At 35.4% G+C, this 144,179-nt stretch overlaps 3 protein-coding genes across 5 annotated transcripts; 2 read left to right on the top strand and 1 right to left on the bottom strand.

The window, feature by feature from the left end:
• Positions 1 to 8,524: 8,524 nt before the first annotated feature.
• Positions 8,525 to 58,181, top strand: OCLN (occludin). Its single transcript, XM_051992596.1, has 9 exons — positions 8,525 to 8,621; positions 18,013 to 18,128; positions 19,810 to 20,488; positions 22,209 to 22,370; positions 41,168 to 41,316; positions 49,427 to 49,636; positions 52,548 to 52,719; positions 53,214 to 53,255; positions 56,579 to 58,181. Exons 2-9 carry the CDS (start codon positions 18,079 to 18,081, stop codon positions 56,678 to 56,680), a joined length of 1,566 nt encoding a protein of 521 aa, XP_051848556.1. The 5' UTR covers positions 8,525 to 8,621; positions 18,013 to 18,078; the 3' UTR covers positions 56,681 to 58,181.
• Positions 58,182 to 71,725: 13,544 nt separating this feature from the next.
• GTF2H2 (general transcription factor IIH subunit 2) lies at positions 71,726 to 110,345 on the top strand. 2 transcript variants are annotated; one of them, XM_051992571.1, is made up of 16 exons: positions 71,726 to 71,837; positions 86,150 to 86,245; positions 86,368 to 86,445; positions 88,234 to 88,270; positions 88,489 to 88,575; positions 90,594 to 90,644; positions 91,072 to 91,126; positions 93,590 to 93,695; positions 95,133 to 95,223; positions 95,891 to 95,978; positions 96,587 to 96,694; positions 104,112 to 104,175; positions 104,960 to 105,063; positions 105,826 to 105,928; positions 109,070 to 109,109; positions 110,034 to 110,345. In XM_051992571.1, the coding sequence occupies exons 2-16, from the start codon at positions 86,190 to 86,192 to the stop codon at positions 110,151 to 110,153; spliced, it is 1,188 nt and encodes a 395-aa protein (XP_051848531.1). In that variant the 5' UTR covers positions 71,726 to 71,837; positions 86,150 to 86,189; the 3' UTR covers positions 110,154 to 110,345. The 2 variants fall into 2 exon arrangements, with proteins under 2 accessions (XP_051848531.1, XP_051848542.1); XM_051992582.1 differs by lacking the exon at positions 71,726 to 71,837 and adding an exon at positions 84,633 to 84,739.
• Positions 110,346 to 114,394: 4,049 nt separating this feature from the next.
• On the bottom strand, positions 114,395 to 139,569 carry LOC127559041 (survival motor neuron protein-like). Of its 2 annotated transcripts, none has more exons than XM_051992529.1 (9): positions 139,075 to 139,214; positions 133,512 to 133,583; positions 127,870 to 127,989; positions 127,236 to 127,433; positions 125,679 to 125,840; positions 123,807 to 123,878; positions 122,746 to 122,856; positions 121,239 to 121,289; positions 114,395 to 116,877 (listed from the first exon to the last, which is right to left on the bottom strand). In XM_051992529.1, the coding sequence occupies exons 1-8, from the start codon at positions 139,141 to 139,143 to the stop codon at positions 121,242 to 121,244; spliced, it is 852 nt and encodes a 283-aa protein (XP_051848489.1). In that variant the 5' UTR covers positions 139,144 to 139,214; the 3' UTR covers positions 114,395 to 116,877; positions 121,239 to 121,241. The 2 variants fall into 2 exon arrangements, with proteins under 2 accessions (XP_051848489.1, XP_051848499.1); XM_051992539.1 differs by lacking the exon at positions 114,395 to 116,877 and adding an exon at positions 117,310 to 121,113 and having other exon boundaries at positions 139,075 to 139,569.
• Between the last annotated feature and the right edge of the window lie 4,610 nt (positions 139,570 to 144,179).

Raw genomic sequence — 144,179 nt, 5'->3', positions numbered from 1 at the left:
TATATGCTGTCTTGGGGGGGAGTAAGGGAGAGGAAAAAAATGGAACATAATGGTTTTTTTTTATTTTAAAATTTAAAAGACAATAGCCTTTTGTTTTTCAAAATACATGCAAAGATAGTTTTTCACATTCACCCTTGCAAAACCTTGTGTTCACATTTTTCTCCCTTCCTCCCTCATAGTCAGCAAATAATCCAATATAGGTTTAACATGTGTAATTCTTCTAAACATATTTCCACATTTGTCACACTGTGCAAGAATAATCAGATCAAAGGGGGAAAAAAATAAGAAAGAAAGAAAAAAAAGCAAATAAGCAATAACAAAAAAAGTGAAAATACTGTGCTGTGTTCCACATTCAGTCTCCAGTAGTTCTCTCTTTGGATGCATCTTTCCATCACAAATCTATTGGAATTGCCTTGAATCACCTCATTTTTGAAAAGAGCCAAGTCCATCATAGTTTATCATCATATAATCTCGTTGCTATGTATAATGTTCTCTTGGTTCTGCTCACTTCCCCTAGCAAGAATTTATGTAAGTCATTCCAGACTTTTCTAAAATGAGCCTGTTCATCATTTCTTATAGAACAATAATATTCCACTGCATTTATATACCATAATTTATTCATCCATTCCTCAACTGATGGGCATCCACTCACTTTCCAGTTCTTTGTCACTTCAAAAAGGGTACAAACATTTTTGCATTTGTGGGTTCTTTCCCCCTTTTTATAATCTAATTGGGATACAGATCTAGTAGAGACACTGCTGAATCAAAGTGTATGCAGCTTTATAGCCCTTTGAGCATGGAACAGAAAATCTTACAAAAATGAATGTTGAAAACTATCTTTACATGTATTTGAAAAAATAAAATACTATTTGGGGAGGAAAGAGCATTTTATGAAATATACAGTGTACAAAGTAATAGCAATATTTCAGAATGATCAGCTGTGAATGGCTTTGTTAATCTTGATAATACAGTGATCCAAAACTACTCTGAAGGACTTATAATAAAAAATGCTATCCATACCCAGAGAGAAAACTGATTGTATTTGAATACAGTTTGAAGCATGCTTTTTTTTCCACTTTATTTTTTACCTTGGGGGGGAGGGAGGATGGAGATCCATGTTTTCTTTTGCAATGTGACTTTTATGGAAAGCTATACATAACTTCATATATACCTTCTTAATGGGGGTGGGTGGGAGGAAGGGAGAGATGGAATCTGGAACTCAAAATTTTTAAGGCAAATGTTAAAAATTGTTTTTCATCTGATTGGGAAAAATAAAATAAATATCAAATAAAAAATAAGAGATCACTTTAGGGATTAGGTATTAACCTCAGTTGTTAGGTCATTAACTTTTTGTGTTTTTTGTTTTCTTAGATTATGTAGAAAGTTGTAATTCCCTTATTTCTAGTGCTAACTCCTATTTTGAAGAGGTTTGAGAGGTCTTAAGGATCAGAGAAAATATGTAGTCCTCCAGTTTATTGGTTATATAACCTAGAAGTCAAATTTTGTAAAAAACCTATGTGTAAAGCATTGAAAGAAAACCCCTGCCTACAAAGAGCTTACATTTAACAAGGAGAATGATACCCATAAATATGTAGATTAAGCAGTTTGGAGAAAACATTAAAAATTAAAGGAAACAGTAGAGGCTTTTAAAAGGAGGTGCCACATAAGTGGAGACTTGAAGGAAACTAAGAATTCTAAGAGGCAGAAGTGAGGAGCCTGTGCATTCCAAGAATAGGGGAAAGTATTTACAAAAGCACCAAGGCAAGGTAGAGAATGCTGAGTTTGAAAAACAGCAAATAGGCCAGTCTGGCTAGAATATTGAATTCTACAAGGGAATATTGAGCAATAAGTCAAGGATAGTAGCTTGGGGCTAGATTGTAATGTAATTTAGGTGAAAAGATGAGGAATTTTTATCTTACAGGAGTTGGGGAGTAAAGTGGTTGGACTTATACTTTAGAGGAATAATTTCTGTAGTCATGTATGAATAGTAGATGAAAACAGGATGAGATCAGAAGCTGGGAATCCAGTTAGATTTGTCAAGTTAGGACTGGGTGAGAGGTGATAAAACTACTGGCAATAAGACTAGAGAGAAATATGAATGGTAAAGGCATCACCAAAAGATCAAATATGGCAACTGCCTGGATCTTCAAAAGGGGCAAAAGAGGGAAAAGATAGGGATGACTCTGTTGTAAAGCGTTTGTGACTGGGAGAATGGTGTTCTTTGTGTTCCCTAATGGGACTGGGACAATGATGTTTCCTAAAAATTAGGGAAATTCTTAGGAGCACTTTAGATCATCACCTTAATATTAATAACAACAGCTGAAATTTACAGGATGCTCAAGATTTTCTTTGTATGTGTGTTTGTGTGGGGAATTGGGGTTAAGTGACTTGCCCAGGGTCACAGAGCTACAAAGTTAAGTATCTGACTGCCCCCATGCTCAAAAATTTCAAAACATTTTACTAGCATTATTTCATTTAGTTCTTAAAATAATCCTGTATGATATTGTCTCCTCTTTGTAGATAACAAAATGGATTCTCAGGGAAGTTCAGGCTGAACAGCACAATTTTTAAATCTAGGGCTGTCATTATTCTAATTCCAACACTATTCCCGTCTTCCATGATTCCTCAAATTCATGTAATCCAGGTATTAGTAATCTGGGTTCATAGTCCTTCAAGTATTCTTTGAACAGACTTTAAAGAGTCTATGAACTTAGGTAGGGAAAAAAATTTATCTTTATTTTCATCAAGCTGCAATTAAAATTTAGCATTTCCTTCAACATCATTCTAAGAAAGGGTCTATTGACTTTATTCTTTCTATAATCTACCTCTGAAAAAGAATATACTCTATAGCGGGGTTTCTTAAACTTTTTCTACTCAAACCCCTTTTGCCCAAGAAATTTTTATATGACCCCAGGTATAATGGTGTATAAAATAGGTATACAAATTAAACATTTACTGATGATAAATAATAATTTTGCAATCCCCATACCCAGAGACCCCAGATAGGATCATAAACCACATTTATTCTTTAATAGCTTTTTATTTATAAGACATATGCATGGGTAATTTTACAGCATTGACCATTGCAAAACCTTTTGTTCCAATCCTTCCCCTCCTTCCCCCCCACCCCTTCCCCCAGATGGCAGGTTGATCAATACATGTTAAATATGTTAAAGTATAAATCAAAAACAATATATGTATACATATGAACCACATTTTAAGAAACTAGCCTATATAGCATCTTAGGCAGTGTTCATTGAAGCTTCTTTTGAAGATCTTAAAGCAAGGAGAGCTTGATTCCAAAGTAGGCCACTGCACTTTAATTTTAACAGTATTTAATTTAAAATATTTTATTGCTATCTTTCATCTATACAACACAATTCTTAGAAAAGAGGCAGTTCTTGAAGATGCTGAGGCATTCACTTAAACATTTTGGCATATAGGTCCTTTCTCCTCTCTTATGAACTTTTTGGGATATATACCCAATAGAGACATTGTTTGATCAAAGGATACATGCAATTTTAAATCCCTTTGGACATAGTCCCAAATTGAAGAGCATTTTCTATTTGCTATTTATATTGTCTCATTTGCTACTTGCATCCCTAGCATTTAGCACAGTTTATTTCTCATGTTGTTTTCCCCTTAAAAATGTTTTTATCATTCAGTGACTGAAGTGTTTTTTTTATTTGCATACAGTTCCAACTTCCTTTTCATGACCTTTTTTCACTTATTTTGTTACAGTCAGCCTGTATTCTTTTGATTCTGCTTATTTTACTTTGCATCAATTTACATACATCTTATTGTGTTTCTGTGAATACTTCATGCTTGTCATTTCTCAGTACCCAATATAACTAGATGATCTTGTCTTACCTGAAAAAATATTAGAAGGACATAAGAAGAGAAAGAGGGAAAAAAAGAATGGACCCTGAACGGGCAAGGTCAGTCACTCCTTGGCCAAAATTACTGAGGGCTGGAGGTGTTAATAGGACACTATTACTAGAAATCAGTGAAATTACTAGAAATTTAATGGCCTCTCAAAAAACCCAACCTCATTCTAGTTCCAAAGAGAGGCAGTCAGAGAGAAGAAACAGAAGAAGAGACAAAAAGAGCAAGAGAAGGAGAAAGAGGAGGATCAGAAGGAAGAGGGGGACAGAGGAAAAAGGAAAAGAAAAAAATGAAAGGGACATGCAGAGAAAAATGGAGACAGAAAGGGACAGCCACTTTTCCTTATTTCATATCAGAGCTATGAGTCTCAGAAAAGTACTTTTCTCAAGCTACTATTCCTATGTGAGGACTGGTGAAGAAATTAGATGGAAAGGAATGCTTTTTTTTTTTTTTCAATTTCTTTGTAAATTGCTCCTAAATAATTTTTTTTCATTTTAAATTTTTAAATTTTAATGTATGGTTCCTTTTTGATCTTTTAAAGTAACCTAAATATGTATGATCTCTAAGCTTTCAGGAAACTAGATAAAAATTTATAATTATCCAAAAACAAACAATGTGCTTACCCAAAATTTTTCTTTGAATTGAACCCTAATCTATGTGAATACAGAAATGAATGGGAAATATGTTACAACTGCATCCTAATCCTTACATTTACTATATGCCATTTATTGTATGTATGTAACTTCTGGTTACACCAGGGATAAAAGTAACTAACTTTACTCATCACATTTCATCAACCTTTCTTAAAAATTGTTTCCTTCTGGCCTTCCCATATACAGACACACAAAACTCTGTTTCAGGAAATCTTTCTACTAATTATTATATGAGGAGAAATGAAAATTTCAACAAGAGTGTTTTATGATTTCCAAAGATATACATGAATTGAGATGCAATTACCAGTCACTGTATTCACTATGGGAAACAGGATAGTCGAGATCCCTTCCTCTTTCTCTTCTTCCTGACTTTATACTATAATAACGTAGAGAAACATAGTACTTACTAACACATTTCTATTTTCCTCTGAGAATTTTCTGCTTTCTCAATTAAAAGATTACAAAGAGATGTACAGACAGAAAAACCTTAAATTTTTTGTTAGTCTTTTTATTTTTCTATTACTAATACATCCTTTGATCACTGCATGCATAAAAAAAGCAAATAATTTAGCAAAATCAAAAAAATCTGACATACAGATTTATATAAAGAATATTCCGCATGAAGGATCTCACATTCAAAGAAAGGAAGAGGTGTATTTTTTTTCAATTCTTCTCCAAGGTTGTTTGGTTATTATAATTACATAGTATTTGGTTAACATTTCCATTCTTTTCATTTATACTGTTTTAGTCATTGTGTATGTGGTTTTTAGTCACAGCTTCTTTACGAGGTTGCTTTTTGAACCCAAATATAACTTTATATTTAACTCTATTAAATTTTATTTTATTAGATTCAGTTCCTCATTCTTAGCTTAATACATTTTTGTATTCTAATTGTTTCCCAACATTCTTGTCAGTTTGATAAGGATGGCATTTAATACCTGCACTTCTAAGTCACTTATAAAAAATTTTAAAACAACAGGAACACTGACAGATGTGCATGACCTCTTTCCAAGATGGCATAATCCAATTCAGTTTTGGTTATTGAATTATAACATTAATAGAATATGTTAGCAGAACAGCCTAAGCTAACTATTCACAAACTATTCTTTTGTTTCTAAAATGATACAAAGTAATGTTTTTAAACCAGCTTAATTTCTTTAGTTATGCTCTCTGCAGCATATTTATTTACAATGTAAAAGTTTAAGATTTTAAAAAGACAGTGATAAATCTGGGACAACTGCTTAATTATATAAACAGTAGATATTGGGAAATGATTAAAGGTTTTTTTTTTGCCTTGAGGCTATTGGGGTTAAGTGACTTGCCCAGGGTCACACAGCTAGGAAGTGTTAAGTATCTGAAATGAGATTTGAACTCAGGTCCTGACTTCAGGGCTGGTGCTCTATCCACTACCCCACCTAGATGCCCCTGATTAAAGGAATCTTAAAACTAACATTTAAAGGATTAATTTTATAGTTTCCACTTAATTAAACCTGCATTATTCAGAAAAATACACACCTGCATTAAACTATAATTGCAATGATGACTTTAATGCAAAAGGTTTCCAGTGAAATCAATTAACCAATAACAAAGTCATCATTAAAATACCTCATATATATTTTTATATAATGTGGTACTTAAGATCACTACATGCCATAAAGATTTAAGGCAGAAGAGAGTTTCCTCTCTAATTCCCAAAATGTGGATACTTCTGGGTGGTATTGGCAGACAGACTTAATTCTTAGTCACAAAGGCCATTAACATATGAAAAGAAAGAAATGAAGCTCACTTTATGATATTTAAGTTCCAGACTCAATGTGTGCAAACAAAATGCCATGAATTATAATAAACCAAGTTCTCCTCACCTTACCCTAATAGTTATTGAACATATAAGAAAGATCATGTAGGATAAGAAATAGGACTTCAGATCTCTCAGTTATATCAATGATTAGTGGTAATGCAAATAAGAGGCATCAAATCTTTTTGGATGGGAGGCCTGCTTAAAGCAATTCAATACAATTTCCTTGTTTTTATTAAATTCAACGAGTGCCATTTCTCTTAGATCATTCCAAATCTATGAACCAGTGAGCTCACTATTGTAAGAGGTCTGATACAAAGATGCAAAGTACCTGTTGTCTAGAAGTGTACAATCTAGAGGGATGATAGGACACATACAGAGAGAAGAATAAGAAAAGTTCCACTATAACAGGAGCAAAAGACAAATAGAGATAAATCACTTTAATCTGGAGAGAGATATCTGAGCAGAACTCTTATCAAAGTGACTTGATCTAGTCCAATCCCCATCTGGATGAAGATCCTGAGTTCCAGAGAATTTAAGTGACTTCCAAAGTCACAAGTTGCAGGGTGAGAAGGATCTAAATCCAGATGCTGTGTCTTGGAAGTTTTCCCTCTCCATTTTTCACCAACCACAAGACAGGAAGAGTGAATTAGGGTCTGGTTGGGACAGGGAAAGTGTTTTGTTTTGGTTTTTTGTTTTTGTTTTGTTGTTGTTGTTGTTAAATTGATGTGGAAGACTGCTGGAAGGAATTAGGACCAATTCTTAGGATCACAGAGTGTATGAATGGGGAGTAACTGAAATAGTATTGGAAGAGTAGGGTGGAGCCAGATTGTAAAGGGCCTTTAAAGCCAGACTGGGGATAGGTAATGGGAAGCCAACTGAAAAATTTTAAGCCTAGGGAATATCAAAAGCAGCCTCTAATTAGGAAGATAAATTTGAAAGGAGAGTGAAGGATGGAGTGGAGAGTTGAGGAAAGAAAGCAGTATCCTAAATTGGAAAGAAAGTATAGTGAAAGGATCCTCAGATTTAGGGTTAAAAGGAATGATTTTGAATTCTGGCTCCTTTTGTTTGTTTGTTTGTTTTTGACTATGTGTGGTACCAGACAATTCACTCTGGAACTGTTTCTTCATCTGATTGGTCAAGCTGATTGATCACTAGATAATTTCTAAGGTTCCTTCCAGTTCCAAATCTTATGTTTTATGCATTTAGCAAACTATGAGAATAACCCAGAAAAAGCAATAATGAGAGGTCTGAGTTGGAGTGAAAGCTGGCTAAGTAAAAAGGGTATAGAAGGGAAAGAGTTATGGAAATGGAAATCTACAGCATGGGACAAGTATCTATTACTAGGTTTCCAGCCTAGGAAGAAACATAAACAAAAACTGGGGAGATGGAAGGAGGTGCATCCATGGTACTTACTTCACTATTTGCATTAGCAATAGTCTACAATCATACCTTCCCACCACCACTTTTTAAAAAATTTCCTACGTTCCGAGTACCCACAAATCTTTATCTTCAATTCAGTAGAAGGTAAGGCCAATCACTACAGGATTTTAGACTCAGAAAAGAGAACCTGAGAAAATTTAATATAATCCCCTCGGTTTACAGATTATTAAACTGAGTCACAAATAAATGAAGTGACTTGCTTAAAGTCACACAGAAAGTGTCAGAAAAGTGGTACTTTTCACAACGGCGACTGTGTCCTTATTTTTAAGAATAATAATCGCCTTTCAAGAGTCTTCTACCATTTCGTGCGTCACTTTCACACAATTGGGCCTCCAGTTTGCCAACAATTCTCTGATCACACTTCGGACAAGCCTTAGGAGAGCAACCCTTTTCCTACTAAAGCGCATACCAAATTTGACCTGGGAGGGTTCTGGAAGCTCACACCCTTCCAGGAAAACTAGGGCTTTGGGGCGATCCTTCAGCTCACCAAGACCCTTAATAGAGCTCTGCAAGACTTCGCCTTAGGGAAGGAGCTTCAGCCGCGCTAAACCTAATAAAAGAGCGCAAAGCCTGAGGGTATTCACTCAGCCGGCCGAAACTAAACCCTGTCTCTTTAAGCTCTCAGAATTGATGTGCAGAGAGAGCTACCAGTCTGTCCCCGCCCGCCTCCTTCTTCTCCTCCTTCCCCCTCCCTCGAGTTTCAGGTGAATGGGTCACTGGAGGCGGCGGCGCCGCCACACCTGCTCCTTCTCGCCCCCTCCCCTTTCCCTTCCCTTCCTTCTTCCCTTTGCAATATTAGCCGCGGAGATCTCCGGAGTTTCTTGCGCGCGTGTGGAAGGTCACAGGTGGGAACTGAGCTTTGTCAGGAAGGGGCTGGCTGGGCTACTGCCTAGGGGGATCCCCAGTTTAGGAACTCGTGCTGCGCATGCCCGGGGGCTAGGTGTGGGGAGTGGGAAGAAGGAGGCGGTGGCCAGGGAGAAGCCCATTCCCGCCGCCTGCTCACGCAGAGGAGCCAGAGGCGGCCAGAGTCAGGTGCGCTGGGGCTACTGAACACGCTCTCCTAGTGCGCCCCTAGTACGCCCGGTGCGGAGACAGTGAATCGGGGTGAGAAGGGGTCTTAGGTGCGTTTCTCTTTCTGGGAGGCTGGAAGGACTAAACTTGCTTCCCCTGGAGAGCTCAGCCGGCTGAAAAAAGGAGTGGGGAGGGAGGGGGCGGGGGGTGCCTTCGGCGCCTAGGTTTCAGTACCAGACTAAAGCTGCGGAGGAAAGGGTATTGGGTTGCTTGAAGAAGTTTGGGGCTTGAAAAGGAAAGCGACGGAGGGACTCTGGGAGGTGGGGAGAAGGGGATCGGGATCAGGAGCCCCCCTACCCCGACTCCACCTAGAACTAACTTGGACCTCTGTGGTGATCCGAAGGTGTTTTGGGTGAGTGAGTTTTTGTTAGTGAGTAAGTAAAACCTGCTGCCTGCTCTCTTCAGCTGAAATATTTAAAGCCACTCCCAGTTTTTTAGCAAAAACTTTTCATTTTTCCTGAGTTATTGTTACGGTTTTCTTGTCACACTAAGTCTTGTTTGGGAGTCTTCTCAGGAAGAGGAAACTCGAGCTGCGCTCTCTCGGGGCCGCGGTGCCAACGGGTGCCGTGTAGGACTAATGGGGAGCAGGGTTGAATTGGGGGGCATCCCGTTCTCTCTCCAGCCCTTCTGGTTGGGATTCAGACGAAACCTGTGGAAAAGAGACCAGGAGAGGTTTGGAGAGCCTGAATAAGGTCTTAGACGTTTGGTCTAGTTTTTTTGTCTTGAATAGGCGGTCTTGGGGAAGCGTAGTAGTGGAGGTGGCGGCGCGCCTGAGTATAACTGTGATTATAGTTTGGTTTTAATTTGTGTGAAAGGAGATTTAATTTATGTTTACATAGTTAGTTAATAACTTGGGTGTAGATACTACTTCGTTTTGAGTGTAGATTTTGTGTCCTCAGCGCCTGACTTACGAAAGTGCTTAATAAATGTCCGATTGCTCGGAGATAGTAGAGGGGACATAATGTAGATGTGACTTGGGAATTTTTACACCGTCACTTATTAGCAAAATGAATTTATATTAGACTCTCACCCTTTCTTTTATCATATTTGTACAAAGTAGGCTTAGGATTATATTTCTCTGTGTTAGAGTTCTGAAAACACATGGAAGGACTAGTATTAGAAACGTCTATATTTTGATTTTTGACTGGTTTTCCTAGGTAAGTTGGTTGGATTTGCTAAGAGTTTTTTTTACATGACTTTTAACTCAGGATCCTAAGCCGAACATCAGATATGTTGTCTGTTTTCAAAGGAAGTTTGGAGAAATGGGTTGAGGGGCTAAGTTCTAACCAAAATGGCTTCTTCACTCACATAGTTATCCTTTTATTCTCTGTTAAATGGTCTTATCTAAGTAAATGTCCATGCAGAATAGAATGAGGCCAGAAAAGATACTTCCTTGGCTAATATGGGCTCACTTACCCCTTAAGGCATGATGTTTGAAATTCTTGGAAAACTCAAGTACTTCTCAGTTAATGTGATGGGGGAGGGGGGGGGTTTACCCTTGCCTCTCCTGACTGTCTTCTAGCATTTATTGTTTACCGTGTGTTAGGCGCTGTGCCAAGTTGTGGTATACAAAGAAAAGCAGTGGCATTGTACCTACTCCCTGGAAGTCCATATTTTAATAGAGAACATGCACATTAGTGTACATATTAGATAAATAGCTGGCTAAGTTAGTAATCAAGGGAAGACACTAGGAGAGGGGAAATCAGGAAAAGACATTTTGCCAAACACTTTGGGAATTCTAAATCTCAAGATTGAGAAGTCTAGCTCTACAAGAAATCTGTAAATCTGAGGTACTCATAAATATGATACAGAGAGAATTCTTATAAACCAAAATCAAATTGACATAGAAATACCTGTATTGCACTATTTGCTGGTTGGGTTCCAGTTTCATTCTAGGATGGTAGTTTTGTTTTGATTGAGAAACTTTGGCGTATTCAGGCTTCTCCATCTGTACAATAAGGGAGGGAGTTAGGCTAAATGGCCCCCAGGGTTCATTTCAGCTTTAAACTCCTATAAACCAAGCCCTTGGTTTAGGATAATAATCTGGATGTTTTTATTCAATCTCAATTGCTTCTATATCTGCACTCCAATAAATAAAAGATAACTTAATGGACTTAAAAAAAAAAAAAAAAGAAATACCTGAATTGGCAGAAACTAAGGCCCCAAATATATAGCTTATAAAACCTAAATTTAATAATGAGTTATTAATAATCTGCTACAAAATCTGTTAGGTTTTTCAGCATAGTCACATGCATTTTTTTAAATTTAAAGGTGTAGCCAATATTTAGTAGTAGTATTTAGTAGTGCATGTTAAATATGCACACAAAGACCACTATGGTATATATGTTTTATTTGTAATTTTAACAGAAGATTTAAATTACCATTTAAAAAGCACTGGATTAAAGAAATAACCTCCAGCCCCCAAGTACCATGGTTTATGGCCGAATCAAGAAACCCCTCATTGATCACTCAACAAGCATTTATTGAGCACCCACTATATGTCAGGAACTTTGGGATACAAAGAAAGACAAAAACAGTTGCCGTTCTCTAGGAGCTCACAGTTTCTATTGGGGAGACAAATGCAAATGATTGTATACTTTTAAGAGATGGATCAATATATCGGTGTGATATAAAGGATGATCTCAGAGGAGGAGGCATGGCTGCCACAACAGAAAAGGCATTCTGCAAAAGGTGACAGTTTTACTAAGTCTGAAAAACCAAGAGATGGAAAGAATAGGGAGAACATTCGAGACCTGGCAGATATTCTGTGCAAAGGTAGAAATGGAAGGGAGATAGGTGTGTCCTCTCTGGAACAGCTAGTCAGCCATTGTGGCTGGATTGTAGAATATATGGAAGAGATGGAAGTCTAAGATTGGAAATAGAAAAGGGTGAAGTGAAGATTTTTAAATATCTGCAGACTTTATAATTGGTTCTAGAGGTAAGGGTACGGGCCAGTATCTGAGTGCCAGAGACTTACTTATATTTTAGGAAAATCATTTTGGCAACTGAATGAAAATTAATTGGAGTGGAGAGAGGGCAGTTTCTGTAGTCTGGGTAGGAGATGATGAGAATCTGAACTAGGAAGATGAAAATTAGGCATGTAATGGTTGAAATAAGATTGGACAGTTAATTGGATTTTGGCATGTGTGTGAAGTTAAAGTAACAAGGCTTTAAGCTGGGAAAGGCAAAGGGGCTGAAGTGATCCCACAGGATAAAACAGAAAAGGACTCTTTCAGGCAAGAATCTTTTTCCTTAAATAAATAAATCATTAACTAATTCCTTTGTATCTGTATTAAATATTAAATTCAGCCCATTCTTATAGCTTGACTTTTTTTTTAGCCATCCCACTTAGTTTTGTGTCATCTATAAATTTGATAAGTTTATTTATCAAATTGTACTTAAACCATTAGTAGAAATATTAAATATAGGAATCGGGCATTGATACTTGACAATCTACTGGAGATGTAACAATAAACCATTCATTTACTACTCTTCGATCCAGCTCTTCAACCAGTTCCATCTAATTGTACTTCTGTAGCCTGAATCTTTCCATTTTTCCATAAACTTAGTGTGATGTAGTTTATTAAAAGCTTTGCTGAAATCTAGAACCCAGATAAATTCTCTCAAAAGCATGTCAAGATCTACCAGTTTAGCAACAGTATCAACAAATGTTGATCCAGCATGAGCTGTTATGAGTAAAAGTAACAGACGTTTAATGATCACTGCTTCCTCTTCTAGATGGTAACTAACCAATTCTCTAATAATATGTTCTACAGTTTGTTAGGAATTAAAATCAAATTCATTAATTTCAATTTAAAGAAGCACATGTGGGCTTCTCTTGTCATGTGATCCCTCTACTTTTTCACTGGCAGTGATTCAGCTGTCATGTATGTAAGTTGTTTCAGAACCAAGAATGTAGTTCATTTGGACCAGGTGACTTGAAGTCATGAAGGTTAGCCAGATAACTTTTTTTATCTCTTTCAATAAGCTGTTAGAGATCTTAATACCGAGGTTTGACCATGTCAATCTTTTCTTCCTATTCAATAAATTCCTATCACTCTCCTTTACTTTGGGGATTAAAAAACTTGCCAAATCCTCACTTTCATCTTTTAAAATTGTTTTTGTAATAGCTTTTTAGTTTTCCAAATAACATGCAAAGATAGTTTTCAACATCTTTTTTATTTAAAAAAAAAGCTTTTTATTTTCAAAATACATGCAAAGATAGTTTTCACCATTCACCATTTATATCCATTCATTCCATTTTTCATCATTTATTCCATTCATATCTTTTGTTCCAGATTTTTCTCCTTTCCTTCGTTCTTACCTTGTCCCTTAGATACCAAGTAATCTACTATTGATTAAGCATGTATGATTTTTCTAATCGTATTTCCATATTTGTCATGCTTCGAAGGAAAATTCTGATCAAAAGGGAAAAAAAAATACAAGCAAACCAACACCACTACCACCATCACCAAAGTGAAAATATTATACTTTGATCCACATTCAGTGTCCATAGTTTTCTCTGGATGCTGATGGTTCTTTCTATTATAAGCCTATTGAAATTGCCTTGAATTACCTTATTGCTGAAGAGTCAAATCCATTCTAGTTGATTATCACATAATCATGTTGCTCCTGTTCTCTTGGTTCTATTCACTTTGCTTGGCCATCAGTTCTTTTCAAGCTTTTCTGAAATGAGTTTGTTCATTATTTCTCATAGAACAATAATATTCCGTTACATTTATAAATCATAACTTATTCAGCCATTCTCCAACTCAGTTTCACTTTTAAAACCCTTTTATCACTTTGGCCCCTTGTTATCTTTACAGGCTTCTTAATTCTTTACTCTGGTTCATGGGTAAATCACTAACCCCAATTGCCTCAGCAAAAAAAAAAAAAAAAAAAAAACAAAAAAACAAAAAAAAAAAACTATTTGATCCAGTGACACTGGCCTCCTTGCTTTTCCTATGACGGGATATCACATCTCTCAGCTGCACCTGTTTTATTTTTTTTTAAAGTGGTATTCATTTTAAATAGTTTTTTATTCTTCAGGACAAGATTTGCATTTCTGTTTATCATACCGATAAAGTACTATGGCCTTGTGAATAGATTTGAATTTTTCTGTTTTTAAAAAGTTGCATGAAATTCTGTCTCTTCTGGTTCATTTAGTCAGCCTCTTCAGTGGCAGATCCAGGAAGTGGATATATAGACTACTCTTTACCTGAGCAGTAGGGGTTGCTAAGTGGTACCATAGTGCATAGCGTGCCAGGCCTGGAGAGGAAGATCTGAGTTCAAATCTAGCCTCAGACACAAGCTGTGTGACCCTGGACGAATCATGTAGCCTGTTTGCCTCAGTTTCCTCATCTGGAAAATGAGCTGGGAAAGGAAATAGCTAATTACTCCAGTATTTTTGTCAAGAAAACCCCAAATGGGGTCATGAAGAGTCAGGCACAACTTCGCACAGCAATAACAAAAACAGTTGAGTGTCTGCCAAGCCTGCCTCTTCTCCTCCTGCCATGCTCTCTGAACTCTGGTAAAACTTAGTTATGATATGGTTGAAGACATTTTCTAATTGTACCCTATTGCTGCTCAGATTCTTCCTTTTCAGCATTCAGGTTCTTATCAAGCTAGTTGATTATTTCATTACATTTGTCACTGTTTTTCTATTTGTCTTCATCATCAATCCTGTCTTTGAATTTCTCATCCAATAATCTTCATATTAAAAACATAAGCAATTCTCTTCTCTCTTCAGAAAACATCGGTGATTCTTTATTACTTTTAGGATCAAAAAACCCAACAAATCCCCTCAGATTCCCTTTTTATACCATCTGCCCTGTTTCTCTACTTTTCCTCTTCACCTTTGTATTCCTCAACATATATACTCTTTGCTCAGATGATGTCTTTGTCATTGCTAATGCTCTTATCTAGAATAGATACAGGGAAGATGCCGTTGATTATTTCAATCTAAGAAACACCCCTGGGAGCAGGGAAATTCTTGTGAGTCCAAACTCACTGTAGGTTGTATCCTTGGTACTGTTCTCTCTGAATAAGCACACCAGGCTGGTGCAAAAATCTGTATCCACTTTAGATTGATGATTGCATTTCAGTGCCAATTATTAAAGCAACAAATACTACTGGTTAGGGCTTAACTCATTGTTTTGTTCATCTCCTGAACTCAAGAATGTCCTCAAGAAAATGTTAATATATAGTTCATACTTAGAAATATGTTGTGAGAATATTCTTTTTTTTTTTTTTTTTTTCCCCACGAAGAGCTAGTTGTTAATCATTTACTAGAACACCCCAGGATGGTGGGTATTCAGTTTCTGCCCGCAGTTTCAAAACCAAGAAGAGTGACATCCAACTACAAGAAGTTCTGGATAGCTGCCTTGTAAACAACAGTCTTTTCAGGAGGAATATTCTCATATAACTCTTTGCCATTGAAGATGATCTATAGAAGATTCTAAATCCTGGGAGTGTGGATGGAAATACCCACTAAAGATGATGTCCTAGATCTATGACTTAATCTGCCTACGCATTCTTTAGAGCTTTTCCTAATGTGCCATGGAAGGATTTAGCTCCTCAAAATAGGCACATGTGATAGTATAAGAAAGAGTATACTTTGCAATTTCACAGAGCCCTCTTGTCCTCATTGATTTCAGTTGCTCATGCTTCAATTCAGCAATGAAATGGTTGACATTGTGATTGTCAAAGAAATCCCTACTCAAATGGATAACCTCAACTGTGATTTTGATCTCAATTTTATTTTCAAAGGTGGTAATAGAGGCATTGAAAGCACTACTTCTACAAGTCAGAGGTCAACATATTTCTTTTGTTGGCTCTGATCTTTTTGGTCAAGATATAAGATAAAGCAGCAGCAATTAACTGTTTGATGAATAATTCTGAATATTTAAAGATCAGTAATAGTTCCACCATTTTTGGTGACCTGACATTGGGAGTCATTGAAAAAGGCTAGCATTGGGCCTAGTTTACTTGTATTCAATTCTCATTTCTGTAACTACATTAAAAAAAAAATTCTGCTCTTATCTAGTTTCCTAAACTGGTTTTTCTTTCTCCAGTTTCCCAGCTTTGTTCTTTTTATACTTTTTCTATAAGAGAGTTTCTTTATTTTCATATTTAGTTTTCATATCTATTGCTACTAAAATCTTCTTTCCTGAATTCTTGTACTCACCTGCTTTTGACATTTTCAGTTGAATCCCTTGCTCTCATTTTAACTCATTCTTTAAAATTAAACTCATTTCCCTCCAACTAAGCTAATTTTTTCCTTCTGTCCTTTGAGTTCTGTCCATAACACTATCATTCTCCCAGTTCCTTGTTCCTCATTGTCACCTTTGATTTAAACTCCCTGAGCAAATCACTTAACTCCATTTGCTTTGCAAAACAAATTAATAAATGAACTTTTTATCCTTTGTGACCATCTATGCACCAGATTTTATCAATTGTTTTCCCAAAAAAGTTTCTGATAGCTACATCTTCCCATTGCTAGTACTTTGTTCTCCTTGAACTTCTTAACCCTGAATCTAGGTTCTTTCTATCCTAGTTCAAATGATTTCATCATATCATGTCATGGTAATCTTCTTTAATCACTACTTCATGCCCTTCCCTTGCACAAAAACCTTTGTGTTTCTTTATTTCTTATTGCATCATATTTGACTTCCTTAGCTCTCCTTCTCTGTCCAAACTTATAATATTCCCAATATGTATCTTTGCCTCTTTCAGATTAGTCTCTCATTGCTTCATAAACAAATCATATTTCCTATTTATCCTGCCAGGAATCTTCTCTCATCCTGAGATTTTGCTAAATCCCCAATTTATTTAGATCAAGCCATAGTTCTGTTTCTTTCATGAAGCCTTCTTTGGTGACTCTAAACTTCATTTATACATTTTGTGACTTCAAAAGCACTTAGAATCTGTATCATACCATTTAAATATTTAATTATGTACTTCTTTCTCATTTTCCTAACAGTTTTTATTTGAAAAAGTCTGGTATTGTGTCATCCTCTCAGTGGTTTGGATGTTGGGTTTATTGAACATTGACTGGACTGAAATTGTTTCTGGTTCTTGGTTATACAGAATTGGGATTCTTCAAGAAAATATTACTCTTCTGGGATGTTGTAAAAAGGACTTTTTAGGTTGGGGTTAGACTAGATGTTCTTTAAGGATTCTGGAATTCCATACTGTATTGTCTGTTCCTCTTTCATATGTTGAGTTAATCTTAGAAAGTGGAATGGAAGTCCTTTTATGGGTAGGAGACCTAGTGACCCTAGCACTTGATTGGGGCACATTCTATACATTAATCATAATTAAATATTCCTTTTATTATGTGTGTCTCTATACTTTTCATATACTCTCTTTTTATGCATTGCCCATGAATGCTACCTGTGTATATTTGTGATAAGTTCCTCAGGTTTATGGGGAAAGAGTTCATTGCTCTCTCTCTTTTTAATTTAATCAGACACTTTCATTTGCTTAGAAGAAACTTTGTTTTATTGTGGATTTATGCTATAGAGATTTTTAGGATTAAGTTAAGCACTCTTTAAAGGAGTATATAGTTTTGCAAACAAATGGTTTTGAAGAAAAATATACGCATAAAACTATGCATTTAATCTATTGGAAGTTTAAAAGTTTTATTGAATTTTCTTGCTTATTTTTCTTCTAACTGCAGCATGTAAAACAATGCTTATGGTTATATTAAACAGTAAGTTAGTTATTTGAGGATAAGAGATGTGGGATTCTTTTTATTCGCGTGCCTGGCCTATAGCATTAAATGCTTATTGATGGATTGAAGGTCCCACCCTTTAGCAAAGTAGAAAATGTTAATCTAATCTCTGGGATGTTTCTGGGAAAGTAATTTAAAATGAGGTATAAAGCTGTACTGCTTTTGTTTTCATTATTAATGTGAAATCATTTGCTAGACAAGAAGTAGCTCATTTAGAATTTGTCATTGGAATCTTTGATAGTAGTTGAGGAAAGGAAGTGATAAATTCCATTTTTGAGAAACTTCCACCTAAAATATTGATTATTTGATTCTTAAGTTTCAGAGATTGGATATGTAGCTAAGTTTTTAGTAGTTACAATAGGGTAACCAAAGACAATCCAATTTCTTAAAAGTTGTTTGTTTACTCACTCTTAATTTATTTTTCTTCCCAGGTTGTTTGTCTTGGAGGAAGCTAAGAGGAATTCATTTTGAAATAAACAAGATTACTGATATCAACAATGTCATCTCGACCATTTGAAAGTCCTCCTCCATACAGGCCAGATGAATTGTAAATATCATTCTGAGATTTTTCCTAATATTTAGTTCTCCACCAGTGATGAAAATATGTAGTTATGTAATTAACAATAGTTTTTGTAGAGTATGGCTTTTGCACTTAGATTTTTGGCAGTTGGCACAATGTAATAATACCTTTAGTAATTTTTCTATTTAAAGGTGATATGAATTTCCTTAATTATTTGTGATTTTAAGTGTTTGTGTCATTATTCATTGAGTCAGATTGAATTGTTACATAATTTTCATAATGGAAACTGGAATGATAACAGGACTGATAATGCCTTAAATTATTTCAGAGAGTAGATAATTGGTGATTTGTACTGACCCTTTAACATTTATGGAGTTTTTCTAAGGTTTCCTTGCTTCTGCTAGTTTTTTTTTCTCATTTGGGTTGATTCATGGAAAGGTCATAGCATTTAGATTTAGAATTGGAAGAGGCATCTCTGGTCATCTAGACTGAGCCCCTCATTTTACAGATGAAGAAACTGAGAAGCCCAGAGATGTGAGGTGACTTTCCCTACACATTTTTTTCTGGATTCTCCTTAATTATTTAACTGCTGGTATTTGTTAGCTGTGGATTTGGGAATATGGACTTTGAGAAAGACTACTATCCAAACTGGTTTGTATGAAAATTAAACTTGATTAAAGGCAGTAATGGATTCTGAACTTGTCTTGAGACTTGAGTTCTAATCTTGCCTTTACCATTTAATAGCTCTATGACCTTAGTAAGTGAGCCTCAGTTTTCTTATTTTTAAAATGGAAGTTTGAAAAAAAAATTAATGAAAATTCATTTCCTCTTCTCCTACTCCCTCACTGGAAAAAGAAAAACAAACCCCTTGTAGCAAATATGCATAGTCAAAACAGACTTCGTCATTGGCTGTGTCCAAAAATTGTATATGTAAATCAATACCCCAAATATGTCACCTGTCTTTCAGGATATATAATGTGTATTTCCTCATGGGTCTTCCAAAATCATGGTTAATAAGTGTAGCTATCATTTCTTAAATTTTCAAGATTATTTGGCTTTACAATGTTGACATTGTATAAGTTGTTCTGCTAGTCTGTTCATTTCATTCTGAATCACTTCTTACAAGTCTTCCCAGGTTTCTCTTAAACCATTTCTTACAACAAAATACTATTCCACTGTAATTATATACTATAATTTGCTTAGCCATTCCTCAATTGACTGACACTCTTTAGTTTTCAGTTCTTTACCACCACAAAAAGAGCTGCAAAAACCCCTACGTTTAAAAAAAGTATATGTCCTTTTTTCTTTCTTTGGGGTAATATGGAACTTCTAATGTATGCCCAGTGCAGATAAGACTGTTGAGAAGAATAGATAACATAATTATACTGAATTTTTTATAAAGCTATAAAAATTTGAGGTATGATAATATATAAACTTCCATAGGATTGGGATTATACAGATATAAAAATACCTGGTTTTTTTTGAATGTTAGAAATTTGTTTATTCTTTGATATTTTGCAAACTGCAAATTCTTTCTGGGCAAGTTTATATTCTTGAAGAGCATAGTAAAAATCTACCTTTGATAGCTTTGGATCTGGGTTTTCACGTAGTTATTCCTTTTAGTCTCTTTACATCTTGTGGAATTTAACTGGGATCCTGCCATAGATCTTTTAACTGAAAAAATATTTTTTTAAAAAAATCGTTGCAGCAAGCCATCTCATTATGCACCCAGCAATGACTTGTACAATGGAGAGATGAATGTTCGACCAATGCTTTCTCAGCCAGCCTACTCTTACTATCCAGAGGATGAAATACTTCATTTTTACAAGTGGACTTCCCCTCCAGGAGTGATAAGGATTTTGTCCGTGATCATAATTGTGATGTGCATTGCCATCTTTGCCTGTGTGGCTTCCACACTTGCCTGGGACAGTGGCTACGGAAGCCCCTTTCTGGGAGGTGGTATGGGCTACCCTTATGGAGGAAGTAGTGGCTTTGGAAGCTTTGGTAGTGCCTATGGATATGGCTACAACTATGGTTATGGAGGAACTTACACTGACCCAAGGGCTGCAAAAGGCTTCTTACTGGCTATGACGGCATTCTCATTCATTGCTTCATTGGTGATTTTTGTGACCAGTGTTATGAGATCAGGAATATCCAGATCAAGAACATATTTCTTAGTGGTGATCATCATCAGCGCCATCCTAGGCATTATGGTATTCATTGCTACCATTGTCTACATAATGGGAGTCAATCCAACAGCACAAGCTTCTGGGTCAATGTACGCAGCTCAGATATATGCTCTCTGCAATCAGTATTATTCACCTACAACAACTGGACTCTATGTGGATCAATATCTCTATCACTTCTGTGTGGTGGATCCCCAAGAGGTATGAGTATGAATGAATGTATAATGATGTTTTTTTTTTCTGCATGAGTCATTCTTTATTAACAAACAAAATTAACATGCATGGTTTGGGGATGATGTGTAGTATTTCTATTTAGAAATTTTTTTCAGTTAGAAATTTCCTATCTTTCCTCTCACTTAAATAGTTCACTCTTTTATTTATTTGGGGTTTTGAGGAAGGGGGAAAATAGGAACCTGTAAAACTTTAGTATAAGCCTGTTGTTTTCAAAAATAGAATGTTTATGCAAGTGTGGATTTTAATGCTGCTATTTATGAAACAGGAATAGTTCTGCTACTGCAGAGCATTGGATGTCCTAGAACCTCTCAATACTCCTTCCTTCTGGCCAAGGGTTCTTATGCTTGAGCCCTTTACTTTTAAGAGCTGTAGTCCCTTCTCTTTGACAGATATATGGTAGAGTGGAAAAGGATAGAGTCTGGACCTTTGATTTTCATGATAAGGTGAATTCTCAGGGTAGGAAAACTACCAAAGCCAATCACCACACTTTTTCTGTAACTTAAGGTTAGAGAGGTACCTAGAGTCCTGACTGTTTTACGTAACATGCCTAAGGGTTACAATCAGTATTTGTCATAGATAGGTCTTGAACCTAAGCTTTAATGTTTGAGGTAGTTCCCTTTCTTCTAGACAACCCTTACTCTTTGAATTCTGCCTTTGATGCTTAACCACCTCTGTGGGCAAATTATTCAACCTTTCTAGCCTTCAGTTTTCTCAGTTACAAAAAGAGGAGATTCAATTAGATAACTTCTAAGTTCCCATCCAGCTCTAAATCCCTGATCATATTATAAATCTGACATGTTATAAAAACATTGACTATAGCCACTTTGTTCATTCAGTCATTTTTAAGTCATGTCTGACTATGAACCCAGTTGGGGTTTTTTTGGGCAAAGATAATGGAGTGTTTGCTGTTTCTTTCTCCAGCTCATTTTGCAGATGAGGAAATTGCAGTTTACAAGGTTAAGTAACTTGCCTAGAGTCATCCAACTAGTTAAGTGTCTGGGGCCAGATTTGAACTCATGAAGATGAGAGTTCCTGACTCTAGGCCTGTCATTCTATCCATTGTGCCACCTACTGAAAAACACACCAATTGGCTACAGTAGGGCCATCTCAGAGGAGTGAGCTGGTACTTTCCCAGTAAGAAGCCACCTTTTTGTGATGCTTAATTTTGATCGGAGGCAATCTGTTACTCATCTCATTATCCTAATTGAACACCCTCTTCTCATTAGGGAAAACTCAAAAGTCCTACCATTAAAAAATTAGGCAGATTTGTTCTTTCCATTTTGTAAATGTGAATCTTCATATTAATAATATAATCTTCATTAAAGTAGTAAGACCAAATAAAACTATAGTGTTGAAGAATTTTTGATCATTCAAAGATTGGCTGATCCTTTATGTCATCTATGATGAAAGACTTCAAAATTAGAAGGATGCACACTTCACCTGGGAAAATCAATTTTAGAAATAAATATGATATTGATTATTTACAAATGACCAGGCTGCTCATATTTATAGTTTTATGCATTTAATCAAGCAGGTCCTATGCATTATTACATGTAAATGAAATTAATGCAAATTAGTAATTATGAATTAGAGACTTAGAACATAAAGATGGATTTAAGTAGTTTATTTTAGATCTCACAAACAGCAAAACAGTTAATGTTTGACTTTTTTTTTAAACCCTTTATAGGCCATTGCTATTGTGCTGGGGTTTCTGGTTATTGCAGCTTTTGCTTTAATAATATTCTTTGCTGTGAAAACCCGAAGTAAGATGGGGAGATATGACAAATCCAATATTTTATGGGACAAGGAAAATGTCTATGAAGAGCAGCCTCCTAATGTAGAGGAATGGGTAAGTGTAAAGAAAATTAACACTTTTTTATACTCTGATGACCCTATTGGCTTTGGTATTCTATTTGACTCTTAGTATGTCTTTGTTTTCTTTTGTTCTCAAAATTGAGATCAGCGTATCTTATAAGCATAAGTTAATTTTTATCATTTGAAAAAGAAATGATTTGAATCAGTGGCAACTGCCTTGTGATGTGCAAATCCAGATTCTTTTTCCTCTTATAACAAAATAGCTCTAAATGATTAGAAAAAAAGCATCCACATGAAGCAGAAAATAAACTCAGTTTATCTGAGTGTGCAGAAAACTTCATTTTTTCTCTTTTCCCTTTTATTTGCAAAAATGTTTGCCAGCTTATAGAACATTTCACACAAAATCATAGCAGGGTAAAAAGTACTGCTACAATGTATTTGGTTGCGATTTGAGAGGGGAAGGATATTTCCGAGGATGAATTTTGATAGGGCTTTGTTATTTTCCTCTAGGTGAAGGGAAGGACAGTAATGCTAGTTTTACCAGTGGTGCTACCTTGTAGTATGTGTTTTGACAGTATTCCTTTTCCCCAACCCCACATTTCTTCTGATTCATGAAATTTTATTTTTATTTGTTTATGGATGGATATTTCACCTTTAGACACTTTAAACCAGCTTAGATGTTCAAATCAGCAAGCTAAAAAATAGATGTCTTGACATAAGTACATAGAAGTGTTTCTTATCATAACTGGTTAAGACTGTTATCTTTAGGCTTTTGGGGTAAGTCAGTTTTGTAAAGAAGGAAGGAAAGTTTAAAGGATAATAGCCAAAGAGTACAGATCTAAGGTGGAACTTTAGTAAATCAAGAAAACTGGGTATCTTGGGAAGTGCCAAGAGTTAATGAAGGGTAAAGTAATAGAGCCTAGAAACTGAACTGAGGCATTTGACATGATCCATTAGAAAGAGGGAACTCTCTAGGTCAGGAGTCTTGTTCAGCCCTCTTATTAACTCTTTGTATAACTTTGAAGATGTTATTTTACCATTCTGGGACTCATTTCTGCCTTTAATTAGAAAGTTGAGCTTAAGTAAAGAGAGACTGAAACCTAAGTGGAGACTTTGCCATTTAGTAGTCCAACATGAATGAGGAAGACTAAAGCCTGCCTGTGTGTGGCCTTTTCCTTATTCTTTCTCCCCTGCTGCCGTTCTACACACACCCCCTTAAAAAAAAATTCTATATTTTATTATAGCACCCTTCTTAGAGCGCTGTAGTTTCATCCTGCTGTTAAGCACTTGAAAATCCTTTGTTGTTTTTTTCCTACCGTACAATTTTCTTATCTGTTATAAAAAGTCATCATGTTTTATGGAGAAACTAGTTTATAGATACTAGGAAGTGTTTTCTTTGGACCTTTAGCTCTAGGCTAGGCCACCTGTAAAGTGGAATAGGACCAGCTATTGTGAACTGCAGCTAGTGAGCACATGAAGTAAATGTTTCTGTGAGAGTTTCTGGGTGTGTCTTGTATTTGTTTACTGGTGGTTGGTTTCTGGAGGGATGGGAGACTAGTTCCAATTGAAGCAGGATGGAAGTGCCAGTGAACTTTGTGCTTTCATCTGGCTTTGCTGTCATGAGGGTTTAATCAAATATAAGTGCTTAAGATGACGCAGTGAGAGATGGCAGGAGTAAGATATAAATGATAGATTATTTAACAGATTTGTATGTGCTGTTACAGAGGATGTGTTAAGTTGTGCTGCAGAGTTCCTATCAGGAAATAAATCAGTGGATGGATCTTAAAACTCAAATTTTACAAAGCAGTGTCTTCAAACAACAGACTGGTGGTGTAGATGCTGATGAGTCTCATTTTAAACATTAAAGTCAGGAGCTATATAGTATTTTAACTTTTGTTGTTGTTTGATTGCATTTTGTTTTCTTTCTCATTTTTTTTTCCTTTTTGATCTAGTTTTTCTTGTGTAGCATGATAATTGTGGAAATTGTATAAAAGAATTGCACATATTTAACATGAACTGGATTACTTGCCATTTAGGGGAGGGGATGGAGGAAAAAATTTGGAACACAAGGTTTTACAAGAGTTGAATGTTGAAAATTATCTACGCATATGCTTTGAAAATAAAAAGCTTTATGCGTTTTTGTTTTTCTTTCCGGATTATTTATACCTTCTGAATTCAATTCTCCCTGTGCAACAAGAAAACTGTTCGGTTCTGCACACGTATATTGTATCTAGGATATACTGTAACCTATTCAACATGTAAAGGATTGCTTGCCATCTGGGGGAGGGGGTTGAGGGAGGGAGGGGAAAAATCGGAACAGAAGTGAATGCAAGGGATAATGCTATTTTTGATTTTCTTCCCGAGTTATTTTTACCTTCTGAATCCAATTCTCCCTGTGCAACAGGAGAACTGTTCGGTTCTGCAAATATGTATTGTATCTAGGATATACTGCAACATATTTAACATATATAGGACTGCTTGCCATCTTGGGGGGGGGTGGAGGGAGGGAGGGAGGGGAAAAATCAGAACAGAAGCGAGTGCAAGGGATAATGTTGTAAAAAATTACCCTGGCATGGATTCTGTCAATACAAAGTTATTATTAAGTAAAATAAAATTTTACCCTGGCATGAGTTCTATCAATTAAAAGTTATTTAAAAAATAAATAAATAAAAAGCTTTAATAAAAAAACAAAGTGAAAGCAAACTAAATGTACAAAATGGAAGGAGTACTTAAATTGTGGCATTTTAATTTAATAAAATACTTTAATGCAGTTAAAATTAGTAAGTATAGGAATATAAAGAAATAAGAAAAGATGTATAAAAAGACCTTAATGAAATAAGAATATTCATGAATAGGTTGCATAAGAGGAAAAGGTAAATGCTATTGAATGGACAGATTACAATGTTGGAAATTTAGAAAATTATTGAAATGTTAGAGAAATTTACATGTTTAAATTTATTCATTTAAATAAAAATCATTGTAAAATAAGTTTAATTGGTCATATTACTTGTAATTACTATTAAAAAAAGATAGGAATCCCTATATTCCCAAGAGAAACAGTGTATAATTTAATACATTGTGTACTGAATTTGAAATCAAGATAACTTAGTTCTATTTCAGATATTTACTGGCTGTGTAACGCTGAGCCAGCCATTTAATTTTTTAAAATCTGTTTTCTCATCTGTCAACTGGGGATAATAATTGTCCTAAAAGGATTGTTGTGAGCATCAGATAAAGAGTTTGTATGCAATACACACACACATGATTTTAATATCAGTTTGATGCAGTAAAAAGTTGTAAAATTCTATGAGAGTTTTGAAGGGTAGTAGTCAAAGAAAGCCTGATGGAGAAGATAGCCTTGGTTACAACAAACTGATGAATAGTCAAGGAGGGGAAAATATTCTAGACTGAAGGAACAAAAATAAGCAAAAATATGGAAATGGAAAACTATGGTTAGGGAACTTGGAAGTAGATATGTTTTATCCCATATGACATGTGAGGGGGAGATAAAGGTAAATTGGTAAATTGGAGTAAAATTATAAAGGATTTTGAACTTAAATGTTATTCATTGGGCATAGGACCCTTTAAAATGGGCACTTTTTTGGTAGTGAGGTGTGGAGAAGTGATCATTGTGATTTGGGACTTTTGACATTTAAATAGTGTCTTCAGGTTTTTAAAATATTTTACATAAATTTTCTCATTGGAGTCTCACAACCCTGAAAATTAGTTATTAATAGTGATTTACCTATTTTACAAATGATGGCACTGAGCTTCAAGAGAGGTGTAAGGGAGTTGAAGATTACACTATCTGGTGTGATGTGACCTTTGATTTTTCTTGCTTCCAGTCTAGCACTCTCTTAAATAGTTCTGGCAGGTAGTGATAATTGCCTTAGGGAAAGTTGAGGGAATGGAAAGGTATTATAGAGGCTGAGTGTACCCAAATTATGACTAAATGGCTATGGAAATGAGGGCAAGCGCAGTCAAAGGTGACTCCATTGTTCTCTGCATGTGTGATAAGATAGTATCATATAAATAAAAATAGGCAAAATTAAAGACAACTGGTTTTGAGTAGAACCAGTAAATCAGCAAACACTTATTAAGCACTTGTCTGCTAGGTACTAGATAAGGTGCTGGGGACACAAAGTTAGAACCGTTCCTGCCCTTGAGGATCTTAATGTTCTGTCAGGGAAGACTATATATATATAGTATAACTCTAAGTATAGTTAACATAAATATAAAATAAGTAACCTTAGAGGGAAAGGCATTAGCAGCTGGGAAGACTGCCTACAGAAAGTGGTGCTTTCATTGAATCTTGAAGGAAGTTAGGAATTAAGAGAGGGAGATATATTTATAAATGATCCTAGAAGTAATAGGGAGTCACTGGAGTTTTTCCAGGGAAGGAGTAACATGATCAGACTAACACATTAGGTCTGTTTGCATCTGTGGGGAGAGTGCATTGAAGAAAAGAAATATTCAAGGTAATATGATCAATTAAGAGGCAATTAGGGAGCAGCTAGATAGAACAGAGTACTGGCTCTGAAGTCAGGAGATTCTGAGTTCACAGGCAGCCTCAGACACTTGTAGCTGTATGACCCTGGGCAAGTCACTTAAGCTGGATTGCCTCCCCCCAAAAAGAAAAGAAATTATTGGTTCAGACAAGAAGTGTTGAGGACCTGATCCAGGATAATGGTTATGTTAGCAGAGAGAAGAGAATCTACATGATAGTTGTAGTACAGAAAGAACAAAATTGTAACCAAGTGGCTGAAGATGATGCAGCTGTAAAGCTGAAAGGCTGGTAGTGCCCTATTGCTTTTGTTTTTTTTAGTGTGCTGAGTCAGTTAATAGATATCTAGATGGAGTTGTCAATCAAGTGATAGGAAAAGAACTGGAGTTTGAGATGGAGAAGTTGAGCACAGAACTTTTAACAGTGCATACAAATAGGTACCATGCTTGGCACTGGGGACAAAAATATCAATGGCCCAGGACTCTGGAAAAAAGCTGGGGAAGCCTGGGGAGAGGGTCATATATATAGAAATGATCATTGAAGTCATGGGGGAGAATATGAGATATCAAAGTTGATGAGGGAGAGAAATTTTATGTGAAAACATGGGAGAAGCTCAGTATTTTACTAAAGGAGAAGACAAGACTATACCTTGAGAATGAGTAGTATTGGTGAGGTGGACGTGGGGGCCTTGAGGAGATTTGAAAAGTTTTGAAACAGGAACTATAGAGAAATAACATTCATTAACTAGAAATGAATGAAATGTAGCAGAGTGTCAATATTTGTGAAGGAAAAAGTGTTAATTTTTTACTTTTATAAGTGTAATTGCTTATATTTATGTGACTTTTGAAGATTCACCAAGTATTCTCCTTAAAACAGTTCTTGGAGGAAGAAATAATTATTCAGAATTTTCAGATGAGGATAACTGAATCTCAGATTAAATAAATTGTTAATGGCTGCGCAACTAGTATTAGAACCAGTTCTACTTAAAGTCTAAATTCAGCATTCTTTCTCTTATATTGGGGTGCTATTGAAAATTCATCTATAGTGCTAAACTATGAAGAATAAAGACAACTGTTATAGAATCTTGAAAATGAAGATAATAGAATTGTAGTATCCAAAACTGAAAGGGACCTTAGAAGTCAAATGATCCATTTCCTATTTTACAAAAAAGGGAACCTAAGGTCCAGGGAAAGTATATGACCCATGATGTTATATCACATTATTTGCTCAGTGTTTCGGGGAAATTTCTGCCCTTGGGTAGTGGTAGAAAGAGAGGAAGGTAAGAAAGATTTCTCTTTTTCCATTGCAAAAGAAGAAAAGCCTCTTAGGCCTGGTTTTGCAGGTACTAATTAAGGGAGTTTTCCCAAATCCCGCATCATTGCCAATGGCAAGAATGGCAAACTGTCATTTTTTTTGCATAAAACAACTAAATTTACATGTGTCAACTAGTTTTCAACACTGCCTCAAATCTCCTGTTAAATGCACTATTTTTCCTATCTCTTCCAAAAAAATCTCATATTGAGCAAGAGGTTTTTTGCCCTGAAACATTATCAGATAAACAAATACCAGATAAGTCTCCTGACAGAATAATTGATTTATCCATGTTATTGAGAGGGGAGAGAATACAGAACTAGAGGACTAGGTCCTTTAACTTTAACAATATGATCAAGTTACCATTGTTATTGACCAGTTTTATTTTCTCGTTTTCTTAATTATATCGTTGTAGTCTTTGTATATATTACATGACACTGTTTTATGTCACATTTATGTTATTGTTTATACATAATTAATAAATTTTAATGGGGGAGGGGGTTGACCACACATTTCACATTCATAGCCATCACTTTAGTTTAGGTTTTGATCCTTTCTATACTGAATCCTTTCCAGAAAGTTCTTAATTGATCTTGCTATCTCAGTTCTCCAATTATATACCTTTCCTCTACAGAAGATATTTCGTTTATTAGTTAATCAGTCAATCAGCAAGCATTTATTAAGTGCTTATATCCTAGTCAATGTGCTAAAAACTAGAGATATAAAGAAAAAAAAATAAAAGATAATCCCTATCTCCAAGGAATTTACATTTTAATGGGAAAAACAACATACAAAAATTCTGAACAAAGGAATATATACTCTGAAAATGAGAGTTAATCTTAGTAGGAAGACAGTAATAATAGCCTGTGTGCTTTGTAGGGAGAGGATGAGAATGTGCCCAGTGGCCTCTTGGCAGAAGTTGGATTGGATCTGAGGCTTGAAAAAAGTCAGGAGATAGAGGTGAGAAAGGACAACATTGTAGAAAGGGGGGACAGCCATTGAAAAGGCATGGAGTTGGATGGTGAATGTCCTTTGTAAGGAATGACAATAAGGCCAGTGTTGCTAGATGATAGATTATAAAAAGTGTATGTAAAATGGTATTAAAAGAGTAAGGAGACCAGAAAAGAAAGACATGGAGCTTTAAAGGCCAAAGAGTTATTTGCTATTTGATGGTGAAGTTAATTGGGAGCCATTGTTAAATGAATAGCTGGTGACACGATCAGATTGTAAATGTTTTCTACATACAGTTCCTTTTTTTTTGTTTGTTTGATCACTTTGTGATCAATGCTATGGAATGCAATCAAGGTATGGAATTTGGGAGTCAAATGGAAATGCACAGTTTAGTGACTTTGGGGTCATATAATTCCATTTGCTTCCTGGAATGGCTAGACCAGTTCAAAGCTCTACCAATAAGATATCAGTGTGCCCTTTTAGCATTTGTCGGCAAAAATCTTGCTTGTTATTTTTGCCCAATACAGTGAGTATGAGATAGAGCTTGGTTTAATTTGCATTTTTCTTATTTGTGAGTTGCAAACCACTTTTTCAGATTCTTTGACCACTTAACTAACGGGAGATGGCTCCTTTTTTATTTCTATTCACTCCCTCTGTATCTTGGATCTCAGACCTTTATCAGAAGAATTTGTTACTAAGATTTTTCTCCCTAGTTAACTATTTCCCTTCTAATCCGTTGCTCTTGATTGTACATTATCATATGCTTTTCAAAGCACTTCTCAGTGACTTTTCTAAGACCATACATTGCAGACAGAACTAGGGCTTGTTCTCTAGGACTTTTAATTGATAACTGATATCCTGTTACCTTCCATGAAACTGCTTACCCACTATTTCTTCCTTAGAAGAGAAAGGGACAAGTAGCTACAACTTTTCACAAAACAGTTTTTTTTTTTTTTGATACTTAATGACTTGTATGAAAAATTCATTGGCTAATGAAGTCATAGGCTATATGATAGTATATATAGACATGTGTGATATAGACAATACTTTCACAGATTTTTTTAGACATATACTTTGGTAGTTAGGCACTAATATCCATTAGAAGAGAACTGGATTTTTTTTTTTTTTTCATTTTGTAGTTTCTAATTTCACAAATGAGGAAGTGAAGGCTCATGGAAGTGAAAAACTTAGAAAGCACAAATATAGTTTGAGGAAAGTTGTGGAAAAATAAATTTTAAAATGATAAATTAGTCAAAATTGCTTTGAAGAACTGGAGAATGTCTGTTGAAATGAAATTACTTAACACTGCTTCTTAATGAATTTTTAAAAACCCAGTATATGGTTTCATAAAGAAAGAGCTCTAGTTTCAGAATCAGGGGAACTGAGTTTGAATCTTACTTCCATCATTTTTCCATTTTGTGTTCCTCATTCAGTCTCCCAAGTCCTCTTTGTGGGTGCAGGTGGCTCTCTTCCTCCAAAGACCATTGGATTTGGCCTGAATCATTCTGTTGAAAGGTGCCAAGTCCATCACAGTTGTTCATCACATAATCTAGTTGGGGTGTACAATGAACTTCTGGTTCTGCTCATTTCACTCAGCATCGGTTCATGTAAGTCTCTCCAAGCCTCTCTGAAATCATCCTGCTTGGTCATTTCTTACAGAACAATAATATTCCATAACATTCATATACCACAATTTATTCAGCCATTCTGCAATTGATGGGCATCCACTCAGTTTCTAGCCACTACAAACAGGGCTGCCACAAACATTTTTGCACATACAGGTCCCTTTTCCTCCTATAAGATCTCTTTGGGGTATAAGCCCAGTAGAACCGCTGCTGGATGAAAGGATATGTACATTTTGATAGCTCTTTGGGCGTAGTTACAAATTGCTCTCCAGAATGGTTGGATCAGTTCATCACTCCACCAACAATGTATTAGTGTCCCAGTTTTTCCACATCCCCTCCAACATTCATCATTATCTTTTCCTGTTATACAGATTTATTTTTAGGAAAGGTGATATGATTAATGTCACGCTGGAATTGTAAACTTATCCAGCTGTTCGGGAAGACAATTTGGAACTATGCCCAGGGGTCTATAAAACTGTGCATAATACCCTTTGACCCAGCAATATTACTACTAAGTCTGTATTCCAAAGAGATTAAAGAGAGGGGGAAATGACATATGTACAAAATGATCTATAAAAGCACTTTTGGACAATCAATTGGGGAATGAATGAATAAATTATATGTGATTGTGATGAAATACTATTATACTTTAAGAAATGACCAGCAGAAAGGTTTTAGAAAAACCTGGAAAGACTTATGTGAACTGATACAGAATGAAATGAGCAGAATCAGTTGTACATATAATATACATATTATTATATGTAGCAATATTGTACAGTAATCAGCTGTGAAAGACATAAAAATGCTATCTACCTCCAGAAAGAGCACTGATGGACTCTGAGTACAGATTAAAGTATATTTAAAATTTAATAATAATTTATTTTTCCTGTTTTTTTTTCCCCCAATATGGCAAGTAAGGAAATGTTTTGCATGACTTCCCATATATAATCGATATCATATTGTCTACCTTCTGGATGAGTAAGAGAGAAGTGGGAGAGGAAAAATTTGGAATTAAAAAATTTAAAAACAGTATGGTGATATGATGTGAAAAGTACTGGGTTAGATATTAAATGCAGATTTTAATTTCTAACATATGCTAACCATAGGTAATCACTTCGGATTACTGGAATAATCCATTTTATTTGTTCTGCCTATCCTCTGATCTATGGTTGACCAAATGAGATGATAAAATATGTGAAAGGACTCAATTAAATTTTATTGCACTATACTTAAACATTAGATATACTCAGCAATACTGTGTGTGTGTGTGTGTGTGTGTGTGTGTGTGTGTGTCTGTGTGTGTCTGTGTGTCTGTGTATGTGTATAGGAGGCTGGGAAATATGTAAATTCCAGTGGTAACAACTTTTTGGTTTTCTGTGATTTTCTCAATCCATCCACATAGTTATAATGGGATTCCAGAATACCAGCAATGTAGGGGGAGCTTAAAGATGAATTAATCTAACTCTGGTTTTGACACAAAAAAAAAAAAATTTAGAAAGGAAAACTCCTTTGCTCATGGTCACAGATAGTTATCTAGCCTCTTAGTTCCAACTCCAGAGCTCTTTGTTAAGTCTCATATTTTCTCCTTTCCACTCCCTTCTTTCTGGTTACTCTTCATAGTTTATTTGCACACACACACAGAGAAAAATAGCTAGAGAAATGAAAAAGCATTTGGAAGGAAAGAGGCATGGCTAATTTGTATTTCCTTGGCCTATGGATTGCAAGAGTACATGAAAAAAAAGTAGTAAAACGTGCTCCTCTTGTTTTTTGTTGTTGTTGTTTTTTTTTTTTTTTGAGTAGGTGGCAAGTGGCCAAGTTAATTGCTTCTCCAACAAAGTAAATTCATTCCAGAAAGTTCAAAATCTTTGTTATTAGTATGAAACAACATTTACCTGGTTGCTGCCCCCAGGGCTTAAAGGTCCTGGTCATGAAACTACAGGAACTCTGACCTTTCTGTACAAAAAAGGGAGATTGGTAGAAAGCAAAGATTGTGTGTAAGCTTGATGTGATGAGAACATTAAAATCTTTAATTTATGATTGTTTTATAAGTAGTCATGTTCAGTTTTGCAACCATTTATTTAATGTTTTACCTATATTATCTCATTGGAGATAATTGTTTTATACCTTTGAAACCAGGTGCTATTCACATATTAGCATTGAGTTTGAAAGGGAAGGGAGGAAGGAAAGCAAAATTAAAATAAAGGCACTTTTAACAATCTGTCCATATTTCTTTCAAGTCTCTTCATCTCTTCCTCCTCCACTTTTCCACATGTTTCTCTTCCTTCCCCCCTCCTTTTTCTAGAGAGTAGTATAAATTGTAATAAAAGTTAATGTCTTTTCTCAACCCCTCCCCCCATTATCTCTTCTTGAAACGTATGCAGGAACTTAAGGTATAGTAAATTCTTGTCCAAACTCCAAAGTGGAGGAGGGTGGAGTGGGCAGGGCCAGCAGGGGAGGGGTGGAGTAGGTTGTTGGGTGGAATGGGGAATGGAGGATATCTGCAGGAGACATCAGCTGGAAGAAGGACTGGCTTTTTGTTTTGTAACCAGTACAACCATTCCCCAGTGAGTGTTCTTTTTAAAAGGTCTCCTGGGGCATGGCCTGCTAGTGCATTAGCATATCAAATCTTTTAAAGTAAAAAAAAAAAAGATAGCTGACATCCATGTATAGATCACAAATAGAAGAGAGAAGAATTTGTTTTATTTAGTTTGTTTTGTCAGCCACAGTTAAAGTAAGACCTTATTGGCTGCAAAAAATTAGGTTTTGAGAAAAGGAGAGAACGTGCCATTGTCAGATTAAAGAATTTTACATAAAACGAATCATATTTTAAGTGTCCACCACTCTAAATAGGAATCAAAATAGGGACATTTAAGGGTTGTTGTTCAGTCATTTCAATTGTGTCCACTTCAAGGTGACCCTAATTTAGGGTTTTCTTTGCAAATATACTGGAGTAATAATTAGGGGTTACTTTGCCCAACTTTATGCCAATAAACTTGACAACTGAAATGAAATAGAAGAATACCTCCAAAAATATAGCTTGCCCCAACTAACAGAGGAAGAAGTAAATATCCTAAACAGTCGCATCCCAGAAAAAGAAATAGAACAAACTAGCAAATATACTGGAGTGGTTTGCTATTTCCTTCTCTAGTTTATTTTTCAGATGAGGAAACTGAGATAAACATTTAAATAACTTGCTCAGGGTCACACAGTTAGAAAGTCTAAAACTAGATTTGCACTTCGTCTTCCTGATTCAATTCCCACGATACCCCTAAGTTGCCAAGCATAAGAATCTTTGGTTCAAATTCTACTCCAGACTTGCTGTATAACCATGATTCAATCATTTCATTGACTTGTTTACTTAATTACTTAGCTCCAGTTTATTTAGTTGTAAAATCAAGATAATGGCACTGGTTTTGACCCTTTCCCTAGGATTTTATAAACCTAAAGAGTCTGTAGAAATGTGGTCATAGTTGCAACTATAAACAGGGAGGGGCATTAATTGGAATATCTTCCATTGGAAATTCCATTGATTGGAACCATTGTAATGTGTGGTATAGACTAAAACTTTTAAACATTTTAAACTTTGGGTCACACTCAGTATGGGATTGTGGGAAGACCCTGTACCTATGTCTTGATCTGTTTTCATGATTTCAGCACGACTGCTGCTAATTAATACAGTCTCTGGGGGAGAAAAAGCCTTCCTGTTTAATTGTTATCATCATTACTATTTTGCAAATTAGCTTGTATTCTAAACTATCATAGCCCTTGGCTGCCATATCCCTCTGCTTGCCAGAGAGATCAGGTGTGTTTAGCTCAGTTATTTTCTAAGATCTTCCTATCTATTCATTGTGGTTTCTATTTTGCATAGTTAAATTCCTTAAGATGTTGTTAGACTCATTGTCTGCTTTTTGCTTTAGAGTAAACTGTTTAAATAGATTCAGTTGGAGTTTGTTGTTTGTTCAGTCCTTTTTCAATTGTGTTCAACTCTTACTGAATCCATGTGGGGGTTTTTTGGCCAAGAAAGTAGAGTGGTTTGCTGTTTCCTTCTTCAATTCATTTTATAGGTGAGGAAACTTAGGTAAACATTTAAGTGACTTGCCCAGAATCCCACAGCTAGTAAGAGTCTGAGGCCAGATTTGAACTCAAGAAGATGATAGTCTTCCTGACTACGGGGCAGTTACTTCTAGCTCCCTGGGTTGGAGGAGAGAAAAATCAATGCAATTGTTCTGATTTTTGTCCAAATTTGGCATTTTTCTTTAGCAGCTTTTTATTAACAAATATATCCATGGGTAATTTTTCAACACTGACCCTTGCAAAACCTGTTCCAAATTTCCTCCTCCTTTCCGCCACCCTCTCCCCTAGATTAACAATACATGTTAAAACATATATTAAATCCAATATATGTATACATATCCGTACATTATCTTGCCATGCAAGAAAAATCATATCTAGAAACAAACAAACAAACAAAAAACCTGAGAAGAAAAATAAAAATGTAAGCAAACAACAATAGAAAGAGTGAAAATGCTATGTTGTGGTCCACACTCAATTCCCACAGTCCTCTCTCTGGGTTAGATGACTCTCTTCATTACTAAACAATTGGAGCTGATCTGAATCAATTCATTTTTGAAGAGCCACATCTTTCAGAATTGATCATCGTATAGTCTTGTTGTTGCAGGGTATAATGATCTGGTTTTGCTCATTTCACTTAGCATCAGTTCATGTAAATCTCTCCAGGCCTTTTTGAGATCATCCTGATGCTCATTTCTTACAGAACAATAATATTCCACAACATTCATATATCATCATTTATTCAGCCATTCTCCGATTGAGTGCATCCACTCAGTTTCCAGTCCCTTTCCCTTCTTGAAGATCTCTTTGGGATATAAGCCCAGTAATAATACAGCTTGGTCAAAGGGTATTTGTTTTTAACTGTGACCATTAAATCTGCCAGCACTTCTTCCCATAGTTTCAAGAACTTTTTCTTGGTTCCAACTTGACTTTGATTAGTTAGCAGTAATTTTGAAATATAGTGGCTAGAGAGCCAGTCTCAGATTTAGACCAACCTGAGTCTGGTTTTTCTTTTAATATATGCTGTCTGTGACTCTGGAGAAATCAGTTAATCTATCAATAGCCCCTAGCAGTTTTCTGAGACTATTTCAAGAGGAAACGTATATCTTCATGGGTGGCAAAATTCCTTATATCACTGGAATTGTATATATCCACTCAAAAACAAATTTCTCTACGGGACAGCATGTAGTTAATTTTGTTACTCCTATTGGCTCATAAAAACTGGCATCTGAACAGGTATTAGCAGACCTTGGAAGACAGCTAATTTTTCAAAACAAGTAATATCAGTAATAGCTGATATTTGTATATTTTTTCTTAAGGTTTAAAAACCACTTTGTTATTTGACCAGAGATGATGTTATGAAAAGAAAAATCAGAAGGCAATATTGAATGAATTTGGACTGTAGGCCTTTAGTGGTTGAGCATCTGTGGGTGTAAAGTATCAGAAAAACTGGAAAAACTAGCCCAACGACTTAGTGGTTGGAAACCTTGTGCTAAAAGGACATAGGCAGTTGGGGCATTCAGGTTATAAAATTAGAGATGATACTTTAAGATTAAAATGCTCCACCCTCCAGCATCCCATAAACTCGGCTATTTCAATTGCCAAGCTGCAAAGCTCATCCTAATTTTCCTTTTGGCCTTCCCAGGAGACTAAACAAAGGCATGTAATGTTTGAAACAAATCTGAGTAGTAATTTTGTATGGAGAAAATTTTTCATCCAAAAGGTAGACATGTAGGCAATAATATTTTACTAGATGTCTCCACTTCAGTGAGTGTTTTCATAGTTTGGATATGGTATAGATTCAATCTGTACATACTGTTGTAGTGGAATAGAGTATTTATTGAGTTTGAAAGACTGAACCTGTATTCAGATACTAACTTCTACATGTTTAATGTGGGGCATTGGAAAATGGAAAAATTACCTTTGCTTTCTAGGTCTCATCTGTAAAATGAAAAACTTGCAATAGATGAGGTCTGGCGTATCATCCAACTCAAATTTATTAATCTATGATTCTATGACCCAAAGCTAAATAGGTAAAAAATTACTTTTGAAATAGGGCCAAAAGCTATGTGTTGGTGTGTGATTGTTCACTCTTATCACTTGTGGCTGACTTGAAGTGACCCAATTTAGGGTTTTCTTCCCAAAGATACTGGAATGGTTTGCTATTTCCTTCTTCAGCTGAGGAAACGGAAGGAAACAGGGTGAAATGACTTGCCTAAGGTCACAAAGCTAATATTAACTACCCAGGGCTGGATTTGTACTCCAGAGTTCCTGACTCCAGATCTAGTGCTCTATCCACTATATCTAGCTTATTATAGCAGTTCAAAAAAGGTAATGGCCTGTATTGGGTGGGTAAAAATCAGAATAAAAAGAAGGGAATTGGGAGCACATAACTGATTGGATATGAGAAATTTAAAAAAATAAATAAAGACAACCCTTAGGTTCTGAAGAAGAGAAACTGACAAATAATAGTACTATAGCATGAAAAAGTTAAAAGGAGGAGCAGGTTTAGAGAAATAACAAGTTCTGTTTAGACATATTGCATTTTAGGCACCTGTAAGCTATTCAAGGGGAGGAACATGGGGGTCTAAAGCTCAGACATCTCGCTAGGGATGGAGTTAGTTTGGGGAGGGTTCTGCATAGAGGTGATGACTGAGTTATGGCAGTGAATGAAAATGTCCTGGGACAGAAAGACTAAGGCAGAAACCCGGGATAACTAGCTGCCTCTAAGGGAGAAAATTAGGAAACAAAGAAGTGTGTTTAGGAAAAGCTGAGTAAACTAAGGCAATACATACATGCATGTATACACATGCACTCATGTAAAATAATGTGTATATAAGATAATTTCCATACCCAAGGGAGGATGGACTATAAAGAAAAAAGGATTCAGCCTTAGGTTTAAGAACAGAAATGTAATACAAAGACTGTATTGTTGGAATATTAGTTAATTCAGGGTAATATCTTGGAATGTCTGTTGCTGTCACTTTTTCCAGTCTTGTCTGAGTCTTCTTTCAATATTATAATTATTTATAATTCTCTCTGTTCTCTTTGTTTTCCTAACTTAAACTAAAGATCAAGAGATATATGACTCTTTAAGTCCCTTCATTCACCCTCCTGAACTAATCTAAATAATTTCTTAGAAACATACCCAAAAATGTGGCTTTTTATAAGTCACTTGTCCCTTTTGGGCTTCCATTTCCTTCTTAGTGAAAATGAAGGATTTGAGGAAAACAGGATAGGTAAATAACTAAAACTATACATAGCAGAATGAGCCACAGCCACAATAACAAAAAACAACCAGTAACTGAATGTTGAATAATTAAAATGACCAAGAAGCTTAACTTTGGAGAAGAGATGAGGAAAAATTATTTCCTCCTTTTGGGAGTTTGTTGGGGGAGGGGAGAATGTGGATTATTATGTAGAATGACAGGGATTTTTAAGTGATAATTTTATTAGACTTTTATTTTCTCTCTTTTTTTTTTTTCTTTATAAGAGATGGCTCTCAGGGATATATCAAGAAATTGTTGGTATTGTTGGTGTAAAAAAGACAAAATTTACTTTTTCAGAAAATGAAAGAGTTGAAGGAAACAGTATAGATAATGATTACAATGTACATGGTATAAAACAAAAATAAGAAACAGACAAATGCCCTCATGCTATATAAAGATGATGACCAAGCAGTTGCAAAGAATTGAGAAAATGAGGGACTGTGTGTTGGAATGTCATACTCTCAGATGTGTTTCCTAGATTGTATGGTTTTGTTAAATAGTACAAGTCTTTTTCCTCCCTTTTAAAAAATTCTTTGTCTCAAGGGATGGCTTTTTAGATAAGGTAGAGATATAATCAGAAATGAATACAATAGAAAAACAAAATGTATTAATTTCTCCAACAAAGGGGCAAGACAAGAATGTTTTAGGTTCCTTTGAACATGTTTAAAAAAAATAAATCTGTCCTTCCCTGAAACTATGCTGAGGACTGCAAAGGAACAAATTGATCTTTCTTAAGAAAACATAATTTCTATTCTTTTCCTTCAGTGCTCTGCCTATGATTTCCTTAGAAAGGGGGAGTTCTTAATGTGGAAACTGCCTGTGTGTAGAGATTATCTATAACTTTGTCATGGAGAATTGCCTGGGACTGAAAGATAAATGAACTTTTCCAAGATCATATAGTTAGTGTACTCCTTTCCACTATAGCAACTACCTATCTATACTGATAATAAAAATGGAAAATTTTACCACAGCCAGATCTCATTTCTCTGTTTTCCCTTCCTATTTAATTTCCCTACCTCCTTCTCACTTCCTTATAGGAACGATGCAGTTATGAGTGATTTATCAAGAGGTCAAAAATTACTCTCCTCAAAGCCTAAATGGCTTGGGAGTGCTATCTTTTATCACATATCTAGGACAGCTAGATGGCACAATGACTAGAGTGTTGGGCTTGGAATCAAGAAGACTCATCTTCCTAAATTCAAGTCTGGCTTGAAACACTAACTGTGTGATCCTGGGCAAGTTACTCAACCCTTTTACCTCAGTTTCCTCATCTGTAAAATGAGCAGAGAAGGAAATGGCAAACCACTCCAGTATCTCTGCCAAGAAAACTCTGATATGCAAAGAGTCAAAGTACTCTGAGCAGTGTTAAGGACATTTTGTTCTCTGTGGAACTAGGCATTTGAGCCATTGATTTCTAAAATTATAGACCTACCAAAAATTCATCTGTGATAAAGTTGTAAAGCTATAGCTTTGGGTAAAATAAAAACATTTGGAGAAATATGGGCTTTTGTTTTATAACAAGTGGGATACTTTCCTGACCCCTGATTAGGCCTCCAGAGAAAGAGCAGATTTCTGGCTTTGGTCATTATCCTGAGGAAGGAACATGTGATCTCGGGTATACTGAGACATTCACTGGGAGCCAAGAATGGTTCCCATTCCTCCTCCCGTGCTGCAGGGTCTAAGAACACTCCCTGGCAACCCTTACCCACTGGTTTCCCAAATACTGCCAAAAATCCACCTTCACAGGAGAAATATTTCATTACTTTTTGACTCATAAAAACAGTAAACCATCAAGGGTTTCCCCCTCCACTCCAGTACCATAAGCTGTACTAATATGTACTTTGATATATCTGTACATGATCTGTACAGTGTAGTGAGAATGCCACTTTTTCACATTGTGGAATAGAAAATTCAGTTTGGGCCACAGGTACTTCCTTGTGTGCTTTGAGTATTAAACCCAAGAGCTTACTTAGACTTATAATAATGAAGGAAATACTGGGTCTTCAGAAACTCATGAAAATTCCTTTACCCATATGTTAACAGTCCTTATTGGGGATCTAGCTCTCCAACCTTTTTACATGTAAATATTCTTCTGTCTCCCTGTCTAAGCCTATTTCCATAATAATGAAGCCTTCTCTCTGGAAGACTTCTCTATAGGGAGAATTTATTCCCTGATTATGAAGAGGAAAGAAAGAAAAATTTTAAACTCTATTTTTATTGGCCTACTATAGTAGAAACAAAGTTATTTAGACTTTGTCTAAAGAAACTGAACTTTTAATTTTTCCTCCTGATTCCCATTTTGTTAAATCCTTTAAAAAATGCTTTTGGATTTAATTTCATGTGTGTACTTAAACTGAATTGTAAACTTGATCATCTAATACTTTAAAGGGAGCAGCTAGATAGGGCAATAAATAGATAGAGCTCTTGACCTGGAGTGAGGAAGCCCAGGTTCAAATGGGACCTCAAAGACAAAGACCATAAAGTCAGTTTCTTCATTTATAAAGTGAGAGTAATAATAGCACCTACTTTCCAAGGTGGTTGTGAAGATCAAATGAGATAATAATTATAAAGCACTTGATGTAGTATCTATAGAAAGTGTATGATTATTATTATTTCCTTCACAGCAGTTTAGAGTTCACTAATATAAACACCAGTTTTAGAAGTTGAATGACTTATCCAGAATGGAAACAGCTAGTGTGGAGGTAAGAACCACACAGAATCATGCATTGGAAGGGGTTCCAAGAAGATCTTGTTGATCTCTTTCCTATAGATAAGGAAGCTGAGACTTTAAAGTCAAGAAACTTACCCAAACTCACAAGGTCAAACCAGTATTAGAACTCGGCTTCCCTGATTCTGACCCCTATTTTCCAGCCATCCCTTCTTGTAGGACTCTGACAACTAAAGGCAGAGTGACTCTTGGTTCACAGTGGCTTAGTATACCAATATGGGCCAGAACAGTCGGTGATATGATGGGCTTTTTTCTATTTTTCTTGATTGTCCAAAATATTAAGAAGAAAACCTTACATTACAGAATTTTCTGCTCTGTGGTCTCAGATGACTTTCTTAAAGCTGTTGCTTCTTGATGGGGTTGTCTCCTTAGGTGAAGAATGTATCTGCAGATGCACAAGAAGTACCCCCAGCTCCCTCTGATTATGTGGATAGAGTTGACAGTTCCATGGCATATTCCTCTTATGGCAGAATGAATGACAAACGGCCGTATCCAGACTCTTCATACAAATCAACACCACCGTAAGTAACCAGCATTCTCCCCACACAACTTTGATTCAGTAACTGTTATGCCATTGTGCCCCACACTATTGTAATGTTTTGATTTAAAATTAATTCTAAGGTATATAGTTGCTGCAAAGACACCAGAAGACACCCATGTTGGCTTTCACGAATTTCAATGTATTTTTTAATTAAAACCTTTTATTTTCATGCACTTAATAATTTTTCATCATTGATTCTTGCAAACCCTTGTGTTCTAATTTCTCCCTTCTTCCCCCACCCGCTCCCCTAGGTGGCAAACAATCTATTATATGTTAAACATTGTAAAACTATGCATACATATTTATACAATTTTCTTGCTGCACAAGAAAAATCAGATCAAATGGGGGGAAAATGAGAAAGAAAATAAAATGCAAGCAAACAACAACAAAAAGAATGAAAATACTATGTTGTGATCCAAACTCAGTTCCCATAGTCCTCTCTCTGGGTGTAGATGGCTCTCTTCATCACAAGATCAATGTATTTTTTATTGAGTGGCACTATAGAACAGAAAAAAAGAGCACTTGGAGACATAAGACTTAGATTCCAGTCCCCTGGACCAGTAACCTCAGAGAGCTTATAGGTTCTCATAGTGTAAGAACTAGAAGAGACTTTAGAAATCTCCTGATTTCATGGGGAGGAAGTAGCAGAGAGAGCATTTGAACCTGGGTGCTTTCCTATCAAATTGCTTGCTCTCTTAGCTATACCATGTTAGATCCCTTTTAACCTCCTTAAGCCTCAGTTCTTTCTTTGTTAAAACAAGTGAGATTATGCTTATATTGTTACCCACCTCACAAAGTTTTTGTGATGATTACATCAGATAGTTTCTCTGAAGTGCTTTTTAACCATAAAGCACTAGATGACATCATGTTGCATTATAAATTCTTGTTGTTGGTAGTATTTCTCACTGTTAGGTAACTTGAAAGTGATAAGCTTGTTGCTTTATATCTTTTACAACATTTTGAGAAGGAAGGTACCTTAAAGATTTACCTAATCTTAAAACTTTCGTTTTTAAGATGAAGAAAATGAGATTGAGAAATTTGCTTGCTGACTATTCTTAAAATTTTTTTAAACATAAAATTGACTTAAAAATCATTATTTGTAACAAGTTACATTTGTTACATATGGAGAAATAGGTTCCTTTCTATTCTTCCATCCCTTTGGAGTTTCACAGATTTAATAGAATTAAGAGAGAAAGAGATCTCTTAATTTTGTGGATAAGGAAACCCTTTTTTGTTGGGTGTGATTGATGCTGAATTTTCCAGAATAGAGTTCACTGATCTGACAGTCAGGAAAACTGGGCTTTAGTTCTATCTTTGTCTGAAATCTTATGTATGAACCTTGAACCACTCACTTGATAGCTTGAAAATACAGGTCTGGATTAGACATTCCAGATACAAATCCAATGATTCTATATTATTCTTCCCATTTGGTCCAGGAACTTTATTTTACTTTGCTCTTTGTTATCTATTTCTTGTGTAGCACTATAGTAAATGGTGCAAAAAGATAGTTGGGGAACTTTCTACCATGTCCGTAGGGATGACAAGATGACTTATTGCATTGATTCTTTAGTATGACTGTCTTTACTCATCTACTGGTCAGCATTTCTTCCTTTTACTTTGGAAAAATCATATTTGACACCTTTAAGTTTGAATTTTCTGGCAGAATTATCCATGAATAGATTTAGAATTGGATAGAGCCCTAAAGTTTGCCTATTCTGGCACCATCATTTTGCAAATAAAAAAACTGAGATTTGAAAAAGTAAAATTGATTTTTTTTCAGTGTCACAAGTAAATAGTACAAGTGGAATTTGACTCTGGAGCTGGTTCCAGATACAGGACTCTTTCCTAGACACAGTTCTGCCTGTCTTACTTTTAACAGAGAGAGGGATCATGTAAAAAGCCATTCTCAGAACATAGAAGGAGCTGAAACCGTTAATCCTACACTGGCAAGCTGATTTTAATTATGGGATCCAATTGGAAACAATGAACTTTATTATAATGAAAGGAATGGAATTTGGAAACCAAATAGACCTACAGTTGACCTTGCTTAATAATTTTCTATTTGGCTGCTCACTTAGCTACCTCTATATTGATTAAAACTAGGTACATTTTGAGAAAAGGTTTTCTTTTCAAACCCCCTTTTTGCCTCACTACCTAATACCAAAGCATAGGGGTAATTGAGACAGAACAGTTCATAATGTGCTGGAGATATATAGTCTTGTTTTTGTTTTTGTTTTTCAAGTTTTAATAGCATTTTCCCAAATACATGCAAGTATAGTTTTCAACATTCACCTTTGCAAAACCTTGTGTTTCAAATTTTTCTTTCTCTCCTTCCCCTGATCCCTTCCTCAAAGACAACAAGCAGTCTGATATAGGTTAAATGTGCAATTTTTCTAAAAATATTTCCATATTCATTGTGCTATGCAAAAAAAAAAAAATCAGATCAAAAGGAAAAAAAGAAGTAAGCAAGCAACAATAAAGGTGAAAATACTATGCTTTGGGATCCATATTCAATTTCCATAGTCCTCTCTCTGGCTGTAGAGAGTACTTTCTCTACTTACAATCTATTTTATTTTTTGGCACTTTCCATCACAATTCTATTGGAATTGCCTTGGATCACCTCCTTGCTGAAAAGAGTCGTTATGGTCTTGTTTTTAAAAATTACAAGCTACTATTTGCATGACTTTCAAGCTTGTAAAACTAGTTTATTTTGCATCATGTAACCATTATTGCTTCTTAGCTGTTCTGTTAAGCTACTTGGGCATTTAAGACATCATTACTTTCCCCAGATTTTAAGAGGAATAGGCATTTATTAAGTTGCTTATTGTTTTCTAGGCACTGTGCCAAGTATCGGCAATTCAAAGATTAAAAAAAAAAAAAAAAAAAAGCTATGTTCCTTAAGAGAGTCTATCAAGCAAAGCAATATGGAACAAATAATTATTTTCAGCCTAATTTCACACATGTATACATACACATTAGCATGTTATTAATAACACACATGTATATTATATATGTTGCGTGTGTGTACATACATAAACATTTATTAAACCCTTCTCTACTAGGCACTATACTAAATGGTAAGGATACAAGGATAAAAGAAAGCTCCTGGCCTCAGGAAGCTTACATTTATGTAACATCCATACTGACAAATGATGTCTCTTTCAATCCCCAAAACAGTCCTGTAAGGTGGGTACTATTAATTTACTATTAATTACATATTTGGCTGGAGTCACATAGTTTGTGACTGAGTGAGGCTGGATTTGAATTCAGGTCTTCCTGACTCCAGCACTTTGTATGGGTCCATCTAGTTGCCTCTTGGGAAGGTTACTAGGTAGGGTTTTGCATAGGAGGTGGGTACCTAGTTTAAAGTGTTGTGCTAACCTTTCAGGGGGATACAAAGGTGAAGAATTGCCTCTTTCCCTAGTCTAGTGGCAGAGCTGAGATGTTTACCAGTTGTTTATAAGAAGTAATATGGGTGCACAAAGTGCCTTGGATTCAGAGGAAGAAGTGATTTCAGATTGGGGGCATTTTTTATAAAGCTTTTTCTTTTTTTTGTAAAGCTTTTTATTTTTCAAAACATATTCGTGTACAGTTCTTTCAACATTAGCCCTTGGAAAACCTTGTGTTCTAATTTTTCTCCCCTTTCCCCCACCCTTCCCTAGATGGAAAGTAGTCCAATAAATGTTAAACATGGTAGAAATATATGTTAAATCCAACATATGCATACATGTTTATACAATTATTTTGCTGCACAAGAAAAATCAAAAAAACTTTTTATTTTCAAAACACATGCATAGTTTTTAACATTTACCTTTGCAAAACCTTGTTCCAATTTTTTTTCACCCTTCCCCCCAATACCTGTATCTACTTCACAAGGTTTCGGTTATAATTGTTGTTGCAAAGATTTTATATATGTTGCTATTACTATGAAGGGTTTTGAATGCCAAAGGTGGAATGGCTCTCACTTTCCAGTTAATCGGCACTTATCTCTTTGTATCTATCTTTTATACATGTTAAACATGTATTCTTCTGTACATAGTTATACAATTATGCCGCACAAGAAAAATCAAAAAGGAAAAAAATGAGAAAGAAAACAAAATGCAAGCAAACAACAAGAAAATACTATGTTGTGATCCACATTCAGTCCCCATATTCCTCTCTGTGGGTGCAGATGGCTTTCTATCACAAGACCATTGGAACTGGCCTGAATTACTTTGTTCAGTTCATTTTCCAGATGAAAGAACTGAGGCAAACAAGATTAAGTGATTTGCTCAGTCACACAATCTACAGTTGTATTTCTTGTTAATGTAAGGACTAGGACTTAGGTACCCAAGGACTCAATGTGGTAAGTAAATAAAAACCCTGTTCAAGGTCTGGGAAGATTAGGAGACAGGAAGATATTTAGCTAAAGGTGATGACTCCTCCACCTTTGCTAAGTGGATCTAGGAATTTTTAAAATAGGTCTCATTCCTAGTTATTTCTCTCACCCACACCCAGGTTTGAATAAAGCAGGATAGGGAAATGTAAATGGTGCTGTAAAATTTCCATGGGTAGCAGAGTACTGATAGTCCCTAGTCTCTTTTTCCTAGACATGTGAGAGGTGAATATGAATGATTGCATTATCTTGCAACATAGGAAAGCTGATATTATAAATGAGAAATTTTATAAAATGTGGCCATCTGATTAGTCTTCCCCGAATCTAGTCCAATTTCTTTTCCAATCTGCCTTTTTTTGTTTATTTCAATCTGCCCTTCCTAATAAAATATATTGCTATTATCATGGTTCTCATTACTATTGTCATCTCTAAAAAACCTTCATTAAATTTCCCATTACTTAATAAATAGAGTTATTAAATACCTGATGCTGCCATTCAAGGTTCTCTTTAGATTAGTTTCAATCCACCTTTTCCGCTCCTCATTTCCCATCTTCGTGTATTCTCTTCTACCAAACTAGATCTGTAAAATGGAAGCACTGTTGTATCTACTTCACAAAGTTTTGGTCATAATTACTGTTACAAAGGTTTTATATGTGTTGCTATTACTGGGGAGGGCTTTGAATGCCAAAAGTGGAATTGCTCCCACTTTCCAGTTAATCAGCACCCATCTCTTTGTATCTGTCTTTTTATCAGATTCCTTCTGAAAAATGTGACTGTGTCTGACAGAAGTTCTACTAAAATATACCAAGAAAGTGAGAAAAAATGGTGATTTGTAAAATTGGAATCACTGAAAGAGAATTAACTTGAATTTTGTATTTTATTGTTAATGATGGTGGTGATTTCCTATAGTACTTCATCTAGGAAAATATCCTTGTTTTAGTTAATTAACAAATATTTGGATAGTTTGGCATTTGTTGGTCTTCAATTTAGGAACACTTGGATTTAAATCCTATTCACTTTTACTGTGTGATCTTGGGAAGGTCATTTAACCTTTTTGAGCATCAGTTTCATTATTTATAAAATGGGTATAATTCCTCCCAGGGTTGTAAGAATCAAGTCTGATAATACAAATAAAGTCAACTATTGCATTTTAATCATGAACCTCAATAGGTCTGAACCTTACACTTATTCTTGGAGTAGTATAATGGAAGAACAAAAAAGTGTGGTGGTATTAAAACTATAAGGAAGAGTCCAGATGGAAAAAGTCCAAAATGAAATTGAATGTTAAACAGCTTAAGATAATCGTACCAGAAATTTCTGATACCATGAACTTGTCCATAAAACTTGTAAGTGGAATTCTAGCAAAACTGAGTGATTTTGTTCCTTTTCTGTTGCATTTCCCCTGAAGACTGTATCCTGTTTTGAAGGCTGTCATTCTTGTCACTTAAATCTGTGTCCGTAGCAAGAGCTGGGGTGTATTATGTTACTTTAACAAAGTTTTGGACAGAGCATCTGAGAAGTTTGTTTTCTCATGACTCATGGGATGAAATCTGGCTTCTCTGCCTTCCTACAGCCAGTGATTAAAATGTGCAGGAATTCAATTGTTGAAGCAAGCTTAGTAGATTTTCAAGCTTGGTGACAAACTAGAACGGAGAAGACCTGCCAAATCATATCCATTTCCAAACCCAAACACACCCAGAAATCCATCCTTTTTAAAAGCCTGATTTAAAACTTACTTTGACTCTTAAATAAGATTTTGAAGATTTCTGAGAAGGGCTGAGGGGAAGATAAGGTTTTCTTTTGTTCCTCATAGAAGGGAAATTCATCCAAATATAAATATTTATTAAGAATACCTTATATCTGTGTTTACAGATTATCAGCTTCAGATCTTTCCATATTTGTTTTGTGTTTTTTTTTTTAAGCTTAATTGAAATTTTTTTTTTTAATGTCATCTTTACTGAATGGCATTTCTGATATCCCTAATATATATTATCCTATTAAGTAAATTTGATCATCCATATTGAATCAACAGACAGCTAGGTAGTAAAGTGGATAGATCACTGAGTCTGGATTCAGGAACATTCATTTTCCTAAGTTCAAATCTATCCTCAAACACTTAGTAGCTGTGTGATTCTGGCAAGTCATTTAACCCTCTTTCCCTCCCTGTCCTCATTTAGAATATGTGATGGAGAAGGAAATGGCAAACCACTTCAGTATCTTTGCCCAGAAAACCTTAAAAGGGGTCACAAAGTGAGATACAACTAAAAAATGATTGAATAGTCTCAACAAACTTTCTTTAAAAGCATGATAAAATATAAAATATACGTTATCTTTGACTTTTTTATGAAAGAATATATATTTCATTCATGAAGATAACTCCTGGAGAGTCTCCAGGACTTTCATGCTTTGACATGAAAAAAAATAATGATGTTTTGTTGGGCCTCTTCCTGGGGGATGAGAATTTTCTTGTGTTGGTCCTTCTTCCTTACAGAATAGCCTTTGGGAAGCTGGGGCCTCTTGAGCCCTTGATGATATGCTAGAATGAGGCACTTCTTTGGAAAAAGCTGAATAACCCTAAAAGGAAGAATACAAAACCCCTAAAATTAGAACTTTTCTAGTTATTGTACTTACTGTAATAAACAAGAGATATTGTTAAGGTAATGAGATTTTAGGAGACTGTTTAAAATGTAAATTTGCCCCTGAGTGCTTTAGCTGAATGTTTTGTTTCCTTCTGCCATTTTCTGAGCTTTCTCTGGATTGAAAACCTTTTCATGAAAAGGCACAAATTAACTTCCTCTCTCTGGGATCTTTTTAAATTTCTCTTTCCCTTCTTATGCATTCTTCTTCTTTCCATATTCTCTGTCACTTTTTCCTAATTCAGCTTCTGGCTTGCATTCATATTAAGGAGCCTCATTTTACTGTTTATCTCTTAATGGGTTTACTTTTTGAAGTAATTTTACTTCCTCATTTTGGTTAGGATGGAGAAGTCAAATACTTTAGCAAAAACAATCAATGGCTTAGGAAAAAAATACATATGTTCCCTTTTCATTCTTTCCAATACATGACCAAAAGTTTGAAATGATTTGTAATTATGCTGTAAAGCTTAAAAACCTTAAGCTTTTAAAAAAATTTGCTTTGAGGTGTGAATAATTATACTTTTACATTAAATACACAGACTTTTTTTGTGACTTTTTAAGTATTCACTAGTAGGCATATGTACATATTCTCCTTTCCTACTTTGAATTTAAAAGAAAATCATTTTGTGGGACTTAAAAAAAAATCTGTAGAATAGAAAAGTTCATAAGATTTCTCCCAATTGGATTACTATAAGGTAAATTGTTGACATATACATCCTTTAAGTGAAACAACATTTTTCTCTAAGATTACATGCCCTTATTTAAAGGCTGAAGAGAAGTTCCTTTTAAATCAGGAACCTAAAAACTGTTATATGCATTAAAAAGTTTTAAGGGCTGCAGAGTTGGGCATACCAAACTTAAAGGATCTGCTCAGTGGACTGTACATAAATTTTTTGACTGAGTGAGCACACAGGATTTTGGAGGTCTCTTGGCTTTTATTCTTGCTGCTATTTGGATTGTGGGGGAGGGTAGGGGTTGAATAGTATTGCATTTGTTGAAAAGATCATTCATTCTGTGTAGTGTCCCTGGTTTTGGCTTAGAAGTTGACCAATGATGTGGAATGATGTTGTTTCCTCTAGGATACCAGAAGTGGTTAAAGTGCTTCCAGTGACTTCACCTGTGGATGATTTCAGGCAACCTCGGTATAGCAGCAATGGTAACTTAGTGATGTCTACAAAGAAACCTTATGGGAAAGGAAGGACGTCAAGAAGAGCTGATCAGGAGTATTATGAAACCGACTATACCACTGGCGGGGAATCTTGTGAAGAACTGGATGAGGACTGGGACAGGTACAGAGATAGCATTTGTAGTACACAGACCATTGTGGGTTGCCAAAACAATGCTGTCATTTTTTGCTATTGGCTAAGTGCCCTGGGTTCTTTTACTTTTGAGACACCACAAGTGTGTTGAAAGAAACTTAATAATTAGTTACTTGCTTTGAGTTTTTCTAGAGCAACCTTCTTAATGTTGACTAAGGCAGTACTTAAAGGATTTCTGAAAATCTTCCCAAGATGCAAATGGGAAGTGCTACTGAGCTGAGGTCACTGCTGTTTTCATATGCACTTGGAAGCTTTGAGAAGTTTGCTTTACCACTCAGATACTGGATTACTTAACCTCTTTGCCATAAGGAATTCCCTAAGTTTGTTGTGTTGCAAAGCAGTTGATGATGTTTGTTGGTATAGGAAATTTCTTCACTAGAAGTTCACTACAGACTCAGAGGTCTGGGTCCTTACCCCCACCATCTTACCTCCAGGAAAAAAAAAAAAACCACAAAAACAACCCAGCAAACATTCATAAAGTATTGATAAACTGGGGAAAAAATTGTACAAATGTAAGAGCTCATGTGTGGTCAGAAAAGACCCTAGGTACTTCTTAATATTTAGATGATCTTAGAAATGTCATTTCATTTCACATTTTTTAAATGATAGTTTTTTAAAATCGTATTTATCCCCAATTACATGTAAAGAAAATTTTAAAATATTAACTTATTTTTATTCATTTAGTTTTCAGCATTAATTTTTGTAAGATTTTGAGTAGCAAATTTTTCCCTTCCTCCCTAAGAGAGCAAGCAATCTGATATAGTTATACATGAATAATCATTTAAAACATATTTCACATTAGTCATGTTGTGAAAAAAATCAAAATAAAAGTGAAAAACCACAAGAAAAAAACCCAAAAAAGGTGAAAATAGTATGCTTTGATCTGCATTCAGTCTCCATGATTCCTTTTTCTGTGTGAGAATTTCTATTGGAATTATTTTAGATAGCAGTATGCTGAGAAGATAATATTAATTCCCTCTCCCTCTCTTCTCTCCCCCCAATCTCCCCCCACAACAATTGGGGTTAAGTGACTGGCTCATGGTCACACAGCTAGAAAGTGTTAAGTGTCTGAAGTTAGATTTGAACTCGGGTCCTCCTGACTTCAGAGCTAGTGCTCCATCCACTGTGCCTTCTAGCTGCCCCATATTAATTTTTTTAATAAGGTTTTCTCTCTTCTTCCTCCATAAGATGGTAAATAATTTGATAAAGGTTATATATGTGCAATCTGTAAGATATATTTACATACTGGATTAGATAATTTGTGAAGAATTATTTGCAGTTCTGTAATGACCTTTTCAGCCATTTATACTCTATTATGAAGTGTAATTTGAAATTTTGGATGTTTTAAGTTTTTTAAATATCTAAAACTGTAGGTATATATTCAATATCTAAGCATATAGACAACCATCAAATAATTTGCAAATTAGATTATTCTCAAATATTTTTCTCTGAACAAAGGAAAACAAGCAACTTTCCCACCAACAATTCATGAATCCAATGGCAAGGGAATTTCTATTTCTCCATCTTTCTCTTTTCCCTCTCTCTCCCTCCCTCCCTCCCTTTCTCTCTTTTTCTCTCTTTCTCTCTCATCTCTCCCTTCTTCCTTCCCTCCCTCTCTCTGTATTTCCATGTTTTTAACTACCTTCTTGATCAAGAACATTTATCTGCTTGTTGTTCCATACACATCTTAAACTCTATATGTCCTAAATAGAACTTATGCTTCTCCTTAAATCTACCTCCCTATTTTACCAATTTTTCTTTTAAAAAAACTTATTTTTTCCCAATTATATAAAAAATTTTAAACAAATTTTAAGTTCTACATTCTATCCCTCTCTTCCTCTTCTCCACCCTCCCTTTAGATGCATAGATTATACGTGTGCAGTCATGTAAAACATATTTCCATATTCATCATTTTGTGGAAGAAAGCATAAATGCATGCTTTGTTTTGTGTTCAGATGCCATCAGTTCTTTTCTCTGGAGACAAATACCCATTTTTTGTTATGAGTCCTATGAGATTATCTTGGAATTTACCTTTTTAAATTTTTTTTCCCCAAGGACAGCAGCAGCATTCTTTCAGTCCTCTTGGTTTTAAAGTTAGAAATTATTCTTTATTTACCTCGCCTTCTTCCCAACATCTGCTCATTAATCTCTTAATTTTTTGCCTCTCATTTGTTCTCTTTTCCATACTTATACTTTAGTCCAGACCCTTCCTTATCTTTTGCTTAGACTACAACAAGAACCTTCTTGGAAATGTCCCTCAATACAACTTCTCCCTTCACTGTCTGTCATCTACACAGCCACCAAATTGATATTCCTAAAGTTCGGCTATGACCTTTTACTCTTTCCAAGAAAGTTTCAGTGATCTTCCCTTTGACCATAAGGTTAAAATATTCCTGGATTTTTCTTTTAAAGCCCTTCACATTTTGGCTTTAGTTCTTTGTCTTTCCATGATGATTTTTGTTCTCAGTGTTCCATATAAAAGATATTCCATTTTCAACTTTTGTGCTGCTGCCTTTTGAAATCTCTCAACAAGCTTTAAGACTTGGCTCAATTGTTAAAAATCTTTACGCACTTTTTTCTGCTTTCACAACTTAGTTCATAACCCCTCCCTTGCAAAATAATATATATATTTTTTATTATATCTCCAAATTTTAATTGGCTGTGAGCATGTCGTAAACTGTAAACTCCTTGAGAGCAGGCATTGTCTCACTTTTCTCTTCATAGTCCCAGTGTTGCCTGGCACTTAGACTGGTCCATTTTATATTGAAGGTGATATAGTCTTGAGGGTACAGCAAATGGGGGTCACAAAGACTTGGATATGATTGAAAAAGCACTGAACAACCACAAAAGTAGATGATAATTTTCTCCCCTTAATACTTAGGGAATATCCTCCGATAACTTCAGACCAACAGAGACAGCTTTATAAGAAGAATTTTGACACTGGCTTACAGGAATACAAGAGTTTACAAGCAGAAATAGATGAAATCAACAAAGAGCTCTCCCGCCTGGATAAAGAGCTAGATGACTATCGAGAAGAAAGTGAGGAATACATGGTGAGTTTCCATAGAATAAAAACTCCTCCACAAAAGCTAGGGGGAATAAAGATTAGTTTGATAATAATCAGGTTATGAAAATTCTAATTGGTTTGTGATGATATCAATATCATTTATATGCCTATACTAGCAAAACCACTATTATTCTTGTATTCATCCGATTCAGAACTTTGGGAACCTTTCTTTTATGTTGTCAACCAATCTGAGGCTTTGACATGGAAAAATTGATGGTTCTCTCTGAAAATATGATCATATTGAAGACTAAAGTAAACGGTGCTATTGGAATTAATAAAGGGAGCAGAAATTTGTATAATTTTATCTTCTCTTTACCTGTGTGGATGAAACCTATGAAATGTCATTAAATAATGTTTTTCTTTTTAATATAACTCAGAGTTTTAAGCCTCAGAGTAAATTAGAGGGCTTGAGCATAATTATAATTATGTTCAAGATAAATACCACAATAAACATTCATTTGCTTATTTTTTCCTTAATAGGCTGCTGCCGATGAATATAATCGACTAAAGGAAGTGAAAGCGGTAAGTATAATTAATTTCTTAATTTTTCTGTAATCTTATTTTATGAAGTGTCTTATGTACAAACCACAGCTAGGAAGTGTTAAGTGTCTGAGACCATATTTGAATTCAGGTCGTCCTGACTTGAGGGCTGGTGCTCTATCCACTGTACCACCTAGCTGCCCCATAACTTTCATTTTTGTAAGATGTTGAGTTCATTTTTTTTTCTTCATCCTTCCCAAAGAAAGCAAATAATTGATAGATTTTAAACCTATTTCCATATTTGCCATGTTATGTAAGGAAAATCAGATTAAAAAGGAAAAAAGATAAACAGTTAAAATACTATTCTTTGCTCCATATTCAGTCTCCATACTTCTTTTTTTTGGATGTCGATATGGCATTTTCTATTTCAAATCTATTGCAATTGTCTTGAATCACTGCTTTGCTGTGATATAATCAATCTTTAATATATTTCTACATTAGTTTTGAAAAGAAAAATCACAAGAAAACAGCACTATCACCAACAAAAGGTGAAAATACTGTGCTTTGATCCACATCCAGTCTTTATCATTCTTTCTTTGGATGTATGTAGATGGCATTTTTCATCCCAAGTCTATTGGAATTGTCTTGGATCCCCTCATTGTAGAAAAGAGCCAAGTCCATCACAGTTGATCATCACATAATTTTGTTGCTGCTGTGTACAGTGTTCTCTTGATTCTGTTCACCTTGCTTAGCATCAGTTCATGGAAGTCTTTCAGCCTGCTCATCATTTCTTATAGAACAATAGTATTCCATTATATTCATATGCCACAGCTTATTCAGCCATGATTTCCAGATCTTACAGTTCCTTGCTACTACAAAAAGGATTGCTACAAAACTTTTTTCCACGTGGGTCCTTTTCTCTCTTTTATGATCTCTTTGGGATACAAACCCAGTAAACATTGCTGGATTAAAGGATACGTATAGTTTGATAGCCCTTTGGGCATAGTTTCCAAATTACTCTGAAGAAAGGCTAGATCAGTTCCCCACTCCACCAACACTGCATTAGTATCCCAGTTTTATCACATTTAAATCTATTTGCATAAGGAACAACATAGGTTAATAGCTATATCTTTGGACTTGGAGTTAAAGAGTCTTAGAGTTGAATCTTGTGTCAGATATTTGGCTGTTGTATGCTTCTTGAGAAATCATTATCTTTTCTGAGACTCATCTGTAAAATGGTGATAATATCTATAGCACTTATATCATAGGATGGATTCTAATGAATGAATGTCTCTTTGAGTGATTCCCTCCGCCTCCTTTCTTTTGATTATATCTGCAAGATTCTAGGAAAATATGGCTTATTTGCCCTGTTAAATAGGTTTTATCTCTTTTAAGAATCAACTATTCCTAGATAGTGATGCAGAAATGCAAATCCTATGGCTCCAAATTTCAGATACCATCTTTTTAGTTAATAGCTGATTTTTAAAACCTGATCATCTTCTTTGAATTCCTTACCTTCAATCCATAGTAGTAATGAAGTTTTATTCACCTTGTCTTATTTTCAGGGATATTAATTTTTCTTTCCTTTGATTTCCAGATCTTTAGAAAGGCATCTGGGTTCTTGCAGATGGTTTCATTTGTTCTTACAAGAATCATCAGAAGTGTTTGTTTAATTTTTGGCAGTGTACATGACCAAAAAAGATAAAAGACAATAGATATCTTAAGCCTGACTGTCAATGCATAAATAGTTCCTTTGATTCTCCTTGCAAGTAGTTGGCAATTTCCATTAACTGTTCTCTTCCTATGAGCATTTTTGGCAGACCTCTCATCTGATGACATCTATGAATCCATATCATCGTCATTCTTTGAATCACAAGAAGCTGAATTCTTAGTCAGATTTCCTTTATAGGAAGACTTTCAAAAAAAAAGTATCATTTCTATTATAACTTCAAATATTCATTGTTTCTTCTTTCTCCTGTCACATTTTTTAATGTCTACCTAAGAATGATGAAATGTTCCCTCTCTGTATGTAAATCCTTTTTTTCTTTTGTTTTCTCCCTAAAGTACTACTTCCATATTTTTTCCCAAGCAGCACTTTATTGTCTCTGATAACCTGAAGAGCAGAACTGTATCTCTCCATCTCTTTTTGCTTTGTACAGATGGAAAAATTATGTAGTTGCTGGCAGGAACACATAGGACACAACTTGCAGGTCACAGTAAAATTATCCCTGCCTTGAAATTTGGAGGAATAAAATTCTATGGAACTTTATCAAATTTCCTATTTTCAAGATGTAAAACTCAAGATGGGAAGGCTATGAAATATATTGACCTCATTTCACTTTGCCATTTATCCTCAAAAGCTCCCTTTACTTCCCTAAATGCTAGGCTCTCTGCTCCCACTTAGAGAATGAAAATTATTTTATTTAGGAGATAAAATAAGACATAAGGATATAGGCAGATTTATTAGACAACTGAATTTTAGCCTACTTGTTTTACTTTTTTGTTGCTCTCCTGATCCTCTATTTGATTAGACATTAGACACACCAAATGAAAAGGTACTTACTGAAGCCTTCCCTCTCCCCTTCTCCCACCCTTCACTGTACATGATGTCCTTGAGTTTCACAACTTGTGCTTTTGTTGATTGTCATGATTTGGATGGGTGTGGTTGGAAGGAAGGATAGGGACACACACACACACACACACACACACACAGAATTCTATCAAAACTAAAGTTTTGATTGGAAATTTTCCCATCATTTCAAACATGATATAAGTTATAGGTTGCTGATAATGGACCACAAACTGCACTCCCAGGCTAGGTCCTGAGAAGTTAGGTTTACTTGAACAATTGATGGGGAGCAGGAAGATAAGAGAAGGAATAGACAAAATATATAATGTGTATGTGACAAGTATTAAGATTTTGTTTCTTTTTGCTCTTATACCAAAATATTTCCCTTAAAGCTCCACTCTTATTATACTCATTGTTGTAATAAAGAAGAAAAAAATTGAGTCTAACCAGTTGACAGACTTAAGCAGCTCTACCCTGTCTACCCATATTTCCTATCTTTATAGTTGAAAGATAAAGGAAGAGTTCCTCATTTCTCTAGAATAGAAATAATTAACACTCATGGATAGCTAAAATTTTCTTGTCACAACTGACAGATTCGGATTTACCAGAACATTTAAGGTGTTTTTGCTTCTTTTTTGTTTTGTTTTGTTTTTTTTCAGTGTATAGAATGAAAGAAAATGTTTATCCATTTTTGCCCATTGAAGCTATTCATTTTGTAATGTGAGATCTCTAAAAAGAGAATTCACAGAAATCATTAGGATAATTTTTCTCTAATTCTTTTCCCTCTTTTTTTTAGTCTGCAGATTACAAGAATAAGAAGAAATATTGCAAGCAGCTGAAAAGCAAATTGTCTCATATCAAAAAGATGGTTGCAAATTACGATAGACAAAAAACATAATTGGTGACTAGAAATTTTGAGAAACTTTGGACTGTATACTTGCCTTTTCTGCAAATGACTTAACCAATGTTATCTGAAGACAAAATATCTCTAGTGTTATAATCAATGAGAGGAATATCTCTTTGTGGCCTTTATAGAGTTTTGGTAGCTACAGCTAAGTCAATTCAATGGCATCAGTGTTGATACCTTATAATGCTTTTTGGTAATTTAGCTTTTCTGACATTAAGGATTTTAGTCTTTTAAATTTGGGTACTTCAAAACTATGTTTTGAAGCATTAAACCTTAATGACTACTTCATATGTCACCAGTGCTATGACTTTTACACTCCAGTGTCCTTTGTCTTCTCAACTGACCGTGTAACCTCATACAAAAGCTCTCTCTGAAATAGAGTTGCTATTGTTCTAGTTCATACTTTAGGTAAACTCCATATAGAGACTCTGAATATATTAAAAATGAAGTTCTTTTCCTTAAATATAGGCCTGTCTACTCTGTATGCTGCATTCTAAATCACAGCCCCACTGATTTCTTCTGAATGGCTTGAAAATTGTTTATAAGTAAACAAATTTTCTGAGCTGATGCTACCTTACCAAAATCATGCAAAATTTATCAAGTGTATGAAATTTTAAAAATGTATATATTTTACTTTTTTAATCAGGGCATTTAGACTCATAATGATGTAGGTTAGAAGTTTTGTCATGTATTTTTGAATGACTGTTGTTCACCTGTGATGGTTTACAAGTTTTTTTTTTTTTTTGTTTTTTTTTTTTTTAAACAATTAGATGGTCTGTATAATAAAACATAAATTTACTTTTGTAATACAGTTATAACTTGAACTATATATTACTGGAACTTTTAAGCCCTTTACATAGTTTTATTGATGAATCTACCTGGTTAATTAATGGCACACTTTTTTTTGAATTATGTAAATATTGACCATTAATGGAAAAAAATTACAGTGGAAGTAATTCTGATGGTAGTGCTATGAAGTGGTTTATTCACATTGTGTTGGTCATTAGGTTGTTTTTAGATATGGCAACATGATATTTCACGTAATATAAATTTCCAGTGACGTTCAGATTAAGTGTGTTACATTTGTTAAGTTATGAGTAGTCAAAATAAATTTAGCTCACCTGGTGCTGACTGCTGTTTGTCTTACCATTAGAAATGCTTTCATAAAAAGCTATGTTATGCTTTTATAAAACTGTTCTTAAGACTGTTAAGTATTCAGCTTTAATCTAGTAATAGAATTTTAAGTGCATTCAAGAAAGTTACCAAGTATGACTTAATAATGATAATGATGAAGTATCAATTCCAAAGATATAAGTCATTGGAAAAAGGATGAATGTATCCTGTTATATTGTTATTGAATTAATTTCTTCAAATTGAAGAAATTTATATTTTTTTGTGTGCTGTATACATGAAAGAGCTTAGTCTATTAACCTCAAAGAACAGGTTATTCATACCTTAAACTTTACTAATTAAAAGGAATTACTGTATTGGATATTGCTTCTCTTGAATTCATTTTTACTTTTTAAAAAAAAAATTTTAGTTTTATTTTTTAAACTTTAATGAATTTTTAAAAAATAATACACTTTTTTGATGTCATGTGGTATAATACATTTGAGTTTTGAAAATGGATTTTTCTAGTACTATCTATAATTAGTTTTATTTTTGTTGTTTAGTATTTTTTATTCATGTCTCTTTGTAACCCTACTTTGTTGTTGTTGTGTTGTTTTTGAGAGGGGAGTTCTTGGCACAAAACTAATAGAGTGGTTTGTCATTTCCTCCTCCAGCTCATTTAATTAGTGAGGAAAACTGAATTAAATAAACAGGGTTAAATGACTTGCATAGAGTCACACAACTAGTAAGTGTCTGAGGCCACATTTGAAAGGAAGATGAGTCTTTCTGACAACAGGGCTGGTACTCTATCCACTGGGCCACCTAGTTGCCCCCACATAGTAATTATAAATGAAAAGACTCTAATGAGGAAATATAAGAAGTTGACCCCTCCCTTCACAAAGGGGGAGATGCACAGATCTTATATTTTGCATATATTTTCAGACTTTTCAATATATTGATCAGTTGTGCTGACTTTTTCTTCCCCTCTAAAAAATACAATTTGTCATATGGGCTTTTTCTCTGGAAAGGAGAGAGGGAAGGAAACATGGGATCACTTTGGTGATATAAAGAAGAAAAACCAGAAATTATACCTTTTTAAAAAAAAAATTAAAAATTAAATCCAAGAAAATGCAGCCACACTTGAAATAGGAGTGAGTTCCCTATAAAGGAAACACTTATTATTCAAGATTCCTGTAGAATTTTTTCCTAAAAGCTTCTCTTTCTTGGGGAAATGCATTATCCTTGACCAGCGCAAAATGTTAACTGAAGCTCAATTTTCATGTAGAAGGTTTCTGTTCAGTTAAATCATAGCATCTTAATACTGGACCAGCCCTAGCACGCAGCATTCCTAGGATGGCCCTTTTTATGGACAGTGTTTGTTTCCAATCTAGGAGTCACAAGACTAGTTCTTCTAGTCTTGCTAGATCTTCCTGGTAGCACATTTTAATCTTAATTGAGGCTTCCTCTCCTGGCTTTTTTCTTAACTTCTGACTTTTAAACTGATGGGGTGAATAAGACTCAAGTCCTTGGTAACTAGGTGGACCATTGGGAGGGATGTTAACTAAAGACTTTTTTCGTATTTAAGTGGGCCCTAGTTGAATTTCCAGGATAACTCCCTTACTTTGTTCTTGTTCTTAAGTGGCCTTTATTAATTTCTTTGCACTGACAAAATTTATCAAGACCACACAGTTAGTGTGTGTTATGAGCCAGAACATGAAACAAGGTGATAACTCAATGGAGTTGATAGAAACAATGCTTAAATTAACACCTTTGAGAGTTCACACATTAGTTCACACATTTGGGAGATTTCAGGGTTCAATATGAGATATCCAAATTCACACCTCCCGTAATCCCACTCTCAGGGGAGGAGTCAACCTTTGAATTTACATCTCTAAAAGAGCATAAAAACAGCTGAACTCAGTCAGGAGATTTCAGTTGAAAAGATTGAGAGGGGAGCGTCAGTTGGAGATTGAGAAGCCACAAGTTGGAGTTGAGCTAGAGGCAGAAGCTGGAAAAGCTAAAAGACAAGCTGCAAGAGCTCTTGGAACCAAGGAGGGAGAGAGGCCTCTAAGAAAGCTAACTGGGCCCAAGGAAAGAGACAAGACTTGGAAGGAGAAAATAAACCTTTGGATTTTACCAGCTGGCTGCATTTGGAATGATTATTACTTGGAATTGAAACTAAGGCTACCTCCAGAAAACCTCCCCAAGAAACCTGCTCCCCCAGAGAACCATCATATATTATATAAAAGAAGAGAACACAAGTGTGTCTAATCAGAAGGCCAAGTGTGTCGATCCCAAGGCTGTTTTTCTCCTATAAAACACGTACTAGTATCCTGCTTCTTTCCTAATTCCTTTTAGGAACTTAGTCTGCTTACTAAAAGTATCACTATACTGTGATATATCACTGTGATAGTGATTTTATTAGGAGCTCTGCCTATCTTATGTATTCCTAGTTCATTAGAAACTTAGTCTGCCTTAAAGCATCACTCCCCTGGTTAATGGTGAGTTCCATTAGAAATAGCCCAGTCTTTTCACTTGTTAATCACTAAACTCCCTTTTGGAACTTTGACCACTGCCAAACATAATAAAACCTGCATCTTGATTTGGAGATGGTCTAAGCTTTCAAATTCATTTGAGACATGACAGCAGCCCCAAATCCCAATATATTTAGGAGTTTGACCCCGTACCTCATTATTTGGTGGCCTGTATGCTTGTTATCCAACATATTTTGGAGATTCATTTATATGCTCCATTAAAAACATGTTCCTATTGGTGTCTCATCCTTGTTCCATCAATACCTGGGGTCTTCTTACTATGAAACACCCAGTTATCTCTGGGGTCTTCTCATTCTGGAAGACCCCTCTGTAAAGCTTCTACCATCTTCCAAGGGCGAGTTCCTCCTAGAGCTCCATTTTGTGAAGAGGTTTGGACCAAATTTTCATTTCTCTCTTGACCCTGGCTCTGATTCCATAGGCTTCAAAACCAAATCTCTACTGTAATCTTACCTTGAACTTCGCTTAGCACCTGAGACCTTCTGACCCATAATAGACATTAAACACTTTAACAACATCACTTAACACAGTGTTTACCCTGAATCTCTGCAAAACTCACTCCCTTGTACCATGTGTGAGTTCCTCTTGTAGCTAGTGAAGGAGCCCGGACCAGCTGGCTTTTTTTAACCTCCCAGTTCTGTTTTTCATTTCATTTCTGTTCTGTTGTATGTTGGCTCTTCTTGAGGGAGAAACTGTCTTTTTTGCTTGTATTTGTTTTCTCTGCTCTGTGCTTAACACACTATAAGCACTTAATAGTTCCCTCCTTTTCTTCCTCTCAATAGCCCTGTAGAATGGTTGATGAAATCAACTCAAAACTTTGACTATTTTGAGAAAGTTAGGGATCAGAATAAGAAATTTTATAGCATCTGGAGCACCTCATTTTAGGAGGAACATGGAATGAGCCTCAGCCCCAAGAAATCAACTGTAATGATGAGCACTCTAGAGATCACATATTACGAGAACTGTGTGAGAAATGTATATTTCTGTTATATTTAATAACATATTAGAACCAAGTTTTTCCCCTTTTCTATTTCATCCAGAAGTCAGTCAATGTGGGAAATTTTTCTTAAGAGATTTACCAGGGGGCAGAGCCAAGGTAGCAGAGAGGACAGAACATTGTCTCAATATTAGATCGAAACTTTGAACAAATTTTGGAATGACAGAACCCACAAATGTTTAGTGTAATAATTTGCCATCATATGTCTTGAAAGGACTTTAGGAAAGGTCTCTCAATTGGGCAGGGGGGAATATTGCCCAGTGCGGCACGGTGTGGGGAGCACAAAGTGGAGACTCCCCAATGCGGGGGACCTAGCAAGAGACTCTTAGCCAAAATACAAGTGTTGGCTACTCTGCCCTGGTTCAGAAGGCCAGTGGAGAAAGACTAGCTGTGAGATTCTCTTCCCCCTCTCCCCCTCCCTTACACACACACACACACACACACACACACACACTGCAGAAGGGAAATAGTGAGCTCATCAATCCTCACATAATAGGCAGGACTTGGCTAGACCCACCCAGAGCACTGGGGAGCCCTGTAGCATCACTGCTTCTGTGTGGGCAGCTTGAAGCTCCTGTCACCCTGTAGAGGAAGCTCTGGAGTGCCCTAAGCACATCAATCTTTAAACTTTTAAAAAACAAAAAAGAACTCTGACTAAAGATAAATATTATGGAGACAGGAGGTACAGAACCCAAACTGATCCAAGTGAAGTGAATAAACTTAGTATTTTTACCTATTTTGTTATTGTTTGATTTCTTGTGGTTTTTTTTTCCCCTTTTAATCTGAGATTTTTGTTCAGCATGAAAAATAAGGAAATGTGCTTAGAAGAATAGCACATGTTTATCCTATATTGAATTGCTTGCTGATTTGAGAAGGGAGAGAGGGAGAAAAATTTGGAACACTTTCCCTATTCAACTTCAAGGAATAATGTGATAGAGAGGATATGAGATATGCACAAGTGAAATATGGTACAGGTACTTTGCTGGTTAAAATCAAGGGATTAGAATTTTTCTCCAGAATGACAAAAAAGTACATGTTACTAAAAAGTTCCAATGGTAAATGTCAAATTCTTATCAGAATAGTATTTTTTAAGTGTCTAAAATACATAGCATTACAAAGGTAATCAATCCTGTTAAAATACTATCATTAAACTATTCAAAAACCAAGATGACATACCCTAGGTTAAGAAGCTCTGGTCTAGATAGTCTGATTACAATGTATAGGTAGGAAAGACCATTTTCAATTGAAAAAAAAAAAACAAAACGCTTTCTTGGAAGAGGAACATCTATCTGATCTTATCAGACTTCAATTGATCCAACTGGTTCTCCCCTTTTATGTTTGTCTTATCAAAATAATCACAGATTATCATCCCCAGGATAATACAACACACTCAAGTAGGACTTATACCAGGAATGCAGGGCTGGTTCAATATTAGGAAAACTATCAGTATAATTGGCCATATTAATAATCAAATGAACAAAAACCATATGATCATCTTAATAGATGCAGAAAAAGCATTTCATAAAATCCAACATCCATTCCTATTAAAAAGTCTTGAGAGTATAGGAATAAATGGACTTTTCCTTAAAATAATCAGGAGTATCTATTTAAAACCAGCAGTAAGCATCATATGTAATGGGGACAAACTGCAACCATTCCCAATAAGATCAGGAGTGAAACAAGGTTGCCCACTATCACTGTTACTATTTAATATTGTATTAGAAATACTAGCTTTGGCAATAAGAGTTGAGAAAGAGATCAAAGGAATAAGAATAGGCAATGGGGAAACCAAATTATCACTCTTTGCTGATGATATGGTGGTATACTTAGAGAATCCCAGAGACTCTACTAAAAAGTTAAAAACACTTTCCACACAAATTAAGGCTGATCTAACCAACTGGAAAAATATCAAATGCTCTTGGATTGGGTGAGCAAATATAATAAAGATGACCATACTACCTAAACTAATCTATTTATTTAGCGCTATACCAATCAGACTCCCAAAAAACTATTTTGATGACCTAGAAAAAATAACAACAAAGTTATATGGAAAAACAAAAGGTCAAGAATTTCAAGGGAATTAATGAAAAAAAAAAATCAAATGAAGGTGGCCTAGCTGTACCAGATCTAAAATTATATTATAAAGCAGCAGTTACTAAAACCATCTGGTATTGGCTAAGAAATAGACTAGTTGATCAATGGAATAGGTTAGGTTCAAAGGACAAAACAGCCAATAACTTTAATAATATAGTGTTTGATAAACCCAAAGACCCCAATTTTTGGGATAAGAATGCATTATTTGACAAAAATTGCTGGGAAAATTGGAAATTAGTATGGCAGAAACTAGGCATTGACTCACACTTAACACCATATACCAAGATAAGGTCAAAATGGGTTCATGACCTAGGCATAAAGAATGAGATTATAAATAAATTGGAAGAGCATAGGATAGTTTACCTCTCAGACCTGTGGAAGAGGGAGGAATTTATGACCAAAGAAGAACTAGAGATCACTATTGACTATAAAATAGAAAATTTTGATTATATCAAATTGAAAAGTTTTTGTACAAACAAAACTAATGCAGACAAGATCAGAAGAGAAACAATAAACTGGGAAAACATTTTTACAGTCAAAGGTTCTGATAAAGGCCTCATTTCTCTAGAATTGACTCTAATTTATAAGAAATCAAGCCATTCTACAATTGATAAATGGTCAAGGGATATGAACAGACAATTCTTAGATGAAGAAATTAAAACTATTTATAGACATATGAAAATATGCTCCAAATCATTATTGATCAGAGAAATGCAAATTAAGACAACTCTGAGATACCACTACACACCTGTCAGATTGGCTAGAATGACAGGGAAAGATAATGTGGAATGTTGGAGGGGATGTGGGAAAACAGGGACACTGATACATTGTTGGTGGAATTGTGAACACATCCAGCCATTCTGGAGAGTAATTTGGAACTATGCTCAAAAAGTTATCAAACTGTGCATACCCTTTGATGCAGCAGTGTTTCTACTGGGCTTATACTCCAAAGAGATACTAAAGAAGGGAAAGGGACCTGTATGTGCCAAAATGTTTGTGGCAGCCCTGTTTGTAGTGGCCAGAAACTGGAAAATGAATGGATGCCCATCAATTGGAGAATGGTTGAGTAAATTGTGGTATATGAATGTTATGGAATATTATTGTTCTGTAAGAAATGACAGCAGGATGAATACAGAGAAGCTGGGAGAGACTTACATGAACTGATGCTAAGTGAAATGAGCAGAACCAGGAGATCATTATATACATCAACAACGATACTGTTTGAGGATGTATTCTGATGGAAGTGGATCTCTTCGATAAAGAGAGCTAATTCAGTTTCAATTGATCAAGGATGGGCAGAAGCAGCTACACCCAAAGAAAGAACACTGGGAAATGAATATAAACTGCTTGCATTTTTGTTTTTCTTCCTGAGTTATTTATACCTTCTGAATCCAATTCTCCCTGTGCAACAAGAGAACTGTTCAGTTCTGCACACATATATTGTATCTAGGATATACTGTAACCTATTTAACATGTAAAGGACTGCTTGCCATCTGGGGGAGGGGGAGGAGGGAGGGAGGGGAAAAATCGGAACAGAAGTGAGTGCATGGGATAATGCTGTAAAAAATTACCCTGGCATGGGTTCTGTCAATAAAAAGTTAAAAAAAATAATAATCACAGATTGGGCCATATTATTCCCATATTAAAGTTTCCTTTTGTCTATGGGTTGGACTAGAGGACCATCAAGGTGCCCTTCTAATTAAAATTCTATGATTCTGTGATTGTGTTAATTTTTTTTCTATGATGATGTCTTATGCATAATGAGGGCTAATAAATATGTATTAATTTGAATTGTTGAACTGGCAGGAATGATGGAGAATTTATCTGCGTACTGGACACTTTGAACAAGTAAATATGTCTATGCACAGAACTGGTGGACTGGGATCATTAGTTGCTGTAAAGCCTTAAAATGACTGTAAAGAGCCTTAAAACGATAGAATGGAGTTCCTGTTTCACTTTATAGGGATAGGGAGTGAACCAATGAAGGTTTTAAAAGTAAATGGAGAGAACTGTGCATTAGAAAGATTATTTTGAGAATGACTGGATGTTGGCAATGAGGAAGAAGGAAAAGTCAAAGGTGACTGAGTATTCAAGTTAGATGATTGGGAAGATGGTGAAATCATCAATCAATTGACAAGCATTCATTAAGCATTTACCATGTACCAGCCACAGTACCAAATAATGATCCTATAAAAACAGTCCTTACCTTCAAGGAGATTGCATTATGACAAGAGATACATATCTACGTGTGTAACATGCAATGTTTGTACAAAATGGACACGTGGCAAACCAATAGGGCAAGGCACTAGCATTTGGGGGAAACCAAAGGAAACTTGGGATAACAAGGGGTGGTGCTGGGAAGAAGGGTAGTCACTGCAACAGCATGGAAGGAAAAGATGATGTCCTTTAGGAGAATCTGCAAGTAGGCCATTATGGCAGGAAGATAGAGCAGTAAGCAGTTTCATAGAAGGCAATGATGTGTAAGAAGAATAAAGAGGTAAAAAGGGGCAAAGTGGCCCAGTGGAGAGAGCGCAGGACCTGGAGTCAAAAAGATCCGAGTTAAAATCTGGCATCAGACCCTTACTAGCTGTGTGGCTCTGTGAAAGTCACTTAAGTCTATTTCCCTCAGTTTCCTCATCTGTAAAATGATTTAGAGAAGGAAATCACAAACCATTCCAGTAAATCTGCCAAGAAAATCCCAAATGGACTCACAAAAGAATTGGACACAATTGAAATTACTGAATAACACAAGGAGCAAGTTTGTGAAGGACTTAAAAATCTAAACAGATTTATTTATATTTGTTCCTGGAGAAAAAAAGGGAATCGCTGGGATTTCTTGAAGAGGGTAATAATATGCTCAGACCTGCATTTTATTAAAAAAAACAAAAAACAAAAAACAAAAAAAAACAAACACTTTGGTATTTGTATAATTGATTGGAGTGGAGAGAAGTCCAAGGCAGGGTAACCATATAGGAGGCTACTGCAAATAGTCCAGTTGTCATGAAAGACTGAACTTGGGTGGTGGCTGTTGTGACACTGGGATCTGAAGTTTCTCAATTTCTTGGGCTGGGTCTTTTGGATAAAGTACTAATATATTTTCTTTTCCAAACTTTGAATCATTTCACAAGTTAAAAATCCTTTTGACTGAATCATATTTTTCATGACTTGATCCTATCCATTTTAAGCACAATTACTTAGGAATGACAGATGTGAGACAATGTTAGTCAGGAAGGACTTCCTCCTAGGTGAGGCTTGTATTGGATCATGAGGAGATGATCACAAGGAAGGGGTGGAGAGAGGTATCTGGGATTTTAAGGGAGGTAAGTTTTGCTATATAGCTAGTCTTTAATTTAACAACTTCATTTATAAATTTGGTTTCGATAGTCAGTCAACAAGCAGTTATTAAGTGTCTACTATGGGCCAAGCCAAGAAAAGCCCAAAAGATATCACAAAGTGGGATGCTACTAAAAGGATTTGACAACAAAGTGTACCATGCACTGTGCGAAGCACTGACAATACAAAGAAAGGCAAAAATTCAACCAACAAAGAAAACCCAGTCCCCTTGCTCTCCAGGAGCTCAGAGGCTAATGAAAGAGATTGTATGAAAACAAGTACAGAAAGACAAGATAAACTGGAGAGATTCTGAGGGAAGGTACCAAACTGGAAAAGACATTGGTGGACCTTGAAGTTATTTTTCCCCTTGAAAGAATGTTATCCACACTTGGCTCTTCTCAACAATGAGGTGATTCAAGGCAATTCTAATAGACTCAGGATGGAAAATGCCATTTGCAGTCCAGAGAGAGAACTGGGGAGACTGAATGAGGATCAAAGCAGTTTTTTCATCTTGTGCTTTTTTGTTTTTCTTTTTCATGGTTTTTTCTCTTTTGGTCTGGTTTTTCTTGCAAACATGACAAATATGGAAATATGTTTAAAAGAAGTGCACATATTTAACCTATATCAGATTGCTTGTTGTCTTGGGAAAGGGAGAGGTAAGGTAGGAAGGTAGAAAAATTTGCAACACAAAGTCTTACAAAAATAAACTATTTTTACATGTATTTGGAAAAATAAAGGAAAAAGGAAAAAATAAAATGTAATTGACAAATGTTTAACAAATTAAGTAAAAATACAACATAGCATAAAAGAATTTGTTAGTGATTGTTCCCTTGCCTTTGCACAGGCTGCAGGAGTCTAGAAAGCTGTCTCTCCATATTGGTCTCTTAAAACTGCTAACTCTCAGGACTGTTAGGTGGTTCAGTGAATAAAATACCAGTCATATTGAGAGGATCTGAGTTCAAATTTGACCAAAAATATATATTAGCTATATGATCCCCATTACTTCAAAAAACTAGAAGAAAACTGCTAGTTCTCTTTAAGATTTAACTAGAGTTTAACTTCATTTCATTTAGAGGTATTTCCTTATTCTCTTAATTGTGCCCCACCCTAATCCCCATCATTTCATATTAGTTTATATATATATATATACACATATATATGTGTGTGTGTGTGTGTGTGTGTGTATAAATAAATAAATAAATAAATCTTATGTTTACTTATAGTATCTTATATTTATTTAACTGAGCATGTAGATCCTTGTTCTTCAGTTGTGTCTAAGTCTTTGTGACTCCATTTAAGATTTTCTTGGCAAAGACACTAGAATGGTTTGCCATATTCTTCCCCAGCTCATTTTACAGATGAGGAACCGACATACAAGGTTAAGTGACTTGCTCAGCACACAAAGCTATTGTCAAAGAGAAGTCTTATTGACTGGGCTTGACAATCTGTCCACTGTACCACCTAGCTCCCTAGTATCATATAAACTTCTTGAGAGCAAATTATCTCAATTTTGTATTTGATTCCTTGTCATCAAGTAAAGTGACTGACATATAGTAGGCACTTAAGAATGCTTCTTGATTCACTAATGTTCAGGGCACTGTACTAAATATTATTATTTATAATACTGGTTTTGTGGTTAAAGATCTCAGGAACCATTCAAAAGATATGAACAGACAATTTTCAGATAAATGATAGAGAGGAAGTGGGAAAGCTGGGACACCAATGCATTGTTGGTGGAGTTATGAAATTATTCAACCATTCTGGAGAACAATTTGGAACTATGCCCAAAGGGCTATAAAACTGTGCATACTCTTTGACCCAGCAGTGTCATTATTGGGTGTGTATCCCAAGGAAATCTTAAAGGAGGAAAAAGGACTCATGTGTGCACAAATGTAGCTGCTCTTGTAATGCTGGAGAAACTGAGCAAGATAGAGATTAGAGAACAATTTAATAATTTATTCAATGGGAGACATTTACTGGGACCAAATGGGTCCAAACCCAGGACTGAATGAGACTATCGTCTCAAAGAATCCAGCAGTGAATATCAGAGACAAGAATCTTTTATAGGGTAACAAGAACAATGACATAATGGGGGAGGTACCTGGATGGAGATGACCTAATGTGGGGAGGTGCATAGGATGACATAATGGGAGGTACTGGAGAGGTTACTGATGTTCTAATGATGTCTAAAAGGGATAAAGACCTTTATCCTATGAAACATGAAGAGGGAATAATTATAGTTTGAGGTCTAAGATACAAGACCTTTATTCTATCAAACATTAAGAGGGAATGGTTATAACCTGAGGCAGAGAAACTGAATAGGACAATTAGGGAAACTGGGTCAGGACATTAAGAGAGAACTGTGGCACAACACTCTTTTTGTGGTAACAAAGAACTGGAAAATTAGTAGATGCCCATCTGTAAAGGGCACGAACTTTAGAGAATATACTTAAGGCTCAGTATGATTGATTTAAACAAGGTGTTTAATTCCACTCAGTGGAACTGACAAAACAATGGTTATCTAGTTTAGCATGTGAGTTCTCTAGTTCAGTATGATTGCCTAGTGATATAATGATTGGTTTATACTCAGTATACTGTAATGATGTAATTGTAATAGAGCATATAAACTGGGACAAACTCAGCCAGAGACAGACTCTGAGAATATAGAGGACTGGAGGCTGGAGCTCAAGCTCTCAGATGCAGACAAACTGAGAGAGACAGACAGATAGACAGACAGACATACATTCCATCTTCATCACTCTCATGGTGGCTCTCCTGCTTCCCGGACTGAGACCAAAGTCTGTCTGAAGGGCCTCCAGAAAGCTAGCCGGAGCCCCAGGCAAGGAGACAATAAAGATTTGGACTTTATCACTGGATATTCTGGTGGTGATTACTCTGCTGAAACGGAGACCTCCAAAAAGCTAACCAGAATATTACACCCATCAATTAGGGAATGGGTGAACAAGTCGTGGTGGTATATGAAGGGAATGAAATATTATTGTTCTATAAAAAATAACAAAACAAGCTGATTTTAGAAAGGCTTGTAAATCTTTCCACTGATGCTGAGCAAGAATCAAGAATACATTTGTACACAATTACAGCAAGAATGTTGGAAGACTTGGTTCTTCTCAGCAGTTAAGTGGTCCAAGGCAATTCTAATAGACTTTGGATAGAAAATGTTATCTGCATCCAGAAAAGAATTATGGAGATTGAATGTAAATTCACATATGCTATGTTCACTTCTTTTTTCTGTTTTTTTTTTCCCTCTCCCATGGTTTTTCCCTTTTGTTCTGATTTTTCTTTCCCAAGATATGTAAAGCAATGTGTATTAAAAATAAATAAATAAGCACACATACATATTTAAAAAGAAAGGATTTTAGGAACCTTTTTATCCTAATTCTGGCACCAGAATCAAGGGACTTCTCAAGAGAGAGCATTCTCTCAATAACTTCCACATAGGTAAAAGGCTTTAATTGAGAGGGTGACTGTGGAGGGGAAAGTGAGGTAGGTGACCTTGCACCTACTGGCTCTCTCTTAAATCCAATTCACATGGCATCACTTCCCTGAAGTCGTAGTCCTCCTTGACAATAAAGGACAAACAACAGCACTGTGCTAAGTACTTTATAATTATCTCATTTGATCCTCACAGCTCTGAAAAGTGCTATACTGATCCTCATTTTACAGTTGAGGAAACTGAGGCAGACAGAAATTAAGATATTTGACCAGGGACACACAGCTAGTAAGTAAGTAAAAGCAGCAAGGCTGCTTTTGAGCTTAGGTCTTGGGCAGTGGTTCTCAAAGCCTGGTCCAGAGCAGCCTGGGAATCTCTGAAATCCTTTCAGAGAGTCTACAAATTCATAATTGGTTTTTATTTTTAATGTGATCAATATCTATAACTATAACCCACAGAAACAAAAACTCTTTGGACAGATCTTCAATCGTTTTTAATAGGATAAAGATATCGAGAACTAAAGTTTGAGGACCACCCGTTGGGCACCTGGCAGTTTAATTATCCCCTTTTTTGAATATAAGCCCAGGATCAGAATGGTTAAGTGACTTGCCTAAAGTCACACAGAAGGCAAGCCAAGTTTGCAGTCTCCCGTTCTCCTTCACATAGTCTTTGCCCTGCGGGACTCCCAGTCTGAATTATATCAAACATTCAATTGTGGGTGTTTCCCTAGACCAGTTCCTTCTCCCCGCACCTGCAATCATGAGTCAAGGATGAGCCTGGGTCAAAGTCTGTCGCAAAACAGTTCCGCTTCCTGGAATCAATTTCCCCCACTTGGGGCGGGGGAGTGGGTGAGCTCCCCTCCTAGCGCCCCTCCTGGAACAGCCATCATTTGAAAATAAAATGAAAATCGTTCCCAAGGTCCAGAGCCGTCATACTGGAAAGCTCCAGATTTGCTTGATCTTGGCAGATAGGATGTACAGGGAAGAGAACGTTGGCTTTAAGAATTCAAAAGCCCTCAGTTCAAATGAAGTCTCCAACATTTACCGGCTACTTCCGTTTCCTTTTCGGAAAAGTGAGAAAAGCAAGGCTTTTTTTTTTTTTTTTAAACGTTGTAACTATATGACCCTCGGTATGTCATTTAACCCTGTTGGTCTCAGTTTCCTCGTCTGCAAACTGAGCCGAAGAAGGGTCCAGTCAAAAAGGGCTCATGAAAAATCAGACACAACCGAACAATAAAGACCCATAAAGAATACGTTTTGCAAACCTAAGAGCGCTCTCTACATGCTAGCCACTATTAGTTACTGCCCAACATTTGCGAGCCAATTCCTGGCTTTCTGCAACCTAGGAGCAGATCCTCTCCGGCGGAACCACCTCCCAGAGCCGCGTCGCTCAGCATCGAGCACCGTCCGGCGGCGAACAGACGCTTCGCGTTCGGAAACCTTTCCGCGCCGCCGGAACGTTTTTTCGCCGGAGCGGCGCTCCCGGCTCGCCGGGGAAGGTTTTGGGCTGAGCACCGTGCGCCATGCGCACTGGGCGCGCTCTGAGTTGTACTCGGTGGTGGTTGTAGCCGTCAGTGCGGTGCCGGGACCCGTCACTTTCCGGGGGGTCGCGGTGAGTATTTTGGCTGGGGCCTGGGCACGGCTTTGAAGGAAGGGGAACAAGACTCCAATAGGAGGGAAGCGGATAGGGCGTCTAGGAAGAGGCTGCCCTGTGGAGAAGGGGAAGGGACCTGACCCGCGATGGGGGTTGGGAGGCTTCTAGGTAGGAGGGAAGGGTGAGGGGCGCTGCTGTCGGAACCGAAAGGGGTATGTCTGAAGGACCTGGCTTGGAGAAGGAGTCGAAGCCGTTTAAATCTGGGAAATGAGGGTGACTGAGGAAAACGACTCTAAAGAGAGAGAAGGAGTACAATTGGGGCAGAATCCACAATAAAGGTGGGGAAGAATGTTGGCCTTTAACCCCAAGGCTCTTCATAAGTATGTATTGTGGACAGTGAATGAATGGGCTTGGAAGTCAGGAAATCCCCCCGCAGACATTTAGGTAGATTGCTTAATCCTCTCAGCCTCAGTTTTCTCATCTGTAAACTGGGAATAATGATGGTGCGGGCGCATGCGCACACTTCTATGCTCCTTCACTAGGTTATCTTGATCCTTGAGCTTTGCTGCTGTTAAAGCTTTACATAAAAGCTAGGTAGTATTATTATTGTAAACTATTGTAAACCTTTTCTTCCTGTCTGTCAGCTATTGCCCCAAACCACATGACAAAGGTTGGTGTTGGGACTCCAAGAAGAACTTTTGATTATTTGATGAGTAAGAATTTTTCTAGTAGATTGTATTGGAAATGGCCCTGACATGAATAGAAGAAGGTTTCAGCTCTAGACCATTGAACTCTGGGCTAGTCATTTAACCTCCCTGATCCTCAACTTACTTATCTTGCAAAATGAGGGGGATTTGGAAGATGATCTCCAATATCAGCTACTTGAATGTGGTGTCGGGAGTTGGAAAACATTTGAGTTTGTTGAGGGACCTAACAAGTGTCTCAGGAAAGTCAGACTCGAAAGCCAGAAGTTTCCTGGCTTTCTTTTGGCTTTCCTGACCCAAGTCCCTCCTGAAAATCAAGGGACTAACGGATCCTATTACATCATTTTCTCCCTTCAAGCAGTCACCCCCAAATTCATTTGGGACAAAGGGAGGGGAGGTCTCATTTTCTGGAGCTGCTTTAAACTGACAAAGAGCGTAGAGCTGTCCTTATGTTCAGTGGGGATTCAGACTTGCAGGGGAAGTGCGAGATCTGAAGGTGGCAGCAGCAACATCCAGGGGATGTTGGGCCCCGAGTTAGTCAGCCAGCCTGTGATCTTCAGACTGAAGGAGTAGTTGGAAATTCATAGCTTGGAGCCTAGAGGAAACAAATCTCACAAAACAGGTTAAAAATGGATGGATCCAGGGTGGAGATGGTGACATTTGGAGCGGGGCCTTTGCAAATAAAGCATCAGGTCCCATCTGTGTGAGGATGCTGAATGGCCCAGCCAACAATCCTGAATGTCCTCAGTGCCCACAGAGTTTCTTAGCCTGATTAAAGACTAAGGAGTTGGAGTTATCTCCCCATTGGCAAGGGCCACAGAATGACACCAAGAAAGCTGGAGAGAAACACCAAGAGCAAAGTTCTCATCTTTGGAGTGGAAAATAGCAAGAAAGAAGGACACAAATTCACCCTTCTTTCTCCAGAATATTTTCAGGGGTCCTGTGGAAAAGTAGCTTCAGGTCCTCTATGGGTTCACAGGAATATTCAGAAATATCTGAGGGAGAAATAACAGAAGCAGCATTTTAAATCTGAGAAATGAGTGCAACTGGGAAACCTGGAGTCCAGTTTGACTGACATTGGAGTCAGAATGACCTTATATGATGCTTTCCACTTTATACCCAGAGGGTCAACACCTTGAGGCTTCCAAGATTTCAAGTGTACCACGTTCCCTGGATTTACAGGGAAGGGAGCTTGAGTATGAGCATCTGTAAGTTTAGGGAAATACTCATTTGCATATTCAGAAAGGGCCTTCTGCACTTAGTTGTGTGGCAAACTGAGTGACCAGATGCTGTTCTGGATCTACAAAGATATCAGAGGTTCAAAGGGGCTCAGCTTAATGTTCTCTGGAGGTACAAGTACCAAAAAGCCTTAATGGGAGATTCTTCACCCAATCCTCTTAAGTCTCTAAGCACAGTTTAGTAAGGACTCACTTGAGGATGTGATTCATTTTCTCTACCTTCCTAAAAGCCTGAGGACACCAGGAGTGAAGATGGTAAGTGATTTTAAGTGCCTCAGCCACATTCTGGATTACCCGAGAAATGAAGGCTGGGCCAAGGAGAGTTTTGAACCTAGTGGTCCTGGCCTTGATGTCTAAAGCACAAACCCCTATGTTTCCTAATATGTCAGCAGCCAGAATTTGAGCTATTCTTTGTTTCTTGCTCTGACCCTGCGGTCTTCCTCTTCTGCTGCAATTTGGGTTCCTATTATTAAAGACTCCAAACACTGTTTCTAACAGTTCAGTCTGGGAAGTTTGAGGGCCCAAGGCTAACTTCTGTAGCTTCCTCCACATATCTGGGGCAGATTGTTTAATAAAATGCATGTTGAGGACAGTGGTCCCAGTGGAGAATTGGGGTCCAGATTAGTGTATTTTCTTAGAGCCTCTACAAGGTAGGATTCTCCTCAGCCTGTCATAATTAACCTGCTTTTTAATTCCCCTCTTCATCTCTTCTGTGAGTCAGGTTAAAAGGTGATCGATTCTCTCTCTATCACTACTTCCCTTGTGGTAGTTCCATCCAGGGTCTGAGGCAAAGACAGCAATAGCCCTCAGGGGATATCTAACAGAAGAGAATGCAGCCATGTTATCCCCAAACTTTTGGGCCAGATCCCAGGTTCTCTTTTTCTCCTCTGTGATATAACAGGAGGAAATAATGATATTAATATCTCCCCAGGAAAGATCAAATTGAGGGTAATGGTTTTAAACCCTCAATATACTTAGTAAGGTCCTCAGCGTTATGGCCAAGTTTTTCCTTAATCTAGGAAAGGTCTGACATTGAAAAAGGCACCTGTAGAAACTTACATGAACTGATGCTGAGTGAAATGAGCACAACCAGGAGATCATTATATACTTCAACAACAATACTATATGATGATCAATTCTAGTGGGCCTGACCATCTTCAGCATTGAGATGAACTAAATCAGTTTCAATGGAGCAGGAATGAATTGAACCAGCTACTCCCAGCGAAATAACTCTGGGAGATGACTAGGAACCATTACATAGATTTCCCAATCCCTCTGTTTTTGTCCACCTCCATTTTTGATTTCCTTCACAGGCTAATTGTACACTACTTCAGAGTCTGATTCTTTTTGTACAGCAAAATAACTGTTTGGACTTGTATACTTATTTTGTATTTAATTTATACTTTAACATATTTAACATGTATTTGTCAACCTGCCATTTGGGGGAGGGGGTGGGGAGAAGGAGGGAAAAAATTGGAACAAAAAGTTTGGCAATTGTCAATGCTATAAAATTACCCATGCATATAACTACTAATAAAAAGCTATAATAATAAAAAAGAAGAAAAGAAAAGAAAAAGGCACCTGTACCCTAAGTGTTCCTCTCTGAGAGTCTGCTACTTCTTTCAGTGGGCAGAGGTTAGAAGGGTTGGCTGAATCAGATCCTGAGGAGTAGAAAAAGAGGTCCTACTCCTTATAGAGACGGACTGAGGAGTAGGGATTGGGAAGTCTGGTTCAGGAAGTAAGGGGGGGACTGAGTAGAAGAAATATTGTTGGAATAAGGTCTTGTCTTTGATAAGGGGGTAGTTCTGGAAAGGATTCACAGACCTCCTGATAAGGACTGCATGAGTGGGGGGATGGAGAGGCGGAATCCCATGTCCCTGGAGTGGAAAGGAGGGTGTCATCTAGAAGGTCAGTATTTTCAATTCTCTTCCAGTAAATTTTACCAGCAGCATTCTGCAGTGCTGTCTTAATTTAGGATCTTGAGACAAGACCATAAAGACTTGGACATAGGAAACTTCAGTCCACTTGCCTTGTCTGTGGCAAAACTTCTGGATAGTGCTATGATTAAGTGATCCATTAATGGGCCATTTTTCCTGGTTCCCTAAGATATAAACTAGACAGTATTGCAAAAGAAAGTTTCTTAGTTTTGAGATCTTTCAGGCCAAATTTGTCTGTTTTTTAAGAGGCAGCCTAAGGGAGAATCTGTAGGGATAGAGACAGAGGTGGATTGTCCCATTTTTGCCACAAGCTTTAGATTTTCTATAGCACCCGCCCTCTTCACACATCCCACAGAGGATGATAGGTGATAAATGTCCCCTGGTTAAAGATATTTCTGCTGAGAAGTGCAAGAACTTCTAAGTCTAGGTGTCTGTAGTCAAGAAAGTCTGCTGAGCGTGAAGCTCCTGATAGTCCCAAGCCTTTGTAGTGTTTGGGATGAAGATACCTACCCAAATTAACTACTCAGAAATCACTCATAAAAAGCAAAATTATTTATTAGAATCTTGAGAAGTGGGTCCCATACCAGTCTGAAGTTCACAGCAGGAGAGAGCCACTCCCTTGAGAATGCTCACAGTTTTTATACATTTCAGTCAAAAAACCCCAAAAATTCAACCCTCTATATGGTGTGATTGGTCATATAAGTTTCTATTCTCCTATTTGGTCAGTGGAATGCAGTACATAAGGTGATATACAGCTTCCTCACCAGTATCCTTCTTTGGACAATGGAATGTAGTCCAGGCCTTATCTAAAATCACATGCTTCCAGAGAAGCTGAAACTGAGACCTCTAAGGCTTCAATTAATGTAGCTAGCAGTCTCTGATCAATATGTGCTTGGTCTGTAAGTTCTTCACCTTTTCCACACAATTCCCCCCTGTTATTTATAAATACATAAATAAATAAATATATTTCCTCATGAAGAATTAACATTGTGGTCAAATTCAATTAATATCTCTACACATTGCTTGTTAATCTCCTCATCTGGATCATCCCTGCTATTGCCTCCCATCCCTCTTTCTGTAAAATCATCATTTTAATGGCATCCTCTGTATGTAAGATTCTTGATAGTGGTCTTTGAACTGTTCTTGTTACCAATGTAATTATACAGGGTAAACATACCCATATGTATACCACTGATTTCAATAAGTCCATACCATAAGAGTTGTTTCCACCAGCTACCATCAAACTAAGACCACCAACTATTTGTAAAGGGAGATTTCCAAACTTGTACAGGCACATGAACTATCCTGTGAATGCCCTTAGTAATTATTTTTACTGTTTGTCCCTTGTCATCAATTTATATACAATAAGTAGACAGGTTTAGTCTCTCAGAGACTCTTCCTTCCTCTGCTAACAGATAATCGAAAACTAATCTATCTTACAAAACAGCTTCCCTTGTCTGGATAGCTTAATTGGCTAATAGATCAAGGGCCTGAGCAGTTTGGTTAGTTGTTACCTCTAAGACTGCTTGCTGCAGAATTAATCTGTTTAATATATATTTTGGTGTCTGATATCTCCAACTACCATCTTGGACCCATGTCGCTGGTCTGTATTCCTTGATAATTTGTGCTGGAGGCCAGGCATCTCCCCCACCCATTAACATCACCAGTTTGAGTAGATTACGGGTGTTTGACAAGTAGGCTTCTTTCTAAATTCCTTCAAACATTCCTCATTACCTCCTAATGAATGCTGGTGGACACAATTAAGCACTAACCCATCATCACAAACAATATTTGACTTGCTCCATCTCTTTCTATGCCCACACAATCTATGATATCTACCCTCTCTGGTTGACGAGTGAAAGTCCATTCACACTTACTCTCTCCCATCCATGGCCCTTTATCTGTTTGATTTAGGCAATGCCCCAATAAGGTACCCCAGATCAATACTACTATCAAGATTTTACATGCACAATTCATCAGTTCCTTTTCAATGTTTGTCTCAGCTTGTTCTCTGGATTCAGTTTGGGAGTCCACATCCTTGGAGCATCCACTGGTCCTTTAATTCTGGTATGCTGAGTCTACCCTCTTTGCTATGTAAGCACTTCTGTATCTGATGTCAAGACGATCTGGAATGGTCCTTCCCAAGTGGGGTCAGCTTGTCCTCTTTCCACGTCTGCACTAGGACCCAGTCTCCAAGCTAGAACTTATGCACCGTGAATCCTAAGGGAGGAGTCTGAGCAATAAGTCCTTTTAGTGGTAAAGTTTTCAGATGTTGCAGTAAAGACATGACATATTTCCTTAAAAACAAATCCTTGGTTTCAAATATTGGATCCTTTTGGATAAGAGTGATCATACAGTAATTCATAAGTGATGAAATCCCACATCCTTTGGGGTTTTTTGTTCTAATTCTTAATAAGGCAACGGGAAGGCACTTGGTCAGGGCAATTGTGTCTCTAATGCCAATTTAATCAGTTGCTGTTTAATTTCCTTGTTCATTCTTTCCACTTTACCTGGTGAGGGTGGATACCATGGGATATATAAGTCCCATGATACTTATAGAGCTTGGGCCACAGATCAGAGGATCTTACCCATGAAATGGATGCCTTGGTCCGAATCTACCTGCTCCACTAGCCCTAAGGTCAGATGGTCTACTACGACCAACAGGTATTTGAGACACCCCACTGATGGCAGCTCAGTAAAGTCCACTTGTATGCTTTGGAAAGGCCTGATACCAAGGGGCCTTCCTCCTTTTTGGATTTGTCATTTTGCCATTCTATTCATCCTCTGACAAACAGGACACCCACTGACAAGTTGCCTGCTATTGTGTACAAGCCAGTGCCACCAATTTAGTCAGCACCACGTCACACAGGCCTTGGATACCCCAATGACTGCTCTGATGTAAATGTTGGAGTACATGTCTCATACCTGCTGTGGTCAGTACTTTCCTGCCATCAGGGAGGAGCCAGTGCCCTCTTATCTTCCTGAGGGCCAAAGCTTTGGATTTCCTGCTTCTCTTCTGGGGTAAGGGAAGGTAGAGGCATTTGAGGCAGAAATGCCAGAATTAGCACCATCATTTCCTCCATACTTACAGATTCCTCTTCTCCAGCTCATTTCGCCTCCTCATCTGCAAAGCAGTTTCCCCTTGTCTTAAATAAATCTCCTCTTTGGTGCCCCTGCACATAAATCACTGCAGTGTTCTTAGGGAACATAAGATTGCTTAAAATTTCAATGACCAATGCTCTGTGTGCCAGTCTCTTACTTTTACTGTTTCCATTCTTTCCCTCAAGTAATTTATAGGATCTAATTTCTTTTTTTTTCTTCCCTTCACTTACACAATGACCTAAATATTTTACCTCACGTTTCACAAATTGCAATTTGTCTTGAGAAATTCTCAGTCCCCGTTCTCCTAAATAATTTAATAAACTAATAGTGACTTGGACAAGGTCACTCTTTTTTTTCTTCCTGCCACAAGAGGATCATCTACATATTGTAAGACTTTTAACAGTAAGAAATTTATCCCAGAATGTTTACATAATTCTTACATACCCAAGTAGATGTTCCATAAATTGAATATTATACCAATCATTTTGCTTTTAAAATACCCAATACACAGAAAAATCCCAAACTACATATTGTCCGTAACAAAAACATTTTCAAAAGGACAAAGGCAAAAACTGTTATCCCTGGAGTCCTTTTAAATAATTGGCATTATTCACATAAAAGAATCTGAAAAGTTCTTAACAACATCAATTAAACTTTCTGAAATAATCCTTTCAAAGTATAGATCGCATTTATGATCATATTCCTTAAACAAGAAAACCATTATGTTTCAAAGAACAAATATTCAGTCAATTAATACCCTATAAGAGCAGCTGTCTCTTTAAAAGATTAGATTGCTTTCTTCGGCAAAAGGAACCAAGCGGTTGCAGCAGGAACAAAGGCCTCTTTCCACTGCTGCCCCTCCCCCCACTCAATTTCCTACACAGGAATCCTTCTCAAGATTTAGGCAATCAGTTTATTTACTTTCTTTTTCCAACTAATTCCTTCTTGAAATCATTCAGGCTTTCAATTTGCTCCTACAAACCAATCCTTCATAAATTTCCTGCATTCCTTCTCATCTGTCTCTTCAAAACTTATGGTGAACAGCTAAATAACTCCACAAAACCCACATGTAAAAGCATAACTTATGTTAACAAATAAACTGAATCAAACCAAATACAGTTTTTTTTTTTTTTCCTTCTGCTTGAGTGTGCTTCTCACAGCAATTGCCATCTCTTATCTATCCAGGTCGAGCTTGAATTTTATTGCTCTTTCCCTTCTTTTCTAACTAAAACAGACTGCTTTTTTTCCTGCCATTCCTAAAATAGCAGATAAGGTTTTATTGCCCTTTACTCTAGCAGGCTTTGAAATCCTTCTTTAAGGGAAAAACTTTCCTGTCAGTTTAAAATAACCAAGTTCCATTTACTTACAAATTAGTACAACAGGTTAAAAAGTTTAAAATCACAAGTAAATTTTTATACTAAGTACAATTGCAACATTAAAATGACCAATTCCTAAATTTCTTAATCATTGTTCTTAAAACTTAACAGAGCTTCTAAATCAACAAAACATACAGATTAGGGGATTTTCCCCAGGAATAGCCTGGAGAGAAGTTTATTTCAGCTTGAAATTATTCCTTCTCAGAATCCAAACAGAGCTTCTCTAATGTTCCAAGCCTGTTTAGTGCATTTCTCTGCCTTCACAGAGAATGCCTAGATATTCCATTCAAACTTCTTTTCTTTAGTAAACCAGGAAAGAGTTAAGCATTAATTTTTTTCTGGCAAAATTCCAGAATTTTGTAACAAAGTCATAGGCCCCTGCTTACAGGAGTTTTAAATGATGGCACACTGCTCTTCTATTTTTTTTTTTTTAACTTTATAAACTTTCAGATCCATTTCAATCTATGTCTTTATTTCCCTCCTTTCTCCCTTCTCCCCCTTTTCCCTCCTTCTCTCCACAAAGCTGCTGCACTCAGCCTGAGGTAGAGGGAAAGAAAGAGAAAAAAAAAATTTCAAACTTCTTTTCTTGCTCTGTCCTAATCTTGAGAAGCCTAAATTAGCACCCAAATTACCTTACTATGATCTAAAACCAATACATTCTGAGCTACTCTGAAAGAATTACTACTCTGAATGAATTCCAACTCCAACAATTCAGCCTGATATTTTTCTAAGCCTGCAACACAGAGGCTGAATTCTTATCTATTACGAGCTTGCTAACTTTTTAACACGGAAAACAAAATGCAAACAAACATACACACACAGATACACACAGAGCTCTATATTCACCTTTTACATACAGATTTAAGTCTGATATACCCAAATAGTTCTGGGAACATCCTCCCAGTTTTTTTCCTTTTATACCTAGCTACCGTCCTGACAAAAATTCTTGAACTACTACTATCCCATTATCAGCAGAGGTTACCCACACACTCAGTCATCTGGGAGCTTACACAGGAAGTCCTTTCATTGGGGTCGACAGCAGTTCCCACCAAAAACAAATTTAGGAGGGCTAATCCCTCGGGGTCTCCCTCATCCCAGCCAATGGATCCCCAGACTCCTGAAAGCATACCTCCAATTACACATGTAAATCTTCCAGACTGTATTTCACTGGCCATCAGGACTCTACTTCCTTCAGTCTTCAATTCTGCTTTCCACTGAGTACCTGTGCCTCAGGTTACTGTCTAAAAGGGAGAGAGGCTGCCCACCCAGAGCCAGAGACCATGGAGAAAACTGCTCCATAGGCGCCTATCCCTGTCTGGGGTGAACAGCCATCTCCCCCAAAGACCTCATCCCGGACGAGCCCCCAACTGTTTGGGACAAAGACATCTACCCAAATTGACTATTCAGAGATCACTCATAAAAAGCAGAATTATTTATTAGAATTTTGAGAAGCAGACCCCATCCTGGTCTTCGAGCCGAAGTTCACAGCAGGAGAGAGCCACTCCCTTGAGAATGCTCACAGTTTTTATACATTTCAGATAAAGAACCCCCCAAAATCCCACCCTCTATATGGTGTGATTGGTCTCATAAGTCTCTATTCTCCTATTTGGTCAGTGGAATGCAGTAGATAAGGTGATATACAACTTCTTTACCAGTATCCTTCTTTGGACAATGGAATGTAGTCCAGGCCTTATCTAAAATCACATGCTTCCAGAGAAGCTGAAACTGAGGCCTCTAAGGCTTCAGTTAATGTAGCTAGCAATCTCTGATCAATATGTGCTTGATCTATAAGTTTTTCACCTTTTCCACATACTAGGTACTTGGATTGGCCCAGCTATAGAATAAGGGCAAAAAGAGGCTTACCTTAACAAGGAGGATGTAAAATTTGGGGGATCCTCATACAGGTCATCAAATGTTGAGGGATGAGACACCTAACAACGTTTGTGGGGGGGAGTCCCCAGGTCAGTGTCGCAGGTATTGCAAAAGAATTCGCAGTCCCTAAGTTAAGTTGGCAAAAGGGTTGGACACTGAGATTTCAGCTGAGTAGATTTCAAATTAGAAGTAGCAAAGAATTGAGAGAACAGCTTTATGTAGTCCCCCATAGCCTAAGGCTAAGGAGTCTGTCTTTGACATGTTGATTCTATGATCTGAGGCTAAGGATTAATCTCCAGATAAATTAAGGATGGTCTCTAAAATGTGATTATCACTGACCATATCCTCAATTAACAATGAGTGGGCTTAGGAGTTTCCTGAATCAGATAGATTGAGAGTTTCCTGAGACAGACTCCAAAGCCAAAAGATTTAGTGTTTCTTGACCCAGTCCCTCTTCCTCTCTTCCCCCTTCCGCCCCCCCCCTCCCCTCAAATCAGGGGACCAAAGAATCCTATTATATCAAATTGAGTGTGCCATTGATTGTGTGACTGAGCAAAGCACTTATCCTTTCTTAGCTATAGTTTCCTGATCTGTAAAAGAAGGGGATTGAATTCATTTCAGCTAAGGTCCATTCCAGTTTTAAAACTATGAGTTATTATCTCTTGTTACCAAACCTTATGATTCTGTTTGTTAAAGGAAAACTGGTATTGATTTGATACTAGCAGCTTCTTGGTGAATTTTAAATACGTATTGCTGATAATCTCATGTAAGGTGTTGCTTTCACAAAAACTTCTTAACATATATTTAGGAGGATCATGCTATTTTCCTTGTTATTCAGTCATTTCTGATTCTTCATAACTCCATCGACAAATTTACAAGAAATGGTTTGCCATTTTTTTCTCCAGCTCTTTTTACAAATGAGGAAATATAGGCAAACAGGATTAAGTGATTTGCCTGAGGTCATACAGCTGTTAATTGTGTGAGTCCAGATTTGCATTTAGGAAGATGAGTATTCCAGACTCCAGGCCTGGGTACTCTGTCCAATAGGCCATCTAGCTGATTCTCTTTACAAAATGTCTTTGGTACAGATCACATCCTATTCTTGTGCATTCCTTTTCAGTCTGTGTAGTTCTTAGAAATCTACTTGGAGAATCCACATAAATTTCCTAGAGGAAACTAAGTCATTTCTTGACCAGGAATTCTATTGTCAGTCTCCTCTCCTTTCCCCACCCCATGTGACAATTAGTTTCTTAGTCTTCTAATATTTAAAGTCTGGTTGAAGCCATGGAAGAGTAGACCTTGGCTCTGGTTCCATGTTCAATTTGTTTCAATATTTTTTCATTTTGATTTTAGTATAGCAAATTTAGAACCTTACCCCTAATTTCCCCTGCACATGTAAAAGTAAATAGTAAAGAGCCTATATTGCTTATACTTTTCTGTTAATTTCTGTAACAGTGGAGATGTAGAAAATTGTGGCAAAAACATGTCTTTTTTTTTTTTTTAATTTTTATCAAGGATACTGTAATGTTTAGGTAAATGATTTTCCTAAAATCCTGTGAAGAGATTACTGATGTCCTCTTGAATGTCTTTCTATGCTAATATTGCCCATCATGTCTTTTTTTCTTTATTTCTTTACTATTCACATATCTTGATAATGCATTGGCTTTTTAGATTGTATTATCTCTGGCATGGATTTCTTCTATGACATAGACATATTGATTGATCCAGTTTTCATCTTAATGACAGCTATTTCCACTTCCTTATCTTATGAGTGATTACAAATATGATGATTCTACTCTTAGTAATGAAAATTGTTTTCTGCAAGAATGTTTCCAAGAATGTTACATATTTTTTGTTTATTGTCCTTCCTATTTGATCTGTAAAACACTTTTGAGATAAATTGGCCAATTTGAATCACACATCAAGTTTTTTGCAGATTTGTTTTCTGTTTCCCTGTTCTTTGCTATTTTTTAATGTTCTGTTGCTAATAATCATTTTGTATACTTTGTAGGTATATAATGAAGTTTGTGTTACAAACCAATGGAGCTCATGTTAGTCACAGGGGAGTGGTTGAAGGTTTTAGGGAAGACAGATACATTAGGAAAATTGCTTTGGCAGTGATGTGTAGGATATGTTATGAGAGAAGCGGACAATAGCCAGGAGAGAATTTAATTATGAGAGAAAAACTGAAAACAGGACTTTGCCAGTTGATTCTATATAGGGATGGTAGATGAGAGAAGAGGCAAAGATCAGTCCCAAGTTTTCAGTCAGGCAAGTAGGAAAGGGGCAAGGTGGTTTTTATTTTTTTTTTAAACCTTTTTTCTTAAACTTTTAAAAATCTAGAATGTAAACACCAATTGAAAATGATCAGTTCCATATATATATATATATATAAAATAGAGTGGAAAAATGGATTGGACACAAAATGTTGAATTTATTATGCAAAGCTTTCTTTTCCTTTTTAAGTATATAATAAATTCAACATGTAATTTTCAAAACTGCTTTGCTTGTCTCTGGCTTTCCTTCTTATCTCTTTTTTAGAGGGGCAGATATGGAACAAAGATGATTAAATTCTGCTTTGAACATACCGAGTTTCATGGTTGCGTTGATGAAGATGTTTAATAGGTATTTAGAAATGCTGAACTGAAACAGGAGTCTGAAGATACAGATCTGGGAGTTGTCTACATAGAGGTGATAATTGAAACCATTACACTAGATTAGATCACCACAAGAAAAATTCAAGGACATCGCTCTAGAGCATATTTGTGTTTATTCAGGGTAGAGAGAACAACTGGAGACTTAAAAGGAAAAAACTGAGAAGTAGTTTATGGTCAACACTATCAAATAATACAAAGACATGAAGGAGGAAAGCAGCCTGAAGAAGAAAGGAGTAGAGGAAAGAATACAATTTTCCTAATAGAACAGAACTCACTTGTCAAGTGAATGAAAAATAATGAGGAAATGAAAGCATTTTATATATATAATGTACTTTATTAGCAATTTGAAAAGGACTTGCAATTTGGAGTTAAGACCTGTGTTTCAGTCATAACTATAACTTATTTATGTGAATTTGAGCAAGTCTTTAAACACTTAAGACCACATTTTTCTCATCTCTGACATAAAGTTGGCCTAGATAGGGAATTTTAACCTTTTTTGTATCATGCACTTCTCAAAATAATATTTCTAGGAGTAGCTAGGTGGCGTAGTGGAGGGCGTAGTGAGGGCACCAGCCCTCAAGTCAAGAAGACCTGAGTTCAAATGTGACCTCAGACACTTAACACTTCCTAGCTGTGGGACCCTAGACAAGTCACTTAACCCCAATTGCCTCAGGGGAAAAAAATTAATATTTCTAAATGCTCAAAATAAAATCCATAAGTCTACAAAGGCAACTATTTATATTGAAATAAAGATAATCATTTCTTCCTCTTGACTCCCTTTCCCCTATATGCCTTGTCCCTGAATCTGTCATCTTGAAATGTATCCATGACCTTCCCCCCCCAATTTTGTAATCTAGAAGTTTGGCTTGAAGGAGAAGAAGAGAAGGATAGCGTGAGAATATGGAAGAGTGAAGGGAAGATTTTGGATTTTTTTTTTCTAACAGAAAACTTGAGCAGGTTTGTAGATAGAGACAAAAGGAACTTTAATCTGCTTGAGAGAAAGTTGGTGATTAACATAGTAGGAGATAGGATCAATGACACAAAAGAAGGGCTCCTACTGAAAGCAGATTGAAAGAAATGAAAATAGAGAAGCTTTTGAGCTGTAAAAGAAGAGAGTTGGCCTTCTATCAAATGGCCTCAATTTTCTCAAGTTAAATATGAGTTACTTGTTTTTTTTTTCTTGTTAATATCTTTTTATGTGGATATACTTGATGATGATGATGATGATGATGATGATGATTTTGTTCTGAGGCAATTAGGGTTGAGTGACTTGCCCGGGATCACACATCTAGGAAGTATTAAGTGTCTGAGATAAGCTAGGAACTCAAGTCCTCCTGAATTCAGGGCCAGTGCTCTACCAGCTGCCCTCATGTGGATATAATTGATAACAAATACTGTTGAGATATCAAAAATCTAATAAAAATTGAATGTTTTTGTCTTACAGGTTATTTACTTCTTGATAATTGGAGCTAACAAAAGGAAAAATGGATGAAGAACCCGAAAAAACAAAACGCTGGGAAGGGGGCTATGAAAGAACATGGTAAATATAATATTGACTGCTTTTTTTTTTTTTTTTTTTTTTTTTTTTTTTAGCATTTATTGTTATTTTCAACTTCTTTCTTTCTCTCTTTTTTTTCCCCCTCAAATAATCACTATTTTTAGGGAAATTCTTAAAGAAGATGAGTCTGGATCACTTAAAGCTACCATAGAAGACATTCTCTTCAAGGCCAAGAGAAAAAGGTAAACTAGAAGTTTACTTAAAAGTTTTCAGCTAGAATCTAGTTACTAAATCATCTTTTTATTGATAGCTAAGAAAACCTTACAAAACTTTGGAGTGAGTCTTTTTTTCCTTAAAAGTGAACTTGCATAAATTAGAACTGCTTGACATATCTGTAATGAACTTTTCCACTGAGATTTATTTTTGAACACAGTGTTAAGGATCACGTCTAAGTGCGAAACCTAGAAAGCTTGTAAAATGTTAAAGGGACTATACTATTAAGGATCAGATTGGTTTTCCCAAAGCCCCCACAGCTGTGAATCATAACACACTTGAAAGAATTGCAAAACAGCTTTTACTAAGGAAGTTACTTGTGAATTGAAAATGAAATAAATGAGACAAGAGGGAAGAGGAGAGAGGTCAGAGAATGCACCTGCCTCTCAGTCTCTTATATTTTCCTAAAATTGGCCTTTCAGCTATAATGCTGAAGCAATTTTAAATTATGAAAGGGATGTTTATATTTGCATTTAACTCTACAAGCTAATTTTTTTCCCAAAGAATATTAACAAATTATTCTTAATGTTTTCTTTTTATTCATTCTTTTGAAACTATAACTGAAGTGTTCTGTTTTTTCATTTAACAGTATAGAAATTAGTCCATTTAGAGAATAAAATTAATTTAACTCAGATTTACTTTCTCTTTATTTTTTAATTCAAAATAATGTGTGAAAGTAAGTTCTTCCTCTTCCCTCTAACTTTTTTTTAACCTGTGCTATATTTCAGAGAAGCCACTCCAGGACCTATTAAGGATCTAGTGAATCTTCAAGGCTAGAATGAGAATGTGGTCCTGACATTACAAGGACATAATAGTCTACATTGGAATAGTATTTTTTTGGTCATAAAATAGCTTTATGTACATTCTTTCTTTTAATTCTCATAAGAACTTTAGGTAGTACAGTATCAGATAGGTAGGTAGCTTGGTTGTATAATATTATCCCTATTTCACAAATAGATGAACTGAAGCTCAGAGAGTCTCAGTGACTTGCTGAAGATCATGTAGCTTTTCTTTTGACACCATATATCGTGTGGGGAATAGATAAAGTAAAGAACTTACAGGAATGTATGAATTCTTTTTTTCTGTATTTTATTATTTCTGTGTCTCCCTTATGACCTGTATAAGATCATATCTACTTGAGCCTTGGTCAGCTAGAAACATATTTACTTAACCTGAGCTGATGACATTTATTGGTATTTGACATTTATTGATATTTAGTCTATTAGCTGGAGCACTGTCTGCTTGATTAAGCCTGAAGGCCTGACTTTCTGTTTTCTAGAAATCAGGAGCTTTCGGGGAACAGAAACCTTCCATTCCAATCTCCCCAAATAGCAACAACCAATTAGATGCCTCCCTCTCCCCTTCTCAATGCTCTCTTACTTGTGATGTAATTTCTTGTATAAAAGCTATATATCTTTACTACTTCTTTAGCCCTCTTACCGCGAGGTTTTTCTTTCTTATCTCGCGATGGGACGGCTCATCTTCGGAGGTTTTCAATAAACAACTTTTCTGCCTTCTACTGAGTGATCTCTGAGTAGTCATTTTGGGTAAGGGTCTTCTACATCCCTTACATATAGTATTTCTTTGTGTTATGATACTTTGTCTTCCTCTAGCCTGAGAGGGCAAAAAAGTGTTAACTGTTCATTATTTCATTTTAAAATGTGGCATATTTCTTGTGGTTCTATAAGGTTATAGTATTACTATTATGATAATTATATGGTGTTGTATTGTACTGAAATATTTCCCTATTTTACCAGAGTATTTGAGCACCATGGGCAAGTTCGACTTGGAATGGTATGTTTTAAATTTATTTTTTTCACTGTTGTAGATATTTTGCCTAAAATATACAGATAGTCCTGTAGAATTAGCAACGTGGCCATAGACTTTTTAGGATATATTTTTTAAAAGTATAGTTCTCTTATTTCCTGTGTCTGGATTACTATGAACAATTACCAGCTTTTTTTGAAATTAAGAATTTATCCTTAAAAGTTTTCCATTGTTTATTTTTACAGATGAGACATCTTTATGTAGTTGTAGATGGATCAAGAACTATGGAAGACCAGGACTTAAAGCCTAATAGACTGACATGTACTTTAAAGGTAAAATATCTGATGTAAACTAATTAAAGGGCAGTTTTAATTGCTTACTATTTTTAATGTAATTTTTATTGTTTTATGTATATATAGTATGGTTATGAATTTATGATTAGCAGTATTGTTAAGTAAAGGTCAACCTGATTGTTTTAGTCTTTCAATGAGGACATTCAGTATTAATATAGAAATGTGTGATCATAATCTGATTCAAAGCAGTTTATTATCTTAAGGAGGCTGACCTGATATTATTGTTTAATTGTTTGGTTAGTAAATATTGTAATGTAATAGTAATCATTTTAGTAACTAATAGTAAGCATTTGGTAGTTCAAAGATAAAGTTAAATAAGCCTCTTCTGTAATTTCTCCAGAATTCCAAATTAGTAGAGCCTCAACTAATAAAGTTTTATTCATCTAAGGAAATAACTTTTGAAGAAATTCACATACTAGAGGGCTGTATTGTATGTGTAGAAAGAAGTCTGAGAAAGCTTATCTTTTGGATTAATAATTTTGTTTTAAACTCATAATTATAACTGAAGAAAAGTTGGCGCTACATTCTAAAATGAATGTCTTGATGTAATAGCCTGATAATACAGATAATTAAAACTAAAATTTATTTGTAGGTTCTTATAATGAGAACACATGTAATGCTTTATGGAGTTACAAATTCTTTCTTCAAAATAATCCAGGGAGTGAGATAGTTTAAGCATCGTTAGTATCACTTTATAGATGAGGAAATTGAGGTCTGAAGAGGTGAAATGACTTGTATATGTCATGAAATGACAGAAGTACATGTAATGTTCTTTTCATTACCATGCTGCCTCTAAATATCTAAATAAATTGTTTTAGTATGTATCCTACTTTTAAAAAGTTCATTAGTAAACATTTGTAAAATATCATGCATTTAATCAAACAAATATCTCTTGCATTAAACTTTTGTCATTAAACAATATAATTTTCATTGAAATTATAATTTATCAATTAACAGTAGACCAGAGCTACAGAATAGTAGAGCCTTTCATTTTCATTAGAAGAAATAATAACTTTCTGAAAACAAAGTTACTTTCCAAAGCACTGTTTAGTTTGCAAATTTATTTCACTTCAGCAAGCTTTATGTTATGAGTAATTGGATTTTCTTCCAATAAAATTAATTTCTATCTATTTACATTAGAAGATGAATTATTTTGATTTAGATGCTTCTCTGAATTTATAACATGCAGAGTCCCGAAGTGGGGGAGCTCTGGGTGTGAAACATTACATATATTATCAGATTCAGTTGATATATTGGTTATTTTTCTTCTTTTTCCCCTCTCTTTTTCTTTGTTTCAGAGGTTGGCTTTTTAGGGAGGGATACACATTTTTATTGATGTCTTTTGTTATAGAAGAATTTTTTTTGTTTGTTTTGCTGAGGCATTTGGGGTTAAGTGACTAACCCAGGGTCACACAGCTAGGAAGTGTTAAGTGTGTGAGGCCAGAGTTGAACTCAGGTCCTCCTGACTTCAGGGCTGGTGCTCTATCCACTGTGCCACCTAGCTGCAAAGTTCTACAAAACTAATTGACTGTGTCATGTGAGTCTCACATCATATACAATTGTCCATATCCTTGGTTACCAACCACTGCAGAGAAATTGGAAGAAGTGGTTTTTCTTATCTTATTGGGCCAAGGTTTCTTTTCATAGTTTTTCAGCATTTATTTTGATTATTTTTTTAAAATTAGCTTAAAAAAAAAAAAGACCTTACAGTGTAGTTTGTAGTTATGATTTTTTTTTGCATTTAATTTTGAATATTTCAGTCTTAAATCTACTAGAAATCTTGAAATCATACTACTATGTGTGATTATATGGTAGTAAATAAGATAAAGAATTGAAAAAGTCTGAAGAATATGTAGTAGTATGTACATAAAGAAAATATGTACTTTCTGTACACTAGAAGAAAAAATATAGGCATTTATCAAGTTCTTTATAATGTCTTGATGGGTAATATTTGAAATGTTTAATATGAAAAATTTGATTTTTTTTTATTTTAACAGTTACTAGAATACTTTGTGGAGGAATATTTTGATCAGAATCCTATTAGTCAGGTAGGTACTTCTGTGAAAGAAAGTAAAACTAGATTGCTGTTCATATAGATAAAAGTAATTGGCAAAATGAAATCAATTCAATATTTATCATTTGTTTTTAGTGTCTTTTAAAAAAGAATTCGATAAGGTTAAAAAATTCAATTATAATTTAGGTCGTATTTTCCTGGATAAGTAAATGTTCCAAGATTTGCCTTGAGTTGAACAGTACAAGGAAAAAAAAATGTATGTTAGGAACTAAAGAGTACATAGACTGAAATCTTATAATTGGATTAATTTTGATAAATTATTTTTTTTTAAGTGTTATAAGCAAATGTCAGCCGTGAATCATGATTTCTTGGTAATTTATTGCTTGTTTTATTTGAGTTCTTTGAAAATTAAAAAAATTTTAATATGTAAGAATAATAGAAAGTTTTGATTTATTTTTGAGATTGGGATAATCGTAACTAAGAGTAAGAGAGCTGAAAAGCTGACAGAACTCTCAGGTATGTGCTGCTTGTTATATATTTGTATTCATTAATGCTGTTTAGATTAGGTGGTGGGCTTTGAAATCTCAGGAGCCATACCTATTAAACATCATTTTCTTGCATGATACTGTAGAAAGACTATTGGTCTAAACAGCAAGAAATTGGGATTGTGCTGGTTACATGATTTGAGAAATGAAGATATTTAATTTCTCTAGTCTTCACTGTAATCATCTGGAAAATGAGGAGGTTAGACTATGTGACCTGTAAGATTCTTTCCAGCCTTAAAGATCTTTGGTTCTTTATTTACTTAATCTTGGTTAAGATGCTATGATCATGTCCTTAATGTACCATCTGAAACTACTTTATAACAAAATATTTAAGTGAATTGAATTCTGCTCTTTGGTCATTCTGTTAGTATAATGACTTTAAGTGCATTTTTTCAGGTTTTCTTTTTTTTCTCAATAGTATTTTATTTTTCCAAATACATAGTTTTCAACATTCATTTTTGTAGGACTTTGTCTTCCAAATTTTTCTCTCTTCCATGTTTACTTTATCCCTCCCCAGGACAGCATACAATCTGATATAGGTTAAATATGTGCAGTCTTTTAAGAAATATTTCTATATTTGTCATGTTGAATAAGAAAAATCAGACCAAGAGGGAAAAAGCCTTGAGAAAGAAAACAAACCACAAAAAAAGGAGAATTCACTACATCCATATAGTTCTCACTAAGGACGTGAATGTCATTTTCCATCCCAGGGATCAATAGAATCACTGGATTGTTGAGAAGAGCACCATTATAGTTGATCATCACATAATCTTGTTGTTACTGTGTACAATGTTTTTGGTTATGTTCACTTCACTCAGCATCAGTTCATTTAAGTCTTTTCAGATTTTTTTTTCAAATTTCTTGCAAAAATTAAAGAATAAAGAATTACTATTAAACTGCCTAATTTTGAAATTAATTAAATTTTTTTGTTTCTTTTTATAATTTTGGATCAGCATCTTTTGTTTTTCCATATCCCATTGTATAGATTCCTGTGTAATAGTGTTTTAAAAATAAAAACAAGGAAATTTAGTAAAACTGCTCAACATTTAATTAAAAGTTTAATGATCCATCTACCTTTTAAGTTAAAGAGCACAAGAAAACATTACAAGCATTTTATTTAATCATGGTCTTTTTTAAAGATTTCTGTTTATATTAAATTACATTTTAAACTGGAAAATGTTCTGGAAAAAAATACAATCAATTCTTGGTAAAAAGAAGAAAAGAATACTGATATCTTTGGAAAACAATCTCTTTTGGGAACTGAACTTCTGGATAATAAAGTTGATCCTGAATTGTTTATTTATGTAATAAACAGATTATTTAAAACCAGGTTACCTGCTGTTAAACTTGTCTTGAATATTTGACTAGATGAAATTATGCATTATGTGCATACTCATTTCGTTGCAGATCAGTGATAAGCTACTTTATTTGGATTAAATCTATCATCCCCTTAAATAGCAAAATTTTCCGACATAGATATTGTATATTCTTGGCAAAACTTCTGTAGGAACAGGTTGGGATAGTAACTTTCATGCCATGCACTGTTTTGTGATTGAGGAAACATTAGTTCTAGATCCCACTCTGGTCCCTTCCCTTAACTCTTTCTGTCTTCATTTCTTAATCTATAAAATAAGTGCATAGGACTAGAATCAAAGATTCTTTACCTGGCATCTAGTAAGAAAAAAATTTTTTTGCTAACTATATTTCAATATAATTGACTTCATTTGTAATTCTTTATATTTACTTTTATGCATTTTAAGACAGTATTCTGAGAAGATATCCATAGGCTTTATCAGACTGCCAGAAAGGTGCATGTCATCTTGGTCTAGATGATTTATAGATTTTCTTCTGTTGTGACTCCAGGAACTCTGTTATGTTACTTTTTTCATTTACATTTTTCTGAGGGTGAAGTGTTGGAAAAGCTAGAAATGATAAAGTAAGAAATCAGTTTACACAAAAATATTTATTGGATGACTTTAATACAAAACACTATTCTAGTTACTGTGAGAATAGAAAGAGAAATCATAAATGTAATAAATTTGTAGGACTTGAATACTAAGGAACCATGCCACACATTGAATTAACCTGACCAAATGAAATTTCCTTCATCCTAAGCGCCTTAGTACCTTCTCAAGGTACTACTAATTACTACTACTCAGCATCAATTTAGGCATCATTTCAACAGCTTAAAAGTGTTAAATATTTGTTAACATGCTGCATAGATATACAGAGTGATCAGGTATTCAAATAGAATTTCTATACAGATCTAGTTTTAGAGTAGAAAAAAAAATGGGATTTTGTTGTAAGATTTTACCATATTAGCAATATATGAACTAATACTGATATATAGGGGAAAATCTTATTAGAATTTCATTGTGTAATTAATAAATGTATGTATACAATTTATATTTTATTTATATATTTTACATTTTAGGGAATGCGAGGAAGCATATAACTTCTCTCAAGAAAGCAGTAGATATGACATGTCATGGAGAGCCATCTCTCTACAATTCCTTAAGCCTGGCCATGCAGACTCTAAAGTCAGTGTTTCATATGTTTTATTTTTTAACATAAATTTTTATGGGTATAAATTATAAAAATTAGGGGTTTAATATAAATTTAAAGGGATTAAAGTGCTATGTTGGGTCATAGCTGTAATAACATTATTAATCCAGGGAATCCAGAAGGATATTTATGTTGTCTAATACTATTTGGAGGTAATATTAGAAAATATTTTTATTTCCTTCACTTTAGATTTCAGGAGGCAAGTATTTTGTTCTCCACAAAATTTTTAAAGTGTATGGACAATTATTAACTATTTTAACTGTATTTCAAAATAAATATATTTAATGTAATGAAAATTTAAAAATAGTTTGTTGACCATGAAAAAATTCAATATAGGAATTGGTGATTTGATTTCACTTTAAATATAGGACAAGAATTTTTCCCCTAGTATCCTTGCATAGGGCTCGCATATATCTGGCTTATCTGGCAGCCTCATCTGTCCATAACAGTTCAATCTCCTGTTCATCTGGAAATAAGAAATATCCCTACATGGCCAAAGTTTGCTCACAAACTCATCTCCTATATCCAATGCCCAGCAGTGTGCTCTGCAGACAGCAAACGAGAAGAGTTTTTTGATAGTGAAAAGAACAGCACCTGAATTCAGGAGCTGACCGTCACCACCAGCCAAGTGGTCATTGTCAGCTCATTTAAGTTCTCTGGTCCTGTATTTTCTTATTCATAAATTGGGGATGATAATACCTAAAATATATAGTATACCAGGTTGTAACAAATAATTTCTGCAAATCATTTTTGAAATTTTAAAGTGCCCCAGACATATCAATTATTATTATTGTTGTTCTTAATGTAATTGAGTTAGATTTACTCACGAAACTCACCTTACTGCAGAGGCGTCACAATATAGCATAGAAAATTAGATCTGGATTTAATCTTGCTTCTGGCATTTAATTTACTAAGTATATGACCACTCAGAACCTCTTTCTCATCCTCATCCATAAAATGAAGATAAAAACAACCTTCATACCTTGGGTTGTTGTGAGGAAATTGCTTTGTAAACAAAATTCTTTATAATTGTTATTACATATTGTTTAGAATGTTCTCATTTTACAGACTTTTCTAACAAGTGTGATTATTTAATTTCTCAGTATACAGAAAATTATAAATTATGTGTTTGAGTAATCTAATAAGTATTGTCATTGACCATATAAAAGGACAGCTAAATTCAAAGTATTAGAAGGATAATATATAAGGAGCAAATATTAATTTGGAACCACTTGGTACTGGGTAAAACAGCTGAAACCACCTCACTGTTTCCCTATTTTATCACCATATAACAAATACCTCATTCTTTAATGTCCCTGAAATGTTAAACTATCCTTCTCTTTAAGTTAGATGTAAATTATGTAAATAAAATTTCCTAATCCTAATCATAGTGTATTTTGTTTTATTTTTAGACATATGCCAGGGCATACAAGTAGAGAAGTTCTTATCATCTTTGGCAGTCTTACTACCTGTGATCCATCTAACATCTGTGATTTAATCAAGGTAACACTTACTTGTTTGAAAAGTAAAACAAAATTATAATTTTAAAGATAACCTCATTGTTTTTATGTGCTGTCTATAAATTTTTTTAAATTTTATTTATTTATTTATTTTTATTATAGCTTTTTATTTACAAGTTATATGCATGGGTAATTTTACAGCATTGACAATTGCCAACCCTTTTGTTCCAATTTTTCCCCTCCTTCTCCTCATCCCCTCCCCCTGATGGCAGGTTGACCAATACATGTTAAGTATGTTAAAGTATAAATTAAATACAATATAAGCATACATGTCCTAACAGTTATTTTGCTGTACAAAAAGAATAGGAGTTTGAAATAGTGTACTATTAGCCTGTGAAGGAAATAAAAAAATGCAGGTGGACAAAAATATAGGGATTGGCAATTCTATGTAATGGTTCATAGACATCTCCCAGAGTTCTTTCACTGGGTGTAGCTGGTTCAATTCATTACTGCTCTATTGGAACTGATTTGGTTCATCTCATTGTTGAAGAGAGCCACGTCCATCAGAATTTATCATCATGTAGTATTGTTGAAGTAAATAATGATCTCCTGGTCCTGCTCATTTCACTCAGCATATGCTATATATTTTAATATACCTGTTAAAGTGATCAGTTGTCTGTACCACTCCTTCTTTCTTGTTTCTTATGAAGAGTTTAAAGGCAGCTAAAATTAGAGTGTCTGTTATCGGCTTATCTGCAGAAGTTCGAGTTTGCACTGTACTTGCCCGTGAAACTGGTGGTAAGTATATAGATTACTCAATATATCTTCCCATTTAAGAAGTATAAATCTTAAATTACATTGTTACTCAGTCCTTAAATTACATTAAGTTATTCAGTCCTTTCTAGCTTTTTAACTTGTTTGCAAAACCAAGAAACTTTTATAAGGAATTAGCATTTTTCAGAGTGACTGAAATACATATGAATGGAAAAATTTCTATGTTGTTCTTGAATAAGATTCCATATAAATTTGCTCTTTTTAAATTATAATTATATCTTTATTATGACTAGCTGATGTCATCCAGGGAAAATTATCCACTTAAACCTTTTTTTTTTTCCCCCTGAGGCAATTAGTGTTAAGTGACTTGCCCAGGTACACACAGCCAGGACACTTTAATTGTCTGAGGCCAGAATTGAATTTGTCCTCCTGACTTCAGGTCTGATGCTCTATCCACTGTTCCTACCTAATAAAACTTTTTAAAATAATGGTTTATTTTACCTTAAAGCTTTTTAATTCAAATCTTATATTTTATATTTTTGTAGTTAAAATGACTAGTGAAATTTTATAGAAACTGGGTTTTAATTACATGGTTAAAAGCTAAATTTTTTATATCTCTTCCCAATTTTTAGGAACATACCATGTTATTTTAGATGAAAGTCATTATAAAGAACTCCTAACACATCATGTTAGTCCTCCACCTGCCAGTTCAAGTTCTGAATGCTCTCTTATTCGTATGGGTAAGTTTTATTCTGTTTATTTTTATTTGTAAAAATAAATTTTGATTGCTATCTTTATATTGCCAAAAATTCTCAGTTTCTCTCTCCTTTCTCGCAGAACTATCTCATGTAGCAAATAAAATTTTTTAAAGAAAAATAAGAGGGAAAAAATAAAAACCAATAAATACATGAAAAAATTTGGAAGTGTATTCAGTATTCCAAATGAATAGACCCCTCACTTCTGTAAAGAAGGGGAGTGATGATATCTTCTTATATCTCTTCTTTGAGGCCATACTTTTTCTTTGTAATTTTAGATTGTTTTATGGTGGTTGGGATTTTCATTTACATTATTATAATTATTGTGCATGTTGATTTCTTGATTCTGCTTACTTTACTCTCTTGTTCATGTGAGTCTCTCTTTGCTACTCTGTATCATCTTTTATAGCACAATAATAATTCCATTGCATTAATATATCCCAGTTTGTTTAGCCATTCCGAAATTGGTGGATATGTGTACTTTGTTTTTAGTTTTTTCCTAACACAAAAAATAAAAATTTTTCATGTATATGAGGAGTTGGTACTTCCTTGGTATGTATCTCTATTAGTGGAATTTTTAGATCAGATCTTTATGTTGGAATCTTTATATCAGAGTATAGATGTTTTATTCACTTTGCATAATTTCAAATTGATTTCCAAAACGTTAACGCTGATTCCTAGCTCCACCAGCAATGTATTAATGTGTACTAATGTGCCCACAACCCCTCTAATATTAACTATTCAAAATGAGTAATTTAAAAATTTTTTTAAATATATTTTTTTAATTTTTTGTTTTAACAAAAGAATCAGTTTTAACTTTTAAATTTTTTCTTTTATTGATTTATTTTGTTTTTGTATCCTCTTCCAAAATTGATTCTCTATCTTTTCCCTTAGGGAGTGATTCCCCCAACAAATTTTAAAAGTATTTTTAAAAAGTATTTCAGCTGTTCTCATTATTATGGCAGTTAGAAGGAATATATATATAGACGGAGAGCACCAGTGTGAGTTGAACATGAAGGGATAATATCTTTTTTTTTTTTTTTAAATGATGAAATATAAGGGTGAGTGAGAGAAGAATGTGCTAAAAAAGGGAAAAGGAGTAATGGTGCAAATTATGTGCTATTAAAAAAGAAGCAAGAAAAAGCTTTTACAGTGGAAGGGAAGAGAGGGAATAAAGGGTGAGTGACTGAACTTTACTCTCATCAGAATTGGCTCAAATAGGAACCAATCTGAGGGGCCATCTGTACTGAAAGTACTGTGGGAACTGAGTGTTTTCACTCTTTTTGTTGTTTACTTGCATTTTGTCTTCTTTCTCATTTTTTCCTTTTTGGTCTGATTTTTCTTGTGCAGCATGATAGTTGTAGAGTATGTATAGAAGATTTGCATGTATTTAATATATATTGGGTTACTTGCCATCTACGGCAGAAGAGAAGGAAAAAAAATTTGGAACAAAAGATTTTGTAAGAGTGAATATTCACAATTTTCTATACATGTGTTTTGAAAATAAAAAGCCTTAATACTACTAATAATAGTGGTAGTAGTAATGGTAATAATAAAAATAAAAAAGAAATCTATCTCACCTTGCAGGAAAATAGGAGGGGAAATGGTATATGGGAAAGGAGGTGAGGTGATAAAAAGAAAGGGCATATTGAGGGAGGGAGTGGGCAGTAGCAAAACATTTTTGAGGAAGGATGGGGTGAAAGGAGAGAGAGAATAAATGGGGGGAAAATACAATTAGCAATAGTAATTGAAAAATTTTTTTGAAAAAGTTAAGCAAAACTCTAAGGAAAATATATGAACTAAGTTTGACAGTATTTGCAATATCTCTCACTTATAATTGCATTGAAAGGAAGTAAATTTCACATTCTCAACTCTTTCAGGGTCAGATTTAGTTATAAATTTAATGTTCAGTTTCATGTATTTGTTCTTTCCATTTACATTATTATAGTCGTGTATATTATCTATTTCTGATGCACAGTAATATTCTATTGCATGCATCATTCATAGAATAATCACTTTTGACATGTCTTTCCTAATGTGTTTCTAGCCAAATTAATAATTTAGTTCTTGAGTTTCATAAAGTCATATCTCTCAAGTAATTAATTCCTATGAACCAACCATTCTGGAGAACAGTTTGAAACTATGCCCCCAAAAGGCTATCAAACTGTATAACCTTTGATCTGACAGTATCTCTACTGAGTAATCAAAAATTATAAAAGAGAGGTAGGGACTCATATGTGCAAAAATGTTTGTAGCACCTTTTGGTAAAAATGAGAAATTGGAAATTAAGTGGATCAGTAGGGAAATGATATTTGATATTGTTTTGTAAGAAATGAAGAGCAGGCTGATTTCAGAAAAGCTTGGAAAGACTTACATGAACTGATGTTGAGTGAAGTGAGCAGAACCAAGAGAATATTGTACACAACCACAAGATGATGTAATGATCAACTATGAAGGATTTGGCTCTTTTCAACAGTGAGGTGATTCAAGGCAATTCTAATAGACTTGAGATGGAAAGTGGCATCTGTATTCAGTGAGCTATGAAGACTGAATGTGTATTTGAAGCATAGTGTTTTCATCTTTTTTGTTGTTGTTTCCCTGTTTTTTGTTTTTTTTTCCCATGTTTTTCCTTTTTGGTCTGATTTTTCTTGTACAATATGACAAATATGGAAAAATGTTTAAAAGTTTTGCACATATAAGTAATTCTTAAATTTAAATTTCCTGATTTTCAATCTTATTTGCTAACATTTCATCAAGAGCGTTAGTATTTTTGGTTTCCTTTATTTAAAAAATGTTAAGCATGAAAATATATTATTTTTAAGTATAAATTACAACTAAAATTTTAATTTTTTGTACTATATATAAGGTTTTTTTTTAATAGCCTTTTATTTACAGTTATATGTATGAGTAATTTTACAGCACTGAGAATTGCCAAACCTTTTGTTCCAATTTTTCCCCTCATTCCCCCCCACCCCTTCCCCTAGATGGCAGGATGACCAGTAGATATTAAATATATTAAAGTATAAATTAGATACACGATAAATATACATGATCAAACTGTTATTTTTTTAAATTTTATTTAATAATAACTTTATATTGACAGAATCCATGCCAGGGTAATTTTTTTTTTTTTACAACATTATCCCTTGCACTCATTTCTGTTCCGATTTTTCCCCTCCCTCCCTCCACCCCCTCCTCTAGATGGCAAGCAGTCCTATATATGTTAGATATGTTGCAGTATATCCTAGATACAATGTTTGCAGAACCGAACAGTTCTCTTGTTGCACAGGGAGAATTGGATTCAGAAGGTAAAAATAACCCAGGAAGAAAAACAAAGATGCAGATAGTTCACATTCGTTTCCCAGTCTTCTTTCTTTGGGTGTAGCTTCTTCTGTCCATCATTTATCAATTGAAACTCAGGTCTCTTTGTCTTTTTTTTTTTTTTCCAATTATTTAAATCTGACTTTATTTGTGTAGAGACTTTTTTTTTTTTAATTTTTATTTAATAATTACTTTATATTGACAAAATCCATGCCAGGGTAATTTTTTTACAACATTATCCCTTGCACTCGTTTCTGTTCTGATTTTTCCCCTCCCTCCCTCCACCCCCTCCCCTAGATGGCAAGCAGTCCTATATATGTTAGATATATTGCAGTATATCCTAGATACAATATATGTTTGCAGAACCGAACAGTTCTCCTGTTGCATAGGGAGAATTGGATTCAGAAGGTAAAAATAACCCAGGAAGAAAAACAAAAATGCAAATAGTTCACATTCGTTTCCCAGTGTTCTTTCTTTGGGTGTAGCTGCTTCTGTCCGTCATTTATCAATTGAAACTCAGTTAGGTCTCTTTGTCAAAGAAATCCACTTCCATCAAAATATGTCCTCATACAATATCGTTGTCGAAGTGTATAATGATCTCCTGGTTCTGCTCATTTCACTCAGCATCAGTTCATGTAAGTTTCGCCAGTCCTCTCTGTATTCATCCTGCTGGTCATTTCTTACAGAACAATAATATTCCATAACATTCATATACCACAATTTACCCAGCCATTCTCCAATTGATGGGCATCCATTCATTTTCCAGTTTCTAGCCACTACAAACAGGGCTGCTACAAACATTTTGGCACATACAGGTCCCTTTCCCTTCTTTAGTATTTCTTTGGGATATAAGCCCAATAGAAACACTGCTGGATCAAAGGGTATGCACAATTTGATAACTTTTGGGGCATAATTCCAGATTGCTCTCCAGAATGGTTGGATTCGTTCACAACTCCACCAACAATGCATCAGGTGTCCCAGTTTTCCTGCATCCCTCCAACATTCATTATTATTTTTTCCTGTCATCTTAGCCAATCTGACAGGTGTGTAATGGTATCTCAGAGTTGTCTTAATTTGCATTTCTTTGATCAATAATGATTTGGAACACTCTTTCATATGAGTGGTAATAGTTTCAATTTCATCATCTGAAAATTGTCTGTTCATGTCCTTTGACCATTTATCAATTGGAGAATGGCTTGATTTCTTATAAATTTGAGTCAGTTCTCTATATATTTTGGAAATAAGGCCTTTATCAGAACCTTTAACTGTGAAGATGTTTTCCCAGTTTGTTGCTTCCCTTCTAATCTTGTCAAACCATTATTTTGCTGTATGAAAAGAATTGGACTCTGAAATATTTTACAATTAGCCTGTGAAGGAAATGCAAAATGCTGGCAGGCAAAAATATAAGGATTGGGAATTCGATGTAATGTAATTCTTAGTAATTCTCCCAGAATTCTTTCACTGGGCGTAGCTGGTTCGATTCATTATTGCTCCATTGGAACTGGTTTGACGTTCATTTCATTGCTGAGGATGGCCAGGTCCATCAGAATTGATCATCATATAGTATTGTTGTTGAAGTATATAATGATCTCCTGGCCCTGCTCGTTTCACTCAGCATCAGTTCGTGTAAGTCTCTCCAGGCCTTTCTGAAATCATCCTGTTGGTCATTTCTTACTGAACAATGATATTCCATAATATTCATATACCACAATTTATTCAGCCATTCTCCAATTGATGGGCATCTACTCAGTTTCTAGTTTCTGGCCACTACAAAGAGGGCTGCCACAAACATTCGTGCACATACAGATCTCTTTCCCTTCTTTATGATCTCTTTGGGATATAAGCCCAGTAGTAGCACTGCTGGATCAAAGGGTATGCACAGTTTGATAACTTTTTGAGCATAGTTCCAAATTGCTCTCCAGAATGGTTGGATGTTACATATGAGGTTTAAAGTTTACTTTATAGAAGGTAGTGAAATATAATAAAAGGGAATTTTGATAGAATTATCTCATTTTGGGGGGCAACTAGATGGTTCAGTGGATAAAACACCAACCCTGAAATCAGAAGGACTTGAATTCAAATCTGGCCTCAGACACTCAAAACTTCCTGGCTATGTGACCCTGGGCAAGTCACTTAACTCTAATTGCCTTGGGGAGGGGGAGAGAATTTTCTCATTTCTGAGAATAAGTTATAGATAAGTTATAATCACTTTTGATTCATTATCATTTCCATTCAACTAAAATGAAATTAACTTGTTCATTTATTCTCTGAATTCCTGATTGTCTAATTAGACAAAGTATATAATTCTCTTTTTTTGTATTAATTTTTTTTCCTAAGGCATTTGGGCTTAAATGATTTGCCCAGGATTACACAGCTAGGAAGTGTTAAGTGTCTAAGATCATATTTGAACTCAGGTCCTCCTGACTTCAGGGCTGGTGCTCTATCCACTACGTCACCTCGCTGCTCCTGTATTAAAATTTTTAGTTGAAGTTTTGAGTTCCAAATTCTGTTACTGTACCTGTCCTCATCCCCTCTCCCTGAGATGGTAAGCAGTCAGATATAGGTTATATATGGGTAATTATGAAAAATGTTTCCTATTAATCATTTTGTTCAACAAGATTTAAACAAAAGAATATGAAAGAAAAATGAAAAAAGAAGAAGATGAAAACAAGCATGTTTCAGTCTTTATTGAAACAGTTTTCTCTGGAAATAGCATTTTTTATTGTAAGTGCTTGGAATTGTTTTGGATCATTGCATTGTTGATAATAGCTAAGGCTTTCACAGTTCCTCATTAAACAGTACTGCTGTTTCTTTGTGCAGTGTAGATGTATTGGGTCTGCTTACTGCACTTTGCATCGTTTATGTAAATCTTTCCAAATTTTCCGAAATTATCTTGCTTGTCATTATTTATAGCACAATAATATTCTATTACAATCACTTGCTACAGCTTGTTTAGCCATTTCCTAATGGGTAAACTTTTGATTTCCAATTCTTACCCACTACATAAAAGATACTCTAAATATTTTCTTACAAATATAGATCCTTTTCCCTTTTTTGTGGATATCTTTGTGATATAGATCTAGCAGTGATATTGCTGAATCAAAGGATATGCATGGTTTTAAAGCTCTTTGGATAATTTCAAAATGTTTTCCAGAATGGTTGGATTAGCTCATGGCTCTACCAGTAGTACATTAGTGTCTCACAATTAGATAATTCAAAGAAAAGTAAACAATTTTTATTTGAATTATTTCAGTTAGTAAAGTCATCTTGATTTATATGACTCATGGATTGTCTTTGGATGTGTGGATTAAATCCCCTCTATCCTTAGAGAATACATATGATAGAATTCATATTCCAGTTTCTATTAACTACTAGTTGTCTACTCTCAGCTGGATTCTGACATACACACCACCCACTTCCATCTCCATATTTTCCAGAGATGTTCCAGAGTCCGCTTCCAATTTGACTGTTGGGCCTACTGTCTTTTTTGTCAGGGGCCATCTACTGAGCCTTTGCTTCTTAAATTCACTGGAACCTTTCCATTTTTGGTTGCTCTTTAAGTTAGACCTGAAGTACCTTTTGACTTTTTTATTTGCCTGAAAAGAACCCTTTTTCCCTGTAGTCTCATTTGTTTAGAGTGAAAACTCCTTGAAGAGTAAGAACTGTCTCACTTTGTTTCTGTTTGTATTCTCAGAACTTGGCCTAATGCTTCACACATAGTACATGCTTAATAAATACCTTTTTGTTCTATTCCATTCATTTTCATCATTGGCCAACTATGTGCCTACTTTCCTACCCCCATTAATATCCAGGGAGTTAGGATTCCCCTGTTTGTGGCTAGAATCTCTATCGCCCCACTTTTTTGTGTTAAATTTTTATTTGCAACTTTGTAATTGGAATTGTAGACCTATTTCTCATATTTAGCTACCTAACAGATGATGATATTAGGAGGCATTGAGATGATAGAGAAATGATGTTTGCTAAAATTGTTTTTGTAATGCACTATGAAAAAATTCAGACACTAAATCATAGAATTGTCACTTGATTCAGAAAAAGAAATAATACTTTTTCTCCTTTAAAGGTTTTCCTCAGCACACTATTGCCTCTTTATCTGATCAGGATGCTAAACCTTCTTTTAGCATGGCGTAAGTAAAAATTTCAAAATTTTGTCATTGACAGAAATATCCATTATTTATTCCTTAATACGTTATTTAATGTATTACAGACAAAAAGAAATGAAGTTTAAGGAAATGATTTTAATTTAAAATAGTTTCTTGGCCAGATTGTTACTACTTGGCTGTTATTGGAATTGATGTGGATAAATCCCATGTTAAGGATGGCAACAATCTTATATATCTTATATAAAAATAAATCATCAATTAGGCAATGGCTAAAAAACTTATAATACATCACTATAATGGGATATTATCCTGTTATAAGACATGATGAATATGATGACTACAGAGGAGCCTGGAAAGATATAATCAGAATCAGGGGGAGAATGACTAAAACAACATGAATGGAAAGAACAGTCATAACAAAGAACAGTCAAAACTGAATCAAGTGAAATTATTGTGGCCAAGTTTGAACTCCAAGAACTTCATGAGAAGTTATTTCCTCCCTCTTTGTTGCAGAGGTGAGAGACTGTGTGTGGAATACTACCTAAGATGTCAGAGTTTTTTGATGTGCTGATTAGTTTCACTGAATTTTTCATCCCTCTTTTTTATTCATTATTATTCAGAATAGTTCTCTGGTAGATGTTAGGGTAAAAATAAATTGGGCAATGTAGGAGATATAAAAGTAAGCTATCAATAAAATTTTATTTAAAAAAATCACTGACACATTCATATCCATTTATTTCATAATGATTATTCAAAAATTTCTTCATTACACTCAAAAAAGTGATCATTCAAACTTTTTCCCCTAAAGGCATTTGGATAGCAGTACTGAACCAGGCCTTACATTAGGAGGGTACTTTTGTCCACAGTGTCGGGCAAAGTACTCCGAACTTCCAGTTGAATGCAAAATCTGTGGTAAGTCACTATTACTCATAATTTTACTTTATTTACTTTTAGGTGATCTTAGTGATTGCTTCCAATCATAGGTTTTATCATTTACTACTTAGATGACCTTGGATTAGTAAGCTCTTTGGGGCCTTTGGGCCTTGAATCTGGACTTGAAGGCCAAATCCAGTCTTTCCTCTATCTTTTGAGTTTACTCTTATATAGTAGAAAGGATTCCTTTCTACGCTGCGTGTGTAATAATCACTTAGTTCCTCACATCTGCTATTCTATGTAGAATCAAGCATTTCCTTGTGGATCGTTTCAGGGAAGAACCTCTTGCTTAAAGATTTGCTGCATAGATTTTGTACATTGATTATTAAGTTAGATTAAAAAAATATTCAAATAAAGCTACTAGACACAAAGGGTAACCCTACTGGAGCTCAAGTATAAATTAGGTTTTGAAATGAGTGCCTTTCCTCTCTACTTAAGGAAGTGATAACTCTGGCAGATGGTCAAATAAAAGAGTCTGTAATTAAAAATAAAAGTCTTCAGTTTTTTAATATATAGAATAGGAAATTTATATAGAACAGCAAGTTTTTGGCTATTGCATATTAATTTTGTATATAGTTGAATGATTTTGTTATGATATATGGCTGAAAATTTAAATAATGAAGCATGAAATTTATGTTCCCGGGAACTGATAAGGAAGATATTAGTTGAGATTTATCAATTTGTTTTTTGGTAATTGTCCTTTATTTTCAGCAATTAATTGTTGTTTGTTTTGAATGTTAGGTTTAACGTTGGTATCTGCTCCCCATCTGGCACGGTCTTATCATCATCTGTTTCCTTTGGAGGCTTTTCAAGAAGTTTCTTTAGAAGAATATAATGGAGAGAGGTAAAGTTGGTTTATAGCTATAATATACTTCAAGTTATAATAATCTAGAACTATTTGGGTAGATGGTTACTTTCTAAATATAACAAGACAGCAAGGTTTTTCAGCTTTGGTAGTATTGCTATGTCTTGGTCTGCTAAAGGTGAATATTATTTAAGTTCTTGTGAATGAAAAATAAGATGCCGCATGGGAAGCAAGTGCAGCTCAGTGGAAAGAAGGCTATATTTGGATCAAAAGGTTGTGAATTCAAATCCTGATTGACTTTTGGTACATATTATTTAACCTCTTTGGCCTTCGTTTTCCTCATCTTTGAAAAGAGAGGGTTTTTTTGTTTGTTTTGTTTTGTTTTTTATTTTGGCTTGGTTTTTGCCTTTTTTTTTTTTTTTTTTCTTTTTTGGGAGAAGCAGTTGGAGGTGACTTACCCAGGGTCACACAGCTAGTAGTATCTGAGATCAAATTTGAACTCAGGTCCTCCTGACTCTAGGCCTGGTGCTCTGTTCACTGCTCCATCTAGCTGCCTTAAGAGATTTTTTTTTTTAATACTAATTTATTTTTCCAGAAACATACTAAGATAGTTTTCAACACTTACTTTTGCAAAACTTTGTGTTCTAAAATTTTCTCCTTCCCTCTCCTCTTCCTCCCTCTCTTAAGACAGCAAGCAATTGGATATAGGTTAAACATGTGCAATTCTTATAAATTGTACAAGAAAAATCATATCAAAAGTGTAAAAACTATTACAAAGAAAAAAACCCAACCAAACAACTACAACAACAAAAAAAATGTGAAAGTACTATGCTTTGATACACATTCAATCTCCATAGTCTGCTCTCTGGATGTGGATAGCACTTTACATCCCAAGCCTAATGGAAATACTTGAATCACCTCATTGTGGAAAAGAGCCAAGTCCATCATAGTTGGTCTTCACATAATCTTGTTATTACTGTGTACACTGATCTCCTGATTCTACTCACTTTAGTCTCTCCAGCACTCTCTAAAATCATCCTCCTGATCATTTCTTATAGAACAATAATATTCTGTAACATTCATATACCATAACTTACTCAGCCATTTCCCAACTGATGGGCATCCACTCAGTTTCCAATTCTTTGCCACTACAAAAAAGGGCTGCTACAAACATTTTTGCACACGTGGATCTTTTTCCCTCTTTTTATGATCTCTTTGGGATATAGACCCACTAGAGACTGCTGGATTAAAGAGTATGCACAGTAAAAAGAGAGTTTAGAACCACATTTTCTCAGGAGCCTTTCCATGTCTTTAGTGTGGTAAAATGATTACTTATCTGGAAGTAGGAAATCTTTTTATGAGTTCTGTCACTGGAGAGGGTTGTGTGTGTGTGTTTCTCAACCTTTCTCCTTCCTTCTGTCTTCTTTTCTCCCTCTTTCTCTTTCTCTGTCTCTGTCTCTCTCCCTCTCTCATTCTCTCTCTCTCTTTCTCTCTTTGACATTTCCTCTATACTAACCAGGTTGCATGGGATGGGGATATGTGCCATAAAATGCTAAGTAAATATATATTATCCTTGTTGGAATACTGCTGTAATACAGTGAAGCTCAAAAATTCAAATATAGCAATTGCCAAGGCTGGTGTTTTGGAACATATATCAGAGTCATGACAATGTGGCTATTTTGTCTTTCCACACTATGTTTTATGACCTTGTGGTTTACAAACTCAATCATTTTGACTAATTATGGGGAATGTCAATCTGAATTTGAAAATATTTTAAGAAACTTATTTTTTATTATTATTTTCATTATTTTCAGAACTCTTAGTATTGAACATAAAGTACCCAAGTCCTCATTAATAGAGGTTCTGTTTTAAAGAAGAACTAAGATTTCACTTAATTAAATATTTGTTAAGTACTCACTGCGTACAGAAAAATAATAGGTTCTGAGAGAATGCAAACCTTAGATAATAATGATAATAATGTATGTATTCCAAGATACAGGAAAATCTTGGCCTAATAAGAATCAAGTTGTTTTAATTCTTCTGAATCCAGGTCCAGATGTGGTAGGTTCCCTACTTTCTGTGTGCTGCTTATAGTGCATGTCAGTGGGAAAAGAGCTGGTGCTTTCCTTCAGGTGATTTTCAGCATTGCCTACTTTTCTTCCTATCTTTATACAGCTATTGCTGTGCCTCTGTACTCGTGATAACATTCTTGATCCTGGAGATTTTTTTGATTGAATCAATCATTAAATTTCAGAAGGAGATATAAACCCAGCTGCTTAGCCTTTAAGACTTCTCCCTTTACAACTGAGCCCCAATGTACCTTTCTAGCCTTAATTATACTGTACATGCACTTTGTGGCCAATCCAAAAAGCCTTCTCTCTCTACCTCACATTTCCTATATTCCCTTTTTCTGTGTCTTTGTATTGTTACCTCTACTTGGAACACACTCCTTCTTAGGGTCATCTCTTAGGAACCTTGGCTACCTTAAAGGCCCAGCTCTCTTGGCAGGTCCATGTGTCCATGCTTCCCCCATGGGAAAGCATATTCTTTCCTTTTACGGTTCCCCTGTACCTCTTTGTGTGATTTGTGTATATTTCTCTTGATTCCTCTGTTGAAATGTGAGCTTCTTAAGGGTGGAAACAATTTCTCTTCTGTCTTAGTACTTCTAGGTCCTGGCACAGTACCTGGCATTTAGTAGTTGCTAAATAGTCCTGGCTTGATTGAGAGAATCATTAGAGATTACTAGGTGCTTCAGTGGATAGCTTTGGACTTGGAATCATAGACTAGGGTTCAAATCTCATGACAGACACTTTATAGTTAGAAGACCCTGTGTAAATCATGCATTTTCTGTCTGTTTCCTCATCTGAAAAATGGGGATAATAGCACTCAACTATTGAGGGATAAATGATGTATTTGTGATGTTTTGCAAATCTTAAAGAATATAAATGTCCTTATTATTTATTGACTCTCACTAATGATGTCATTTATGTCTTTGTTCTAAAAGCTAAATGTGACAAAATCTGTTTGAGAATCCCAATATATTATAATCTTCTGGTTTTTTCTGGCACTATTTACATTGCTTAGAATTTTGTCCTAATAGAACTGAGCATAAAATGTCTTTTTAAAGATAATTATATTTTTAAAAAGTAATTAAGAATATTTCTTTTTTTTCCTCCCCAGGTTTTGTCAGGGATGCCTAGGGGAATTAAAAGATCAACATGTAAGTTCACTGGTTTCTAATTACCAAAATGTTTGGAGAGGGGGAGTGGGGAGGGAGACAGATTCAGGGGGGAGACAGACAAGACACACACACACACACACACACACACACACACACACACACACACACACACCATTCTCAGTTTTAAAGTGAAAATGTAATCAGCTGAAACAGTCTTTTTTTGAATTCAGTAGCTAGCACCCAGCACAAAATACTGACTTGTAAATAAGGAGGAAATGAAAATTATTGTAAAGCACTTTCTGGATAAGCTTATTATATGCAATATTGATCCCATTCATAAAACACCATCACTAGATACCTTTTTGTAATGTTAGTTTTACAACAAAATTGATTTGAAAGTATAAGGATTTTTAAAAATTGTTTTTAAAATCAGCCTTACTTTGTTACCATTTTAGTAATGGCTTAGTACCATTTACCATTTTATTTTGTTACCATTAAGTAACATTTTTGAAAAATCTTTTAAAAGGGGGCAGCTAGATGTGCAGTGGATAGAGCACTGGCCTTGGAGTCAGAAGAACCTTTGTATGAGTTCAGATCTGGCCTCATACATTTCCTAGCTTGTGTGACGTTGGACAAGTCACTTAACCCCAAATGCCTTACTGGGAAAAAAACAAAAATAAAAAACCAGGGGGAAAAATCATCTAAAAATATTTTCCTGACAGAATCCTGTTGATTTTGTTTAGTTTCATCACTGTTAACAACACAAAATTTAACTCACTGTTATAAAATGAATGGGAAAAGTGGGAGAAGAATTAATAAGTAAAAAGAATAAAATAACTAATGCTCTTCTAGAGAGGGACTGGTAGCTAGCTATGTCTCTCTTAAATTCTTGTGTTAAACTTCACATTTGACAATTAATTTTAACTTGTTTTCCTTTGTCCCTCTTTCTACTCTTTATTGCAGGTTTATATTTGCACTGTGTGCCAAAATGTATTCTGTGTGGACTGTGACTTGTTTATTCATGACTCTTTGCATTGCTGCCCTGGTTGTATTCATAAGAATCCAGCTCCTGCTGGTGTGTGACAGCATCCTTTCTTACATCTTCAATTTCTACATAAAAAAAATACAACCTATTATAGGGTGACTTGAGAAATAGTTCTCTGATGGATTTGTATTAAAACATGAAGAATAATTTGAAATAAATAGGTTTTTTTCAAGAAAATGTTTTCTTTCAAAAACTTTAATATTTTTAATAAATTTTTTCTTGTTATGTAATTTCTGTGTATCTCTTTTGTTCCATTTAAATTAATTTCATTTTTTTTTTTTTGAGTCACAGAAGACGACCTTGTTGTAAGTGGGGGGAAAAAATTAGATTTGTCATCACAGGACCTGTGTTCAGATATTAACTGCATTCTTAATTAGCCTATAGGATATTGGACAAGTCACTTCTACATTCTGGACCTCAGTTTGCTTGTAAAATAAGAGGGATAAACTAAATTATCTCTAATCCTTTCAGCTCTAAATTTTATGATCCTCTATACTCATATGTTAAGTTTATTAATTTCTGAATAAGATGCAGATTCTTTTTACATAAGAACCTGATTCTTTGGAATATTAAATTGAAAATTAGCTGATAAATTTGCAAAATGAAATTTAATGTGCTAACCTCTTAACTTGTAAATCTCTGTCCAGTTTTTAATTTTTAAAATTCATTTGGAATATTTTACCCTCTTTGAGGCTGATGTTCATCACTCTAATGAGACAGTGGTGGATCTTCTGTCACCTTTTACTTGTGAGGGATCCAGGGAAGAAAATGGTACAATTCAATACAGGTGTAAGACTGTTCCTGAAATAGACTTTCTAGATCCTGTTGATTACCCCTGACAGTGGGATGAGAACAATATTTTGTACAAAGTTTGGCATTTCCATTCTGAATCATACTTTCTAAAGTTGCGTTTACCTTGTGACTATAAACTTTGCTTCTCTTTTATCATATATCGCACTGCAAAATTGTGCAGAACTCGACCTTACGATTAATGCCCCTAGTAGAACCATGGCCTTCATGTTTCATATGCAAGAACTGGACTTGCCAATTGTAATCTATTTGTGGTGACACAGGAATCTATCAATGTTTGTTTTCAGCTTAAAAGGATGTCTCCTCTGTCTTGTAGATTGGTGGAGGAATTTCTTCTGGGCCTTGTGTTAAAAATCAGAAACTTGGATAGGCAGGTAATATAGAACTCAAGGCTTAAGAGTTAGGAAGGCCTGAGTTTGATATGTGACTCTGGGCAATTCACTTAATCTGTTTTCCTCATTTTCCTCATCTGCAAAATGGTATAATGCATCTACTCCCAGGATTGTGAGGATAAAATGATATATTGTGAAGTGCTTAGCCCGGTATCTGCCATAAGCACTGTATTAGCTGTTAAAGACAGATAGGCTCTTTGCAAATGACAGTGTGAGGAGAAATAGCTAATCTATTGCATTAAGATCATGTTAGATAAAGGTTAAGATCATGTTAGAAAATTGGGTTCTAATAAGTTAGGAAAGGCCTAGATTGCTGGGTTTTTTCTCTAATGGACTAAAAACTCAAGTCAACAGTGTGATGTATATGGTAGCTAAGAATGCCAAAGGTTTTGTGTTGCATACATTGAGTCTTCCAGGAACAAGGAGGTGATGGGATCATCCTGTGCTCTGGTCAAACCACACCTGGACTATTGGTTTCATATCTGGATAACACATTGTTTCCAAAGATTGATCAGCTGAGAGAATCCCAGAGGAAGGAAGCAGAAGAGGACAACCAACATGGTTAAGGCCTCAAGTTGATGCCATATTCCTTATCATGAAAGAATCTGGGGTGTTTGGCTAGGAAAGCAAAGACTTACAGGTAGATACAATGTTTCTTAGCTATATGAAAGATTGGGGAAGAATTCGGCTTTTTTTTTTTTTTTTTTGAAACACTGGTTGGAATTTTTTTGTTTGTTTTTTAGCTAGATAATTTTTTTTTTTTTTACTTTTGGTAATGCTTTGCATTTTTATTTTAATCCTTGATGCTCCATTAACCTTAGTCTAAGGACAAACGTTTCAAGGAGGCAAAATTTAGGGTTTGCTATAAAGAGCAGATTGCTAAAAGCAGCTACTTCTAGGAAGAATAGGTCACAAACCTTGGGAATAAATTGGTTTTCTATTGCTGGGGGACCTGCTCCAGCAAAGGCTGAATAACCACATCAGGGTATTCTTTTATGGGTAAAGCTCAGACTAGACGACTGCTTAGGTCCCTTGTGATTCTCTGACCTTTGTGTTTCACATGTCGATCGCATCTAATAAGTCACTACATCCTGTTGAACATCACTTCCCCCTCTTGCCTCCATCTCTTGAGCTTTAAAAACCTAACATTGTGTCTGCCTCCAGTAGCTTTCCTTTTCAGTTATACACACTGCTGCCAGTAATTCCTCATTAGCACAGGTCCATTAATGCCATTCACTTTGCCACCCAGAGAATTATGTAAAGGCCAAAAAAAAGCTCTTTTCTGCTTTCCAACATGTAGTACAGCATAAAGCCACTAGAACTGCCTTATTTGCCTCATGTGCAAATTTTAAACCATAAGAATGACATTGATATTCCACACTTGCTGAGCTGGTACCCTGACAAGGAACTTAATTCCATACAAAAAGGACAGTTTTGGTGTTGGGCAGCTGGGTGGCACAGCTGAATTAGATTCTTGAGTTCAAATCTGGCCTCAGAAACTAACTGTGTGACCCTGGACAAGTCATAGTTTGCCTCAGTTTCCTCATCTGTAACATGAGCTGGAGAAGGAAGCATCCCCAAAATGGAATCACGAAGAGTAGGAGATGACTGAACTAAACAATTATTCTGGAAAGCAATTTGGGACTATGGAAATGAAAACTAAAATGGGATGTAACCTCTGATCTGGAGATTCTCTATGGCAAGGGCTCTACTCCAAGGAAGTAGTTGACAAAAAGGTTTTATAGGCTTCAAAATGTGGTAGCAAAGAACGAAAGTAGCTGCTGATGAATGTAAGGGAATATTACTGAAACAAGTATACTGTAACAAATATGCATACAGAGGTAGCATGGGAAGTTACATGAACTGATGCAAGATCCTCTACAGAATCCTTTTCCATCCTTCTTGGCCTAGAACCCCTCAGTCTCTCTTCATTTCTCTTTAGTGGCACCTATTCTCACCATTTATAACTCTCAGACGATAGTGCTATTTAGGGCTAGAAAGGATCTTAAGGGTTACTGAATTTCACCACATTTCACAGATGAAGAAATTAGTCCAGAAGTGAAATTAGTTGCCTGAGGTAGTGAATAACCGTTTGCATTCAAACCCAAGTTCTCTGATTCCAGTTCTAGAGCTTTGCACTTTACCATCTGGCCTCCTCTCTCTGATCTACTTTGTCTTTGTACCCGCTTTATGAATAGTGCAAGGGTAAGCTTTGTTCTTTTAGGTCACATTGTTCTTTGGTTGGGGGGGGAGAAGAGTAAAGTGAAGTATCCATACTGTAACAAAAAATAATACTGTAGTATAAAGACATCTTGGTCAATGTCTATTCCAGGTATTGTCAAGGAGATCATTTTAGTCAAATCAGTCATGTATTATTAGTTATTATGTGCCAGACATCTACGCTGTGTAGATACAAAGGCAGGCAAAAAACAATCTTGGCTCTCAAAGAGCTTATTGTCTAATGAGAGTGACATGTAAACAACTATCGGCAGACAAGTTGCTTCTACGATTAGTTGGAAACAACGGAGGGAAGGCACAAAAATAGAGAAAATGGGGAAAGACTTCTTCTAAAAGTTGGGATTTTAAAGGAAGCCAGAATTGATGAGAGCATTCAGGGAGAGCTGGTGAAAATGGAACCAACAAATGGGGGGTGGGGTGAGAGAAATCCCCTTTGAAGAAAAACAAGATGAGTATTTCCTATTTTGGAGTATATAGTGGGAGGGATATAAATAGGTATAAGAAAACTGAAGAGAGAAGAAAAGGAAGGGTGAATTATGAAGGATTTTGGAGATGAGTAACACTAGATTTTATTGAGGACAGGGGTATGTGATATGATCAAGTGTATTTGTAAGAAGATCAATTACCACTGAAGATAAATGACCAATGGCCTCCCATTTAATGCCATTTGCTATTGGCTTCCATTCCTGACTTGATCACCAGTTATGCCATGATCACAAGTACTGTTGAACCTGTTTCATCTTTCTAAGCTTCCAAATTCAGAGTGGGGAGAAGGGAGGCACTATGTATAATCTAGGCAGCAGCTGGTAAAGGAAAGAGAGGAAGCACACTAAGAAAAATTTGTTTTGTTTCAGCAAACTTTAATTTTTAAAAATAATTTAGAGGAATTCATCCTACCTTACAGGGAGGGAGTACATCAAACAGCAAAACATTGGTTAATAGCCTTCAAAGCATTTTCATCCCCGTCCTTTTCTTCCTGAAGTCTGGATAATGGACTAATGGAAATAATTTTTTCTTTAAACCATAGTACCTGCTCTGCTAAACCAAAGGTGAAGTAGTGCTTCCAGTTTACACAGTACAGAAATAAAATCCTATAGTCTATAAGAAAACCATCTCTCTCCAAACTTTCAGCCTTTTCTGGTAAAAAAGAAAGTTTATTATAACCTATGGGTTTTTTCATAGTAAAGTCATGGAGCTTGATACCATATCAGATGGGAAAAGCATGAATAGATCGATCATCAAAGTTTTTTTGTGGGAAAAAAATGCTACTTGCAAATTTATTTTTACTTGGCAAGATTAGCATGTTTAAATTTTTTGAGCAAATGATAGTAGCAGACTTTTTTTTTATTTCATCACTGATACCATGAACTGAATTCCATTCCTGGGTCATCCAAGAAATATACAACCAGTTTGCTTACAGGAGCAAAAATCTGGGCAGAAAGAACAACGCCAAGTCAAAAATATTAAATAAACTTGTATGGTATAAAGACAGTAAGAATGGTATTTAATGGTGCTAAGTATGTTTTAGAGATCAAGATCCTGTTGGTGAATGAAATAAAAATTCACCTTTCCATTGGACATAATTATATTTCATTGAGGCAATGAAAAAATGAGAAAAATAATTTTCATCAAACATTAACAAGCAGAATAGATGTGACACTTGGAGAAGAGGTGTGTAGAGCAAGTTACTCGGTCCCTACTTTCTGAATAACTTAACCTTGTTTATTTTTAGTGGAAAATATAGGAAATTTCAAAATGTCACAAATCAAGCTCTAGTAGATTAAATGCTGAGGCTATGATAACTTAAATTTTGAAAGAGCTTTTATATCATGAAAAGCCAGCAATGCTTAAATCCTAGTGTATAAATATTGCTTTCCCATTAAGTATCAAATTAAAAGCCTTTACTATGAAAACAAGTATCAAACAGTGTTCTCCGTATTTTACTGTATATTCTTTTTGATCTAGGTAATAAGTAACAGAAAGCTTTTTATATAAATGAATTTAATATAAAGTTTTAAAGCTATTATTTTTAAGTCTAGTACAAGAAACAGCTTAGCTCACTAATTACCTGCAGCAAAATGCATTAAAAAGATTTCTCTGTAATCTACATTGATCTTATCTGTGATTAGCTGTAATTCAAACCTCCTCCCCCCCAACAAAGATTTTATAATTTTCCTAGTTGATTCTCATGGCTACATTGTTTCCTTAAATGTACTAAAATCTACCTCTTAAGACAAAAAAGAGCATGCCATTTTAAGAGCAGGGCTTTGGTGGGGAGACTGGGACAGAACACAGAGTGATTCAAAATATATACTTAAATGTTCTGTATACTAAAGGATATTAAATAATTTAAGAAATAATACTCAAAAATATGTTCCTGCTGGAAAAACTAGTTCTTTGGAATGACATAAAATGAATCTTCATTATATTCTGTTTCTCTATGACTAGATAATGTGACAATTTCCATCTCCAGGAAAATTATCAAATGTTGAGGGTATTATTCTTTCATAGTACTGAGCACTTTGACATCCTTATCAAATAAATCATCAATACATGACAAGATCTACAAATGCAAGTAATATTGAAACACTAAATTAAAGACTTGACAGTTGTTGCTTGAGCTTTAATTAAATTTATGAGGAATCTGTTCACATCCCAAACAAAATTAAGTTTGGCACATTGTCCAGTATTTGAAAGTTTCTCCATCCATCCTCTCTAATACTATGATTCAATGAAAGAAATGTTTTCAAGTTTCTGAAGAGTCTTCATTGATTGGAACCTTGGATTAAAAAAAATCCAAATCCAAGATGTTAGGGATACAAAGACATTATGTTGGAGGAAATAGAATGTGCACAAGAAAGCATAGTACAGGAAGAATGTTGATAGTCAAGAGGACCTGCCATTAACTTCTTACATGGGTGACCACAAAATGTTAGGGCAGAAAACACCTTGAACATTGACAATTAAATACAAATTTTGCTCAAAATATGGGCTTTAGATTTTTAGCATATATAGTATTCTTAAAAAAATCAAAATTTGAAAAGTAAAACTTTTATTGACATCAGTAATAAAGTTGACTAAGTTTTCAACATTTAAAAAGGACTTTCACATTCTCACTTTTATTCAACTATTCAAACATCCTTTTTTCTAAATATACTTAGCTGATTAGGAAATTAAAAACTTGTGTACATTAAAACATATTCAACAATTATACAAAGGATTGTGCTCTCCAATCAAATCTTCTTAGAGGGGGGGAAAACCAATTTTGTTCATCACAACCAGGATAGGATAAAATACCACTCTCCTTGGGAGAGATTTGTACCTGAATTTAATAGAGAGAAAGAAAAGATAATATGCAATCAATTATCTTTGTTTATAAAGACCCCTTTTTAAATCAAACTTTAGTGGGACAAATAAAGACATGAATAAATGGGAGAGATAAGCCTTGCTAAGTTTCCCACCAGAGTGATACATAATGATGAGTTCATAATGCTCTTTATATTAGCATCTTAATTTAAATCTTTATTTTTCTAGAACTTTAAGGATAGAGAAAGAAACAAGCAAGAATATCAAAAGATATATTTTAAACCTCCAGATTAGAAACTATTTTGAAGCAATAATATCAAATTCATCAGTTGTTTAAAAAGATGTTCTGTGAACTAAGATTTTTTAACAAAAATATCAGCAATTTTCACTTGTCATCTTGTTCCTCCCATCTTTCTCAACTAAATACAAAAAATCCGGAGACAAGTAATTAACTTGCTCATCTTTTATATTTAATATTTTATGAACAATTGTACAGGTAGATAAAATAACATATAGTTAAAATTTTAAAATTAAATATTATTTTCAATTAATAGGCACGTATTTCTTTTCTTTCCCCTGCCTTGTCTTTGAGAGGGAAAATATTTGTAAACACACACCTAATGAAGCAAAACAAATTCCCATATTGCCATGTCCAAAAATGTCCCTTGTTCTGAGTCTTGAGTCTCTCTCTTCTCATTCAGGAGTTGGGGGTATTTGTACATCATCTGTCCTCTGGAATTACGCTTGCTCATTTCATTGATTAGAACTATCTTTCCGTTATTTTTCTTTACAAAGTCATTGTTGATAGTACAAACTATTCTTGTTCTGCTCACTTCCTCTGCAGCAATTAATTCAAATAATTCTCAGGTTGCTCTGACATGATTTCTTCATTTCTTTTAAAAAACTTATTATTCCCCTTTTAATTATTTTAAAAATGTATTTAATATTTTTCCAGTTACATTTAAAACAATTTTTTACATTTATTTTTAAAACTTTTAAGTTCCAGATTCTCCCTTTTCCCCACTCCCCACCAATTAAAAGAAAGCACATATGAAGTTATGCAAAGAAAACAGTTTTCCACCCTAAAAAAAAACCACCCTCAAGAAAAATAAAATTATGTGCAGCATGAATATGGAAATGTGTTTAGAAGAATTGCACATGTTTTACCTATATTGGATTGCTTATTGTCTAGGGGAAGGGAGGAAAATGTGTAATACAAGGTATGTAAGAATGAATGTTGAAAACTATCTTTGCATGCATTTTGAAAAATAAAAAGCTATTACAATTAACAAAAAAAGTCAAAAAATAAAAGTATGCTTCAGTCTGTTCACACACAATCAATTCCTTCTGTGGATATCTTTCTTCATTTCTTACAGGACAATTGTATTAAATTACATTCATATGCTGTAATTAAGCGATTCCACTGATTTGATTGGTCTCCTATTCTTTGCCACCACAAAAAGAACTTCTATATTTTTGTAGGCAAGACCTCTTTCTTTGATTACCTTGGGGGACGACCAGCAGGCCTCAAAATGGTATTTCTGGGTAAAAGCATCTATAAAATTTAGTAACAAATTGTTTTCTGGAAAGGCTAGAACAACTCAGGTACTGCCTACAGTGCTCATTTTCCTTCCACCCCTACTTTTATTCCTTTTTTTTTTTTAAATCAATTTTGCCAATCTGATGGGAGATGGGACACTTCAGAGTTGATTTGTTTTCTTCTAATCACAGATAATTTTTTCATATTCTTAGTTTGGATTTCTTCTATTGAAAACTGACTATTCATTATTGTTTGTCCATCTCTGAACTCTTTTATAAATTTGATCAGTTCCTTAATGAAACTCCTATCAAGGAAACGCTGCAAATGTTTTTTCACTTTTTTTTTTTTTTGGGGGGGGGGGGGCTGAGGCAATTGGGGTTGACTTGCCCAGGGTCATACAGCCAGGAAGTGTTAAATGTTTGAGAACTCAGGTCCTCCTGACTTCAGGGCCAGCACTCTATCCACTATGCCATCTAGCTGCCCTAGTTAGCTGTTTCCCTTTTAATCTTAGCTATATTGGTTTTGCTTGTGTACAAAGTTTCTAATTTTATATAATCAGAATTGTCCATTTCATCCTCTCCAATTCTATCCTTTGTTGGCGTAGGTGGGTGCATGCATGTGAGAGAAACAGAGAAATTGATTATTGATTTGGATATACAGCTTAAGGAGTTGGTCCAAACCCAATTCAGCTTTCCACTTTTCTCAGCAGTTATATAATAGTTACTTTCAGTTATATCGGACAAGTCCAATGATGTGCACTGGCTTACAATCTCTTCCATTGCTTGGTGAAATAATGTCTATTTATTTTGAGGCATTTCTCTTAAGTTTTTTAAAACCCCTTTTTCACGTACTCTGTGAATGTGTACTGACCCGCTTTCTCTTTTTTGACCCCAGAATATTCATCTTTCTAAGTTTTACTGTGTGAGTTTTTGTTTAGCAACTTTACATGTCTGTTATGGAGTATTTCATGATTCCAAACCTAATTTCACATCAAGATGTGTGAAATTAAATAAATAAACTATATGGTATTGTAGCTTCATCAGCTTCTTCCAATTCAGCTTTGATTCAGGGTGCAAGTGGGCCTCTTAAGTTCAGCAACACTTTTTTTTTGATATATTTATTACTCAGTGTGTCCTGTCTGGAGGAAACCAAGATAATTGTATCTAGTGATTCAAGTTGACCTCTAAGCCAAGCTTTAATACTTAATTTTTAAACTTTGGCTTAACTCACATTCCAGTCATCCACTGTAATGAGATGAAGGAACTTTTTTTTTTTTTTTTTTGTAAATTCAAATTATCATCATCGCTAATAAATCATGTAGCCACGTCCTTTCACTTTGTGGGAGAATGATGGAGGCCAGAGAAATTAAGTAACTTGCTTACCATCATACTGACATCAAGTAGCAGAGCCAGGTTCTCCAATTACCATACCACTGTTCTCACACAACATACTATGTTGCCTCTTTTTCTTATGGTTTCAACCATTCAAGGTGAAAACCACTTTAAAGAAGCAACTAGCCCTACAGTAGTAACCTTGTTAAAAAAAGAAATTCCATTACAATTCCATGAAACATGTTTTGTGTGTGTAGTATATTTTAATGAAAACACTGGAAATCTCATTCCTAGTTTTTATGAATTGAAGATAGAACAAAGCTGATGTTAAAACCTCTCTGTAATGAATCTGGATATGGAAAAATAAAATCTGCAGGATAGTAAGCAAGCTACAACACTCATGTACACTGACTAACAAAAGCCTATTGGTGGTCACTTCCCCAAACTCAATTTTCCCTCTCTTTCACTGAACTATGGAATCATAAAAAATACATAATTATATACTATATTGTATTATGGGGAGAGGGAAAGAGCATTGGAACTGTTTTCAAGTTTTTGCTTGTTAGATATTATGACTTTAGATAAGTCACTTAAAACTTCTCTGAGCCTCATTTTCTCATCAGTAGAATGTGGGAGTTGGTCTGGAGGGCCTAAGATGATCCCTTCCACCTTGACACTTGTGCTATGAGCTTTAAATTTCCTGAAGTAGAAATTATTTCCAAATCTAGTCCTTTCCACTGTACAACTACCCACCCACTGTAGGGTAAATATTGTACAATCTCATACTTTTTTTAGAATGACTTATACAGACAGAAGTCAAATTCCCCACCTAAAACATTGAAAGCAACTCTCAACAGAACTCCGAAATCATTTTCCAGAAACCAAACTTGAAGGATGTATGAAGTTCTGGATGTTACCAGTAAGGCTAATAAATCAGGCCTCTGGCAGAGGAAAAGAAGAGTTGAAAGCCATGATAGAATGAAAGAAAGTAGTTCATATAAATACACAGGATTAATTCACCAATTAAACATTTATCGTTGACCACTTACTAGGATAAGGAAGTAGCTTTCTTATGTTGAAACCATTTAAAAAAAAAAAATAAGAATTAAACTTTTTTTTTTTAAATCTCAAAAACAGGATGTGGAGAACAAAACATCAATTGATAAACTCACTTTGTACTCTTCTCAGTTTTTTTTCTCCACTGTGACCTTTTATTTTTTAAAATATATTTTTATTTATTTTTTTTGTGCTTACGCTTTACTTGGATACATACACATGAATATACAACCAGCAAACAAGAATCAAGAGAAGCTTTGTCACATCCTTAATGGTTGCAGCTGTCCCCTAGTGTTAGGTTCATATCTTTTCCTCTATGATGCACCTTTCATTTTGAAAAGGAATAGAAAAATATCTGATTTTTTCAAAATTTATTTCAGTACAACTTAACAAAAATAGGTATATTTAAGAAAAGTGAGATGATAGCTACTGTAGCAGTGGCAGACTTACTCCTTAATTGAAGTGCTGATGCCTTCCTTCTTTCTGATGTTGTTTTAAGCCCTGTAGAAAAGACAAAAATATTACAAAGGAAATATACATTAGTTTCATAAAACTAAACTTGATAATCAACACAAAATACTTATCTGTACTTCTATGCATTCAGATACTAATTTATTTTGTGGTCATTTCCCAATCATACTGTCAGCCAATTAAAATAAAGACCTGTTCCTTATTCATTCTTGTGTTCTGAGTGACTTACACCTAGGTGACTTCAACATTAATAAATGAATTAATTTATCTTTGTGCCAGGGAGAAGATATGGAGAAAAGTTTTGGAAACAAATCCATTTACTTGGCAATCCAGCCAAGTGTTACAGAAAGTGTTAATACACATGCCAGACCAATTTGCTTTTTGGTTTTCCTGCTAGTCAAAGGTTACAAATAAGTGGTTAATGGCTAATTATTTTGGACAACCCTACTGATGGGATTGGGCAGCATAGTAGAGATTCTGCTCTATCCTGATTTAGGGATATAGCAGCTAAAACAGAACTGGAAGCATATAAAAAACTGCTGGATTTTGACTCTATTAAACAGAATTGAGTAGATTCAATGAGTGCCTAGATATCAATCAAAATGATCCCCTATCAGTAAGGCATATGTTAAAGTATATGTTAAATATATGTATACATGTCCATATAGCTATTTTGCTGCACAAAAAGAATCGGACTTTGAAATAGTCATTACAATTGTTTCTACATGATCTCGCCCCATCCCCTTTGCTCCTACCCCATAATAAGACCTCTCTAATAAGAAGGAAAAACATTTACAATCCTCCACATCTCCCAGAAAGAAGAAATGTAACTTTTTCATTTTTCTCTGAAGTTAAAATTGGTCATTACTCAGCCAGCTTTGTTTTAGCACTCCCTTTAATCCCACTGTCACAGTAGTTCCTTTTTCTTTTTATATAATCAACATTTGAATGCTCCTTTATTACATTATACAACATTGTAATAGCTCCATAGAAGCTCATCTCTGATCTCTGAGGACTTTATATGCTATACTTAAAAACAAACAAACAAAAAAATCAAACAAAAACCCCAACATAACATAAAGAACTTTAAATATGAAGAAAATTAACTAATCTTCTATTTAAAGGTATTTTCATTTTTTAAATAAGTTATAACATAAGGCAACTATAAACCCCAACATAGTATAAAGAACTTTAAATATTAAGAAAATTGACTAATCTTCTATTTAAAGGTATTTTCATTTTTTAAATAAGTTATAACATAAGGCAACTATAACACTAATTTCAGTTTTAATAAACAAAATCATTTATAAAAAAAATAACCTGAAAGTATTTAGCTTTAAAAACATATAACTAGGCTGTCCTAAACCTTCAGAAGACGAACTTACATAACAGACAATAACAAAAACCTCTTTGCAGCTACAGAAAAAAAAGAAGCTTTATGTCTACAGAATAAGCATTCAAGTAAAGGAGCAGGTTTGTCACCTACCAGATAATAACCAGTATGATAGCCACTCATGTACCAGGCTATTAACATACTTCCCAAAGCATCAGCATCTTCAGGAGAATCAGGAGACATGGGAGGAGGTGGGGGAATTAACTGCAAATGGCAAAATACTTATTATTAGAGACAATAAGGAAAAAGTGACAGATGAAAGTCCATTTACATAATTAAGAGTATCTTTCTTTATTGCTGTATGCATTTCTTTATATAAAATAAAGATTAACTTAAAGAGTATTTAGGAAAGAAACCAGCTAAAAATAAACTCACAGAATAATTTAAAATGAAAAATGTTATTTCTAAGTACATAAAGAACAAAGACTAATAAAAATGATTTCTTAAAAGTGTTTTAAAAACCTCCATTATTTAATTTATACTGAACTAAGAATGATCTAAGATTATGAATTAACCAGAACAGAATCTTGAATATTTTCTTCTTACTAAAAAAATTGTGGGGGGCAGCTAGGTGGTGCAGTGGGTAGAACACCAGCCCTGAAGGACTTGAATTCAAATCTGGCCTCTGACACTTAATACTTCCAACCAGTGTGACTCTGGGCAAATCACTTAATCCCAATTGCCTCAGAGGGAAAAAAAAAAACTGTCTTATGATCAGAGATAGATGTACCACAGGGCTGGTCTGAGAAGATTACTTACACATCTACCCTCCCACCCCCTCATACACATCCACCTACATACTCAATCTCCCATACAATCCATAATATGAGAAACATGTTCTTCCCTGTCCCCAAATTCTTTTGCTCTGTCTCTAACACTCCACCATTTAGAAATTCATTATTTTAGGTTAAAGAAACATTAAAATGCAAACCTATTTGAGATTATTGGGGAAGAAAGAAGGATCTAAAGGTTGGTGGAAATGCAGAGCAGGGATGAGGTTTCAAGGCCAAACTGGCCCCAAAACAATTCAAATAGCTTTTTTTTTTTTTTTTAAAAAACTAAACTCATTTAATACTATAATAACCCATGAAACTCATTTTTTTTTTTTAGAAAGACTCCTGAAGAGTTCAGATTAATCTGAAATCAATACTTACTGGTGGTCCTGAAGGAAATGGTGGAGGCCAGCCTGTAAGGAAGGGTGGTGGGCCACTGAATTTCAGTCCAGGCTACAATGCAGTATTTTAAAAAAGAAAAGTAAATGCAATTTCAAAAGGAAAGGGTCTAACTATCCTAAAACAAAATGAAATAATAGTATCTGAAATTTATTTTAACAACAACAATAATAATCAGTATTTAGTTCTTTGAGATTGCAAAGCACTTCACAAATATTATCTCATATTACCTCATTTTAATCTTCAAAATAACTCGGGAAGATAGATGCTATTATACCCATTTTACAGATGAGGAAATCAAAGCAGAATGACTTGACCAGGGTCACACAACTGGTAAGGCTGGATATGAACCCAGGACTTCCTGAATCCAGGCTCAGCACCATACTGCAACCTAACTCTAAAATGACATTTATTCCTCTCAGTAGGTCTAGTAGGTCTATTAGCAATCTGGACTCAAAACCACCCATTTAATTAGCTTCATGCCATTGAGACACTTCAAAAAAGACAGGTAACTTTTTTGCTACTTTCATTTTTTGTTTTTGTTTTTCATTCAAAATCAAAATAAGAGGGCAAAAAAAAAAAAAAAAAAAGGGACAGCAATAAACCATTTTGCTTTTTACATATATGATTTTGCCTAATAATTACTATGTAGAAATAATCAATTGATTATATTTCAGAGGAAATGCAATTTCCTTAAAATAAAAGATGAATTTCAAATAACCACTTGATGAATAATTTTAAGCCTTAATTTGCCTATCTTAAAAAAAAAAAAAAGGGGAGGGGGAAGAGGGCATTTCCAAACTGTAAGCATTATTCATGACATAAGAATGGTCATAACAAAAAAGAGTTTTTGGTTTATTATGGTCTTGTAAATTTCACTGATGGAACTCCCAGTAAGGAAATTTATCTATCAATAATCATTTGTTAAGCATTTACTACTTAAAGCTACTCTTACAGCAATACTGGCTAGATCTAAATAACAGGCAAAACAAAAATTTTAAAATGATTTAATAGGAGATAATTTCTTTTTTCTAAACTTCTCAGATTGAATGCTTGGATAATTGTACAATATTTGTTTCCTGTCATAAGTCTTTGGCTACATTGAAGTTTAGCCATGTCCCACTCTTCATGACCTCTTGGATTATACTGTTCATGGTGCTTTCTTGACAAAGATAATGGAGTGATTTGTCATTTCTTTCTCCAATGGATTAAGTCAAACAGAAGTTAAGTGACTTGCCCAATGTCACACAGCTTGTAAGTGTGAATTCAGGCTTTCCTGACTCCAGACCCAGTATTGTAGCAATTGAATCAGGTAGCTGCTTCTTTTTGACTACACAGCCTTAACTAATTAGAATGACAAATATTTGAGCTTTTTCAACCTAAAGAAAATATAACACTTGATCATGTTGACCTCTGTCATGAATATTAATGTACACTGTTCAATTACAATAAAAGGGTGTTATTTTACAATAATAACAGCTAGCTTTCATATAGTACTTAACAGTTTACAAAGCACTTTATAAAATTTCATCTTCACAATAACCCTCTAAAGGATGTTATTTGTCCACAGCCTTCAGGGAAGGACAGATAAAATTAGACTTGATAATTCTTAAGTGGTCACTTCTTCATTAACTCATCTTTCTTAGTTTCCAGGGATACAAACTTTGTTCAATCTCTTTTTTTATTCTCCGAATTCATTAATTTCACAGTAGACTCATCCAGCAGGTCAAAGAGGCCCAACTCATATTCAAATAAATTAGCATCATATTTCAAAGGAAAATTCTCTATCTTCTAAATCTAAAGTTTCATTATTTCAAATATAACCAAGCAACTCCCCCAGTTGGCAATGCTTACCTTGCCCAGCCCTGGCACTGGGAGAGGAAGTGGTGGTGGAGGAGGGAAATAAGAATTCCAATGAGCAGCTTTGGATTTGATTCGATTCTGTTTGCTTCCAGGTGATCTGGAGGACTTCTCACTTTCATCTGTTGAATACTGACTTTGACTTTCATTTTCATTCTTGGAAAATTAAAAAAAAAAAAAAAAAGTTAGTTTTACCAGATATGGAAAAATTGCTAATTAACATAATGGCCACAAGACTGCTAACATCTTGTTTCAAACTGGCAACTTGGTAAATTGTAGTGCTAGATAAAGGATGATAATTGTAGCTTTTAAAAATCTGCAATATAAAAAACTTTTATAAAACTCTGCCCCTTTGATCTGCTGAAGAGTCTCACTACTAGACCTGTACCCTCAAAGAAATAATAAAAAAAGGGAAAAGAACCCATATATGCAAAAATGTTTGTAGCAGTTCTTTTTGTAGTGGCAAAGGAATGGAAGTTGTGTGGATGCTCATCAGTTGGGAAATGGCTGAATAAGTTATGGTATATAAAAGTAATGGATTATTATTGTTCTATTAGAAATGATGAGGATGATTTCAGAAAAGCCTGGAAAGACTTAGGTGAACTGGTGCTGGGTAAAATGAATAGTACCAGAACACTGTACACAGTTGACAAGATGATTATGTGATGGTCAACTGTGATCACAATTCAGTGATTCAAAGCAATTCCAATAGACTTGGAAAGGAAAGTGCCATCAACATTCAGAAAGAGAACTATGGAGACTCATTGTTATTGTTGATCAAAAGCATAGTATTTTTATGTTTTTATTTACATTTTTTTCCTTTCCTTTGGTTTGATTTATCTTGCACAACATGACAAATATGGAAATATATTTAAAAGAATTGCACATATTTAACTTATCTTAGGTTGCTTGCTGTTTTGGGGAAGGAAAAGGTAAAGTAAGGAGGAAGAAAAATTTAGAACACAAAGTTTTACAAAATGAATATTGAAAATTATGTTTACATATATTTGGAAAAATAAAGTACTATTAAAAAAAAAAAGTAAACATGCAATATAGATTTAAACATCAGATTGACCTAAATGCAAAATAGCTTGTACCAAGAATACAGATCCTAACTGTTTTTTTTTCAATATATACTTTTATCTTTTTTACTCCTATCTACATAGACTTCATTTTAGGAATGCAATGTATATGTATATTCATACAAAAATACTGCATCTTTGACATTTAAAAATATTAATTTATATTGCTCTAATTCTTCACAAAACTTTCAGTATACCTCAATCAATTGAATTTACCAAAAAGTGACATATATATGTTTTGTAATGAGGCAATTGGGGTTAAGTGACTTGTCCAGGGTCACACAGCTAGGAAGTATTAAGTGTCTGAAGCCAGATTTGAAGTCAGGTCCTCCTGACTTTAGGGCTGGTGCTCTATCCACTGTGCCATATAGCTACCCCTCAAACGATGATGTTAAAAGACATAGAATCAAGTTTTATTCTTAATTCAATAGTCTGTATCTGTAAAGCAATTATATATTTATATTCTTACTTCATGAAGAGTTTCTTCATCATGAACTCCTTCGCTATTTGGAAGAAGAAGATCAGACAAATTCTGTTCTTCTTTATTTCCATAGCCAGTATAAACTACAACACATGTCCCTCTCTTCAGATCAGCTGATGCAATAGTAGCTGGATATATGTTGCCATCTTCAGACCAAACTGCACAACAAGCATCACCAACTTTCCACTGCAACAAAAGCAACACCCTTTAAAAACTTTTGTTTACATATTATATTTCCTTATCTATTTTATCATCAAGAAATCATCAAAACAATTAGCCCTCTATAATTTTAATTAGGAGCAATAAATAAAATTAAAAATTTATTTCCTGAAGCGGTTTGAAAAATAAATCTCACATGAGTTTTATGTGTACATACTAAAAGAGCAAGCAATTTTATGCTTAAAGGCTTCTGTGATCTCAAATAAGAGTATTACTTTTACACAAACAGTATTAATGTGAAATTCAAATTAGACAATGTATATAAAATGCTTTGTTAATCTTAAATCACTATATAAATGCCAGGAAATATGTTGAGCTAAAAAAAAAAAAAAGGCACTACTTTTTCAATCAACAATTTCATTTTACTTAACATTAAAAAAGCCAACTTTATGTTTTAAAATACCTGTTTCAATGGTGCTGGATTAGTTTTTTTCTTGTTTCTGTTCTTAATATTTTTTCTTTTGGGTCCAGCACTTTTTTGTTTGTCTGAAGTTTCAGAAATTTCACCATTCTTTAAAGCATTCTATCAAAGTAAACATAGATGTTACTTATTTATAAACATTTAGATTAACATTCATCTCTTACAAACAGATTACTAAGCCATACTCCAAAGCAGAAAGTTTCGACATCTTTATCATTCCACTCATTGACAGGACAAAAACAACATTAATAAACTTATTGTAAAATGTTCTTTACCCTACCAGTCTATTGAAACTGTTTTTTCAAACATCTCAACAAATCTTGATTTGTTGGCACTGAAACAAGTTGTTTCATCCTAAGCAAGTGCTTTGCCTTCAGGGAGTTGGAACTACAGGATCTGTAAGACATCAATCTACTTCTAATTTTCTTTCTTTTTGTTATTATTAAAGCTTTTTATTTTCAAAAACATATGCACAGATAATTTTTCAACAATGACCCTTACAAAACCGTGTGTTCCAAATTTTCCCATCCTTCCCCCGACTCCCTCCCCTAGATGGCAAGTAATCCAATAAATGCAAGCATATTTGTACAACTATCTTGCTGCACAAGAAAGATCAGATCAAAAAGGAAAAGAAAATAAGAAAACGAAATGTAAAAGAACAACAAAAAGAGTGAGGATGTTATCTTATGATCCATACTCAGTTCCTTCAGTTCTCTTTTGGGTGTATACACTCTTCATCACAAGATCACTGAAACTGGTCTGAATCATTTCATTGTTAGAAAGAGTCATGTCCATCAGAATTGATCATCATATAATATTGTTGTTGCCATGTACAATGATCTCCTAGTTCTGCTCATTTCACTTAGCATCAGTTCTAGTAAGTCTCTCCAGGCTTCTCTAAAATCATCCTACTGATCAATTCTTACAGAATTTATTCAGCTGTTCTCCAAATGATGGGTTATCCATTCAGTTTCCAGTTTCTTGCCACTCCAAAAAAGGCTGCAACAAACATTTTTGTATATAAGGCTCTCTTTCCCTCCTTTAAGATCTCTTTGGGATATAGGCCCAGTTACTTCTAATTTTCTAAGAATTTAGGAGGTAATTTACAAAGTCAGTAAGGAATCTTAAAAAATTAAAATAAGTTTTTAAAAAGGGACATTATGAAATTCAAAGGAGGAATATAAAAAGATACCTAACCTACAAGAATGTTTTTCTAAGTCTTATTGCAATTTTAAGCTAGCAAAGATTTATATATATAAAGCTTCCTGAGGTATATACCCACACATTCACACGTACAAACAGGTTTGCACACATCCTTTCCCACAGAAGGGCAAAGACTAAAGCACAAAACAGACAATTTTGCCCATTCTACAGCAAAATTAACTGTTAACTTTGTTAACCCTTGAAGGCAAGGCAATATGGCATAGTATAAAGAAGCCTACCTGAATAAGCAATGAGATGAATTTTTTCTACTCCCTGCATGACTTTAGACTTTGGATGCAACAAGAAGGACCCATAAAGGTCCTTTCTAGCCTTTAAATTATCAGTCAGTCTGTCATATCTACTGACCTTTTACTTAGATATGCTTCTGTTCTGGTTATATGTTACAACCATTTCACATTGCTTACCATCCTGTTTCCCTAATTTATTGATGCCAATACTCTATCCTAATTCTGATATCTTTCTCATTGTTTCTTTTCAAGATCTTACCATTTCTTTATTTAAAAACTCTCTTACGGTTTTCCACTGTCAACCAAAAAAGTCTAAATTCTTATTTTTTCCAATCTAACCCCTCATTATTTCATGCAAACACATGTGTATGTACATATGAGCATCTTCTCTTCAGGAAAAATGAACTCTCTCCCCCCCCCCCCGCCCCGCTCCCCCTAATACTGCTTTATTGCTTCACCTCAACTATACTTGCTGAAATTCTTCCCCTATACTGAGACTTATCTCTAGAGCTATCTTCTCTATTATTTTTTTTTCTTTTCTCTTTAGCTCCCTACTAGGAGTAATTCTCCCCTCATGTCACAATCCTGAGGTATGAAAGGCAGTTGTGTGTTCTTGAAGATCATGAAAATGGAGTGCCAAGTCTGGCAGGCTCTACCAAGGAATTATGGCACCAAGTCCTTTCTGAAGGACATCCTGGTTTTGTTATCTGAAGAACAGCTTAACTAAAAGAAAGCAGCTAATCACCAGGAGATTGACAAGCAGGTTATGAATTCTTTCCCTGGTATAACCAGTGAAATAAAGAACAAACTTTTTAACCCACTTCTCCTCTCACTTTGCTGTTAAGATAGGTGATATGGAAAAGAACAACAGGAATGAGTTTTTAAGAACATTTATAAATATTTTAGATTATTTAAAAACTTAATATTTCAAATGTAAAGAACAGCTATATATGAAAAATAAACAGCATTTTTGTTGTTGCTAACAATCAACAATAAAATGGACACTATTAATGGTTGAAAAATTGTGAAACACGAATTGAAACGGAATTATCACTGCACCATAAGAACATTGGGTTTCACATGCTAGTATAATGGTAGATATCTTAGTATTTTAACACATAAAATTTTTCATTTCTAGCCTCTCATGTTCCCAAATTTTTTCCTCTCTTCCCCCCACCACCTCCAACAAAAATGGTAAAAATGCTATGTTGTGATCCACATTCAGTCCCTACAAACCTCTCTCTGGGTGCAGATGGCCCTCTCCATCACAAGACCATTGGAACTGGTCTGAATCACCTCATTGTTGAGAAAACTCACCTCCATCAGAATTGATAATTGTATAATCTTGTTGCTGTGTATAACATTCTCTTGTATCAGTTCATATAAATCTCTCCAGGTCTTTCTGAAGTCATCCTGCTGATTGCTTCTTATATAATAATATTATATAACATTAATGGACCATATTATTTAACCATTCCCCAAGTGATGGGCATCATTCAATTTCCAGTACTGTGGTGCTATAAAACATTTTTGCACATGTGGGTCTTTTTCCCTTTTTTATGATCTTTATGATATAGATCCAGTAGAGACAATGGATCAAAGGGTATGCATTCTGATAATCTTTTGGGCATACTTCCATACTGTTCTCCAAAATGGTTAAATCAGTTCATCGCAGAGGTGTGTAGTAGTACTTCTTAATTTGCATTTTTCTAATCAATAGTGACTCAGTACATTTTTTCATATGACTAAAATGGTTTTAATTTCTTCATCTGAAAATTCTCTGTTCATAGGTTCATAAACTTTGAGTATTTATCAACTGGAGAACAGTTTGTAAAGAATATTTCTTTAAAAAAATTCATTAATCCATGTTTCACTAATTCAAACTGGCCTCCCTTAATTGCTAACTAAAGCTATAGGTCTTGTAGCACAGTGTGACAAAAAAAAACAAACAATAACTTATGAAATTATTAGTGTTTACAATTCCATTACTATTCTATAAGAAATGCCGAGCAGGCTGATTTCAGAAAGAACAATAATAGTACACAGTAACAAGATTATGTGATGATCAACTGTGATGGACAAAGAGGTAATTCAAGGCAATTCCAATTGACTTGTAAAAGAAAATGCTATTCCCTCCAGAGAGAGAACTATGGAAACTAAACATGGATCAAAGCATAGTATTTTCACTTTTATTGTCATGTTTGCTTGTTTTTCCCCCCTTTTGATCTGATTTTTTCTTGCACAGCATGATAAATATGGAAATGTGTTTAGAAGAATTGCACATGTTTAACTTACATTGGATTGCTTGCTTTCTTATAGGAGAAGGGAAGGAGAGGAGAAAAATTTGAAAACCATCTTTGCATATATTTAGAAAAATAAAATACTAATTAAAAAAAAAAAAAGGTATACTAAATGCAAGACAGCAGGCTGGTACCAAAGTGAAAAAAGTTTTTGACCTTGAGCTACTTTTCTATTGGGGTATATAAATGCTGGATACACATTATACACATGTTGGTTTGGGCTGAGTTACAGAATAGACATGTAGAGAATCTAAGGGGAGAGAAAAGGGGGGGAAGGGGGGAGAGAGAGAGAGAGCACACAAGCGTGTGTACAGGAGAAAAGAGCATGCAAAACAAGAGGGATCTGGAAAGGGCTTCAAGGAGGCAGTAGCTGAGCTGGAACTTGAAGCAAGATAAAGACTAAGGAGGAAGTACATTTTTACAAGTTTTACTGATAGGTCAATGCAAAGTTCAATAAATGTGCTTTCAATTGGTTGTTGGAAGTTACAATTTTTCAGTTTCCAAAAGGAAATGACATTAATCATGGGTCTTAAATAAAATTTGAGGATGGGGCAGCTAGGTGCAATTGGAAGAGTTCCAAGTCTAGAATCATGAAGACCTGAGTTCAAATCCAGCCTCACACACTTACTAGCTGCATAAACTTGGGGCAAGTCCCTTAACCTCTGTCTGCCTCAGTTTCCTCATCTGTTTAAAAAAAAAAAAAAAAGAAAGAAAGAAAAGTGGGGATAATAGCACTACTTCCTAGAGTTTTTATGATCACATGACATAACATTTGTAAAAATGCTTAGCACTGTGTCTGGCATATAGAACACACTATATAAATGCCAGCTACCACTACCATCATCATTATACAAAAGTATGTAAAAACTACACTGACCAACAGATTTTTCATAAAGAGAGTAGAGAGGAAGTTTGAACTGGTTTAGTGACCCTAAAGTGGCTGAAAATGCTGAAATTTTGTAGCACTGTTAAAAATGTCAAGTATTAAATATAAGAAATCAATGCTTATAAAGAAGACAAAGTACAGTAACACAGATTACCCTGAAAATTCTGGATGCTGTGGGATTCCCTTGCTAGGTTCTATGGCAACCAGACACTCATGAATGGTGTTGTCCTGAGTTAAATTATCAACAAGAGAAATGCAAATCAAAACAATGGGGTTTCACTTCACACCCACCAGATTAGCAGGGATGATAAGGAAAGAGTTTACTAGAGAGGCTATAGACAGGCATGGAGTTATAAATTGGACCAACTATGGAAACAATTGGAAATAATTCAGGAAAAGTCATCAATTATGTTTTTTCCATCAAAGATCCTAAATGCATATATATACTCAAGGAGAACAGAAACAGAAAGATCCTATATATTCCCAAATTTTCATAGCGGTGATAGGGGGAAAAAAAAAATGGAAAAAAAAAAAAAACCACAACAAAAAAACCCTATTGAATTGGGGACTGGCTAAAGGAAAGCAGGATTTATAAGTGTAGCGGAAAGATAATGTGCTATAAGAAATAAATCTGAGGAAAACAGATAAAAATGGGAAGACATATAATAATAGTGAAAAAAAAAGAAAAGTACATGCAGGACCACTAATTATTATAATGTCTAAAAAAGACAAAACCAAAACTGAACCAAAACAAACTATAATGACCAGTTTTTGTCTTGGAGAAGAGATAACACTTCTAGAAGGATAGGTGAGTATAGATACTTAATGTTACACATACTTTTTTTCTTTTGTTATAACGAAGATTTGGAGGTATTGGAATGGGAGTGGAGCATGTACAATAAAACATTAAATAAAGATTTCTACGTAAATTTACAAATACACATATTTCAAGGGTAAATAAGAAAAAAAGATACAAGCATTTAATACCTTAAATGATGCCACAGCTTTGTCATATGCTTTTATCAATGCTGTATCATCCCATATATCAGAATCATCACTCTAAGGGAAAAAAACAGTACAAATTACTAAAGCGTGAATTATATTGCTTCCAAAACCAAAACTGAAAAGAAAATTAGTATTAAAAGTAAACATAATTATTAAGTAGAAGTAAAATTTGGCTTAAAACTGAATTTCCCAAGATGTAGCCCTATGACAAATATCTTGAGGTCTTCTCTGATTTTATGGGATTAACAACTGTAGGTTTCAATCCTACTTTTTGTTCTGTTAACAGGCTCTCAAATAATGAAGGCAATAGCATTTACTGAGCTAAGTGCTAGGGATATAAATGCAAGCAAACAACACAGTTTCTGCTTTCAAGGAAGTTACATAGTTAATAGGAAAAAAAATATAAAAGGGTGCCAGGGTAGGAGGGTTCCAGGGATAGTCTTGGAGGAAGCTGGGTAGGTAAGGTAATATGTAAACATGATGGTATGATTTGGAAATAGTTTAGTTTGGGGCTACACAAATTCCTAGCCTTTCACCTTTCCATTTCCTTCCCAGCTTTCTCCACCAAAATCTTGGTTCCTTTATTCTTCCTGGTGTCTCAGTTCAATCAGTCCCATTCTGATCTTTTTCTTTCTTTAGTCTTAATCCCAGAGTTATAACAGTTTGAAAAGATAGCATTGTCCAATACTGAATCTATCACCCCTTCTTCATCTCCTGCGGATCATACCATGTTAATTTTTAAATCATTTGGGCTACCCCTATTCACAGCTATCTCTAGTTTCTATTCCCAAACTACTAGGGAAAGTTAAAAACAGAAAACAAACAAAAAACCCAACTAAAATGCCAAGAAAATATTTCTTTAGGAGAGAAGAAATACACTGGAAAATGTAGGAGATGTAAAAACAAAAAGTATTAAAATTTTTTCATTATCCCTTATTCCAGGGAGTAAAATCTCTACTAAAATCTCTACCCTATTTCCCAAGCAAATAAATCTACCTCCTACAAAAGTTGAGGCAATCTCTTGTGAGCATTCTCAAAATAAAGACTAAGCTTAGGGCCCTCAATTTTATTACTCCTCCTTCCACAATTTCATATCTCTCTACACCTTTTCCTAGTCTTTCTATGTGGCACCTTAGTCACAAAGATAAAGTAACCTATTAAGATTAATCTTTTTTTTTTTTAAATAACTTTTTATTGATAGAACTCATGCCAGGGTAATTTTTTTTACAACATTATCCTTTGCATTCACTTCTGTTCCGATTTTTCCCCTCCCTCCCTCCACCCCCTCCCCCAGATGGCAAGCAATCCTTTACACATTGAATAGGTTACAGTATATCCTGGATATAATATACGTGTGCAGAACTGAACAGTTTTCTTGTTACACAGGGAGAATTGAATTCAGAAAGTATAAATAATCCAAGAAGAAAAACAAGAATGCAAGCAGTTTATATTCATCTCCCAGTGTTCTTTCTTTGGGTGTAGCTCCTTCTGCCCATCTTTGAGCAATTGAAACTGAATTAGCTCTCTTTATCGAAGAGATCCACTTCCATCAGAATACATCCTCAAACAGTATCATTGTTGAGGTATAATGATCTCCTGGTTCTGCTCATTTCACTTAGCATCAGTTCATGTAAGTCTCGCCAGTCCTCTCTGTATTCATCCTGCTGGTCATTCCTTACAGAACAATAATATTCCATAACGTTCATATACCACAATTTACTCAACCATTCTCCAATTGATGGGCATCCATTAAGATTAATCTTAATCCTATCCCTTTTCCTTTTCCTTCAGGAGCTAAACCCCATCCAATCATTTATCTTAAGTTTTTTTTCCCCGCAATTGATGGATTCCTACCTTTTGGTAAACTCTTTAAAGGTACAGATTGTTTTTGGTTTTTGCTTTTTCATTGTATTTCCCAGCACACTATAGGCTCTTAATGCTTGCTGACTGATTATTGCATAACATATTCAGAAGCTCCCCAATCCTTAAAAATTTATCTTGATCATGCTATTTAATGCTATCACTGTATTCTTTTTCCTGTCAAGCTTTTAAAACTGCCTATATTCATTGCCAAAGCACAGGTGATACTGGATGTAGAAAGGACAGCCAAAAAATGTTGAGGAATTTAACCAGTTTAGTTAGAAATAAGAACAAATCTGCAAATATGTATTGTATCTAGAATATACTGCAACATATTTAACATATATAGGACTGCTTGCCATCTTGGGGGGGGAGGTAGAGGGAGGGAAGGGAAAAAACGAAACATAAGCGAGTGCAAGGGATAATGTTGTAAAAAAATTATCCTGGCATGGATTCTGTCAATACAAAGTTATTATTAAATAAAATAAAATTTAAATTAAAAAAAAAATAAGAACAAAGCGGTAGAAAAATTATGATCTGCTTCAGGAACAATCAATAGGACACCATGAGTGACTAAGAGCAAAGAATACAAAAGTAGCTTCAGAAAGGGCAAAAGATCTGACTTAAGTTTTGTATTCATTTTCTCTTCTTCGCCACCTTGCATATTATGTTGCCCATGTCCATGTCTTGTTTTAATAAACATTTACTTCTGAGTAGAATGATCCCCAAGAGTTGTACTCAATAAACAATAATTAAGAATATGCTCAATAACTGCAACAGAGAAGTGAGAAGATCCATGACTGAATTATCATTCTAAAAGGGTATATATCTTATTTAAGAGAAACAGGCCAGTTAAAAAGGGGGAAAGTAACAAGTTGCAGTTCACATTTATAGTGACTCCAAGGTTGCTAAGCCCTTTACATTATTAGGTCATTTGATTCTCACAATGACCCTGTGAGTTTAGGTGCTCATTATCAGTCCTATTTTACAGAAGAAGAGACTGCTGAGAGAGGTTTTAAATGATTTTTGCCCAAGGTCACACTGCCAGTAAGTTTCTGAGACAGGAAGAAGTCGAACCTGGTCTTTTCAATTCCAATAATCAATAAGCAATCCTTCTAACCAATGAGTCACCTAACTATCCATGTGAAGATCATATGAAGAAATCCTTATTTTAGCAAAGTTATCCAACAAACATTTACTAAGCACCTACTCTGGGCCTGCCAAGGCACCGTTTGGGGGGGATATATTTAAAAAAAAAAAAAAAGCAAAAGATAGGCCTATCCTTGAGGAGTACATAATGTAATAGGAAAAAATGCTTATTTACAAAATAAGCTACATACAGAGATAAGTAGGAAATGATCAACAGAGGGAAGGCACTGGAGTTTGAAAAGGCTTCTTTTAGAAAGTGAGATTTAAGCTGGAACTTGAAGCCAGGAGGCAGAGCAAAGCATTCTATAGAAAGTTTTTCATACTAACATTGTGGGAATTAATACAATTAAGTATTGAGAGCTTGTTGAGTGGCTCACTGTAGTTGTTAATGTTCATTATCAACTTGGAAGATCTTCAGAGGAGCGCCTCTAAAATTTGTGATGAATTTGCAATAAGATTTTTTTCAATGATTTGGGTAAAAGGACAGACGGTACAGGATGATTTTCAGATGATTCAAAGCAAAGAGGAACAGAATAGTTAACACTAGATACAGAATCTGAGTTCAGAGATATTCTTAAAGGACAAATCAAGAGGAAATGTAACAAAGACAATGTAAAAACCTTGTATTTGGGTTAAAACAACAATACAACAATTCACAAAGACAGGGTAGATAATGGCTAGAAAGTATTTCATAAAAAAGATATGAAGATGTTGGTGGAAAACTTGAAAGCTTAATTTTAGTCAACTGTATGACTGGACAGCCAAAGAGCTAGTGGGATCTTAGGCTGCACTGACAGAAGTAAAGTTCCAGTTACGTGCAAATGACAGTCCAGCTGTACACTATCCTTACCAAATCACATGTGGAATATGTGTTCTGTTTAGTTCAATTACTTTGTATTTATTTGGTATTTATTTATCTGTATACATGTTATTTTCTCCTAGGAGAACATAACCTGTTTGGCTTTGAATTTCAGAGACCAGGATAGGGGGGCCAGGCATAGAGAAGGTGTTTTAATTAGCTGCTTGGGAAATTTTAAATGAAAGAGTGGGAAGAATGTAAAGAATTCTGAAGGAAGCAAAGAAGGAAGTAAGCTTTAAAAAGGTGGCAGAACCAAGACTTATCAAGGAATGAGAGAAAAATTAAGAACAAGGTGACCCACAGCATCAACTGCTGTAGAAATGTATAGAGGATAAGAACTAATCTAAAGGCCACTGGTTTAGTGGTAAGAAAAAAATTGTAAACCTTGAAGAGAATTTAAGTCTCCTGAGACCAGTGGTGGTAGAAACTCAAACCCAAGGGTTGAAGAAATGAATGATGGGGGAATTTCCATAATCAGTGTCAGGGTAGAGACAGGAGAATATCTAATGCAATATGCATTAGGAATATGCATGAGAGAAAAGAAATGATTAGATGGAGTAAAATTTCAGTGAAGGCAACGGGTTCAAAACCTAGATCTGCTGGATGCTACCTGTATGACCTTCTCTTTCCTCACATGTAAGAATGGGAGAGAGAGGGAGTTTCTGAGGAAGGCCACTAGATGTAATCCATAAGATTCTCCTCCACTTCTAAAGGTAAAATACTAACACACAAGTAAATAGGAAAATTGTTACTTTTTCTAGAACTTGTCTCCAACACATATAATTACCAATTCATTATCACTAAGAGATCAGTAACCAGCAGGCATCTTAAGATCCTATGATTTCCAGTTGGACATAACCTTAAAACTGTCGCTTCTTGCAACTCTCATTTAAAAGTTGAGGCAATTGTTCAAACTAACATATCAGAATGAGCAAGGAGCAGGAGCCAAATAACTATTTCTAAGGCTGCCCCCATTTCCCCCCTCTTCAATCCACAAATATTTTTACTAAGCTGCTCTATATGCCAGATACCATAAGGAAGGAGCTTTGGTCCTCAAGGAGCTTCCATTCTAAAGAGAGAAAAGGACGATGCAGGGTTAAATGGGAGGTATATCACGGAGAAGGCCCTGGGGAGCTGGAGAGGGGGAGTGCCCTCTTGCAGAAGATAAAATTTCAGCTAAGTCCAGAAGGAATCGAGAAGCAGCCGGAGGGGAGGAAGGTTAGAAGACAGTGAGAATGCCCGACGTTGAGAAAGAAAAATAGCCAGAAAGTCATTGAGTGTCACTTTCGGGGGGGGATGTAGGGAAGCGGGGGTGTCATGCGTGATTCCAGATCTAACACTGTCAGACCTGCCCTTCAGGAAGACTACGGACTGCGGAGCCGAAGGACTGTCCCCCCCCACGGCCACTCTCTGCCGGAGCGTTCGTACGTGCTGCGCTCCCCGGGAGGGTGGTCCGGGTGAGCCTCAGACACTCGCCGAAGAATCCCGGCTCCGCCGCGAGGCTGAAGCTCCGGGCTCGTTCGCCTCCCTGGACGACCGCGGCCTCGAGAAGCGGGAAGATGGAGCACGTTGGTCCCCAAGGGGGAACACTGTGCCTGGGGCACGGTCCCCCACTTCGGCCTCACTCAGCCTGGAACAACCCCCCCCCCCCCAACCCCCAGCCTCGGGTTCCCTTACCTGCCCAGTACCTCTGCGGAACAATACCGGTTCCTCGTGCTCCCGGACGCCGCTGCCTAACGCAGCCATGGCGAGTGACTCGAGGGGCAGGCTCCACGGCTCAGCTCCGCCTGGCTCCGCCTCTGGAAGACTTCCGGTTGTGACAGTTTCCTCCCGTCCCTAAGGCTGTTGGAAGAGGATGGGGAACGCGGACCGGATAGGGCTAGGACACGCGGCTTCCGGCTTCCGTGAAAGCGGAAGTAGATTGCCGAGTACGGCAGAAAGAAAACTGAAGGAGCTGAAGGGAGACAGAGGCATTAGTGGGTGTGGAGAAGAGTTTAGAGGTTAGAGAAGGGGAGGCTAAGGAAGGTAAACCCGTTAACCCATTCTGTCCCACTGTTAACTGTCCAGGTTCTCTAATTAGTATTTAACTTCATCTCTTCTTGGAACTGAATTTAGCCATGGAGTAACCTGATCACTCTTCCTAGAGCCCTCAATTTGTCTTCAATTCCATTTCTTTTTTTTACCCACTACGCCCCCCCTCCCCATGAATTCATTACCTCCTTGTTCTTCAGTCTTTCACCTTCACCCTGACTTTCCTATCCTTAAAGTTTTCAGTGGATCCCATCGTCCCCGAAGCCATTATCTTTTTACAGCCAAACTGCTTAAGAAACCAAAAAACCTTACTCATTGTTTCCGCTTTCTTCACAAATTTCTCAGCTCCTTGCTGACTCCCCAAGGTCCCAAAGATCTTTTTAATTGCTAAATCTAAAGGCCTTTCCCCAGTCGTACTTGCAACGCCTACTTTTCTTACCTCGTTTGTTAAATCGTTCCCTTATCCTACTTGCCAGACAATTGCTTCTTTCTCTCTTTGCTGGATCACCTCACAATTGGTATACCTCCGGGTTCTTCGGCCCCCATCTTTTCTCCCTCCAATACCGTGTTTCCTGGTAGTCTCATCCAATTTGTGCAGTTATCACTTTCATACTGCACATTGTGTGTAACTGCAATTGTGGCCTTGGGATTAAGATTCCAGAGCTCTCTTGATATCTACAAAATCATTCAACTACTGTGGCATCATTATTGGGAACCTAGGTGGCCTTTAGGTGAATTAGGCTTGGAATCATGAGCCTCAGATATACTTGCAAAGTCACCTGTTTTCCCCATTTAACTACTCCAATGTATCTTTGCCAACAAATAAAAAAAAACTAAATGGAGTCATGAAGAGTCGGACATGACTGAAAAATGGACTATCTGTCAACTTGGCCAAAGTAACTTTTTCTCAACCCTTTTAACTTTCCAGATTTCATGATTGAAAGCACCATAACTTGTAATCATCCTTGATTTTTTTCATTCTCCAATTACTTCCCTTCTCCCTTCTTCCATATTCAAAAAATTAACTCCTTTAATTTTTACCTATATTACCATAAGGCTTTCTTCACCTCTTGACTTGTAACTCCATAAGTGGTTATTTGTTAACTGAACTTCCCATCCTATTCTCCACATAATTGCCAAAATACTTATAGAGTCTGACCATTTCAAGATACTCAGATGTTCCTTGTTAAAGAATCCAGTATCAATACAAACACTACTCTTTAGAATTTAAATCCTTGCACAATTTGGTTCCAACATACCTTTTGAGATTTAGTATACATTATTCCTTGTCATACCCTATAGTGTACAAATTGGCCACTTTATTTTCCTTCACACAAGATATTTTATCCCTTCCCCATGCCTGCAATACCCTCCCCTCAAGTTTCTAAGAATCCCCAATCCTGCTCCTTTTCTCTACTGCCAGTACTTTATTGGAGTTAAGTCAAAAAACATTAAGCACTACCTTTATGCCAAACACTACTAAGTTCTCAGGATACAGAAAGTTACAGTTCCTGCCCTTAAGCAGCTCACAATCTAATGGAGACAAATGTACAAGCAAATTATATATAGAAAATGAAAAGCTGGGAATAAAAAAGGTATTGAAAGGGGATGGAAAAAGCTTTCTGTAGAAGACTGAACTCTAAAACTTGAATCCAAGGAAGCAAGTAGAGATGGAGAAAATTTCAGAAAAAGGGATAGCCAGAAAAAAATGCCTGGAGAGATGGAAAGCTCAAGGACAACTGAGAGGCCAGTGTCACTGAAACAAAGAGCACATGGTGGGCAATGAGTAAAAAGACTGGAAAGGCTTTTGCAGATGTTATCAAGGGCAAAACAGTGGATTTCATAGAAAATAGAACACTGGCTAGCTTTGGGATGTTTGAGTTCAAGCTGGTTTCTCAAGTCAATTACCAGTCCATTATGAGGCTTTTTGTGTAGTTCTGAACTTGTCGAAGCTTGAATTTATTGATTTCTGAGTTCTTTATCAGATAAAGGGACAAGTGTGCTAATCTCCTGGTTACAGTTAACCTTGGGCAGTTGCAATTGTATATACTGCTTTTTATACTGTCAAAGGCAGTTGCTATTTCAAAGCAGCATTTTTTTTTTATTCATCCAGGATCACTCCAAAAAAGTTTTTGGGTTTCATGGGAACTTATAAATTCACCTAATTTTCCTTGTTGGAGCAACTAGTTCAGGAGATAGGAAACCCCTAAGCCAAGCTTGTTTAAAAGAGCTGATCATAAGGACCTTAAAGACCATCTCTAGTCCCATCTCATTTTATATATAAGAAAATTTGAAATTGTCATACAAAGTGACCTGGGACCAAAATTGGTCACTGTAATTAGAAGTGCCATGTTTTTTCAATCATCTCTTTTAAAAAATATTGAATCCCTTATATGAACTTACATTTCCCAATTTATCCCTCACCTCCCTCCACCCCCCCACCCCCCTTTCAGACAGCATCTCTTCTTAAGAGGAACAAAGTTCAATAAACCTAAAAATGCTGGGAAAACACTTTTATTACAATGTTGCATACTAAAAGTACTTCATCTCTGCAAGGTCCTTTCATATCTTCTTGAAGCCAACCAGAACATTCAATCTTTTGATCTTTCCTCGTTTTCCTGATTCTACTTGACTTTCCAACAATAAAAGCATTTTATGCCCCTCTGTATTCATCTTGTTCATTTTTCCCAGCAGTGTTAATAATCCATTACATTCATGTACCATTCATGTTTAACTATTCTCCAATTGATGAGATGGATATCCTTTGTTTTTCCAGGTTTTGATACCATAAAGTATGATGCTGTTAAGTATTTTGGTATACATGGAGCCTTTTATCATTGTCCTCGAGGGTTTATGCTTATCAGTTGAATCTCTGGGTCAAAGAGTACACAAGTCATTTTTTTTTTTTTGTAAATTTCAGATTGATTTTCCCCAAATTCTTATACCAAACATTAAGAAAAAATTTTTATTGCTTCTTTACATTAAGTCATTTCTAAAAAAATACCATTCTTCTCATTTCTAGCCTCCCCCCAAGTCAACCCTTCATATTAACAAAGAAAACCAATTAAGCAAAAATACCTAGTAAAACTGCATCAAACCACACAATATTCTGACCAGGAATTTGCCAGTTTTTAACCATAGGAAAGGATGTATATGTGTTTTATCGTGTTTTCCAGGACCATATTAAAAAGCACTGACTTCCAGTAATACATTGCCATTGTGCAACTTAGTGTTTCAACCATTTCATCTTTGTTTCTACAAATTTTCCCATGCCATTTTTGAAGCTAAATTACATTTGCTAAGTTTAAATATAGAATTTTTGTATATAAATCAAAACATGCCCTCCCCTAAAAAAAAAAAAGGACTGCAAATGGAACTTTGCATGTAGTCTACTTCATAACACTGTATTTAAATATATAATTCGTTTCAGAGCAGTTCTATTTTGTCATTAAGGTGAACTTGCCTTATGTGGATTTAAATTACAATGGCTCTTTTAAGCCCATAATTTAATATTTCCTGACCCGCAAATACTAATTTTTTCAAGCCTTCTTTATAATCAATGAGTATCTAACTCTTTCCAGCTCTTTGCTACCAGAGTACCTACTATGACTACATTGGAACATTGTAGGTCTCTTATTTCTATATTTAAATCTTGGATTTTAGTATCAAAATGCTAGTGCACAAAAAAATTCCCTTTCATCATTTCAAATTTTCCATAATTGCAAAAGTTCTGAGTTCCATAAATATTAATTGCTGAGGTGAGTTAACTAGGTGGGTTGGCAGAGAAAGCCTTAAACACTGATAAAATTACTCCCTGAGACAATCAAGAAAGGCACCAATGATCAGTCTTAAATTTATGAGGTTAAATTTCATTAGGCCATCTTTGTTGAATCCCTTTTGGGTCAGTCCACCATGGCACTCTTTATTTCATGGTGTCCTCTCCTCACTACTCTATGCCATTTGGTATCTCATTACCCCACCATGCCCTCATGGTGTCTTTTCTCTCATTAGGAGTACTAAACTCTCATGGATTTAGCCTTGCCACCTCTCAGGGCATATTCCAACTTCATGGAATATTTCCTTTCTCCTGGTTAATTATAAGTTCCACTAGGGATTTTGTCCCATATTTCCTTGCTAACTATATGCTTTCCCAACTGTTTCATATTTACCATTCCTGGTGTCTATTATATGTTACCCTTTTTCTCCTAAATCAACCTACCTTTTGCCAAAAAGAATGGCCATTGTGAATTCTTCACATAACCAAACCCCAACATTTGATGCCAACAATCTCATTTGGTGCAGAAACTGCTCTCCCAAGACACATCATTTGAATTGCTCATCAATCATCATTAATATTCTTTTTTATAGTAGTATTAAGAATTGTAAACAAAATAGGTATCCATTTAGAGTATGACTAAAATTATGGTACATGAATGTGACAGATTATTACTATGCTGTTAAGAAATACAGAGAAGCATAGGAAGACTTGTATGGATACAAAAGCAGAGTAAGCAGAACCAGGAAAATATTCATGATGACTCAATATAGAAAGGACAAAAAACTACTAAGTCTGAATGTTGCAAAATTTATATAATGACTAAAAAGACAATATAACAAAAGGAACCTTTCTGGTTTCTTTGCAGAGGTGGAGAACTCTGTGGAAGATATAGTATCAGGCTGTGCTGATATGATAGCTAATTTTAATCATTTTCTTTTTCTTCATCAGAAGGGATTCGCTTTCTGAGGAATTA

This window comes from Antechinus flavipes, chromosome 1, assembly GCF_016432865.1.
Source record: "Antechinus flavipes isolate AdamAnt ecotype Samford, QLD, Australia chromosome 1, AdamAnt_v2, whole genome shotgun sequence".
NCBI classification, from domain to species: domain Eukaryota; kingdom Metazoa; phylum Chordata; class Mammalia; order Dasyuromorphia; family Dasyuridae; genus Antechinus; species Antechinus flavipes.
The sequence above is the reverse complement of the archived record's forward strand: the minus strand, read 5'-3'. Positions and strand labels throughout refer to the sequence as shown.

Bases quoted from the DNA above. Each gene is read 5' to 3' on its own strand.
- LOC127559041 (XM_051992539.1), bottom strand. From the start codon at position 139,143: ATGGCTGCGTTAGGCAGCGGCGTCCGGGAGCACGAGGAACCGGTATTG. The intron at 133,584-139,074 runs GTAAGGGAACCC...TTTTTCCCTTAG, and splicing joins TCCGCAGAGGTACTGGGCAG to AGTGATGATTCTGATATATG. The intron at 127,434-127,869 runs GTATTTTAAAAC...CTTTTGTTGCAG, and splicing joins ATCCAGCACCATTGAAACAG to TGGAAAGTTGGTGATGCTTG.
- OCLN (XM_051992596.1), top strand. From the start codon at position 18,079: ATGTCATCTCGACCATTTGAAAGTCCTCCTCCATACAGGCCAGATGAA. The intron at 18,129-19,809 runs GTAAATATCATT...AAATCGTTGCAG, and splicing joins CCATACAGGCCAGATGAATT to CAAGCCATCTCATTATGCAC. The intron at 20,489-22,208 runs GTATGAGTATGA...AACCCTTTATAG, and splicing joins GTGTGGTGGATCCCCAAGAG to GCCATTGCTATTGTGCTGGG.
- GTF2H2 (XM_051992571.1), top strand. From the start codon at position 86,190: ATGGATGAAGAACCCGAAAAAACAAAACGCTGGGAAGGGGGCTATGAA. The intron at 88,576-90,593 runs GTAAAATATCTG...TTATTTTAACAG, and splicing joins GACTGACATGTACTTTAAAG to TTACTAGAATACTTTGTGGA. The intron at 91,127-93,589 runs GTATGTGCTGCT...TTTACATTTTAG, and splicing joins AAAGCTGACAGAACTCTCAG to GGAATGCGAGGAAGCATATA.